This window comes from Melanerpes formicivorus, unplaced genomic scaffold, assembly GCF_026170545.1.
Source record: "Melanerpes formicivorus ecotype bairdi unplaced genomic scaffold, bMelFor1.0.p_v2 SCAF_69, whole genome shotgun sequence".
NCBI classification, from domain to species: Eukaryota; Metazoa; Chordata; class Aves; order Piciformes; family Picidae; genus Melanerpes; species Melanerpes formicivorus.
In genome coordinates this window covers 1,207,923-1,352,101 of record NW_027142421.1, presented here as the reverse complement: position 1 = coordinate 1,352,101, position 144,179 = coordinate 1,207,923, and the positions used below count along the sequence as shown (strand labels likewise).

Below are 144,179 nucleotides of genomic sequence, written 5' to 3'. Positions count from 1 at the left end.
GGTCCTTTCCAACCCCCACCATACTGAGATGCTGTGAAAGACTAGGTGATTTCCAGAGGTCCCTTCCAACCCAACCATTCCGTGGTTCTGTGATTTAAGCATGTTACCATCTTGACTCCACAACAGCAGCATATCTCTCAGGTGTGACATATTCAGCTGTATATGAACTCAATGCTTCACTAAAGGTGAAACATTTTAAGTGAAGAGCCAGGGAGCAAAATACAATTTCCTTCCTTTCACCAGGTCCCAATAGCTATACCTCCCTGTCGGGACGCAAACTCACACACTGTCAGCTCATCCACTCTTGTTTAGCACAGGTAACACTGACTGGAGATAGTTGTTTAGCGAACAGCCCTGTCACTAAGAAACACCCTTTTCCCCAAGCCATCATTCAGCAGTTTTCCAGAGCTAGAGATTGGGTTTAATGTTTTCTTTTCAAGAATCACAGAAGACTTGTTTTGGAAGAGATCTTTAAGATCAAGTCCAACTGTTAACCCAGCACTGCTAGGTCACCATTAAACCACGTCCCTCAACACCACAACTACACACCTTCTAAATCACTCCAGGGATGGGGACTCCTCCACTTCCCTGGACAGCCTGTTCCAGAGCTTGACAAACCTTTCATTGAAGAAATTTTCCTAATTATTTAACCTAAAATCTCCTCTGGTGAGGACATTTCTTCTCGTCCTATCACTTGTTACTTGGGTGAAGAGACTGACATTGACCTTGCTCTAACCTCCTTTCAGGGAGTTGTAGAGTGAGAAGGGCTCCCCTGAGCCTTCTTTTCCCCAGTATAAACAACCCCAATTCCGTCAGCTGCTCCTCACAGGACGTGTGCTCTAGATGGTTTACCAGCTTTATTGCCCTTCTTTGGACATGCAAATGCATCTTTCACCCTGTGGAGCCTAACATTCATCTCACAGATGGTAAAATTAAATCTCCTGTGCATATTCCTGTGATGATTTTGCTCTGTGTCATAAGCCACGTAGCCATCTGCAAGTATCAGCAGCCCTTTACCCTGTCTTTCATCAGCTACAAATATTGTGGTTGCTCTGGTAGAAAATAAAAATGTTGAGAAGGTAGAAACAGTCAGAGAGGATGCCCTGAGGTAACATAGTAGGAAATCTGTTGTCTGAAACACAAAGTCTATCCTGATGGATTTTGCGGCACAATGTAAGTGATTTACAGGAGGTCACTATTACCTGTTTCTTTTGTTCTTCTGTAGGGGACCTCAGTGAATCAAATTCATGAAAATAACAGAAAGTGGAATCCTTCTGCCCCTCCCCCCAGTCTCCATGACCTGCATCTCTTGGGTAAGAAGCAGCAGCATAACTTCAATGTATGGGCTAGAGCAGTGGCCTCCAAACACCCACCCATGAGGAGCAGGACTCTGTCTATCTACCCCTCTTTCTGACCTGGCTGGCTGGAATCTTAGCTCACCAACACAGCCACTAGTGCAGAAAGCATCAAAACTGTTGAGCCATACTATATTGCTAGTCAAAAAATTACCAAGGAGATCTAACTGTCCAGCAGGAAGAACCCAGCCATGGTGAATCACACCTTGGAGAGTACATATGTTTCAAACACATACACAGAATGTCTAGAGGATGCTTTCTAACCCATTGCATTGTGTTCTTGCTAACTGACTACAAAACATCTGCTGTTCACACATTAAGGAGCCTGATGAGGTTTTTCTAGGTGCACGCTTGCAATGTTGAAGCTATTAAGGTTTGCAAGTCGCTTGCTGACCTATTTAATTTGTGCATCTCTAGACAGCTAGACAGACGCTCCGGTTCAGTTGAAAGCCCAGTTCAGTGAGTGAGTAACCTTTACTTCTGTCAACCTGTCAGCGCTGGCATCACTGACATTTATTTCACCGTACTCAGCCTCACACAGGGCCCTGTAGTTCCTTGTAGCTCCCTTGTAAATTGCTGTATGTAATTTTGAGAACATGTCCATAATCCATACTACATGTGTCTATGTGTGCATGCACCCACATATATGCACAATGACTTGTATATAAAGTTATATCCATACATGGGCGTTCAGAAAAGCATCTATGTATGTTTCAGATGCTTTAAAAGCTTATGTGGAGGTGATAGACACACGGTTTCCTTCATCCTCTACCTCCAGGATGAAGCAGGATATTTTTAGCATCACTGAGTGATGCTGAGGGAGTGCAACAGCCCATGCAGATAAAAATCTCTGAAATGTATCTTTCACTTCCTGGGGCAACAATTCATGCAGCTGTGGATTTGCTTTTATGAATAGGTGTTCAGAGACACTATTTGGCTGCAGCAACTGCAGCAGTGCCTGGGACTCTTTCCTTGAAAATTTTGTAGGTGTCAGATATTTCAACTGAGTTTTTCTTGTGTTCTGCCCACCAGCATCTCTGGAAAGATTTGCTTTGCTGGCTATCTGTACGTCACTGCTCTTTATCACAGAGTCCCAGCATGGTGGGGATCGGAAGAAACCTCTGAGCACCACCTAGTCCACCCCCCCTGCTAAAGCAGGGTCACCCGTAGCAGATTGCTCAGGGTTGCCCTGTCCAGGTGGGTTTGGAATGTCTTCAGAGAAGGACACTCCACAACCTCTCTGGGCAGCCTGCTGCAGGACTCTGGCACCCTCATAGCTGGATTCTCTCCATTAGCTTCCTGTCTCTCTTGAACCAGGGAGCCCAGAACTGGACACAATGCTCCAGATGTGGCCTCACTAAGGCAGAATATAGAGGGAGGAGGATCTCCCTTGACCTGCTGGCCACATTCTCCTCAACATGCCACAGGAGACCATTGGCCTTCTTGAACACAAGTGCACATTGCCAGCTCATGGTGAACTTGTTCTCCACCAGCACTCCCAGATTCTTCTCTGTAGAACTGCTTTCCAGCAGGTGAGCCCTTCATCTGTACTGTTGCAGATGGTTACTCCTCCCCAGGTGGAAGACTCTACACTTGCCCTTGTGTACCAGTAGCCTGAAGTATGTTATGTTTGTTTGGATGAATTTCTTATTTGCAGTACTGGAAATGATGAATAGAGGAGCTTTGGCAACAGTCAAACTTGTGATAATTGTCTGAGCTGTAAAAGCTGTTAGTGTCTCACAGAGATGGTGGTAGCAGATGAATCTGTGCCTGTGTTACCCTGCTTCTCTAACATCCCCAAAGCCTGGCTGCTTTTTTGACAACATTAGAAAAGCAGTGTAGAAAGGAAAGAAACACAGTTAGAGAGAGAGTAAACCATTTACTTTCTTGGATAACTGACTCAAGGTGTAGATGATGCTGAAAAGACAGAAGACTGGCCAGAGGGCTATGCCATCTAGGAATTCTTTTTCCTTTCCAGCTAATATTTTTCACGTCCTGTGCCATACAGTGTGTCATCCTGTACATCTATCTCCTCTGCCAGAAAATCTATGCAGGCAACAGAACAAGGCCCTAGACCACAGCAGCTCCTTCACCCCACATTTACAGTCTCATTGACTTGACTTAGAAGAACAAAGAGCATAAAGTGAAAGCAGAAATCCAATCCCTTCCTCTCAGCTGGGATCAGAGTTGGCTCCTTGAGATACTGGACATCTCTGACTCTCCAGTCAGTGGCCTAGCCTCACCATGACCAGGGACTCAGGCTCCATCCTTAGTCTGAAACTACTGGTGTTGCCTGTGAGATTGGATATGCCACCTAACCCCTGCCACCCTAAACTCCTGTTTTCATTTTTTTTATAACTTAGCCTGAACATAGCAGATTTTTTTGGTAAGATGACCACAGGATGGACTCCCAGGCTCAGACCTAGCTTCTCCATTTGAGGAGCAATACACTTCAGCTGGAACAGGAGCAGGGCAAACACACCAGTGGAAACAGAAGGAGCGGACTGGCTGTCTTCTGAGAGAAGGCTGAATTTGTCTTGTTTAGCCTAGCAACTAAAAAGCTGACAAAAGCTAGAATTGCAAATACCTCAGAGGAAGAAAAGAGTTTCTTTAAAAAATCTGTTTAGCATGATAGAAAATGGTTTCCAAATATCTGGGAATCAGTCTAGACTAGAAATGAGAAGCTCTTTCTACTATCAAAGTGGTGAGGTCCTTACACAGACTTTCATGTTGCCTGGACCTTGGATAGCATGATCCCTCTTAGGACTTCATTTCTAAGATGAGAACCACAGTTTGAACACGATATGCAAGTGCTGAAGTTGTGGATATCTCATTCTGAGTGTTCAAAAAAACCCAATCACTTAATTCAGTAGCAAGGTTTTACTGCCTCTGCCACTTTTCCTAAGCAGTGTTGTGGAAAGAAATGTAGCATTGCTTTAGCTCTGCTCAAGTATTAAGGCATGAGAGTATTAGAGACATCCAGGAGAGAATTAAATGATCTTCTGTTTGCTGTCTTGTCATGTATGCTGCATATTTTACTTTCCTTAAGGAAATATTTAATGACAGCGTATTTGGAGAGCACATCTTTTGAAAACACAGTGTGTCACCATGTAATTGGAGCCTGCATTTTAAAATTAAGATACAATTTCCAACTTTTCCTCAACATTTCTACCTTCTGAGTGCTTTTGGGGTGCATTAAGAAGAGTGCGGCCAGCAGATCGAGGGAGCAGCTCTCCCTCTACTCTGCCCTACTGAGGCCATATCTGGAGTATTGTGTCCAGTTCTGGGTTCCCCAGTTCAAGAGAGACAGGGAACTACTGGAGAGAGTCTAACAAAGGTCTACAAAGAAGCTGAAGGGACTGGAGCATCTCTCTGATGAGGAAAGGCTGAGACACCTGGGGCTGTTTTGGCTGGAGAAGTGCAGATCAAGGGGGGGGATCTTCTCAATGCTCATCAACAGCTGAAAGATGAGTGCCAGCAGAATGGGGCTAGACTCTTTTCAGTGTTGCCCAGTGACAGGACAAGGAGCAATGGGCACAAACTGGAACCCAGGAGGTTCCATGTGAACACGATCACACTAAAAGATGGCAGGGAGTTTCAGCACTGATAACATCCTCAAAACCAATTATTTTCAAACATGTCGTCTGCACTAGCTCTGGGTGAGGATTAACTACATGACAGGCTTGAACTTTTAAGAGCAAGTGAGTTTTAAATTATGAAAGAGCAGGAGAAAAAGGTGAGACTAATTTTTACTGTACAGAAGCACGTAAAGTTTTTTTAGTGCATCATGATTCAAAGTCTGCTTGCAAAAATCAGGACAATTATGCCCCCTTCTCTTTTTTTTTCCCTACTCCCTAAAAACAAACACAATCACACTTTGTGACTGAATGGTGGAGACTAATTTCTAATGAATCATTCATCATACAAATAGGGGTTTTTGAAAATTAATCTCCCCTAACTAGCCCAGGGGTAATGTTCTGTTAATTGCTTTTCAAGCATTTAAATATATTCTTACTTCAAACTACATGGACCAGCACATGGATCACGCATAGCTGGTGCTGGTGTGCAGGAAGACTCTCATTTAGACTTGCTCCTATGGAGAGCACAGTCACTGCTAAACCTTGTGCTCCATGTTGGAGTGCAGGAAGTGTTGATGACGGAGTATGGAATCAATATGGATGACCAGTATGATGTAGTATTGTTCAGTTAATTAAGGAACCTCTACAGCTTATATAGACACACAGAGCATCGTTGGCACAGCTTCACTGGCTCCCCACGAGTGACCCCACGTCGTACTGTTATAGATTATTGGTTAAACTACTAATATTACGCGAGGTGTGCGTCCTGTTATTCCAAGATAACTCTCTGTGTTTATACCTACCAGCACCTTGCTTTAGTTACAGTGCTGCAGGCACAGCACTGTTTTGCTAAACTGCTAGCTACTTCTACACTTATGCTAAGCATGGCCTACCACCACGTCAAGCTCTAATCTACTGCCAGATTGCTCACACTGCTTATTGCTACCATCGCCACAAGGAAGTGGCACCTGCAGAGAGGAACAGACAGGACAGGTGATCATGAACTTACCAACCAGAGATTCCATCCCCTGGATATCATCTTCAGGATAAAGGGTCAAGCCTCTACTTCAGTGTCTGGTGTTCAAGGAGGACTCTCTTTGTTCTGCCTTTAATCTCAATCCATGTGTTCCTGAATCCATTTCCATAACCTAGTTTCTGTCTGCCACTGAGCTCAGTCAGGGGCTTCCCCAGTGAGTGCCCGCAGCACCGCTAGTGTCGGTGACATCATTGCCATCAGGACTCTGGCTTTGAGAATGATATTGTGAATATTGGTATGTATATTCAGTTCTGTTATTTCAGTTTTAGTTTTCTTTCTCAACCCATCACTGCCTTGCCCTTATTCCCATTCTCTTCCCTTTGGGGAGGGAGAGGGGTTCGTAGAGATTCTCTGTCACTTTTCTGGTGGCCAGCTCAGAATTAACCCTTGACAGATCTATAGGAGAGTGATCCTGTGACATACCCAAAGCTTTTGGGGGTTGTGGAGGCCAGTTGGCTGCTTTGGGCAAAATAACATTGGACAAGATGGGAGGCAACACACTGGTTTCAGTGCAGCAGCTAGAGCTGCTTCCTCAGGGCTTGAGGACTCAGACATGGCATCCACATTACCAGGCATAAAGGGAACAACAGGAGCTGATCCTGTCCATTAGTCCACAGTGACAGTGAGATAAATTACATTAATTGAAATATTACTGAAGGATGTTTGGCTGACATATGCAAACTCATTAAGCTCACTTAATCCTAGCATTCTAGGAAAAGGTGGTGTTCTCAGCAGACTGAAATAGGATAAGGAGTCCTCACTGAATGAGACAAAAGAGAGAGGGCAGCTCCCCAGCCCCAGAATTAAGAAGGAAGTCCTGTGTTTGAGGCAGAAAAATGAACTATGCAGCCTTTCCTGAGCACCTCTTCATAGCCTAAGCAATGAACAACAGCATGATGCTTGAGGTACAGGGCTGCCACAGGGCACAGGGATTAGGCTGTCCCAGGGCAGAGGAACTAGGCTGGTGTGGCAGTTTTAGGCAGATGCCTAGGAAAATTTTCCACAGATTTGAGTAGGAAAGTGGTAGAATATAAATAAATTACCATGGGATGTAAAAGGGGAAACAATTATAAGGTCTACATAATCCCATTGTTCGGATAACTAACATAAAGTTAGTTGTATAAACTAACTCTTTTCTCCTCCTCTGGCTTCTTGGCTCTAGCAGATACTAGCTGGTGCTTTTGCTTGGCTGTTGCTGACCTTGGCTCCATTCTTGGTGTGGCTCAGTACTAACAAGCTACCATCTGCATTTCTCTTTCTCTTGTTCTGTGTACAGAGGGGATGGGGATGGGGGGAGAGGAGGAAGCTGTTGGTAAGCCCCTAGTTTTGTTCGGGGGGGGTGTCTTGTGTTGTTCATAAATTGTGAATACATGCAAATATTGTGTATTTTCTACATCTTCATTGCATTTCATCTTTCTAGATTTTAGTCTGCTGTAGATATAGCTTCATTTGCTTTCCAGCTGAGCTGGTCTGGCTTTTCTTATTATTTTCTTTTTCCCACCAAATTAGTTGAAGGGTAATTTTCAACCCAGCACAGCTGGTACACCTCATCCTCCAATTTCATCCCCCACAGAAACAGGGGTGGCTATGGGTAGAGAAAATTCAGAAGAAGTTTTCTCTTCCTTGCAAAAAGAATTTTTAACTGGGTCCATACTTAGACTTGAAGATGTCCCTGCTCAGGGACTCCCCAGCAGGGAGGCTGGACTAGATGACCTTTAAATGTCCCTTCCCACCAAAACCATTCTATCATGCTATGTGAATTAGATATTTAAAATAGTCAGATTTCAATCCTGCCAACTGTTCAAGCATACTGTTAAAAAAAGTGGGTTTAGCTTTATTCTGGGTTTCTAGCACACCAATAGCTCTTTTGATTTGTAGAGGGATGGCCTGAATGTTGCAGCTTAAGTGGGAGCTCACCGTCTGCTTCATGGAGAGCTTGAATTTTTGGAGCTGTAGAACTGAATTGACAGTTCAGAAAATAAAGTCTTCTACCCTTTATTTCTTTATTTTTAGCTGACAAGCGTGCTGATGGCCAGTTTCCTTTGATTTGACACATATGGACATTTCAGTTGGCAATCATCCACCAAAATACATGTCAGCCTTGGCTAATGACCTCGCCTCATCAATAATCTTGTGACATCTTTTCCACACTGTAGATGACACGAGCCCGTGAACTTCCTGCAATAACCCCTTCATGTTTTTAAATCCCAGACTGCCAAATGCCTGACCCCAAAATGTCATTCCTTTCTCACAAGTATGCTCCAGCTGCTGAGTGAGCTTTCTGTGATGCTCTCTCCCTCTTCATCCTAGGGGCTGATGGCAAGGGATGTGGAAAATATCATGGAAGGAGATATCTGCCCTCTGTTTCCATCTATCACACCATTCCAGGCCAGTCTTCCTTTCCTCAGCCTTTTCCTAGACCTGAGATGGAAGAATGCTGCCTTGCAGCACTGCAGGTTGGGAAAGGAGATCTCTTTGCACCTGTATTTTTACAAGAGATCTTGATAATTATTACTGATCTTAATAATTATTAATGGTCCTTAATAACTCTAGATTCTTATTTTCTCTACATCTGTGATGATGAACTGTGATCTGCAGTTTTGCACTCTGAGCAGCCTGAACACTTCTGGGGAGGAATTCTAGCCTTGTGTATATCCCACAGCCTTAAAACCCGGTCCAGAGAGCCCTGCAATATGTGGTTGCCTGATCATGCTCATGTTTATATGACATGGAGGGTGCCACTAGCTCCTACAGAAGTAAATGGTGAGCAAGATGTTTGCAAGATGAATTCTTGCATCTCCGTGCAAGGTTCTCCAGTCACTATTTGAAAGACATGTGCCGGCTTGATCTTTCACTGGAATCCTTCTATTCAGTTTACATTTGTTTCTGTCACACGGCTATTTACCCAATAAATTAAACAGTTGATAAATGCAGTGGCCATAAATCTTCTGCATCACTAATTACCTTAAAAATGAGGACATTTTTATTCTGCCTCCTTTATTTCCTCTGATAGTTGTAACAGCAGTAGTGGATCTGCGTGGCAATCCCAGTAGTCTGTCTTCAACTATGGCCCTTTGCAGTGTCACGAGGAGAGAGAACATGAAAAGCAGGCATGGGTAGAGTAATTTTTCTCATGAAAGAACATATTAATACAGAGCAATGAGAAGCTGTGGGACTTCCTGACCTGGATGTTGTATACCTTTCTCTTGGTTGATGTACTTTTGCCATTGTGGAAAAATGTCCCCTGGGAGCTGCTGTTGTGTGACTGCTAACACTTGGCAGTTGCTCCTCTACCTGAGCTGTGGGGACTCTTCATCACTGTGCAGCCATCTGAACCTCACTTCTGTGAGATCCCAAAGGCCTCTGCAAGGTTTGTTTATTATTAGCCTCATTTATCTTGCTCATGACTGATTTTGAGTATAAGGGAAGAGGATCCTCTTTAGAAATGCATGCCTCACTATCTAAGACGCAGAGTCAAGTGTGGAGTAACCTGTATTTCATCGTCATGCCAAGAATTAATTTACTTTACACCAATGAGCTCAGCACAGCCAAACTAAATTTGAACATGTGGCAGAGAGGTGACATCTGCTAGATTAAAGATGTCACATGTGGATCCAGGATATTTTATGAAACTGCTCAGCGAGCTGTTTCTAACACAACAAAATACCTTGTTGTTCTGCTAGGGATAGATTTCCAGTGTGTGGGGCCCTCTCTGAACTGTTGATCTGAAGAGGGTGGCCCAAAGCAGGGGGCCATACAGGACCTAGAGGTCCTGCCTACATTTGTCTGGTGTGTATTGGTTGCATTAAGAAGAGTACATGCCAGCAGGACAAAGTAGTTCTCCTCCTCCTCTATTCTGCCCTAGTGAGGCCACATCTGTAGTATTGTGTCTAGTTCTGGGCTCCCCAGTTAAAGAGAGACAGGAAACTACTGGAAAGAGTCCAGCAGAGGCTATGAAGAAGCTGAAAGGACTAGAGCATCTCTCTGAGGAGGAAAGGCTGAGACCCTGGGCTGCTTCACCTGAAGAAGGATAGACTGAGAGGGGATCTCCCCAGTGCTCACCAATAGCTAAAGGGCAGGTGGCAAGAGGATGGGACCTGACTTTATTCAGTAGTGGGGACTGATAGAATAAGGGCCAACAGGTACAAACTAAAACACAGGAGGTTTCACTTGAACTTAAGGAAAGTCTTCTTTTCTGGGAGAGTGCTGGAACACTAGAGCAGGCTGTTCAGAGAGGTTGTGAAGTCTTTCCTGGAGAGGTTCCAAACCTGCCTGGACATTGCTATCTTGGGTAACCTGCTGTGGGTGACTGTCATGGGTTGAGTTCAGAATCTCCTGCTGTTATTCATGCCATGCTGCAGTCATGCCAGCTTCAAAAATTAAAGTACTGGCTTGAACAAAGTATTATAGGGCTTGAAGTTCAGATGGTGGCATGGGAAGATTCCTGTTCTGGTTGGTGCTTTTGGGTTCTGAGATTTTTGGGTGTTGTTTCTTCCGCTGGGGTGGTGACAGGACAAGGAGAGACAGGGAAGCAGTTTTCTGGCTTGGGTTTTTGGCTCCTTTGGTTCTGCTTGCTGCTTCTTTGCACTGTGCTTTTTCTGGAAAAAAAGGCTAAAGTAATTGTGCATTTTGTATTAGGGTTATCAGATTTTGGTCAGTAAACTCTTATCTCACTCTTTTTGTCTCAAAGCAGAGGGGGTTTTGTGTGTTGTTTTTCCCTCACTTGTGTTGGGAAAATGGACAGGTTAACCTGCTGGATCAGTTTAACCTGTTGCTTTTTACATTAAGTCGTTACAGTGACCCTGCTTTAGCAGTGGGATTGCTCTAGATGATTTTCAGAGGTCCCATGCCCTGCTTTGCAGTGGCCACTTTCATTGACGTTCTACCATATAAAAGTGAATAGTGACAGAGCTTTTAGGCTCACATTGCACTTAGTTTATTTCTAACAAGAATCATTACAAAACCAAAGGTTGTTTTAAAACATACCCAGAAGAAATCCAGTTTTAGATTAAAAAAGCACAGTGGAGTTTGACCTTTCTGTGTCTTCTGCCCTGATTCCCCACTAGAGCTTTATATAGTATTTGTGGTCTTGTTGTTTTATTATTCCCACTACCCTGCCTCTTCTTCCTAGGCATTATTTATTTTTATTTAGAATAAACCAGGTTGGAAGAGACCTTCATATGTAACTGGTTGACCTACCCTTTGCAGACAGCAAGTGCATTCCTGGGTAAATCAAAAAGATTAAAAAAAGATAAGGTCAGTGATCAACTCTCTTATTTTGTGCCTTGGCCTGTTGTAAGATTTGCTCCTGAGCTCTTGGGACCAGAGTCCTTTCACATATCAGCATCTGGGCTCTGCAGACTGAGCATAGATCAAGACTTCTATCATCACAGGGCCTTCCAGATTCACATTGCAGACTGGCTGGATGATTCTTAGTGGATTGATGAACAATTTAGGGCACAGAGTCTCACACTGAGCACAAAGACTAGAGCTTCCCATTCAACTTTTCAGCCAATGTTAGCAGTACAGAGGCACTCAGAAGAGAAATCTGCTGCAGCACAAGTTCTCTTTGGGGTAGTGAGGAGAAGTCCACAGCCCAAGTAGCAGAAGGTAAAAGGACATTAGCTGGCTCTCCAGAGAGGTTGTGGAGTCTCCTTCTCTGGAGAGATTCTAAACCCAGCTGGGCATGATGCTGGGCAACTTGCTCTAGATGACTGTGCATTAGCAGGGGGGTTGGACCAGATGATTGTGTTCAGTTCTGAGACCTTCACTTACAAGAGGGACATTTTGGTTCTGGGCATGCTCAGAAAAAGGCAATAAGGCTGATGAAGGGCCTGGAGCACACAATCTGCAAGGAACATCTGAGGGAGCTGGGGTGGTTCAGTCTGGAGAAGAGGAGGCTGAGGGGAGACCTCACTGTTATCTACAACTACCTAAAGGGAGGTTGGAGTGAAGAGGGGGCCAGCCTCTTTGGTGTAAAGCAACAGGACAAGAGGAAATGGTTACAAGCTGTGCCAGGGGAGGGTCAGGCTGGATGCTAGGAAATACTTCTTCACAGAGAGGGTTATCAAACATTGGAATGGTCTAACCAGGGCAGTGGTGGAGTCACCATCCCTGGAGGTGTTTAAGCAGTGTGTAGATCTGGTGCTTAGCGACATGGTTTAGTATTGACCTACTGTGCTGGGGTGAAGGTTGGACTGGATGACCTTTGCGGTCTCTTCCAACTGGATGTTTCCTGTGATTCTGTGATCTCCAGAGGTCCCTTCCAACCCCAACCAGTATGTGAACCCTATTTCTTTTTCCCAGAATCTCCAAAGTAAAATTCATTTCAGAACCCTTCCACGAGCTAACTGAGGAAAAGATCTTCCCTTAGGATGCTCAGCATATTCATCACATTGCTCTCAGTCCTCTAAGATAATGAATCACATATCCCAGGACTTGCCTGCACTTGAAAGTTATCACTGATGAAGGCAAGGCACAAATATAAAGCACCATTGATGTTTCTTAAGAGCAGCTCAAGGGTTCAGTTAAGCAGGAAAAACTCACTCTGATTTTGCAATAACAGCATCCACACAGGGTGTTAATAGATGATTGGAAACAACTCAACGAGGAGGCATGACGTAGGTAGATCAGCCACATGCACTTAATCCTCTCCCAGAGGGCTCTAGCTGCCCTTGCCCACAGTAGGAGAGCATTTCAGGCAAGTGCTGCAGATGTTCTTATGGAAGATTTCAATTAATGCTATAGATAGAGTTAAAAAAATGTTCTGGTGGGAAGAGACCTTTAAGATCATCATGTCCACCCATTAACCCAGCACTGCTGGGCCACCATTAAACCATGTTCCTCAGCACCACCTCTACAGAGTTTTTCAATCCCTCTAGGGATTAGGACTCCACCGCTGCCCTGGGCAACCAGCTCCAGGTCTTGACAAGCCTTTTGGACAAGAAATGTTTCCTAACAACTTAAACCTCCTCTAGTGCAACTTGAGGCTGTTTCTTCTTGTCTTATCCCTTGTTATTTGGGAGAAGAAACTGATGCCCACCTCACTCCAGTCTCATTTCAGCTTAAAGTCTGCACCACGGTTTGCAGTAGATGAACAGCAGCTAACTTAAACTGTTTGGATTAGTTGAGTTTTCTTCTTTACTAAGAATAAAGGCTGGTGTGTTCACCTGCTGAGCATCCAAGCAAATTAAGAGGTGTTTGTCAAAATGTTCCAGCTGCAAATGAAAGCCCAGATCTAGATGAGACTTGTCCACAAGTGCCTGTGATTGCTGATGGCATTGCTGTCCACCCAGGCTGTCGTCAGGCAAAAAAGCTAAGGAGGAACATTTAGGTTTCAAATGCTCTCTTCTTATCTTTCACTTGTGCAAGTTTTATTGAGTGATACTGCCCTTTGCCTCTAATTGTTCCTGCTTAGTAGAGGTACTTGAGAAGCCAGCTGAGAGGATCTCTTGTTGCATAACCTCACACTCAACTGGCAAAGCAGTTCACCTCTCTTGACTTGCATCTACTGCAATTATGCAGTCAAGGGCACCAGGCATTCATTCCTCAAGTGTCCTTCAACAAGATACCCTTGGAGAAAAAAACAAAACAGAACAAAGACTTTGGCTTTCCTCTATAATTTTCATGCTCTTAGCCTAACCCATAAGACTTTTAAAAAGCAAAATGACTAGCCTATTAAGGAAAGGTGCAAGGGATTTAGGTCTCTGGTCTCCAGTTTATATGCAGGAATGGAAAAACACCCTATCCTTGATGTGACTCAAGTGCCTGTGGAAAATACTTCTCATTTCAGGCCATCTTTGGCCACTTTTCTCCTTTAAGGCCATCACAGGTATCTACAGAGAGGATTATAGAGAATTCCTGGTTGGTGCTCAGATGAAAGCAGGTGCATCCAGAAGGCAAAACCAGGCTGGGCTATGCAGATGTGAGGGACATGGATGTGGCAGTTTCAGGCTATGCCTAGGAAAATTTTCCACATATCTTGAAGAGAAAGTGGTAGAATGTAAATAAATTACCATTGGATGTAAAAAGAAAAATAATTATAAGGTCTAAATAATCTGGTATCTAACATACAGTTGGTTGTGTACACTAACTCTTTCTCTTCTTTTCCTCGCTCTACCAGATACTAGCTGTTGCTTCTGCCAGCTTGTCCCACCCAGAGCTGTGTCAGCTGGGCAGGTGTCTGTGACTGCCTGTGTGCCAGCTCCTAGCACACAGCACCTGCAAGATATGGGAGGCAAGTGGAAATCTTTCACGAGCAAAACTGTATTTTCTGTAAGGGCACCAGAGCACTGGAGCAGGCTGCCCACAGATGTGGACAGCCCTATGAGAAAAGACTGAGGGAGCTGGGGCTGCTCAGCCTGGAGAAGAGGAGACTCAGGGGTGACCTTATCACTCTCTACAACTACCTGAAGGGAGGTTGTAGACAGGCAGATGATGGTCTCTTCTCCCAGGCAGCCAGTACCAGAACAAGAGGACACAGTCTCAGGCTGTGCCAGGGGAGGTTCAGGTTGGATGTTAGGAAGAAGTTCTATACAGAGAGAGTGATTGCCCATTGGAATGGGCTGCCTGGGGAGGTGGTGGAGTCGCTATCATTGGAGGTGTTCAGGAGGAGACTTGATGGGGTGCTTGGTGCCATGGGTTAGCTGTTTGGGTGGGTTGGATTGGTTGATGGGTTGGACGCAATGATCTTGAAGGTCTCTTCCAACCTGGTTTGGTTTATTCTAAAATAAAGGTTTATTCTAAATAAAGAGAGATTCCAAACTTGCCTGGATATTGTGATCCAGGGCAACCTGCTGTGGGTGACCCTGCTTTAGCAGGGGGAGGCTTGACTAGATGATCTCCAGACGTCCTTTTCAACCACTACCATGCTGTGATTCTGTGAAGTGAAATGCTACAAAGCAAAAAAACAATATCTTTGAAATACTGCAAACAGAAGGCCTTTGGCAACAGGCAAGTACAAATACTTAAGCACAGTGAAACATTTGGATAGCACAAACCCCTCTAAGCCTCATAAAAAATCAGACAGCAATAGAGACTGGGCACTTGAGCACATCCTGCATTCTGGGTACACGCTGAGTTTCAAACTATCCCATGTGTTTGGCACACAGCAATTGACAGGAAGGTCTGAGCTTTTGTTTCTGAGTTTCGTTGTGTGTATGATCTACCAGGGGTGGGGAACATTAAAGAGCTAAAACCACCTATATCACAAGATCACAGAGTCCCAGTGCTGTGGGGGGGTTGGAAGGGAACTCTGGAGATCATCTAGTCCAACCTTCTTGCTAAAGCAGGATCACCCACAGCAGCTTGCCCAGAATCACAATGTACAGGTGGGTTTGGAATCTCTTCAGAGGCAGTCTCTCCCAGTGCTCTGGCACCTTCACAGGAAAGTTTTTCCTCATGTTTAGGTAGATTTCTTTTTTTGTGTTCTAGATAAATTTAGAAAGAACAAAGCAGAGCTTAGAAGCTGGATGTCAGTAGTGGCATCAGGTGCAAAAATACAATTTATGACTTTATTATTACTGAAATTAAATACCAGTGTATATGAGTTTGAGCTACAATACTTGTGACAGCCTCAAATGTTGTGTGTTGTCAAATAAAAGCAGGATGACAGCTCTTTGATTCATAAAGAAGCAGTGCTAGGATCATTAAAGCTCACTTACAGGGTTTTATTCAGTAAGATGCAAGGGCAGGAAAGGTTTCAGTGTACAGAGGATAAGCACTTGTAAATGACCAGTAAAAGCATCCACATATCTGCAGCTATTAGAGCACACTGTTGCTTTATAAAACACAAATGTGGTACATGAAGTAACAAACCCTGTAGCTGGACCATGACAAACTTGGATCTGAAGGAGCAAGTGACAGGAGGACCATGTCGTTTGCAATAGGACCTACGTCATTTCAGATAGTGCAGACACAGAAGTCGTCTCCTAGCCAGCAGAGAGAAACAGGTGCCACTGGAGACAATCCTTACAACATAAATATTCATTTAGGATGCCTGGTAAGATGGGTCCACCCAATTTCTCTCCTCTCCTAACTTTCACAACAGAACATGCTGTGTCCTGGAGTAGTGTCTCTCCAAGGTTGGCCTTTTTGGTGTGCAAGAGCTTTTCACTCACAAGGCAATGAGTTTTTTGCTATCAGAACAGCTTTCCTTTCCTCTCCCACTTTCACTGTCTCCTCCCAGTATTTAGGTCCTTTCTGCTAGCAGGATGACATTTCCCCCCCTCCCCCCTTATTGCTAGGTTGTTAGCCTAGTTTCCCGAAGAAAGGAAGCTTATGAAATCACACTGTCTGTGCAGCTGCCAGTCCTAATAATTTTTTGGGCTTGTGAGCTGAGTCTGAGTGAACTTGACAGGGGATGGAAGTCTTGAAGGTTTGAGCTGCCTGCAAGTGCTGTGGAAGAAAAATCCTGGAAGTGCACCCACTGCAGAAACTCAGCTGCATTGCTACACACCCCAAAGTCCACACAGGAGACAGTCATTACCACTGAACACCAAAGAAGATATAATTTCACAGATTCAGCACCTCACAAGACAACCTGGTTAATGTCAGCATGAGCAAAATATTCGTCTTGCCTTCTTCTAGAGCTTGCAGTTACAGAGCAGCAAGGGGAGAGCTGAGGAACAGCAGGCTGGTGGAGTGAACATAGAGCTAATTGCTGATCCTTCTCACAGCAGTACTGATAGGGAATTGTCCTGGTCTGAGCTAGAACAGAACTGATTCTGTTCCGTGATTGAACTTCTCAGCTCAGTCTCTTCTCAGCGATGGCACTTTCTGAAGTCCAGGGCATGTTTTCACAGACAGTGGCTGCTTCTAGCAGCGATGGTTAGAGTTACTGCCAAGGGCTGAGCTACAGAAAGGCTCTTGCTTAAACTTGCTCCTGTGCAGACCAAGGGCACTGCTACATCTTGTGTCTTGGGCTGGGGTGCAGGAAGTTGGAGGTGGCACCTGCAGGGAGGAACAGACAGAATGGTTGACCCTAAACTGACCAACAAAGGATTCCACCCCATGGACATCATAACCAGGATAAAGTTGAGGGATCAGCAGATTCAAGCCTCTTCTTCAATGGCTGGTGTCTGAGGAAGACTCTGTCTATTCTGCCTTTGATCCCAACCCTTCTTGAATCCAGTTCCAAAATCTAGTTTCTGAATTCAGTTCCCATCTGTTGGGTCTTCCCCAGTGCCTGCCCCCAGGACCATTGTTGACAGTGATGTCATTGCCAACCCAGGAGTTGGGTTGGCTGTTGGTTTGTATCTCTTTGTATTGAGTTCATCTTATTGTTATTATTTCCATTCAAGGTGGTTTGGTTTTCCTTCCCAACTCCTCAGTGTTTCTCCCTTACTCCCTTTCTCTTCCCTTAGGGAAGGGAGGGGGTTCATCAAGAGCCTCTGTCATTTGTCTAGTGGCTGGCTCAGCCACTACTCAACTCTACTCAACTTCCCTGTGACTCCAATATCCCCTATTTGTGTGATCTAGTTCACACAAAGATTGGAAACTTCAGACTGTGAACTAATGTGGAAAGGAGCAGATCCTAACCTGCCACAAGCTGGCAGAGCTCTGCTGTGGTTGGTGAAGCTGTCTTAGAATGGCATGTCATATCTAAGCACAATGCCCAGCTCATTTTTCTGTGTATTTGTCTATATTATGGTTGCCAAAGGCAATTGGTTGAGCATGACTTGGAGCATAAGATAAAGGCCATCAAAATCTGTTCCTAGTGTGTAGAATGGCTCTTATTTACTCTTGCTGTGACGTTTCCTCAAAGTCAGCCACCTCAGGACTGCCTGCCTAGTGAGCCTGAAGAAACTCCTTATTGTTCCTTGTTGACACTAGTGTAGAAAAAACCAAGATATTCACACAGGTGGGATTCAAAGAGAAGCTAAAATCACTCAGCTTAGGGAAAAGAAAAAAAAAAGCCAAACAAACTAACCACAGCTGATATTAAAATGGAGACTGGGCAGCTGTGCAGCTTTGTGTGTTCAGGGAAATATTGATGTTTTCTTCTCCTGAGAGTTCTAAATATTGATGTTCCAGATATCGGATTTAGGTGGAGAGAAGACAAATCACTGACAGAATCACAGAGTCCCACTACAATGGGAGTTGGGAGGGACCTCTGGGCATCATCTAGTCCAGGCCCCCTGCTAAAACACGCTCACTCACAGCAGGCTGCCCAGAATCACAATGTCTAGATGGCTTTGGAGTCTCTCCAGAGAAGAAGAATCCACAACCCCTCTGGGCAGCCTGCTCCAGTCTCTGGCACTCCCAAAATAAAGTTTTTCCTCATGTTCAGATGGACCTCCTGGGTTCCAGTTTGTGCCTACTGCCCCTTGTCCTGCTGCTGAACACCACTGAGAAGATCCTGGCCTCAATCTTGTGCACTCCCACCCTTTAGATACTGCTGAGCATTAAAAAGATTTCCTCTCAGTACATTCTTCTTGCCCATTGGAATGGGCTGCCCAGGGAGGTGGTGGAGTCGCCATCGCTGGAGGTGTTCAGGAGGAGACTTGACAGGGTGCTTGGTTGCATGGGTTAGTTGGTTGGGTGGTGTTGGATGATAGGTTGGACATGATGATCTTGAAGGTCTCTTCCAACCTGGTCTATTCTATTCTATTCTATTCTATTCTATTCTATTCTATTCTATTCTATTCTATTCTATTCTATTCTATTCTATTCTATTCTATTCTATTCTATTCTATTCTATCCTATCCTATCCTATCCTATCCTATCCTATCCTATCCTATCCTATCCTATCCTTAGCCTTTCCTGATCAGAGAGAAACTCCAGTCCGTTCAGAATCTTTATAGTCTCCACTGGACTCTCTCCATCAGTTCCCTGTCCATGGGTGAGGCCACACCCCAAGTACTATGTTCAGTTTGGGGCCCCTCACTACAAAAAGGACATTGAGGTACTGGAGAGTGTACAAAGAAGAGCAACTATGGTAACAAAATGCTTTGAACACGAATCTTATGAGGAATGGCTGAGGGAACTGGGGTTGCCTAGTCTTCAAAAGAAGAAGCTGAGGGGACACCTTATTGCTCTCTACAACTATCTGTACGGAGGTTGGAACTGGGTAGGAGTCAGACTCTTCTCACATGCAGCAAGTGACAGGACAAGAGGAAAGTCTCAAGTTGTGCCAGGGGAGGTTCAGTTTGGATATGAGTAAAAAAAATCTTCTCAGAAAGGGTTATCAATCATTGGAACAGGCTGCCCAGGGCACTGGTAAAGTCACCATCCCCAGAGGTATTTAAAAGACATATGGATGTGACGCTTAGAGACATAGTTTCGTGGTAGTAGCTTAGCATCAGTGGTGGGATTGTGAGCTCCAGGTGAGCAGTTGGGCACCTAAAGAATAGGGTGGAAAGGGAATTAAATGAACCTTTGATGCCCAGCAAAACAGGGAAATCACTAGCAGCAAGTGACCTGGCTGAAGACAGACTGGCCTCCCTGCAAGAAGGACATATATTACAGCTTGTCTTCCACAGCTTGGCCAAGGGCACAGGCTGAAATTCACAGCATGAAATGCCATCAAGGCAGCATATTCACTAGGTGGGTGTGCTACAACATCCTTTAAAATGAGGCGTCTTTGGAGGTAAATGTGAACCACAACTCTTGTGCACCCAGGTCGGATGATTCTGTCACCAATAGATCTGCTGATCTACGAAGCCACAGGGAAGCATCCTTCACCTAGTACTTCTTGTTGTCATTTCAATTCAATCCAGACTTTTTTCTTCTGATGGAGGCTAGAAGATAAAATAAGGTCATTCTAATAAATAATACCTACCTCCTTGTGCAGCATTTCTTACTCACCAATGGTGTCCAAGCGCTATTCCTATTAAATAGACAGCAGAAGGAAGGGTGAGCGAGACCAAATGAAATGTCTTGCCAACAGAACAAAACCAAGTCTTGCATCACAGACTGAGCAAAAGCTTATGGCAATTTTCTGACATATTGGATCCTTCAATGAGGTACTGTGAAGCTAATCATAGAATCATAGAATCATTCAGGGTTGGAAGGGACCACAAGGATCATCTAGTTCCAACCCCCCTGCCATGAGCAGGGACACTTCACACTAGACCAGGCTGGCCAGAGCCTCATCCAGCCTGGTCTTAAACACCTCCAGCGACGGGGTCTCAATCACATCCCTGGACACCCCGTTCCAGGGCTTCACCACTCTCATGATGAAGAACTTCCTCTTCATGTCCAGCCTGAATCTCCCCACCTCCAGCTTCATTCCATTCCCCCTAGTCCTATCACTACCTGAGATCCTGAGAAGTCCCTCCCCAGCCTTCCTGTCAGCCCCCTTCAGATACTGGAAGGCCAATGCTCCAACATAAAATATGTCCTGGGTTTTTTCACCTGACAACATAATTTAGGGATTTTTGTGGAAGATGAGAGACTAAATGATGCAGTGGCTTTGCAGGCGTTTCCTCTTTGCAAAAAGAGCTCAGGCCAGAGGGGTGTAAAATTGGATATGCCCCAAAGGAGGGAAGGGAGTGCACTACCCAGCCAAACTAAAATACAGTAGAAGGAGTATAAATATCAAACTGGCAATTCACTGCAAAACTTCTCATACATAAGATACTGTGAGAAATTCTGACAAAGTGAGACACTGTATTAGAGACAGGATTTGACACTCCAAGAGGTGCATTTGGAGGGTTACACTGTACATAGCTGATCCCCAAGTGAACTTACTAATAGAGTTAGTAAGTTACCAATAGATACCAATAGATAGATTAAGGAGGGATAAATCTTATTAAAAGACTTCTCTGCAATGTCAGGAAGAAAGAGAACATTAAAGCCATCATCATTAGTTTTATGTTTTCTTCCTTTTTTTTTTCTTTTCCCCCAGTTTGGTCAGCTGGGGTTTGGTTTTTCCCTTCCATGCTTTCAGGAGCATCAGTTTGACTATCCAGTAGTTTCCAAAGCCTTATAAAAATTGGTGGTATTTAAGTAATAATAGAGGCTGCACTGCCCATCCACGCTTCACTCTGCTGCCTCAAAGCAGAAAAAGGCGCCCTGCAGATTTGATCTTTGTTGCTTGAGAGGTTTGTAAGATGCTCACAGTGCTTAATAAACTGATATCCACAGACAAGTAACCTGGAGGTGCAAAGCACGATGTGCACACAAGCGCTTCATATTTTGGTGGAGTGAACCTGGAGTTTGTGTTTTGAGAGCAGTCCTGTCAGAAGGCAAAGCTGAGCATTCAAAATCCTTACCTAGGCAGAGTGCTTGCTGACTTCAGGGGACACTTTTTCCCAGAGAAGGGATGTGTTAAGGAGGTCAGGACCAGTTAGTTGTCCCCTGCAGCAACGTTGTTTCTCTTGCTGAGACTTTCAGCACATGTGGGCATGGATTTCTGCTGCTGAATACCAGCTCACAGGTGAAGTGATTGTCAGTCTCACCTTTGAACCTAAGCAGCTTCTATCTTTCCTTCATATCAGCTTTAGGAGATAAACACACACACTAAAACAAACAATAACAACAAAAAGACTGGGGGCTGAGGCTGGGTTTCTGATAATTTGACTAATTTGAACCTATTTTTTAATCCTGAAAAGCAGAATGTGCCCGTCTATTAGCTCAGGAGACTTTGAGTAAGATGTTCTAACACAGATCCACCATGGAGACTTAAGGACAAAGGATCAGCCAAACATTCAACAATGACAGTACTGCATCTCTATCCTTCATCACCTCTAGCTTTTCTTTGCCCTGGTAGAACTGGGCAGCAGAAGGTCCTTCACCCTAAGCAAATGATGAAGCTCCTTGCTGTAGCACCGCTGGGAAGCACCTTGGGTTGAAACTGTCCTTCAGGAGAGGCAGCAGCCAGCTGGAAGTGGATTTGCCCAACAGCAACATTGATCATTGGCTTCCCATAGCCTGTGGCAGCTCTTTAAGGTAGCTAAAATTACATCTGATTTTGTAAAAGACTCTACAGGCCCCATCACTTTGCCCACCCACAAAAAAAATCCCAAGCCACACACACACGAAAAAAACCAAACACACACAAACAAAAAAAAGCCCAACAACAAATCAAACAACCAAAAAAACCCCAACCAAGACCAAAAAACACCACTCCTTTGCCCTCGTGGTGAAAAATGAAGCGGCTCTGAAAACTAACCTAATTCATCACCTCCTCCTGTGAGTCCTGTCAGCCACCTTCTGCACCAGTCTCATGCTGCAGCAGCCCGTAAGCAGGATCTGAAGTGAAGGAGAAGCTGGAGGAGGAGGAGGGAGGAGGAAGGCAGGGAGGCTGCATGCCTAGAAAGCTAGGACTATTCCTGCTGCCCACCTTGCAGGCATCACTTCTGCATCAGGAGTGAGTAATAGAGGGAGAACCAGGCTCTCTGGATTTAACAAGCTCGCTTCAATTTCAGTGAGGCCCTCAGGCACTGCTGTGGTGCCCCTAATAGCACTAATTATTAATGAATCATCCTTGATGAATAGGAAGGCTGAGATGACCTCTGTCTCCTTGGCTTGTCAGCCCTTCCCAAGGTCCATTGGATTTCACTGGGCAGGGAAGCAACTGCACAGATTTAAACTGGGCTCAGGAAAGGAAGAGGGCTGGAACAGTCACCAACACATTTGTCCCTAGATTGTGCCATGGACCAACAGCATCTCACTGCTTCTTCTCTGATGTAGATGTGGCCATTGGAAAGTCCTGCAAGAAATGGGCCCTGCATTTTATTTTAACACTATCCCTCCCTGCTTCCTCCCTGCAGGCTGATTCTCCTCATTTCTGTGTGTCCTGGCTCAAGCTTTTGCTCCCAGCACAGGTTTGCTCCATCTCTCTGTGACAGGCTTTGAATGGGAGCAGATGGGAAATTGACTTTTGGGCAGGTTTGGGGGGGTTATTTACCCTTTAAAAGCAAAAAATATCACTCGCCACCACCTCAACCCAAGTGCTGGCACAGTCTCACTGCATCAGAGAGCAACCCAAGCAGAAAGTAAGGCTGTGAGAAGGTGAAGGCTGGCAGAGCCTCCCATTGCCAAGCTCAGGGTCATCCAGAGCTCATGGGGGAAGGATGGAAGGATGGAAGGAGACAGCTTTCTGCAGGCCTCAGGAACTGCAGGTCTGTGGTTGCTCAGTCAGAGATGGGAACAGGAATTAGGGCAGACAAAATCACAATGGCTGCAGCCCTCCCCAGTTATCCAGCCAGCTAGAAAGGCACTGGCTTGTCTTTTGTTGTAGCTGTGGGGTTTTTCCCTGTTGATCTGCATTTATGCCTTCTTTTTTTTTCCCCCTTGCCTTCTGTCTGTGTATTTTTCTATCTAAGCAGATGATAATTTTACTGTGGCTACTGTCAACATGTAAATGCTTTTCTGTTGCATTTTTTAATCTCTCCAGCTCATCAGCTCACATTTGCTGCGAGCAATGGGAGTAAAGGAGTGTTCTGAGGCTCGAACCTCCCCAGCAGCTGCTGCTTTGGGGTAGTGGGACCAGTCCAGCGGCGGGACCACCTCAGCCTTCCACTGCACACCTCTCCTGCCAGCCCTTACAAACCAAACTGAGCATGCTCAGTCTCGCTTTGGGACTTCGGGGAGAGATCACGTTCCTTTGGCCACAAACCAAAGCAAGAGAGAGCCGCCACCCCCGGGTTAAAACAAAAATTGACCATTGCACTCAGGCTTCAGAAATACCTCTTGAAAAGGGACAAAAAGGGAAACACAACCAACGCCTTGTGCATCGAAGGGCTCTTATAAAATGAAGAGTGGGAATGGGGGGGAGGGGAAAGAGGGAAGAGGGGGGTTGGTTCCTTGTGTTCCCTCCAAAATTACCAAGCTGCCGGTTGACCGAGTGAAGCTGAGCTGGGATTTGCTGCCATACTTGCCTCCTGTGTGGGAAATTCCGGGGGTGCAATGCAAGTTTTTGAGCAGCATCTTTGCACCCCGGGAATGGGCAGCCGATAATTAGAAGTCTGAAAGACGAGACACCCTGGGTAGGTGTCCGTGGGAAGAAAGGGGCTCAAACACGGCCTCCAGCATCACCGAGCCCCGTCTCGACCCGCACTGTTGTTTTTCCTCTGTTTGCCACCGTTTTATCACTCGCCTCAGCGGAGGGCTAATTTGGGACTGTGCTAATTACGGAGCGATTATCCATTAGTAATTCAACCTCAAGCCAAGATAACTCGAGCCCACTAATGAGCTGGAAATCGCCCCCTTATTAGAGACATTCAGCTTTCTTCCAAGGGGTGAGGAAAAGATGGGATGCTCCTCCAAGGGACCGGCACCGTTCAGCAGCCGGGAAGCTGGAGGGATGCCGGAAGCGGGTGGGACCGGTGCCCAGGCATCCCGGGGTGAAGCGGGATGGCTGATGCTGTGGTCGGTTCCCGGGGCCCAGCCGATGGAAACATCAAACTACCAAGCCCCTCGAATCTCAGCAAGGGGTTTCTCTCCCCTTTCTCCTCGGCAGCTGGCATTTCGTGCTAGAGGAAACCATCACAGCAGCTCCTGACCTAATGAATACAGAGATGTGCACTGAAAAATCAATTTAGGTCTAGATCCTCTGTGGGGAGGGAAAAATAACCCAAACCACTTAAACAAAGCTCTGCTCTCCAGGGTTTTCCGTTCTTCTTCGGTGGTGGAGGGGATTGAGTCTAGAGGGAAGGCAAAGGGAAAGGCAGTGCGAGCGGACCTGTGCGTGCCGGAGCAAGGCTGAGCTCTGGAAAAAAAAAAAAGGAAAAAGAAAAAAAAAAAAAAAAAAAGCCCTCAACACAGGCATAATGTGTTTTATAATTATAAAATCAACATTGCTTCCAGTGGTAAAGGCGCTGGCTCCAGTTCCTGAGCGCGTTCTTTTCTGGGATTCAATCCGTTTGGGAAATGCAGATTGCCTTGCGACCCGCTGTTTGATTTATGAACTGTTCGGTTTACCATTGCTTACCCATTGCATTTCGGACCTTGGGAAGGAAGCGGAGCAGGGAGAGGGGAAGAAGCGACAAGAGAGAGGGAGGGAGAAGGATCCTGCCACCATACATATCGCCTGCACAGGCAGCGGCTCCCCACCGGAGCAAATCACCGCGAAACAGTTCTTGGCCCCTGCTTCCTCCCCATCACTCGCTTCCCCACCCGCCCCCCAGTCGCCAGCTGGGGTCTCTCCTTATAAGTAAAAAAGGACGTGTTTACTCTTTTGGTGTGTATTTCTTTATAAAGGCACCAGGCGCCTATAAATAGCCTAGGTAAGAGCAGCTCCTGCCGCCGAATCAATACCCCCACCGCCCCTTCCCCTTGCTCCTTCGGCTGAGCTGCCTTATTAATTATGAAAGAGCTCTGAGACCCGGCTCTGCAGCATCCTCCTTAATGGTGGTTGCTGCCTTTCCTCCCAACTCCGCGCCCCTCCGCGCCCCGCTCCGAGCCTCCTCTGCCAGCTCCTGGCGACTGGGAAACGGAGGTGCTGAGATTGAGGGGTTCGGGAGGAGGAAAAGGCGGGTCGGGGCATTTAGTCCTTGTTTTTAAGGCAGCAATGAAAAAGAAAGGAAGGCAGCGACGCAGCAATTGAGGCTCCTTGTCCTTGCGTGAACTGCAATTGCCGTTCATCAACGGATGGGCTCGGATTTCATTTCCCTTGCCTTAGAAGCCCTTTTGTTTGCAGGAGATATTACATAAAAAGGACGACACCTTCATTTCAAACAATAATTTTTATTTTATACTTCTGTCTATACTTTGTAGCAAATATTTTTTGTTTGGTTGGTTGTGGGTGGGTTTTGTTTGTTTATTTGTTGTGGTTTGCGGGTTTGGTTTGGTTTGGTTTGGTTTGTTGTTTGTTGGATTTTTTTTTTTTCTCTAAATTGACTTTATAATAAACTTTTCTTAAAATTACATTTTGCACATTTTTTTTTATTCCCTTTTACAATCAAGGCTTTTTATTGTTATTATTTTTGTTTCCCCAAAAATTGTTTTTGCTGTTGTTCGCTGGTTGTTTCTCTTTTAGGTTGACATTTTAAGCCCCCTTTTTGTGATCTCTACGATTGGATATCCAGGTATTTAACTGGCATGTGTAACGTCTAAAACAAAGAGGAGGAAAAATTAAAGGCAGTGAACTCGAAAAGATGCCTTCAAACAGCAAGTACAGGTAAACTCTCAGACATCTGTTAGCAGCATTTCTTCATTCCTTCAGCCATTTAGACACACCTTTCCTCCCTCCCTTCCTTCCAATCCTTCCTTCTTTCCAATCCTTCCTTCCTTCCTTCTTTCCCTTCCTTCCTCTCTCCTTTCCTCCTTTCCTCCCTTCCTCCCTCCCTTCCTCTCTTCCTCCCTTCCTCTCTTCCCCCTTCCTCTCTTCCCCCTTCCTCTCTTCCCCCTTCCTCTCTTCCCCCTTCCTCTCTTCCCCCTTCCTCTCTTCCCCCTTCCTCTCTTCCCCCTTCCTCTCTTCCCCCTTCCTCTCTTCCTCCCTTCCTTCCTTCCTCCCTTCCTTCCTTCCTTCCTCCCTTCCTTCCTCCTTTCCTCCCTTCCTTCCTTCCTTCCTCCTTTCCTCCCTTCCTTCCTCCTTTCCTCCCTTCCTTCCTTCCTTCCTTCCTCCTTTCCTCCCTTCCTCCCTCCTTTCCTTCCTTCCTTCCTTCTTCCCCTTTCTCCCTCTTTTTTTTTTCCCCCTTGAGGAAAAACGCTCTTTAATATTTTTTTTTCATATATATATAATTTTTGTTGCAGTGGAATGACCATAAAACAAGTGACTGTGGAGGAAAGATGAGATATTGTGAATTATTCACCAGATGCTTCATATGTGGACATCTCCCTTGGATTCATCCAGTGCCTTTTTTCGGGGGGGTGTGGTTATTTTAGGCTGCATTTTTCTCACCTTGCACTCTGCCACAATTTTAAGAGAGCCCGTGGCTCGCCGGGATGTATGCCGGCTGATTCCAGCTTTAGGTGGCCCAGAGCCATTCCTGAGATTGCTTTTGCACGATGAGGGCTCGAGTTTGTTGGTTTATTATTATTGTTTTCTTTTTTTCCTAGTATTTTTTTCTTTTTTTTTTCTTTTCTTTTCTTTTCTTTTTTTTTTTTTTTGTTCAAAGCAATAGTAAAGCTGAGGTCCGATTCGGGCTGCGTGCTGCTGCCTAGTTTGGTAACATTTGGCAAATAAAACACAAAATAAGAAAAAAGGGAGAACGCTTCCACAGTCCTACATGGGTGTTTCACCATCATCAGCCACCACCATCATCATCATCATCATCATCAACCACAGAAAAAGCACAACGTCCCCAAAGCAACGGATGGACAACTTCCTCTATAGATCCAGCACATGGAGAGGGGTGTGGGTGTGCTCGCTTCCCCCCCTCCCCCAGCCTAAAAAGGCAGCCAGGTCACTAGGGCAGCCCAAAGAGCCGCCAGCAGCAGGGGCAAAGCCGGCGAGAGAAGGGACGGTGCAGCGCCGCTGCCCCCTCCGCACAGTTCAAATAAGCTGCCTTGGAAATCGAGGTTTTTTGATTCCCGTCTCAGTTTCTCCCAGAGGTCTTTCGCTCCTTCCTGGCAATCGGTGAGCGCTGAGAGGGTGCAGGAGTGGAAATCATCCCAGTACCTGTAGGAGGGGAGAGCAACGGCATCAATACAGGCACGCTCCCTTCTTCTTTTTTTTTTTGGGGGGGGGGGGGGGGAGGGGGAAGGGGGAATGGTATCCCTCCGCTCCCGTACCCCCGACGACAGAGGTGAGCGGGGACATGCCTCAAAAGGGAGCTAGTACCTTCTGGAGAGTAGCCGCCGCCTTCCCCGCCCTAAAACCCTGCCCCCTCCTTCATCCGAAGACACTGTTTCTGGGAGGGGTGCCCACCCCCGAGACACGGGTTTTGGGAGGGATGCTCTGCCCCTTGCCTTCTCCTGGCTGCCCCACAGGCCGCCCCGGGTACGATCTGTGCTGCGTACCGGCTTTCCTGGTAGCTGCTGGGGAGGGGGGACGTTGCTGGCTGTGATTTTGGGACACCACCCCCCCTCCCCAATTCCGCCTTTGGAGCCATCCTGGCGCGGAGTGGGATGGTGCAGAAATCGCTTTGCTGGGTCTCTGCTGAAAGAGGTCTTTGCCTTATGCGAGAGGAGGTCTTGCACACTTCGGCTGGCAAACGCCATCCTAGGAGACCACGGGCTTGTCCCGAGGGCTGTCACTGGTGGGAGTGGGCAGATTTGGGTGGGAAAGTCATGGCTTTCCCCAGGAGTATCCCGGTATCCCCGAGGATGCCAGTGAAGTGTTAGGATTCCTTCCCGGGGTGGGAGAGTAGGTGGAGGAGGATAAAAAGGAGGAGGAGGAAGGAGGAGGAGGAGGAGGAAGGAGGAGGAGGAGGAGGAGGAGAAGAAGAAAGGAGCATCTTCCCCACTTGGACTCTCTGCACCAGTCCGCAGATCCTTGAGGATCCATGCCTAGGGGTCTAAAGGCAGCGAATGGTTTCTCCTTTCCCGGGATAATCTCCAAAACGTTTTTCCTTTTAATATTTATTCCTTTCTTCCGGGGCACTGGCCCGAGATTTGCCACGGAGGCAGGGCCCGTCCTGCTGCCCCAGCCGCGAGGGATGAGAGGACCTTTTCTGGGTCATCAAAAATCACCCCAAATCTGCTTTCTACTCTCTTATTTCCCTATTGTCTCGTGGCAGGCGCCTGCAACGCTGGATCTCGGTTTTCCTTTTTAAAAATAGTCCTATAGCCTCTAATTTATGAGCACTCTAAGCTGGTTGTAGACTCCCAATGTTTGCTACTTTTGTAATAAATAATGAGATAGTGAGGAGCCAGAGCCTGAGAGTGTGCCTCTCCTGCAGTATTTCTGCTGTAATTGCATCTCCCAGAGGAAAATTAAATCTTCCCCCAGCTCCTTTCCATACACATCCTGACAGAGGCAAAAGCAACCGGGTGGTGGGGAAAAAAGTCTTGCTGGGAAAAGAGGTTCTTTCCACAGGTCAGGACCACCTCTGGTCTTGCACTCCAGGACCAAAGGTCATCATATTGGGATGCTGCTGCCCCTTGGTATATTCATATATGAAACAAGGAAAATCACAACTCAGCATTTACAGCAAGGTGCCAGCCCTAGGAGGTGCTTGGCTCAGAAATTCCTAGGTAGAGGGAGAAAAAAAGGAGGGCTACAGGGTCTCTCTTTTTTTTCTTCTTTTTCTTTTGTTCTTCTCTTTCTCCTTCCCTTTCCCTTTCCCTTTCCTTTCCTTCCCTTTCCTTTCCTTTTCCCTTTCCCTTTCCCTTTTCCTTTCCCTTTTCCTTTCCCTTTTCCTTTCCCTTTCCCCTTTCCCTTTCCCCTTTCCCTTTTTCTGATTCTTGAGGAACCCAATCAGAAAACACCTTTGCCATCCATATTTATGTCTAAAGACTGTATCTCGTTTCCGAATATAATATCATCTAATTTGTCTGGGTTTTTTTGTTTGGTTGTTGACCTTTTTTTGCTGCTGGTTGTGGGGTTTTATTGTTTGCTTTGTTTTCTGTGGGGTTTTTTTTTTGTTTGTTTGTTTGTTTTCTTAGTTGGGGGGTTTTAGCAGAGAGAATTTGTACCAGAAAGCAGCAAAACAGCAACGGGAAGAAGAGAGAATATCCTGTGCAGCCGAAATTTTGTTATGGTGATGGGTTTGGTGTTGGGGTTTTGTTTGTTTGTTTGTTTTGGCTGTTTTGCTGCTGGAGGTTTTTGGTGTTGTTTTTTTGTTTGGTTGGGGATTGATTTTGTTTGTTTGTTTGTTTCCCCCAAACGTATCAAAAATGCATATTTCTGCCTCTTTTTGAGTCCCTGCTAGGGATGTGAGACCCCGAAGTGGGGCAGGCAAGGCCAGGGCAGTTACATCGGCTTTTTCTTTTTTAGGGCTCCTCCAGCTTTAGAAAGGAGCTGGGAAGGGCAGGAGCAGAAGCCGATTTTGCAAGGCGAGCTCTTTTCCTCCATTCATTATCATTTTTTCCCATTGCCGTTTCCCTTATTATTTCCCTTTATTTTTGTATCTTTCCTCTCCTCCACTCTCTGCCAGGACCTGGGGGAAGCTGGGAGGAAATGGGCTTTGCTGGAGGACCCAAGCAACTCAGGGAGGGAGAGATGCCACTGGGCGATTAGTATTTCAACTGGGCTCTCTTCTTTTTCCTTACATTTAATTTTGCCAGGGATAGCCTCCCCAGCGCCTGCTGCACCCAGCCGCAGGGAACCGCCTGTCCCCGGGCAGAGGGAGCCTGTCCCCGACTTGTCTCTGTAGTGAGCGCTAGCCTCGGAGCTTGGGGATTGGGTCTGAAAGGCAGGGATTAGGGAAGGGATGAGAATCCCCGTGCAGCCAGTGTCACCATCGTACAAAGCAGGAGAAAGGAAAAAATACAAGGGATGAGCTAACGAAGAGAGTGACCAAAAAAAAAAAAAAAAAACAAACAAAAACCCAAGAGAGAAATTCCAAACACTCCGTTTGAAGGAGGGAAAGTTTAAAAAAAAACGTCCCTCCAGGCTTCACTGTTTCCCAAACCCGCCATGTCCCCATGGTAGGGTGCTTGGACGAAGTCCGACCCCAAAGCTCCAAACCCCTAGGTACTTGTGTTGCATCCCTTCCCATCTCCACCATCCAACCTCACCCCCCACCACCTTCCATTGCCCAGCCCTGGGTGACCCCCTTTCCCCGTTCTATCCCCCCACCTCTTCGCAGTCCCCGAAGGAGAGTAGAAAGACCTACGAGCAGATCGTTTGGAGGTTTCTCTTGTCGTCCAGGTCCTGGGGGTAGCTGGCCATGTTATCGCCCAGCCGCAGCAAACACTCGGAGAAGTCCCTAAAGACGGCATCGCACCGCCCGGCCGCTCTCACCGCTTGCACCAGGTACGCTGAGGGATGGGGGGCAGGGGCACAGGTCAGCACCGCTGGACCCCCACCCTGGATCCCCTCCTTAATCTCTCCCATTCCCTCCCCCCAATTGCTGTCCGGGAAGCAGCGATCCAGGGGCAAGAGGAGGGTGAGGGAACAGAGCCAGGGTTACCGGCGGGGGCTTTTTGCTCTCGGCTGTTTTAGCACCGGAGTCCTTAGTGATTAACGGCCCTGATTTTTTAACATTTATTTTATTTTATTTTTGGTTTGGGTGTTTTTGGGTTGGTTGGGGTGGAGTTTTTTGTTGGTTTTGGGGTGGGTTTTTTTTTTGTTTGTTTGTTTGTTCTTTTTTTTCTGTGTGGTGGGTGGTGCGGTTTTGGTTGGTGTGGTTTTGCTTTTGGGTTTTTGCTTGATTGTTTGTTTGTTTGTTTCCGAGGGATGAGAATGAGGGAGGGCAGGCGAAAATGTGCTGTCTGCTTCTCCCAGGATTTGTTCCTTTGTTTGAAAAATTTTCTTGAAAGCAGCAGTTGCGTTCCTCTATGTAATCAACCACACACCCCTCTCCTCATCACCCAGGTCGCTTAATTAATACCGTGCCAAACGCAGAGGGACAAAGAAATTAGTAATAATAACAACAACAACAACAAAACCAACTATTATTATAATAATTTAAAAACACTAGGAAAAGCTACGACAAAGACATGTAAAAAGTGATCCTCAAAACCGCGCACGCAGCAGCGGGAAAGGATGATTCTCTCCCTCGCATCCTTCGGGATTGCTCTAGGAAAAGGCACCCGGTTAAACGCCATAGTAACAACTCCCAAACCACCGCCTGCAAACGGGGAAAGAAAACGAATTACGGCGTGACGGAAACGGTTCCTCCCCGATGGCCGCGGCTGCCGAGCCGTGCTCCGCGGAGGGACGGGATAGGATGGGAAGCAACCAGGGATGCGGATGCTGTTGCACGATGCGGCTGGAAGAAGTCGGACCAATGCCCGTACCCCGCAACCATACCCCACGGCTTGGGGTACCCGGGGAGGCGAGAAGGTGCTTATTGAGGATGCTGACTCCAAACCGCTCCTCCTGCCAGTAATGGGGGTTGGGGACACTGGAATGTCCCTATTTCTAGGCTCGACCCCATCCGGGTTGTTGCTGCGGCTAGCGGGGGAGGGAAGGAGTTGTCCTTCATCCCTTTTGGAGAAGCCTCCGGCCATCCACATCACCAAGGGTAGGGTTATTGGGGTGGGGGTCCTGACATTGCGCCCTTAAGGCATGGATGTGGCGAGGATGCTTGTATGTTTTCTTGCCAGGCACCGGTTCCAAGCTAAATGGCTGACTTCAAAGAGATTTCAACGCAGATCCCCCCCTCGCCGTTTGATTCATCGCTACCATGACTTGGTGGCCACTCCCCTCTACACACACACACCAGCAGCAGCCGTCACATCAAACCCCCAGCAGGCTCCAGACATTGGTTACGGTAGGGGAAAAAAAAAAATGCCAGGCAAACAAATAGAGAAGAACCGAAGATCATCCCGAGGGGAAAACCATGTCCTATAAAACCCGCGCCAGCCCACTCCGGCAGCTACAGCGAGAAAGGGGAGGGGGAAGATGCCACTAATTTCTCCCAAACCAGGATGGGCTGCGCTGAAAATTCAGGGCCCTGCCCCGGGCAGGATATGGAGTGTGATGGAGGATCAGTTTTGGGACCGGCGGGGCTCAGAGTATGCCCTCCCTTTCAGAGGACATCTTCCTCCGCACAAGGCATCCCAAAGACACTAAAACGCAATCAATAATAATAACCCCCCCCAAAGCTGACAGACGAAGGTTCTGCACGCTTACACCACAGCGGGATTTATCTTGAATGAGGTCATTTGTGCTTTGCCGTGGCCCCGACCTTCCCCCACTCCTTGCCCCCACCCTTTCAAATACAGGAGCGTGCAGCAATTTGCAATGCAGCAGGACCGCAGGAGCCATCTACAGCGGATCGTGCCTCCTTCCGAAATACGCTCCTCGTCCTCTCCTTCCTCTTTCCCTTCAGCTGCGCCTGGTCCATCCCTCCTGTCCCTGGGCACCTACCGCGGAGACTCATTCCCCGCGGCTCCCCTTCTTCAATCCCATCACCTCCCAATATGTCAGGGATTTCAGACAGCTCCAAACCCCCTTGCCCAAATCTATACATAAATAGATAAATTACAAATCAAACAATTAAACAGATTTTTCCTTATTTCTTTTTCTTTCTTTCTTTTTTTTTTTTTTTTTTCTTTCATTTTTAAACGTAGACATTTTGGGAACGAGACGAGCATCCATTTCACACAAACCGTTACCGGCAACGGGGCAAAAGCAAACGTCCTTTGCAAACCTCACATGGACAACCAAAAGCGGATTTCAGGTCAGAGGGAACTGGTGGGAAAGGTTACCCGAAATACCGAAGGAGGAGCGGAGAGGAACAAAACCCGCCACGAGCATCAAATCCGTCCTCTTCCAGGGCACCGCAAAGCCACCGCACTGTCACGATCCCCGCGGTGTGCAGAGATATTTGGGGGGGAACTTCCCGGATTACTGCTCATGCTCACAGCAGCCCGGGGACAGCGATTCCCAGACATCCGAGCTACCTTTTGACATTGCACCGCGAATAAAACCCTCCCTCGGCTGAATCAAAGAAACACAAATGAGAGCAAAAAATCCTTCTCTCCCAAGTGAACAAGCAAAACAAAACCTGAAAGGACTGGAATGAACGATAACAACTAAATAATGCCTTTCCTGTTCTTTCTCTGACAGAAAATGGCCTTCCGAAGAGTTCAGCCTCATTTTAAACAGAATCGTAACACGGATGAAGTGGGTTTGCATCCTATATCCACATTTCCCGGAGGTCAACATTACATCGCGGTTATCCTTTACTCATTTCTTTGCTCCATGAGGAAATGCCCAAGACATTTTGCCTCCTTATTTCCTCCTTGCTTTGTTTTCCCCGCTCTTTTTGACTTCTTTCTTCCCTTTCTTATTCTCCCTCCATTCCCCCCCCCCCCCCGCCCTCCTTTTATTTTTTTTTCCTTTCCCCTCTTTTTTTTTTTCTTCCTTTTTTTTTGTACCCACAAAACGCTGCAGAGATTGTCTGGGAAGGAGAGTGACCGAGCAAAAAAGAGCTCCAAATAGCAACACCGGGCATTCCCCCCCCCCTTCCCTCCCCCATTGTAGCCGAATTCCTTTGTAGGCAAATATTTTTCAAAGGTCTCCACACCTGACAATCTGGCTAATAAAAGCCGCGCTTTAACTGCCCTCTCCTTGAAGCCCAGGTTTGGATCAGGACCGGGAACACACATATCCAATACATAACTTCAAAAAAAAAATTTGCCTGGACCAAAGGCGATCATTAACTTGGCGGAGGTTTAAAGTCTGTAACTCAAAACAATTCTCAACAAAGAACTACTGAATAAAACGAACCCGTAAAAAAAGAACCAGGAAGGGGGGGAAAAAAAAATACAACCCTACTAAAATATTAAACAAACCCAGCAAAAAGCACACATAACCATACACTGGTGTGGAGGGAAAATTAGCTATTTAAAGTATTTAATAAAAATATAATAGGTAATATGTTTTAAATATATATATATGTGTGCATATATATGTATTAATGTTTTAATGCTTTTCCGAGTCTGCTCAGTTTTTAACAGCGATTCTCCCAGGACAAAACTGAAGCCCAGGCGGCGGGACTCTGCGATTTTCAGCTATTCTTTTAAATTTGCTTAATAATTAACTTTGTTCAGGTGGATTTTTTTTTTTTGGTTAATATTTTTTCTTTTTTTAAAGTTAGTGATGGGTTTTGGTTTTAGGCTGCTACGCCAAAAAAAGAAAGCTTCCAAGTTCTCAAAGGGAGACCTTGGCTCTTGCCCATGATTTTCTGCAGAAAAAAAACTTTCCAGGTCCATTTTTCACAAGCCATTTTAAGCCGGTTTCTAGTTCTCTGTCCCTCGGGAAGGGGAGGGGGTGTGTGGGGGGATTTCTGAGCACTGGAGTCCCCAAATTATCGGTGGAAAGGAAGGAAGAGGGTATCCGAAAAGCAAACACAAATTATCTTGGGGATGGAGAGAACAGGAGGGGGGGAAAAAAAGAGGAAGAATAAGAGAGGGGGGCGGGAGGGGGGGGAGGAGGGGAGAAGGATGAAGAATAAGGTGAGGGGGGGAAAAAAAGGGAAATATGAACGAGCAGGCACTGGTTTAGGAAAACAAACAACAAAAGTGATTGAAAACGAATTAAAAAATCCACTCCCTTTCCTGCGGACTCCTTCTGCCTTGAAGTACCGCTAAGATGCCAACCGGGAAGAAGGCAGAAGGAGCAGGGAGAGGGGAGTTGGGGGTGTCCCTCCACCGGTCCCCAGCGCAGGTCATTTCACCGTTCCGCTCCTGCATGCACCAGCCTTTGGGCTCTGACGCTGCCCAACTTGATAGGGAATTTGGCAGTCCACTTACCTATCTGCACAGCCAGGACCAGCGAAATATATCTGCCGTTCAACTTAAGTCCCATCCTACATTTAGTAAAACCATTTGCGGCTGCAGATCTTTAAATAGTTACTTGGGAGAACGTGGGGGAAAGCTGAAAAATAGGCATTGCCAACAAGTTCCGAGCAGCGGAGGACTTTGCAGACGAGAGGGGGGGAAGACGAGAGGAGAAGGAGAGCAGAAGAGAGAGGCAGAGGGAGAGGGCGAGGACGACTAACTGGGAATGGTTCGCTCCATTAGGAGGGGGCGGGGGAAGAGCAGCCTCACGCCCACCATCAGCCCTGACGCGAGGGGATGACACCGACTGGGCTTTTCTCGCCCCCCCATCCCCCCCCCCTCCGTTTTTTTCTTTTTCTTTTTCTTTTTTTCCTTTTAGTTTTATTTAAATATGCACCTTGGAAGAGAAACGCCATTTATAGGCATCACAGCCTGGATTTATCCTCGCTCCCCGTATCTCCCCCCGCCTCATTAATCACTGAGAAAATCCCCCCTCTCCCTGCCCCGCCTGGTCCCGGCAGCCGGGACCATCCCTCTGGGGCGGGAGGGATGCGGGGGCGTGGGGGGGGACACACACAGGCACACACACGCAGATGGAAGAGCCAACTCCCCCCCACCCCCGGGGGTGGGGATAGCACAGCAGAACATCCATCCTCACTCGATACACACATCCCGCCCGCCCCCGGGGCCGCCCCATCGGGGCTGGTTAGTTCGGCCCCCGCGCTGCGGAGTGGGGAGGAGGAAAGGGAGGTACGATGAGGGGGTCCCTTCCCCCTGCCTGCCCCTCCCCCACCATGACGTCACCCTAAGGATGATGTGTTGGGGGGGGGGAAGTTGGTCTCTCCCAGCCCTGGAGCTGATTTATGCTGGTGGCAGCATTCCGACTGTGGGACTGCAGAAGGATAGCGCTGAGAAAGGGGTCATGGATGAGGAGGCAGCCCCTGGGCAGCTCCAAAGGGGCTGGCCAGTGGCTGGGGGAGGTCACTGCACCACATCCTCTGGGGACAAGCTGCAGGTGGAAGGGATGGTGCCAGCTGAGGCTACAGGGTGCTCCTGCAGCCTGACACCCTCCCCAGACCCTCTTCACATCCGTCTCCTCCAGCCGTGCAAGAAGAACCTAAAGGTGTCAGTGTGGTCTTCTCCTGGAGCAAAGTGCCAGCCCAAACCTCATCCTACAGCCTTTCCCCTGGGCACTTCCACTGCAAAATTATTCCTGCCCTTCACCAGTCAGCTGCAGTATTTCCAGAAGCCAAATGTGGTCTGGTCGGAGTGAGAAGTACTGCTGATGGCTGCTCCTCTTGCACCCATATTCCCCCCTCTGCAATCCCACTGTGCTGGTGGTGCTCTGGAGGCCTGAAGAAGCTGGGCTATCAGTTGGTTCCTCTCTTTTACAAATGACCCAACACAATCCTCAAACCTCAATGACAGAGGGACAGCAGCTGCCAGGCTGGATCCCCATGATTCCCTTGGGCTGCAAATGCCTGAAGCCCACCAGGCAAGGACAGGAATTGTGTGGGGTTAAGTGAATCAGTACAACTGGAAGTAAGGAAACTGGAGAGCAAGATAAGAATCTTCCTCGCTATTGCCACTTTAGGTATACCTGATGCGTGCAGCGGAAGCCTTCATCCTCTTAAAGCCCTCACGAATCCCCAGTCTCGGTTTCTTCAACTGGAAAGCAGATATAAAGTTGGCTAACTGTGCTAGCAGTCACTTGGGGCCTGCAGGTAAAATACCTCTCTCTCTCCTCTTCACCTTCCCACTTACTCCTTTTTGTGCCACCCTTTCTTCCTATTATCTGTACTATGGATGGTGAGCCGGATTAGAGAGGAGAGATGCCTGAAAACTAACCTGAGGAATCATTTTGGTGGGAAGAGACCTTTGAGATCATCAAGTCCAACATTAACCCACCACTGCCAGGTCACCACTAAACCATATCCCTCAGCACTACATCTATGTATCTTAAATCCGTCACTGGAGGTGTTCAGGAGGAGACTTGACAGGGTGCTTGGTTACATGGGTTAGTTGATTAGGTGGTGTTGGGTGATAGGTTGGACGTGATGATCTTGAAGGTCTCTTCCAACCTGGTCTATTCTATTCTATTCTATTCTATTCTATTCTATTCTATTCTATTCTATTCTATTCTATTCTATTCTATTCTATTCTATTTTATAAATGTGGAACTTTTCCCAGAGAGCTAGGTTAGCCAGTCCAAAAGATCTTATATGCCTCACAGTTGGTGCATTATCAGCATAAAAACAGAAGAGGAAAGGAGTGTGGGTTGAGGTACATGGATATAAACGTTGAACCTACCAGCTCTTGGCAGCTTGGCCACTTGTGGCTGCATTCGCTGTGAAGAAGGACAAGGCACCAGTCCAGGAGTACCAGGTTGTGGAGGCTGCAGCAAGAGGAAATTCTCATTTCAATTCTCTGTCCTAGAGTTTGATAACTGTATTGCTTTATTTATACTTTCATATTTGCTCCTTTTGCTCTAAAGGCAGAGAAACCGCAGCTTCAGGTTAAAGGATGGTCTGGCTCCAAAAACCTGGTGTTAAGCATCATTTGGACATTACCCTATGGAAATCCACTTTGGAATGAATTTCGGGGCAGTTTCCAAAGCACGATAAGGAAGAGTTTAATATCTGGCTTTTGGTATGTCCATCACAGCTGAAATGACTGGAGCCTCTGGCAATCTGGCTACAAATCTCTTACAAGAACAGGCGTTTCTGGCCAAACAACAACAACAAAATTACATAACAACTAAAGGCATCAATTATAGAGGCAAAAAGGGCCTAGCCAAATGTTCTTGACTGTTAGGGCAGTCCAGCTCTGTCTGAAATTCAAGCCTGGCTCCATCCTTACCACCTTCCCTGCTCCAGGAAGGGGCCCATCAGGCTATAGATTCTGAACATAAGCCAGTGGTTTCAGCCCATCTCAAATAGTAGCACTCTCAGCTCTGCTGGGAGCTGGGGAAGTGGATGAAACGGACACAACTGTTTATCAAACTTTTTTTTTCCCCCTGTCATGATATTAGAAAGTGCTTGAATGACACAAAACTGGGATAAGTACAAAACTGTCAGGCTGTGCTTGCATTTAGCAAGACCTGGACAGTGTGGAGAGTTGAGTGGAGGAGAACTTCATGACATTCTAGAAGGGCAAGAGTAAAGTCCTGTATGTGGGGAGGAATAACTCCCTGCACCAGTACAGGTTAGAGGTTGACTCGATGGTAAGCAGCTCTGTGGAGAGGAATCTTGGAGTCCTGGTGGACAAAAAGCTGCCCATAAGCCAGCAGTGTGCCCTCATGGCCAAAAAGACCAATGGTCTCCTGGGGTTCATTAAGATGAGTACGGCTACTGGGTTGAGAGAAGTTCTCCTCCCCCTGTTGTAGTGAGGCTGCACATGGAGTATTGTGTTCAGTTCTGGGCTCCCCAGTTTGAAAGAGACAGGGAATTACTTAAGAGAGTCCAACAAAGGTCTACAAAGATGCTGAAGGGACTGGATCATCTCTCTAATGAGGAGAGACACGGAGACCTAGGGCTGTTTAGCATGGAGAAAAGCAGACTGAGAGGGGATCTTCTCAACGCTGATCAATAGCTGAAGGAAAGGGTGCAAGAGAATGGGGCCAGACTCTTTTTAGTGGTGCCCAGTGATAGGACAAAGGGCAACAGGCACAAACTGGAACCCAGGAGGTTCCACCTAAACATAAGGAAAAAAATTCTTTGCTGTGAGGGTGCCAGAACCCTGGAACAGTTTGCCCGGAGAGGCTGTGGTGTCTCCTTCTCTGGAGAGACTCCAAAACCACCCAGACAGTGTGATCCTGGGCATCCTGCTGTGAGTGACCCGGGGGGGGAAGTTGGACTAGGGGGGAAGTTGGACTAGGTGATGCCTAGACATCCTTTCCAACCCCCACCATGCTATTATTCTGTGAGTATCAGTCTGTCTCTAAGAGATACCTTTGGGTGTTTTAGAAGAGGTGCTTCTGCAGGTACTCTGCTCAGTCCCTGTTAGGACAATTTGCTCATCATCACGATTTTGCCCTTATTTTAAAGAAAATAGTGCTCCATCCTCCCAGCAGCCTCATGCTCTGCTTGTGGGGGTTGGCATCAGGGTGATCACTGTCATGGTGGGGGCAGACAAATAGAGACCATAATTGCTGTCCAGATGTAGATCTGCCAGAAATACTGTGTGCTGCAACCTATGCTGGAGTATCTGGGTGAGTGTTTGGGTGGACAGCTCTGCACTATCACTGCTGGGCAGCTGATTTAAAGCCAGCTCAGCTCCGTCTAAATTATCTACCACAAGAGGACCCACTGCCTTTAGTGGATGTGTTTCTCATTTAGCTTTCGGATGACTGTCATGGCTGCACCTCAGAAGAAGCAGACAGCTTTAGACAGCAGTGAGAGCTGCTTTCCCTGGCAAAATTTGCTGCATCTCTTCCCTTTCCTTTCCTCTCCTCTCTCCTCCTTTTGGTTTTTTTTTTCTTTTCCCTGCAAAAGATGTCTTCAAATAGCTCACACCTCAGGTCATGGTAATAAGGATAAAAACTGACTCTTTGGTGCTGTCAGTCAGAGGCTGATTTATTCTGAGCATCAGCTTGGGTTGGAGGGGAGGGTCCAGCGATCACGATGCTATTTAAAAGTCCCTCCTATGGGTGTGTGAGAAATGCATTCGCTCTTATCTCATCCTGCAGTAACATTCCTTCTACCAGGAGGTGACTGTTTGCTTTCACTTTCTCTCATCATCAGGAGATCCAGCCCTAAAGAAGCTGAGATGAAACAGGAGCCTGTGACTGCATCTCTGTATTCGCCCATCTCCCAGGTCCCCTGAGAAGGAGAGACACACTGACAGCTTCACAGTCCTTCAGCCCTTGCTTGTGCTGTGGCTCCCAGCCCTCAGCTGCTGCTTTCCCTAAAGCAAAGTGGGCAGTGAGCAAAATCCACACAAATAGATCACAAAGGAACAGCTCTTCATGAAGTGATCCTCCAAGATTTTGTTTAGCTGGAAAAATAATGAGAACACATTGAGAATGTGGCAGGCAGGATTAAAGGAGCACGTTTAGACAACATCCAGACTTCTAAAGCTTTTTTTGTGTGGCCTTGTTTGTTAGATGTATGGCTTCATTACTGGCTGAATGTGTCAGAAAAAATAATGGAAGTTAGGCCCTCAAGACCAGAGTTTGCTCCACATCTGGCTAGAAATTAGTACTAAAATAATTGTTTGTTGTTCATGATGAAAATCATTGTCATTTGATGTCTGTGAAAAATATAAACCAATAGAATCATAGAATTATTAAGGTTGGCAAAGACCTCTACGATCATGAAGTCCAACAGTCAGCTGTGCCCACTTAACTATGCCCTGAAGTGCCAAGTCTACATATTTTTTGAACACCTTCAGAGATGGTGACTCCACCACCTTACTGAGCAGCCTGTTTTAATGCCTGACCACTCTTTCAGTAAAGAGGTTTTTCCTAAACCTTCCCTTGCACAACTTGAGGCCATTTCCTCTTGTCCTGTTTCATTCCTGTTGCTACGAGGAGAGGCTGAGGGAGCTGGGGCTGTTTAGCCTGGAGTGGAGGAGGCTCGGGGGAGACCTCATTGGTGTCTACAACTACCTGAAGGGAGGTTGTAGCCAGGAAGGGGTTGGTCTCTTCTTTCTAGCAACCAGCACCAGCACAAGAGGACACAGTCTCAAACTGCACCAGGGGAAGTTTAGACTCGAGGTGAGGAGAAGTTTCTTCACTGAGAGAGTTGTTCACCATTGGAATGGGCTGCCCAGGGAGGTGGTGGAGTCACCGTCCCTGGAGGTGTTCAGGAGGGGACTGGACGTGGCACTTGGTGCCATGGTCTAGTCATGAGGTCTGTGGTGACAGGTTGGACTTGATGATCTTTGAGGTCTCTTCCAACCTTGGTGATACTGTGATACTGTGGTTCCACATGTAAAACTGGGAAAGAAAAAAGTATTTAGCTGAGTAAAAGCAACCTGATTGCTCCATACTGCACTTGTAAGAAATGGGAAATGCTGGGTAAGATATTTGCAATATATGTGATGCAGAAAACAATGCTCTGATATAAACTTAGAAAGTGATTAGACTAATGTAATCATCAGGCACAGCTTCTGGGCTTTTCAAAAGGGGGAAGCAGACCAGGAAACTTCACGAGGTTTGTTTGAAAAGCTCAGCCTCTAATTTTGTCTTTTAAAATACAATCTTAAACCCCTAATACATCGCTTGACCACAGTCAGCTTGTGCCAGGCAGGAAAGCACTTTCTGTTACAGACACAGGAGCATTTGCTTTTAACTGTCTCTCGGAGACAGATATTTTTAGGAGGGTGCCTGTGTGTGGCACTCCAAATTGTGCACCATCTTTGCATGACCCCTTTACATGGGATGGTGCTAGTGGCTTTGCTGTTGAGCCCAGGCGAGCGGAGGGGAGGGAGCCGAGCCCGCGCTGCTCCAGCCAGATGGAGTTCACGCCCACTACAATTATGTTTGCAACACATGATTTTTGCTTAAGGTGCCTGTAGATGTTTCAAAGAGTAGGATGGTTTCAGTAAAGCAGTCTCAGGAGAAAGCATCTTTACCACCAAAATTTTCCTTCAAGGAACATAAGGCCAGACTCACCACAGAATCATCATTCTCACCACAGAATCAGAGTCACTAAGATAGGAAAAGACCTCTAAGATCATCAGGTTCAACTGTCAATCCAACACCATCATGCCCACTAAACCATGTCCTGAAGTGCCATGTCTGCACTGCCCCAGGGCAGTAGACTGACTGAGTAGATAGACATGGAAAATGGATGTTAAAAAAAGCTAGTACCAAGGGATTTCCTGGCATCCAGGCTTACTGTTGTCATTGAACACAGAACTAGAAAACAGTGCAGGTTGGAAATGAACTCCAGAAACCATATGGTCCAAATTTTGGTGGGAAAGGGAACCTAGATGAGATTATCCAGCACCCCATTCAGTTATGCCTTGAAAACACTCAGTGCTGGTACTCCATCATTTCCCTGTGGAGGTTATTTCAGTGATTACTTCATTATAGAATCTTTTAGGTTGGAAGAGACCTTCAGGATGGTTGAGTCCAAGCATTAACCAGCACTGCCAGGTCACCACTAAACCATGCATCTCAGCACCACATCTACATGGCTTTTCAATCCTTACAGAGATGTAAACTCCAGCATTGCCATGGGCAGCCTGTTCCAGGGCTTGACAACCCTTCTGGGGAAGAAACTCTTCCTAATGCCCAACCTAAATCCCCCCTAGCACAAATTGAGGCCATTTCATTGTGTACCATCACTTGCTCCTTGAGAGAAGAGACTGACCCCACCTCACTACAACCCCCTCTCAGAAGGTAAAATACACAACATTGTAAAATAAACATTGCATAAAGAACTGAAAGATTTGTGATGAGCTGTATGTATCATACCAGAGCTGCTGATCCCTCTGACATCTCTAAGAGACACCTTGGTCCAGATACAAGTTGTCTTGAGTAAGTGAGAATAACCTTGAACTTGTTCTCATGGTATTAACTTCAGTTTCTCTGGTTGCAAATGCCACTAAGTAAGTTCTGACTCTTGGTTCAGACACAAGCTCTGGGTCTGGAACAAGAAGGCCATTGCCAGAACACAAACTGACTACTCAAAACCTTTATCATCAGTTTGTATCATTAACTAGTTCTAAAAGTTGAAGGTTTGCTGCTTCCATGGATGTCAAAACTTCTATTGACCACAGTGAGGTGGGATGTTCCTCAGTGGGGTGATATCCAGAATGACATTTCTTCAATTGATTTATAGAGTATCTACTGCCTCAGCAGTTATTAACCTTCAGTTGCAGTAGGACTTCAATAACTGAAATACCATTCTGAATTCTTTAAGAGTCGATATGATTCCTTCTATAAAAACCCCATAAACCTGTATTTAAAAAACCAGTCACATCAGGTTCCCAGCTATCATGAGAAGATACTGTTTCTACATTTCAAGTCTTATATTCTTCAATCCTTTGTCCTGAAAAAACAAAGTTTCAGGGGAACTTGGGGATTTCAGGAGCAGGAAAACGATGTGTTAATTAATTGTGGGGTGATGAGAACATTGTCAGGACAGATGTTCTGCCAGTCACACGTGCATTGCAAGAACTTTAAGTGAGATCTCACTTTCATAGGGAGGATGAAATCTGGGAGGAAGAATATATAGAAAGATGAAATGGGCTTTGTGAAAAGGAAACTCAGGATGGGTATGTACATGCATCTGTAATCTGCAGAGATGATGAGGACTTGCAACTTCTCTATCCCCTTTTGTCTTCACTATTAGCTTTGTGAACAAATGTATGACACCCAAACTGGGAAAGGTCAGAGAAAAGTCTTGTGAATCTGAGTAGAAAGCTGCCTCTTCATGTGAAATGGGAACTAGTTTCACAGTGATGTGACTTGAGCAGAAGTATACATTCATCAAGACTTATCCTTCTTTTTTGGAAGCCACATTTGGACCACATTTGTCTTGTGTTTTCCACCACTGGCTAATAAAGCATCATTGTCATGTGTCAATTGCCATGCAGGTGATTGCAGCTGAAGAAGTCAAGAGCAGCTTCATGGCCACTGTTTATAGGTGCATGGAGCAAGTAAGGAGCCATCAGCCTCTCTGAGGAATTGTCTTGCTCCTAAACATCATCTAGCAATGCCATAAAAAAGCTGGAAAAGGATGTGGAGGGCCATGGCCTAAGATGTTTCACACATCACTTATCCATTCCCATATGCTAACAGATATCCAGGATCTAACCCCAGATTTGTGAAATATATAAGGCCTTTTCCTAGTCATCCTAATGAGTCTCTTTCTCAAGATGTTTTTTTTTTTTGCCTGTGCCACCTCTAATCATTCTTGCCTTTGTGTTTTGTAAATAACTGTTTGCTCTGCTAGACACTAATAATTTGGGACTGAACCTCTTGGACTGAACCTCTTGGAGAGGATCCTCTACTCAGGGAGCAGGCAGTGGCCATTAAAAACAGACTGGGAGGTGCCAGGCTTTTGTAGTTTGTCTGTCCTGTCACTAGAGTGAGACATGCTCACAAGCATCCTCAGTTTCTCCTGCGAGGTGCTGAGCAGGCCTGTGGGGTGCTGGTGCTGGCACGGAGCAGGCACTGTGCATTGTGGCAGATCTTGGCATCCTTGGCTGAGCCTCAGGGCTCTCCAGGTTACGCCATTCTATTGCAAAACCTTTTTTTCCCCCCTTTGTGTGTCTGTGTTGTTTTGTGTTAGAATTGCCACAGAATAACTTCAGTGGTTGAAGAGACCCTAAAAATCTTTTTATCATAACCTCTTGATACCCATGACTATTAACCCCTGCGTATATGGGTGTCTGATCTGATCTAATCTATCATCTAGCAGAGTCCACCAGCATACTTCTGTTGCCTTGCAAAAGGCTTTGTAGCAGGCTATCACCCTGCTTAGTCTGGGTGAGACCCAACAGATATTGCAGATGTTTCTCAGTGAGGTGGGGAGGAGAGAGAGCTTCTTACTGAAGGGTAAAATGACAGCTGCAGTCCTGACATCTAAATAAAACAACTCATTAAGGACACTCTCCTCTGTCCCACTCTGTGACATGCCCACCTAAAGCCCCATGATTTATGACAACATATTTCAGAGGGCCTGGTATGGATGGTGTGGTGGTTTAGTTTTGCTCCCCATTCTTTCTTTTTCTGAGAGGAAAGTGTGATATCCTGCCAGAGAGCAGCTTGTTCAGGTCCAGACAGAGCATGCAAGCTGCTAAAAGGTAGTGATTGCAGTACTGATCTCTTGCAGGCTCTGCAGTGTGAGAAGGTGGTTCTGAATCACAATGAACTTAATTGAACAAGAAATGGCATCGATTTTCCCTTCTCAGCCCTCCCCATTGCTCATGGTAGCAGTGCACTGAACCCTCTGCCCATTCCAAGCAGCAGAACTGCAAAGAGCATCAGAATGGAGATTTTCTTTATTCCTATCCTATCATTAGCACAGATTTATTTTTAAACAGGGTGAAAAGCAAAGCTTTTGAGGCTTTGAACTGTCATCAGGGAGATGCATTGCTTGTGCAGTATGAGAGGGGATCTTCTCAATGCAAATAAATATCTAAAGGATGAAGGTCATGAGGATGCTCTGTGCTCTTTTCAGTGATGTCCAGGGTCAGGACAAGGGGCAATGGGCACAAACTGGAACAAACTACTTTACTTTGAGGGTGACAGCGCACTAGAGCATGCTGCCCAGAGAAGTTGTGGAGTCTCCTCTGGAGCTTTCAAAGCAAATGTGTTCCTGTAAACCAGCTCTGGGTGACCCTGCTTTACTAAAGGGGTTCAACTAAGTGATCTCCAGAAGTCCCTTCCAACCCCTAGTATTCTCTGTGTAGCTAAGAGTCCCTGGAGGTATGAGTAGATCACAGGGTGACTATGAGTTACCAGTGTGACACAGGGAAATGTATTCTCTTGTCAGGTGAGGAAGGCAAGAGTTCCTCTCATCTGCATCCTGCCATCTGATATTCTCATTGCTTTCTGAGGAGCAATTAAACAGATAGTGAATGGGTATCTGGTTTCATGGAAGTCCTGTCTTTGACTTCAGCAAGGGCAGAACCAGACTCTTCCAGAATCAATCTAATTTGTGAAAGCACTGAATGTTGTACAACAACTAAAGCAGCACTTGGTGTTACAACAGGATATGGGTAACAAAGCACCCATTCAAGAGCTGCTGTTCTGGAAGTGGGGGCTGAGCTGGACAGCCTGAGAAACAAAACTCAAGGAAATGGCAGTCTTTAGGAGGAGCCATGCCTGGTGTAAGCTGCTTGGGCAAGCCTTCAACACACCTTTCCTGCTAATCATCCATGCTTTGCCAACTCACCTCTGAGCTTGGCAGGGATGGTCATGGATTCCACCAAACTTTCATGGAAGTACCAATAAGCTAGTTTTGACATTGGAAGGGGATAGGGCATATTTCTGCACTTCTGATAAAGCCTCCAACCAGCTGAGTAGGTTGAAGAAGCCAGCCAACACCAGAAGCATCAGTGCAATACTAATAAACTCTTGGAAAGAATTAGGTGGGACTGGGCTTCTCAATGTGAAAACAAAATCAGAACCATTTGCCACAGGTCAGAGCAGTGGTTGTGACTGCAAGTACCTTTTGCCAGTAAGACCTTCAGGCCAACAGGTGAAAGCTATTGCAGGCTGTCCAGCTCAGTCCTACAGCTAAATATCTTTGTTCCCCAGTGATGAAAAAGAAAAATATAAGGTAAAATGCACCTCCCTCCCACTCCTTTGAGGGTGCCAGAGCCCTAAGCCAGGCTATCTAGAGAGGTTGTGGAGTCTCTCTCTGGAGAGATTCCAATCCTGTCTGGACATTGTGGTCCTGGAGAGCCCACTCTGGGAGATCCTCCTTTATCAAGGGAATTGGACTAGGTGATCCCCAGTGGTCCCTTTCAACTGATACCATGCTGAGATTATTGCGAAGCTGCTGAGAAATGGGAACTTAGATGTGAACATGTGGGCAATGAACACATTAGAGGGTAGAGCTGCACCATGGATCGCCCCAAATGAGAGAGCTGCTCACCTATGACAGCTGCATTGGGTTTGTATTCTGCTGTTCTCCAAAAGAAGGTCTAGAAACAAAACACACACAGTATCAGGAAAAAACACAGGAAGTCTATAAAAACAATACAGCGGCAATAAGATACAGAGTTTAAACCCAAAAGTTTGGTGGTTCCACTGTGAAGATTATGCCTAGCTTTACATGCCAAACCTAATTTTGTTAACTCTCTGCAAAAGAGCTGCTTTTCCCCTGCCATTTTTTCAACTATCTTCTCTAGCCAAAAGAGGATTTCTGTGTGTGCAAAATCTGAGGTTAACCTGACAAGGAGTTTTATGAGTCAGAAAATTGAGACAAGGATTTCCTGTGGGTAGAGGATTTTCAATTCTGGTTCTGGGTTTTATTTTTTTGTTTGTTTGTTTATCTATTTATTTATTAAATGATTTTAAGCCTCCTATTTCTAAACTCAAGTAGTGGAAGCCTTTAATGTGATTATTTAGCTTTCTGCCCTGCACAATTATTCTCATACACATCTTTTAACAGGGACATTGTTCAATTTGAAGAATTCTGCTCTCCAGTGGTTTGCATTTTGCTATATTAGTGATGGTTCTAGGGCTGCTTTTTCACTGTCTTGCTTTGGAAGAAAGAAAGAGTTGGGGATTCTTCCTGACCAGTGGAAGTGGCTCATCATTTTAGAATAACCTTTATTTAGAATAAACCAAACCAGGTTGGAAGAGACCTTCAAGATCATCGTGTCCAACCCATCAACCAATCCAACCCACCCAAACAGCTAACCCATGGCACCAAGCACCCCATCAAGTCTCCTCCTGAACACCTCCAGTGACGGCGACTCTACCACTTCCCTGGGCAGCCCATTCCAATGGGCAATCACTCTCTCTGTATAGAACTTCTTCCTAATATCCAACCTGAACCTCCCCTGGCGCAGCCTGAGACTGTGTCCTCTTGTTCTGGTACTGGCTGCCTGGGAGAAGAGACCATCATCCACCTGTCTACAACCTCCCTTCAGGTAGTTGTAGAGAGTGATAAGGTCACCCCTGAGTCTCCTCTTCTCCAGGCTGAGCAACCCCAGCTCCCTCAGTCTTTCCTCATAGGGCTTGTGTTCCAAGCCCTTCACCAACTTTGTTGCTCTTCTCTGGACTCGTTCCAGCAAGTCAACCTCCTTCCTAAACTGAGGGGCCCAGAACTGGACACAGGACTCGAGGTGTGGCCTAACCAGCGCAGTGTACAGGGGCAGAATGACCTCCCTGCTCCTGCTGGCCACACTGCTCCTGATGCAGGCCAGGATGCCATTGGCCTTCTTGGCTGCCTGGGCACACTGCAGGCTCATGTTCAGCCTACCATCAACCAGCACCCCCAGGTCCCTCTCTGCCTGGCTGCTCTCCAGCCACTCTGACCCCAGCCTGCAGCTCTGCATGGGCTTGTTGTGGCCAATGTGCAGAACCCGGCACTTGGATGTGTTCAATCTCATGCTGTTGGACCCTGCCCATCTGTCCAGCCTGTCGAGGTCCCTCTGCAGAGCCTCTCTGCCCTCCAGCAGATCAACTCCTGCCCCCAGCTTGGTGTCGTCAGCAAATTTACTGATGATCGACTCAATGCCCTCATCCAGATCACCAATAAAGATGTTAAAGAGCACAGGGCCCAGCACTGATCCCTGGGGGACTCCACTAGTGACTGGCTGCCAGCTGGATGTGGCACCATTCACCACCACTCTCTGGGCTCGGCCATCCAGCCAGTTCCTAACCCATCGCAGTGTGCTCCCGTCCAAGCCATGGGCTGACAGCTTGGCCAGCAGTTTGCTATGGGGGACGGTGTCTTCTGATGACTCTTTTAAAGACATAATGTGTAAACCACATACAAAGTGAGAAAACCACAAAGTAAATACTGCCTTCAGCCCTGATTTTTTTTTGTGTGTCTAACAACCTGTCTGGAGAAACACAGATCCATAACAGATTATCCAGGATCAAGCAAGGTGCTAACTAAGTTTTGCTGCTCCAGGTATTACATTTAGGATGTTGTTTAGGATGTTGTTTTGGATCACACATGATGAAAGATGACTTTGTCTTAGCTCATTATTAGCTAACAAGCATGAAAAGCTGTATTTAAAGGACAAGAAATAAGGCAGTGAATGAAAGGGAATGAATGTGTGTAGGAATCACTGAGCCATATTCTATCTGCTGCTGCCAAACCGATGTAGTCACGTCTTGATGACTTCTTCACGTCTGTGTCTTTCAGTGGCCTTGAAATAAATAGTGCTCCTCCAAGAAGAGTTGCAGCTTCATCCCATTAGTGCAATCAATCTATACTTTAAGGTAATTTCTGACTCGTGTCAAGCCCTGACATTAGCAAGCTCAGGAGGGTGTTGTCTCATCTGTGATGTTTTAAAAACCACTTAACATTTGTGTAACTGTTTCACATCCTTCCTTATTCTTTCCTTCCTCTTTGTGTCTCCTCAGACCCATTTCCCCCTCCACCCCAGCTTTTGCTGTTTGATTTCCTCCCTCTTCTCCTTATGGTACATTGCATCTGCTTTGTGGTCAGTGGTGGGATGATCAGCCCTATTATGTGGTAGATACAAGCAGGGTTTGTGCCAGTGCTCTGCACCAGGAGTTCAGTATACCAGCTAGCTCCAGAATATATTTGGTGTTCTATCCAGTGTCCCCTTTGGGACCAACTTTATATCCCAGAAAAAAACAACTGGAGACAGCCAAGAGGTTTGATGGTGGTGGAGCAGAACACAGGTCAAATGACCTGCTCTATTTTAAATTCCTATAACCTAGAATCAGATAATTGGTTTTGTTGGAACACATCTTTCAGATCACCAAGTCAAATCATTATCTCAACACTGCCATGTCTTCACTAAACCAAGTCCCTCAGCATTGCATCTACATGGCTTTTAAATCCCTCCAAGGATGGATACTTTACCATTGCCTTGGGCAGTCTGTTCCAGGGCTTGACAAACTTCAGGGAAGCAATTGTTCCTAATCTCCAACCTAAACCTCCCCGGCACAAGTTGAGGCTGCTTCCTCTTGTCCTGTCTCTGGAGGAAAGGAGCATCACAGACTGCCTTTTGATCACCTGGAGAGAGCTGTAACTTCTGAGGGAATCCCAAGCAATCTCAAATTTCTTCAGCTCCTCACTTCACATAGGTCTTCTGTGGTGACACAGAGCTGTTGTGTGATAGTCATGCACTCCCTGTGACATCTTGTCCAAGCCCTAGTAACCGAGGTCAAACTGATTCAGAGCTCAAGGTAAATGTATTCCCTTCAACATACACTGATGTGACTTCATGCAGACAAGCTTCCTGGAAAAACACATAACCTTGAAGGACTGCCCTTTCAAACTCAAAATTCCCCTTTGGTTGATGAAAATAGCTTGTGTCAAGTAGGGCTCACTGCAATCAACAGTGTTGTTTGAGGAACAGGTTGAGTTCAGCACAAGTGGAGGTGGTGGGCTTTGACCTGTGGCTTCTATTGAGCACTCAGATTCATCTCTAGAGTCTTTGTCCTCTGTGTAGACTGCACTTCTGTTCCCTCCAGAAGTGTGGTAATTTATTTTTGTGGTCCACATGGTTGGTTAAAAATCAATTTTATCCTAATTCTAACCACATAAAATCCTGCTGCACGCTAACTGCAGACACCTCTTTGAGGCCAAATGGCTGCTTGCATTGACTCCTCTTCTTAGCCAAACTTTACCTCGTAAATGCTGTGTCATTATTTAATGTGGCTAAAAGCTATTAGAAGGGGTCTGTATAATTAAAGTAATTAATTTCACTAATTACCTTTCCCCCCCCATAAAGATAACAGCTATACATAATAAAGTAGAGCTCTTGTCTTAATCTTCATTCTTATTTCTATACAAATTCAGCCTCCCACACATGCACCTTTTTCTCCTTTAGCAAAAATAACATAAAACAACTTAACAGTACCTAGAAATCCTCCAGGACAGGTAATTAAGGGCTTGGTCTATTTGCCCAGCTTTTGTAATCTGCTAAATGCACTGCTTCTGGTACAGAAGCTGGGGGATATGCGCTACTAGAAGGTCTCTACTAGAAGCATTGCATTCCTTTCAGGTTAGCACGCACTAAAATGTCTTATATGCAAATATTTGGGGTTTTGACACTTAATGTGAAAGAACAGCAGAGCTAAGGCTGATTATTCAGAACAATATTTACTTCATGTTCATTCTTCACCCCACCTGTTGCCCCAAATGGCTCAAATCCAACTGTTTTGGCACCAAAATCCTGACATCAACCTGTGATTGCAAAATTAGTTTACACTTGGGCCGCTAAGGAACACTATGTTGCCAGTTCCTCACATGCTGTAAGTTGGCACACCTTTACTGAAGCTAGTCATGCTCTGTTGACCTCATGCTGAATGAAGAGCTGGGCCATTGCAACCTGAGTCTTTATCAAAATCTCATTCAAATCAAAGGATTCTCTTGCCAGCTTCCTAGAGAGTTAGATCAGACTGACAGAAACAATGGGCAAAGCTATAATTTGTGATTTTTCTTTTATATCATACCCAAGGAAAATATAAATGCTTATCAATATCTAAAGATGGACAGTCAAGAGGATGGGGCTAGACATTTTTCCTTTTCATTTTCCTATTCCTTTTTCCCTTCCCTTCCCTTCCCTTCCCTTCCCTTCCCTTCCCTTCCCTTCCCTTCCCTTCCCTTCCCTTCCCTTCCCTTCCCTTCCCTTCCCTTCCCTTCCCTTCCCTTCCCTTCCCTTCCCTTCCCTTCCCTTCCCTTCCCTTCCCTTTTCCTTTTCCCTTTTCATTTTCCTTTCCATCTCCCTCTCTCCCTTTCCCTTTCCATCTCCCCCTCTCCCTTTCCCTTTCCATCTCCCTCTCTCCCTTTCCCTTTCCCCCTCCTTTTTTCCCTTTTTTTCTGTTTTTTTTTTCCTTTTTTTCTCATTCCAATTTGGTCAGGCAAACTGGTATGCAAGGCTGATGTGTATTTCCAAGAGTGCCACTTTCTAGAGAGAAGAGAGCATAAGAACACCAGGAACTTGTGGGCAACCTGCTTCTCTTGTGTATTAGCTCTCATGCTCTTTTCATCAGAACTTCTATCACAGCAAACCAGGGGAATCATGGGCAGTGCACACATTTATAAAGCTCTTCTCCTCCAAGTCTGACCCTTTGACTTCTAGCTCAAGTCCCTGTACTGCTCACTTGCAGATTTGCAGTGCTTTCAATCAGTGCTGCAAATAAAAACATGGAACATGAGGTTGTTGTTACTAAGAAGCTCTGAAGGAGAAACCTCGTGATCTGCTGCTGGCACAGACAGACTGTCACAACCTTGTCAGCCCTGCTAATAAACTTCACTCAGTGCTGACCTGCTGACAGCCTCCACAAGCTGGTGAGATCCTGGAGCTTTAGCGCCAAGGCTGTTTTACCTGTTCATGTGGAAAGCTCCTTTATGATATTATTTTTAGATTAAAATTTTATTAGGAAGCTGGAGCGAAGGCAGAACCTGAGGAAGAGGGGAGGTCTGTGATGGCAATGTCTTCGAGTGCTTCCCCCTCCCTTATGCCCCTTGATGTATGCTGAGTTACCATTCAGTCGTGGAGCACTGCAGCCCCATTTGTCTCCGAGGAAGAAGTTGACAACCACTACATGGCAGTGAGCCATTGAGCAAGTTCATGAAGGGGATCCCAACCCCAGGAATCCACTGTCTCAACAGTGGATGAGAGATAATCCATGCTTGTTGGCAGGCAGAAAACAGTGAATGAAATATGCATCCTCCCCTGGGTGACCCTGCTTTAACAAGGGGGTTGGATTAGATGACCTCCAGATGTCCTTTACAACTCCCATCAGTCTGAATCTGTGATTCTGTGAAATAACGGTCCAAGAGTATAGTACCTTTGGTATATTGCAGTGTTGCTTACCTTGATGGTGGGCTTGATGCTAGGTTGGAGCATATTAGAAATACTCCTGAGGACATCTGTGTCCTTCACCCCAAGGCAGCAGGGAGCCAAGGTAGCAGGGAGCCTGACAACCCAAGCAGCAGAAGCCAGGAGGCCCTTGCTCTTCGTAAATGTGATTCCCACAAGAGACAGCAACAGAGCACTTCTGACCCCTCCAAAGTGTTCTCATTGTCTCAAGGAGTGCTACTGACTGGCGGCGGGGGGGAAGGCGGCACTGCACAGCCCTGGGGGTGCTGCCCTGCACCGCGCCCGCAGCGCGGGTCCGGGGGTGGGGAGGGAAAACAGGGAACTTCCAGAAAAGCAGGAGGGAGTAGGGAGCCGGAGGGAGCTGCTTGCTCCGCTCCATTCCCCGCCATCCCGCCGCTCGGCACTGCCTTTTCTGCACTGCCCCGCACGTCTCCGTTTCTGCTGCTGCCTGCGCGCCTAGAGGGCTCTGCGGCAGGCAGCCACGGGGCACAGTCCTGTTCCCACTGCTGCTGCGCTCCGCTCCGCCCCACTCGGCCCCACTCGCTGCCTGCATGCTCAGAGGGCTCCGCGCAGATAGCCGGCACTGCTTGCCCCGCACCGTGCGGCTCCCCCCTCGCTGCCTGCGTCTCCGAGACAAGCCACGGGACGGCCCTGCTTCGCGCTGCCTGCTGCCTAGAGAGGGCCATGTGGCACGGCCCTGCTCCCCGCCGACCGCCAAGAAACATGGAACTGCTCCTGCGGCAATGCCACCATTCTCAAGCCAGGGAAATGGTGACATATTTCTCACTGCTTTTCCTCCCGTTTTCCCTCTGCTTCTGCCCAATGTAATAAACCCAGTTCATTAGCTGTTTGACGTCATTTTGCCTTTATTTATTTACTCCAAGGGCTACCCCCTCCACACCCTGCTGACCAGGGTTGGTTAAGGGGAGGACCAGGTCATGACAACCCTCTGTAACCTTCTATATCACCCTGCACCGTGACTAATAACGTGACTTGATGCCTCTCTCTTTCCATCACTGCCAACTGTATCTCTTCTAATTGTTTTCCCTTCTCTGCCTCTTTGCTTTTCACAGTGTCACAGTATCGCAGTATCACTAAGGTTGGAAGAGACCTCAAGGATCATCAAGTCCAACTTGTCACCACAGACCTCATGACTAGACCATGGCACCAAGTGGCACATCCAGTCTCCTCTTGAACACCTCGAGGGATAGTGGCAAACTCTCCTGTCCCAGCCCCTCCAACCTCATTGTATTTACCAGCCTCCCTCATTGAAGTTCTCTATGACAAAAGAATTTCTCTTTGCGATTCTTCATCATCTGAAGCAGGAGGAATAGGTCCTGAACAGAAATACTCAGCTAGCAGCAGCCCTTTAACCCCATGACTCATTATCACAAGTGCATTTCTGATTTTCTTTCCATTTGTGTCTCAAGGACCAATATCTCAATTCATGAAAATTGCAGGCAGTGCCTTTTCTGCCTGGTGCTACAAACCCTGTCTAATGGATGTGAGTAGTAAAGATGACTTTGCTGTGCTTGAGCAGTGCTGAGCTGAGGAATTCCATGCGCTTTCTCCAGCTCTTCACCAGAACACATGAAGCTGACAGGGGCTGAGTCTTCAACATCTGAAACAGATCGGTGATAGTGGAACTGCTGCTTCACATGATTATCAGACATAGCCTTATCATAGAATCAGAAAATCCTAGAATCTTTTTGTTTGGAAAAGGCCTTTAAGGTCATCAAGTTCAACTGTTAACCCAGCACTGCCAGATCACCATCAAAGCATGTCCCCCAGCACCACATCTACCCAGCTTTTCAATCCTTCAGGGAAGGGAAGTCCATCACTGCTCTGGGCACCATGTTCCAGGGCTTGACAACTCTTTTGGGGGAGAAGTAATTTCTAATGTCTAACCTAAACCTCCTCTGGTGGAACCTAAGGCTGTTTCCTCTTACCCTATTACTTGTTTCCTGGGAGAAGAGACCAACCCCTTATCCTGGCCTGTATCAGGAAGAGTGTGACCAGCAGGACGAGGGAAGTGATTGTCTCCCTGGACTCAGCACTAGTGAGGCCACACCTCAAATACTGTGTCCACTTTTGGGCTCTTCTCTACAAGAAGGGTGTTGTGGTGCTGGAGCGATGAAGCTGGTGAAGGTTCTGGAGAACAAGTGTTGTGAGGACCAACTGAGGGAACTGAGGTTGTTTAGTCTGGAGAAGAGGAGGTTCAGGGGAGACCTTCTCACTCTCTGCAACTACCTGAAAGGAGGATGGAACCTAATTAGCAGTAGGATGAAAGGAAATGGCCTCAAGTTGTACCAGGGAGGTTTAGATTGGACATTAAAGGAAACTTCTTCACTGAAAAGATTCTCAAACACTGGAACATGCTGCTCAGGGAGATGGTGGAATCACCATCCCTGGAGGTGTTTAAAAGATGAAGTGTGTTGCTGAGGGACGTGTTTTAGTGGCATACTTGGAAGAGTTTGGGTAATGACTGGACATGCTAATCTTAAAGGTCTTTTCCAACCAAAATGATCCTTTGAAAGCAGAACAACCTGGCTTTCACAGCTCTTGACTTAAGGTGTAGGTCTCATTCCCCATTAGTGCATTGATTATTGTAATTTTGGCCTTTCAGGATTTTTTTTCCAAGTGACATTGTATCTAATTATAGCTGATTTAAATACCTTTTTACTGTATATTGTGGAAGTATTTTATTTAGCTTCCTGCTCTTACAGTAAGGCTTTTTATGGATGAGAGAATGGCATTATTAACATTCCCTATTTCACTGATGGCTGTATCTGAAGCTATCTTTCTGAGCACTGTGCCAAAAGTGCACTGGGTTTCTAACAGTGCAGATTGTCCAGTTTTAATAAGGGATGAGAAATAATCCCTCCCCACTCTTGGTCTGTTCTTTTGTGTCAGCAGGATTTGTACAATGAATTTTCATGCATTTCATTTGCAACAGAACATGTGAAATTGTGGCATCAAGTCCAAAGTAGCAACAAAGTTGACTTCAGTGGAAACAGGATTTCTCCTTGAAAATCTCCTGAAGTTAATTAGTGCTGTGCAAGGCAGCAGCCTTGCTAGGAGAGAATACAGAATTAACAAGATTGGAAAAGACCTTTGAGATCTTTGAGTCCAACCTATCACCCAACACCATCTAATCAACTAAACCATGGCACCTAGTGCTGCATCCAGTCTCTTTTTAAACACTTCCAGTGCCCTTTCTGCCCTGATCCTGCTAGTCTCCAGCAGCTCCACCAGCCTCCCTGAGTCAGGCCTATCAACATCCCAGATGCTGAGCAGTTGACTTGCCAGATAGGGCTCCCACCACAGCACAGTTTGAGGTATTGATAGTTTCCTCTGGGATGGAGAGAGAGGAGGAAAAGCAGAGCTGTGCTGTTTGGCAGCTTGCTGGGTCAAGCCTGTCGGTTTAAAAAGGAAAATGAAAGAGATAATTATCCATTTTTCTTGTCCAGTTCTCTCTCTGTGCTTTCAAACAGCAAAGGTCAAAACTGAATGTTGTAATTTCCTGTGTGTTTTATCAGGTGTCACCAGGGAAAGAAAGCCCAGGTGAGAGTCATCTGGTGTCCCATGAACCCTGCCAGTCACACTGCTCAGCTCTCAGGGATGCTGGCCCACCATGGCTTGTTTATGTGATGATTTCCCCCAGTTACCCCAGGGTTCAAATTGCACTTGGGAGCATAAGCCTCAGAGTTTGTGTCGTTAACCCTAACCCTAATCACTTTAGAGTAGTACCCAGTGACAGGACAAGGGGCAGTTGGTATAAACTGGAACCCCAAGAGATTCCATCTGAACCTAAGGAAAATACTATTTGGGAAGTGACACAGTACTGGAGCAGGCTGCCCAGAGAGGTTGTGATATCTCCTTGTCTAGATAGTTTCTAAACCCATCTGGACATTCTGATCCTGGGCAACCTGCTATGGGTGGCCCTGCCTAAGCAGAGGGGGTGGACTAGACTATTTCCAGAGGTGCCTTCCAGTCTTTAGCAATCTGTGGTTCTGAGTCTATTATGAATTTAAGTTTTCTGGTTTTTGAGTCACTGCTGATGAGTATTTAGATGTTTGGATCCTCATTTCCTTGCACACACAAGCATTCTCCAGTGAGTTAATGTGGAGTGGAGCAAATCCAGAACCAAACTACATGGAAGCAAAATAGCACATTGCCATAATCCAAACATCCCCATAGCCAAATTCTGATTTGCTAATCATTGCACTTCTAGAGCTGAATACTTCAAAATTACCTGCACCTTTCCTTTGTCCTGTGTCAAATATTCACTTCTAGTCAAGCACAAAGAAACAAAAAGTCCTACAAAAGTGTTTCTGTACTGTGTCTGAAAAACACTGATTTGAGTTAGGACTTCCTACATTGAATGAATATAAAGTTTCAGTCATTCAGGAGGGGAGATATGATGCTATAATGTTCTAAATCCCCTAGATATACGTTTTTTTCTTTAAGTGACCAGAATTGTGATAGATTTTTATATCTATGATCATGCAGACCTACTTAGTCTCTATGGTTGCTCTTCTCATGGTAGCAGACAGTAAGATGCTGCATGTGAATCATGTTGCAGACTCGTTGGTGTTACTGCTGCTTGGTTGCTAGCTGAGACACCAGTTTTGATTTAGGGTATTTTGACACTTAGCAACAAACTAAGATTTGTGAGCAGGTGGCTGAGCCAAAATAGTAACGGGGTTCAGAGTTAGCTGAAATAATAACAAGGAATTGCTGGTCTGAATATGCTTGCTTTCTTGATTTATTAAAACAGCCCAGCAAAAACATGTCTGTAAAGGATCCACTCCCACGAGACACCTGCTTCCAAACCACTGTGGTGCAGGTATGTTGCTTGGCACATGGGAGAACAGTTCCCACGCTTGGGCTGTCCAGCCAGTAGACCCATTCACCTATGGTGGTCAAAAGCAAGCAACAAAGCATATGTCTTCTGTACCCAGGAGATCTTTAACAGCTCACTTCCAGGCTCTCCCAGAAGCTTCTTGCACCTGCAACTCTAAATCCACTCTCCTTTCCAGATCTGTGTTGCTGTGCTCACTGCCTGAAGAAATAATGGGAGATGTCTCAGCTGATCTGTAGGATCTCACATGTCTAGGTCTTTCATAGCTCTGCTATGGCATTTCCCTTTCTTTCACCCTGTTCAGGATGTATGAAGAGGTCAAAGACATCCATCTTTTCAAGGCAATAGCTTTATCCTGCATGTTTGTAGTCTAATGGAAGGACATGAAACCCAGGGGTGAAGGTCAGGACCAGTTTGAAAATTCTTCTCTTATGGCCTGTGGCCACTTATCTTTTAAGGTATGACCATTGGGTTACCCAAAGTCCTGCAGCTGTAAAAGCAGCACCATCCTGGTCTTGAGGCTAGATGAAGGTATTTAAGTAGTTTGAGCATGCAGCTGTTCATTACAGTGCTGTGACTTCTCTGTGTGGCCATGAGCAAAGCTTTTCCAGAGCTCTTGTGTTATGCAGAATGGGGTTATAAAAAGACATTTTCCTCATACATGACACTTGCCCTTTGTTTGGCAACCTTGCTGGCAGGTTCACCGTCTGAAAGTGAAGTGTTAAAGCCTTTGGATGGGAGGACGAGAAGGTGTGTGTGAGCCTGGAGGCAGGTTTGGGTGGTAGCCTTGCAGCATCCTGCAGTAGCCACAGGTGGACACAAGGCTCCATACTCAGGGCCACAGGCCATTCAGTGATGGTTACTTGGTAGCAGACATTGCTCTTCTTGGTCACTTCATTATGGGCATCCAACCCAAATCACTTTAAGGGGCAAAACATATTTAGAAGGTTTGGAAAATCAGTCTGTCTTGCAGCATCTCAGTTTCTTTCCATCCCTGGAAACATTCCGAATCACACTGGGCAGGGCTCTGAGCAACCTGATCTAGTTGATGTCTCTGCTCACTGGAGGGGGCTTGGACTAGATGTAGATGGCCTTTGAAAGTCCTTTCCAACCCAAACTGTTTGAGGATTCCATGACCTTGCAAAAAATCACTAGTCTCTTCTTTCTAATCCTGACAGTTTACATTTACAGATCACTGTTTATAAAGAACTAAGTTTTATTAACATTTCCAGAAGAAATCAATGAAGATATTGCAGAGAATTATGATCCCACAAGGAAATAAGTTGCAGGAGGAGACAGATGTTTAAGAAGCAAGGCACTTTCCCCAGAAAAATGCCACTGCTTTATTAGGAGAGCATGAGGAGAAGTGATTATAACTCAGGACGTGAGTGAATTGTCTGGCTTAGGGGAGAAGGTAAAGCAGAATTGTTTTCTAAAAAGTTATTTTTAAGATGTAAGCAGGTCTTTAAAAACCAGGCAAGTGTTCTACATATTACATTCACCAGCCCAGGGAATCCAGCAAATGAGCACCAGACCCGAAGTGCTCCATTCCAGATGATAATTCTCGTACAAGAAGTGTTTCAGTGCACCCCTGGGGCTGAGTGGAGAGATTGGACAGGGACCTCTGCAATACTGCAGAGAAAGAGGAAGAATGAGCAGTGAGGTTCATGGCATGGCTCATGACGGGGGTGCCCTCATGGCCATGGTGAAGAGGCAAAGTAGGGCTGGAAGGCACTGTGGAAAACATGATGATGAAGAGAGAAGGAGCTCATATCTTTGCCTGCGCTAGGAAGGAGTCATAGTACTGCAAAAATAAATGCAGTGCCTTCACCTGGACCATTAGCTCTGTGAGCTTTTCGGAGTCCAGCTAACAAAAGGCTGTTTCCATAAAAAGAAAAAAGCTAAAAAAAAGGATCTCTCATTGTGGTGCTACACAGCTTCACCAGCAAGATAGCAATAAGATACTTAATATTTATTTTAATTTCTTACATCCCTGACCACCCACATCCTGAAGTCTTCTTTCCCTCCCTTTTCCTCCAAATGATGGCTCTTCCCACTTACAGCCTAAGTTCATACCTGCAGCTGTAACCACATTTGGATGTGAGTTAATATGAAGCTAGATGATGACACTTCCCCTGTGCTAAGTGTCTCTGAATGCAAAGACATTTTTTTCTTGAGCACCAGTAATGCTGATGAGGCAAACAGAGCTTTGGGGGTCAGTTTTATTAGTTAAAAACATTTCCAGAGCTAGCTGATTGGAGCACAAAGTATTGTTTTATAATGCAAAACCTGTGGCTACCTTATGTTGAAATGCAGAAAATAATTCACCAGTCTGTTGCAGTGGGGTTTATAATAGCTTATCTTAGTAGAGGAAAATGTCTTCCTATAAACTAAACTGTTTAGGCAGCAGAAGCTTTGGAGCATCATCTTTATAACAGTTCCCTAAATTAGCTCAAGTTGTTTGCTTTCCAAAGGACAACAAACCCAACAAACTTCTAAGCAATCAGCAGAGTAAACTTTTACAGCTGCAAGGGGGATTTGGATGTGGTGTACAAGCAGACAAATTCCCAGCACATGCATCTTGGTACAATCACAAGCACAGATACAGCTAGATTAGTGTGAAGATACTGCCAGTAATCAAACTAGATCACTGCCACTCTGTGGCAGGAATTTCTGCTGATAGGAAACCAGACCTGTTGGAGACCTTTTTCCCCCCCTTGTAAGTTGGACTATCAGAAATTCATTGCATTACTTCTAAAATGCATTTTGTGTGTTGCTTACAGAGTACAGTCTGTTTCTTATATAGGAACGAGCAGTAGTAGTGTGAGCAGTTATCATAGAATCATAGACTGGTTTGGGTTGGAAGGGACCTTTAAAGCTCATCTCCTTTGTTGGTGTGGGCAGCTCTCTCCAGAGCAAGAGGGTGGTGATGTCAAAGGCTATTGAAATCTCCAACCTCTGTTCCTAGTTATCACTTCTCTTTGCTTCAATATATCCCCCTATAAACAATAATCTTCTGTCTCCTGTTTAATTATTCAGCTAACTATTGTTAGTAGAATGCCTTGAAAGACTTAGATGAGAGAAGCACATTTCAGAAGTGGGATGTAAGTAAGGTTTCATTAGGAGCATATGGGCCACTTAACAGGCTCTGACACATTATAAAATCTTAGAATCAGAAAATCATAGAATCTTTTTGTTTGGAAAAGGCCTTTAAGGTCATCAAGTTCAACTGTTAACCCAGCACTGCCAGATCACCACCAAACCATGTCCCCCAGCACCACGTCTACCCAGCTTTTCAATCCTTCAGGGATGGGAAGTCCACTACTGCCCTGGGCACCATGTTCCAGGGCTTGACAACTCTTTTGGGGGAGAAATAATTTCTAATGTCTAACCTAAACCTCCTCTGGTGGAACCTAAGGCTGTTTCCTCTTAACCTATTACTTGTTTCCTGGGAGAAGAGACCAACCCCTTATCCTGGCCTGTATCAGGATGAGTGTAACCAGCAGGACCAGGGAAGTGATTGTCTCCCTGGACTCAGCACTAGTGAGGCCACACCTCAAATACTGTGTCCACTTTTGGGCTCTTCTCTACAAGAAGGACATTGTGACTCTGTTTGCCTCATCAGCATTACTGGTTCTCAGCTCCCCTTTCAGGGAGTTGTAGAGAGTGAGGTCTCCCCTGAGCAGCAAGTTGTGTCTATAGTGCTGCTCCATAGAATAGATTGATCCAAATACAAAAGACAAGGCACAAGAACATTATTTTAAATTCTTATTATACTGGAGTTATAAAAAGCTTGGAGTGGAAAGCAGGTTTATATTGTGAAGTCACAGAATAGTGATTTATAAGAGAGTTTTTGGTGGTGGATTATTTATTTTTTTTTCAGTGAAATATCAGGCCTTAATTAAAATTAAAGTTCAGACTGCTTTGGTGAATGGAGCTTTTCAGATTCTCTTGCAGCACTAAAGTGATATATCATAAATACAAGTGAATTATAGGAATAACACGACCTAGAATTGCCTTTAGTTACATGTATAACATTTTAAATCCTTCGATATGCAGGTGCTTCTTCATCCTCTCCCCAGTCTTACCAATTAGCTAATCAAATTGTGTTCAGCACAGGATTGACCAAAGTAAAAATAAGCAGACATCTACTACATCCTCCCTCCCCCCTGTCCCGTGATACTTTGAAACAGAGCTAAGTGAGAGATGAAGGCACCGTCCGGCTTCATGGTTTTTGAATCTGGACATTCAGTTCACCGTACACGTGCCTCAAAGCATCACAATTCAAGCTTGCAATCAGCTTCCGTAACCCTGGCTGTCTGGGGGTGCATTTTATTTCCCAGATCAAGGTAGAGTTGGCTGGGATTTGCCTGTAAGGAAGAAGGAAAGGTTAGTCAGTGCCTTCAAATTGGCCCACAGCTGGAGAAACTGCGGGTGGACATCTCCAAGTTTTTGTGTTTCACTCACTCTCATAAGTGGCCTATAAATTTTTTCACAGTATCACAGAATGATTGAAAGTGACCTCTGGGTCACCCACAGTATATTGCCCAGGATCACAACGTCCAGACAGGTTTGGAATCTCACCTGGAGAACAATGACTCTAATTGCTTCACATGTTTAAATACCATTTGAAATTGAGAGTTTATGGGATTATCTGTGTGAAAAGTGAAGAAGACATTACAGAAGTTTGCTATGCAGCAAGATTTGGTTTAATTTCTTGAGCACCTGGGGGCCAAATTCTCTAAGGATGAAGATTTCCAGATCACATCTTCACATGCTACCATCTCTGATTTATAGGATATAAATGTGTGTGCAGGAAGGCAACATCTGTGCTGGGAAACCAAACTCATCTTTTCCTGTTTCTCTACTGTCCTACTTCTAAATCAACCTCATTCTCTCTACAAATCCTAACACCAGCTGAGCTTTGACATGTAGAAACATCTGATGTGACTTACCTGCTAGTATGAATGCATGCTTGGCTAAAATCCTTTTACCACATTTCATCACTCCCTGGTGAATTCCTATTTATCATGCAAAGATTATGCCCCATGGTTTTTTTCATGAGTCATGCTCCTCCTCCATCTAAGGCTAATATCTCTCTATATAAACACCCATACATCTGTGATCATATAATCATAGAATATTTAAGACTGGAAAAGACCATAAAAATCATTAAGTCTAGCTGTTGATCTAACAGTGCCAAGTCCACTGCTAAACCATGTCCCTCAGCACCACATCTACATGCTTTTGAAGATTTACTAGGCAGCCCCCTACGGAGTTTAACCACTCTTTCAGTGTCTTTCCTAGTGTCCAACTTAAACCCCTGACATCCTAATGTCCAGCTTAAGCCTTCCCTGACACAAGCTGAGACTCTTTCTTCTCATCCTCTCACTTGTTACCTGGAAGACAAGGCTGAGCCCCACCTCACTCAAATCTCCTTTTGGATAGAGACCTAGTCTTTATGAATGGTGAACATGAAGCCCCGCTTCATTCCCAGAATGTGGTATAAGTTGGCTCACCCATACCTGTTGTGTGAATGATACAGAAAAATCTCCTTCAAAATACAGAGGTCAAAAGTCTCATCCCCACCATGAATTGCAAAGCCATGTCCTATATGTAACAGTCCCTGATGGGCAGGGAAGCAGTGGAAGGGTGAAGAAAACCTAGAATAGGTTTGATTCTCTTTGTAAATGGAGTAAAGCCACCTTAATCTCACTTTCCTTGGAGAGAATTCAGTGATGAATGGTTCTGTGTAATATGCTGAGCCATCACCATGCCAGAGCTATTTATCACTCTGAATGCATGGGGGCAAATGCAATTATTATTTAAATAAACTACAACTGCCCCCTGCTCTGCCCTCTGTGTGTGTGACCTGCAGCCTTCCTCCATCTCAGAGGAGTTAAAGCTTAACATGACTAAGCTGATCCATTTCCATTTTAAACAATTCCAAGGGCACTCCTGAAAGCATAGTGACTCGAAGGAAAACAACCATGAATGTTCCATGAGTCATTTTTCTCCCTCACTCCTGTGCCTTTGATGCACCTGACAGCTCCTGCATCCTTGAAGGTGAGACCAGCTTTTGGCTCAAGAAGCATGCAGAATAATGGGTGATGCTGGCAGGGCTGGGCAGCAATGCAGGCTTAGTGCTGCAGCTTGTGTAACTCGTGGAGCATGCTGAGTCACGTTCAGCAGCACCTGTGACATAACACGTGCAAAATCAAGCATAGTATGATGTTCTTTCACTGTCATTTTTCTATCCAGCTGCACTCTGGAGACTGGGTTTGGTCTTTTTATCCCTGGCCCAGGTGCAGCTGGGTTCAGACCTGCTCTCCAAGCTGCAGATAATGCTGACAGTTTATGCAGCTGCTGAAGCACAGGCAATTTTTCAAACTCCTTCCGCACACTCCTGGGGACCATCAGCACAGGTACTGATAGATGGCACTGCTTTGGCTGCCCAAGACAGCTGCAGAAATTTTCGAAGGATCTCAGTTATCTATCTTGGAACTGGCTAATGTTGAGCTTGTAAAACTGAACTCAAAAAGAAAGAGGGTTGAGGAGAAAAACTTCCTTTGCGTATGGCTACCACAGAGTCAGGATGAGGTACAGAGCTGAGGAACATGAAGGTGCACCTTGATCTGCAATAGAGCATAATCAGTTCTGTTCAGTGATTCGATTTATCAGCTCAGTCTCTGCTCAGGGATGATGCTTTTTGAATGTTTTCACCAATAATGGATGCTTCTAGCACTAATAATGCTGATGGTTAGAGTTACTGCCAAGGGCTGGCATGCAGAAGGGCTCTTATTTGACTTGCCCCTGTGCAAACCAAGGACACTGTTAAATCTTGTGTCCCACCCTGGGGTGAAAGAAGTCAGAGGTTGTATCTGCAGGGAGCAGCAGACAGGACAGGTGGCCCTAAAATGACCAATAAGGGATTCCAGTACATGAACATCATCATCTTCAGGATAAAGCTGAGGGATCCCCAGGTTCAAGACTCTTCTTCAATGGCCAGGGTCTGAGGAGAACTCTGTCTATTCTGCCTTCTGTCCCAACCAGTGCATTCCTGGATCCAGCTTCCAAAGTCCAGCTCCCGAATCCAGTTCTTATCCACAGATGAATCCTCTCTGGGACTTTCCCAGGGCCTGCCCCCCCAGCATCATTGATGAGAGTGATGACATTGCCATCAGGGGTTGGATATTGGTTTGTATCTATTTAATGTTATTGTTACTATGTCCCTTTGAGCTGTTTTCATTTTCTTTAATTTTCATTTATTTTCTTTCCCATCAGTCTCTCTCCCTTTTCCCCTTTCTCTTCCCTTTGGGAAGGGAGTCGGCTTCATAGTGAGTCTCCATCTCTCACCTAGTGGCCAGCTCAGCACTAACCCTTGACAGCTATGCTGCATCTAATGCACACTTTATGCTTTGATGTAAGCTTGCAGAGATCATCTGAAGTACCTGAACATCTTGTATAATCACAATTAACACAAGTGGAGAAAATCCCTGTTTAAAAAGCAGTGGAGGATGTGAGCTCCACATACTGTGTGAGTGGCAGTAAACACTTCACAAGCAGGATAAATCCTTCTGTGATAGCGACTTGTAGGTGCTATTGTCAAGCACTAAAAATAATGCAATACAGTGAAAAAGCAAACTCAGGCTACATGAGCAACTACCCACAACCACTACCTCTTCCTCCAGTACTAGTACTGAGCAGATGAAATGCTCTCACAGGCTCTCTGGACAGCTCGACTTCTGACTATTGAGACCTACAGCTCCCCCGTGTATTGAACATTAACGTGAGGTGAGAGTGTTTGAATTGAATTACACAGCACAGCATTAGTTAAGTGTCTCTCCTGAGCTTCTTCCTTATGAACAAGCAGGGGATGAACTCCCAGCTGGTTGTGCTTTCTTCCCTACCTGAACTCCTTCTTCACTGTTCTCAGCACACCAGGTCCCTCAAGGCGAAGCGTGACATTCTCCAGGGTTTGTGTCAGAGGATTGGTGAATTCCACAATCACAGACATCTGTTTGCCAGCTACCTTCTCACCTTGGGTCTGCAAGACAAGGAAAGGGAAAAACTCCTCAATATGATAATAATAAAATTCCCCCATGGTATACAACTTTTGGACCTGTTGGAGTGGATCTAGAGGATGCCACAAAAACAATCCAAGGGTGGATCTCTGCTTGTGGATAGGCTGAGAAAGTTTGGGTTTCAGCCTGGAGGAGGGAAGGCTCCAGGGAGACCTTATTGTAGCCTTTCAGTTCTTAAAGGGGCAGATGAGAAAGATGGGAGCAGACTTTATGGCAGTGCCTGTTGTGACAGGACAAAGAGTGACCAAAGAGAGGAGATGAGAGGAGGTGAGAGGAGAGGAGGTGAGAGGCCTTGAACACAAGCCCTATGAGGAGAGGCTGAGGGAGCTGGGATTGTTTAGCCTGGAGAAGAGGAGGCTCAGGGGTGACCTCATTGCCCTCTACAACTACCTGAAAGGTGGGTGTAGCAAGGAAGGGGTTGGCCTCTTCTCCCAGGCAACCAGCACCAGAACAAGGGGACACAGTCTCAAGCTGCGCCAGGGGAGGTTTAGACTCAGGGTGAGGAGGAAGTTCTTCACCGAGCGAGTCATTCATCATTGGAACGGGTTGCCCAGGGAGGTGGCTGAGTCATCGACCCTGGAGGTGTTCAAGAGGAGGTTGGACGTGGCACTTGGTGCCATGGTCTAGTCATGGGGTCTGTGTTGATAGGTTGGACTCGATGATCCTCGAGGTCCTTTCCAACCTAAGTGATACTGTGATACTGTGAGATTCAGACTAGATATGATGAGGAAAATTGTTACACTGAAGGTGGTGAAACCCTGGCCCAGGTTGCCCAGAGAAATGGTAGATGTCTAGAAACATCACAGGTAGGTTTGGATGGGGCTCTGAGCAACCTGATCTAGTAGTTGCAGATGTCCCTGCTCACTGCAGAGGGGCTGAGCAAGATGGCCTTTAAAGGTCTGTTCCAAGACAAACAATTCTATGATTCCATGAGAGAAGGTTCCTCAGAATACTTAAAAAGCAATAAATTGAAGTTTCCTATACGTAGGTGTAGATACATGCACACACATGCTCTTTAAAACCCCAGGTATCAACATTTCTGCATATTTTTTATGCATCACAAAGAAGAAAAGAAGACACAAACTCACTTGTAGTAGAAAAAAATAGTTATGGGAGAACAACCTCTGCAAGATACTCAACATCCTTTCTTCATAACAGCAGGGAGAATAAACTGATTTGAAGCTGAAATTGGGGATGCTGTATAAAATGTTCTTTTTAAGTATTGAACTGGAAGAAGTCTCAGCTTCTAAACTTTTGTTATTGGAGTAGAGTTTATTTGTCTTTTTTTTTACCTCCTCTCTAGAATGCTCAGTAAACAAAAAAAGCTTTTGTTTGAAAGTACCAGTAATCTGCTCAGATCATCACAACATTTCTATAGACTGTTGTGATGGGTTAACGCCCATCCTGGAAGCAGGGTGAGAGGGAGGGGAGGGGGGGGAGGGAGGGGGAGGGCTTGTGAGAGCTTGTGAGAGGGCTTGTGAGAGCTTGTGAGAAAATACCCTCCTCCCTATAGGGCATTTTCCCCCTGGGAAACTACATTACTCTGTTCCACTCCCCCTCCCTGCCCAGCAAGGCTATAAAAAGGAGGATACTGCAGCCATTAGATCGCTTGGTCCCTGCCTTTGCTTGGAGGAGGACTGCTGGTGGCTCCCTGCTTCTCTGCCACATGGTCAGGCCTGATCCTTCTCCCTGCTACCTCTACACCTCTTCAAAGAGCCTGGTTTTGTATTCTTATTTTTTCTCCCATCCATCCTTGTCCCTTATCCTTGTGAACCCTACCTGTTATTGTTACATATATATATTGTTTAAAGAAAATTCTTTACTTCTCTATTTCCAAGCTGACTCCAAATTATTTCTTGGTGGATGTGCTCCTTGCCTTTCTTTTTCCTCTCTATTGGGAAAGAGGGGGGGGGGGAGTGGGGGAGGGATTCTCAGCCTTGCCCCCATTTGAGCTCGTAAGTCCCAGTTAAGGCTCAAACCACCACAACCATGAATCAGCGTGGATTTTTTTGGCCAAACTTCATGGCACTTTTGGTCTACTTTGGAAAAAAAAAAAAAGCTAGAGGCTGTGGTTGCTACAGAAATTATCATATAGGAACTTGAGCATTGGTTCAAATACATATACAGGGGCAAAAAGGGTCTATTAACACATTTCTTTCAAGGTCCTGAGTTTTAAGGAACTGCATTCCTTTTCAATATTAGGACAAAATCAAACCCAAATGACATCATTCAAAGCAGATGAAGGCTGAGCACTTTTGAAAATGAAGCTATTTATTTGGATGCCTCATTATGAGTTGAGAACTCTGAATGGAATGGAATAGAATGGAATGGAATGGAATGGAATAGAATAGAATAGAATAGACCAGACCAGACCAGACCAGACGAGACCAGGTTGGAAGAGACCTTCAAGATCATCGTGTCCAACCTATCATCCAACACCACCTAATCAGCTAACCCATGCAACCAAGCACCCTGTCAAGTCTCCTCCTGAACACCTCCAGTGATGGCGATTCCACCACCTCCCCGGGCAGTCCATTCCAATGGGCAATCACTCTCTCTCTGTGTAAAACTTCCTCCTGACCTGTCTCTGACACATGACATAAGGTCCTTATCATGAATGTTACAATTCTTCGTTTTCATAGGTATCATGCCACCATCTGCAGAAATGGCTGACTTACAGAGAACTCCACTAACATCAGTGTCACAGAGTGACAGTAAGGCCCTGAAATCACAGAATCACAGACTGGGTTGGCTTGGAAGGGACCTCTAAAGGTCATTCAGTATGATCCGCCTAGCAGGAATGTCTTCAACCAGAGCAGGTTACTCAGAGCCCTGTCCAACAATTCTGAAACCATGGTCCCAAATGGATGTTGCCTGTCTGAGTTTGGAGGAGTTTTCCACAATGCCTGCAGGAATTTTCCCAAACAAAGTCACCTCAATGGCAGTGTCCTTCATTCTCCAGCAAGTGGCTTCTGTGCTGTGTTGCTTCAAATAGAACAAAATACTGAAGAAGTTAAAGACTTGAGTCACTTGAGTAACTGCTCTTATCCTTTGAGTTTCTCCAGCTTTCTCAGACCTGTTCCTCTCCTTTCTCCAAGATCACTTCAGTTCTCTACTACTCATGATGCTCATTCTCAGCCTTTAATGTAGAGATACTCAGTACAATATAGAACATACCTGCACACACCTGTACACTCCATCCAGTTTCTGCTTTATAAGGTCCATGTTAAACTAAAAGTCTAATGTGCACACACACACATACACCTCCCAATTTCAGAAGTCAGTGTAACAAAGAACAGCTGAACAGTGGTAGAGAATGCCCATGTGCATCATGGTGGTTAACACCTCTGCACCCCAGCCTTGAGCTACCTTGATCCTCAGGCTTGGGATTTCCAGGGCTGCTGCCTTCTGCATGGCCAGTATCTTCCCTGTTTCGTTGATCCGTGCAGTCACAAAGAAATGAAAGGAGGCTTGGTCCAGCAGATCACTCAAGTACTCACTTGATTTGATGGCAACATCAAAAGCACTGGCTGAGAGAAGAAACAGGAGAGAAAAAAAATTAATCTGAAGCAATCTAATGGCTAATTGCACCTCCCAGTGTGGCCAGTGCCAGTTACATGAGTGCCTTGGAAAAGATGTTGGCCCACTGCCAAAGAATGACTTTGCCTGAACTGTCTTCATTTCTTTACCTCACCATTCACAGAATCAAAGAATCACAGAATGTTAAGGGCTGGAACAGACCTCAAACGATCATCTAGCCCAACCCCTGTGTCAGAGCAGGATCACCTATATCAGCTCACACAGGAATGCATTCAGACACGTTTTGAATATCTTCAGAGAAGACACCTCCACAACCCCCCTGGGCAGCCTGTTCCAGTGTTCTGTCACCCTCACAATGAAATAATTTTCCCTCATGTTTCCCCTCTTATCTTGTCCTTTTTTCCATCTAGACTGTGAGCCCCCTGGGGCATGGGCTGGGTTTGTGCACAAACTTCTCAGTGTTGATCAATAGCTAAAGGGTGGAGAGCAAGATAATGGGGACAGACTCTTTTTAATGGTAGCCAGTGATAGGACAAGGGGCAGCAGCTACAAAATGGAACCTAGAATAGAATAGAATAGAATAGAATAGAATAGAATAGAATAGAATAGAATAGAAGAATAGAAGAATAAACCAGGTTGGAAGAGACCTTCAAGATCATCACGTCCAACCCATCAACCAATCCAACCCACCTAAACAACTAACCCATGGCACCAAGCACCCCATCAAGTCTCCTCCTGAACACCTCCAATGATGGTGACTCCACCACCTCCCCGGGCAGCCCATTCCAATGGGCAATCACTCTCTCTGTACAGAACTTCTTCCTAACATCCAACCTAAACCTCCCCTGGTGCAGCCTGAGACTGTGTCCTCTTGTTCTGGTGCTGGCTGCCTGGGAGAAGAAGGTTCCATCTGAACAAGAGGAGAAAGTTCTTTGCTGTGAGGGTGCTGGAGCATTGGACCAGGCTGCCTAAAGATGTTATGGAGTCTCCTACTCTGGAGAGATTCCAAACCTCTCTGAACATTGTGATCCTGGGCAACTTAATCTCTAAAGATCCCTTCCAACCCCTAACATGCTGAGATTTTGTGAGAAGTGTGCTTTCCAGTAGAAGGAAAGAGGAACTTCCTTGTTAAAATGTATTTACCATAGGAAGGAAAAAAAGAATAATAGGCTTCCATTTCCTTACCACTGACTGTTCTGTTAAGTTCCCTGTACCCCTTAGCGTACCTGGGAAAGCCAAGGGAGACACAACACTGAGTTGCCTTTCCAAAAAAATAGATCAAACTAAATATAACTGAGTAGAAAAGAGCACCTTTGAAGGCATTGGAAGGTTGAAGCTATTCAAATCCTCAAAGTTGTTTTCAACCCACACAATTCCTTTAATCATTATTCTGAAAATCATCAGGCATTCACTTCCTGCAGGTGCTGGAAGAATGCCTCTGACATTTCTTTACTGTATTGTAATTTTTTGTTATATATATACACACACTCCTTGCCATGAATGAAGCCCATAAATTCTGTTAAGTGCCTCAGAAGGTATCTTCCCTTCACATCTCTGACAGAGTACTCTCACACAGTTGCAAATGAACAGAATCACAGAACCATGTAGGTTTGAAGAGACCGTTTAGATCATCGAGTTCAACCATTAACCCAACACTGCCAAGACATTGGCAAACTACATCCCTCAGTACCACAACTACATGTCTTTTCAATCCCTCCAGGGATGATGACTCCACCATGTCCTTGAGCAGTCTATTCCAGAGCTTGAGAAGTCTTTCAGGAAAGACTTTATCTAAACTCCAACCTAAACCTCCCTTGGTGCAACTTGATGCTGTTTCCTCCTGTCCTGTTTCTTGTTGCTTGGGAGAAGACAACAACCCCCACCTCACTCCAGCTTCCTTTAAGAGAGTTGTAGAGACCAATGAGGCCTCCTCTCAGACTCCTTTCCTCCAGGCTAAACAACCCCAGTTTTGCTCAGCTACCCCTCAGAAGATTTGTGCTCTAGATCCTTCACCCTTCTCTGGATATTCTCCAGAACATCCATGTCCTACACATAGTGAGGGGCCCAAAACTGGATCCAGTACTCAAGGTGTGGCCTCACAAGTGCTGAGTACAAAGGAACAATCACTTCCTGATCCTGCTGGCCACCCTGTTGCGGATACAGGTCAGGATGCTGTTAGCTTTCTTGGCCACTTGGCCACATGCTGGCTCATATTCAACTGATTTCTGACCAACACTCACAGGTCCTTTTCCACCAGGCATCTTTCCAGCTACTCTTCCCCAAGCCTGTAGCATTGCATGGGGTAGAGACATTGATGGCAGTTAATGACAGAAAGGAAAAGCTCACAGGTTTGAAGATAACTTACATGAAGAGGGATCCAGTTTTGCAACGAAGGAGTGTTTCTTGAATTCATTTTTTGTCACTCCTGTATAAAACACTATGTTGCCTGAAAGGAAGGTAGTAGCAGTGTAATAGTTGTGACTTCTGTTCCTGAAAGTTATGGTGACTTTAAAGTCACTGCCAAGGACTGCCTTTTGCACTTGGAAGTCCATGTCCACATCCTTTTGTGGCTGATACGTGGTATCTTGGGTGGTTTGCTTTTTAACGCCGTACATCACAGCAGTCTCAAGAGCCAGTCTCTCCTCCTCTGAGCCTAGAAATAAAAGCTAATAAACTTTAGGAAAGAAGCAAGGGTCCTGCATTAGCCCATTCATCAATCAAAAGCGTGCATCTTCCATAGTTTGTGGTAGCTGAAATAGTTTCATAGTTTCATTCAGGGTTGGAAGGGACCACAAGGATCATCTAGTTCCAACCCCCTGCCATGGGCAGGGACACCCCACACTAGATCAGGCTGGACAGAGCCTCAGCCAGCCTGCTCTTAAACACCCCCAGGGACAGGGCCTCGACCACCTCCCTGGACAACCCATTCCAGGGTTTCACCACTCTCATGGTGAAGAACCTCCTCCTCACATCTAGCCTGAATCTCCCCACCTCCAGCTTCATTCCATTCCCCCTAGTCCTATCACTACCTGAGATCCTGAGCAGTCCTTCCCCAAATGCATGCATGAGGACAGCGAACTGTGGTAAAGATATCTAGAGAGCTTCACAGCTTCCAAGGGTGCTAAAGATTCAAGCCATCTCAAGCTTAATTGATATTAATGGAGCAACACTGATTTACCCTGTGCAAACATTTGGCCTGAGTAAGACACATCTAAACAGCTGTACAAAAAGCCTTACATTGTTGTGATTGGTTTGAGTTACTCCAGATCTACTTTTTATTTTTACTACAGCTAACTCAGTCCAAAGCATTTCTGAGCAGCAAAATCTGTGCTCTCATCGAGGCATCTGCCGTGTTTCTGTGGTGGAGTTACAAATAAAATGTTCCAGAGGGTACCTTGGCAGCTTTTCATGAAGCTTTCTCAGTGCCAGGGGTTTGTAAATCCACATCCAAGATCTTACTAAGGCAAATACACATTGGTATGGGCCCACCATATTTCAGGTTACCTTCTCGGAACTTGTAGTCCTCAGTAATCTCCATCATTCCATCCCCTCCAATTTCCTTGGTCACAATCAACTGCCCAACATGGGTTGTGTCAATATTTTCTATCACTTGGGTTCCATTTTTTTCCCTTCTTAAGTAAATAATATCACCATTCACCTAAAAATTAAATGAGAAGGGATTGAACCACAGAATAACTGAACCACAATGTTTGAAAAAGACCTTCAAGATCATCAAGTCCAACCATTATCTAACTCTACCACACCATATCCTTGAGGACTGCATCATTTGCCTAGGCAGCCTGTTCCAGGGCTTGACAACCCTTTCCATGAAGACATTTTTTTTCTAATTCCCAACCAAAACCTCCCCTGGTGGAATGTGAGGCTGTATTCTCTTGCCTGATCACTTTTTCTTTGGGAGAAGAGACCAACTTCCATCTTGTTACAGCCTCCTTTCAGGGAGTTGGTAGAGAGTGAGAAGCCTAAGCCTCATTTTCTCCAGCTCCCTCAGCTGTTCTTCACAGGACATGTGCTCCAGACCCTTTACTGGCTTTGTTGCCCTTCTGTGGACCCATTACAGCACCTTGATGTCTTGTAGTGAAGGGTCCAAAGCTGAACCCAGTATTTGAGGTGCAGCCCCAACAGTGCTGAGTACAGAGGCAGGATCACTGCCTTAGTCCTGCTGGCCACACTACTCCTGATCCAATCCAGGATGCTATTAGTCTTCTTGGCCACCTGGGCACACTATTTTTTTCCCTTCTATCCTAATCTATGTACAATTCAATAAGATATGTGCTCTACAGCTGCTGCAATTCTGAGCATGTCAGCTCTGTTTTATGAAGCTAAATCACTAGACCAAGTCCTCTTGCTCCTCATGGAGAGAGTTCCCTCTCAGTTCTTCCTGTCAAACCACCCATGTGATCTTTCCTTGACCTGTTGCAGGCCAAAAGGAATGTGTTAAGCAAAGAGCTCTTCAAAAATCACCGCATGTATTTTGACTGAAATAAGCAAGGGAGCCTTAACGTAAGCAGCTTTGCTGGCAATCCTTAGATGGGGGTAACAGCTAACAGGGGTTGGAAATGGGCAGCTAGAGTCAGTGATTCATTTGCTAACATAGCTGGAAGCTGAGAAGAATAAATGATGGCTGCCTGAAGTTCCCTCAGAGCCAGAGCAGCTTTTTCTGCTTATTACTTTGGTGAGCAGAAAAGTCTGTCATTCATTAGCGTCATATCACACCTACTGGCTTTCATGTCAAAATCATGATGAGATCTTCATCTGACATAGAGGACATATAAAGACACTTCCCAATCCATGAATTGCAGTGGAGCCCTATCTCCTGTCTCACCTATGGTCCTACTGATATCACTCAAGGCACTAAATATTTTCAGGCACGTACCTCGGCGTAGACAAAAGGAGCATCAAACTGGAAGCAGACATGACCATGTTTAATGGCTTGAACTGAGGCTGGGCCACATCTGTACATACCTATGTGGGGAAGAGAGATAAAGTGAGGGATTAAAGTAGTGACAAAACCCATCAGAATGTTACCTCTTCTTGAAGGAAAAGAGTTCTTTCTTATTACCAGCCCTTTAAACAATACAGACTCATCTGAAACAACCTAATGGTCTGGTTCCTTTATGGCACTGCGAAGTTCCCTCTTAAGTCTCAAGTGCCTGAAATGCAGGGAGACCTGGTTTTGGTTAAAGCAGATAATTTTGGGAGGGCTCAGGTAAATCATAGACTGAGAAAGACCTCACTGCAAATTTGCTAAGAATGTTTTTTAAGAACTGGAAAATTAAGGACTGGAAGGAATAGCAGTGTTTTTTTCACCCCGCCTACATTCTGCACAGGAAGTTGAATAAGGGCCGCAGTCATAAAATGGAGAACGAATTTGATCAGGCTGAAATCTTAGACCCATCTTCTGACAAGAGGAGTACATCTGTACTGAGCAGGGCCCTTCTCATACAGGATGTTGTGCATGTGCATTCTAAGCAGGGTTATAATAAGGATAGATATGTTTTAGAGCTCAGAATAGATCAGAAGAAGGTCCTGAGCACTGGTGAACATGGTTAACTAGTGCAAGAAATTGTCACCATCCATGTGGTCCTACTGGCTCAACTCTCATCAGCCCATTGTTTGCCATAAAACCCAAACACTGGAAAGAGAGCTAAGGAGGACTTCCAGCACTATTACCATCACTGGTTTCTTGGGGTGTTCCATCAACAACTTGCCATCCTCCAAAACCAACAGGAAGGTCAGGTCTGGTCATCCAAGCTTCATTCCAGCAGTGATAGTTCCTTGGGCAAGAGATAGGACCAGAATATTACTTCTTGGACAGAAATACACAGAACAACCCAAATCTGGTTATCTATGTCCTGACCATTGCTTCAATGACAGCACTGAGTGGTGAAAAGTTGCCTCTTTTCAGGTGAGGGATTTTTAGGTCTGAAAGCTTGGTACCTATCTGTTAAAACTTGAAGGCCACAATCCTTCATCGTAGTTTCTTGATTGCAAGCTGAAGAAGCTTGCTGATTCTTCTAGTGTGTTCTGAAAGCAAATATCTCAGACAACTTTCCAGTGCTTGGAGACTGTTGTGGTATATGAAGAGTTACACAGAGAGCAATCTTTTTCCAGCCACACATATCCACTTCGGTTTGCTGCTACAGCAAGCTTTTCATCTTCTTCAAGCCATTGCACCACAGTATGTTTTACAACCAGTAAGACTGAAGCTCTTCTGAAGAGACTTCAAAATCAGCTCCATGATATACATTGTGTAGGTTTATTTTCCTGGCTCAAAATAAACATGCTTAGCTGCTTTTCATGTTGGTACAACACCAGACCCTTGCATGGACTTTATATGACTATCTTCATTGTGAATTCCTTATAAGATCTTCCCAGTATGTCATGCCAATCCCAGAATCTCAGAATCCCAGCATGGTGAGGGTTGGAAGAGACCTCTGGGGATCATCTTGTCCAACCCCCCATTAAAAGAGGGTCACCCGCAGCAGGTTGCCCTGAATTGCAATGTCCAGATGGGTTTGAAATCTGTCCAAAGGAGATTCCACAACCTCTCTGGATGGCCTGGTCCAGTGTTCTGGCACTCCCAAAGTAAAGAAGTTCTTCCTCAAGGTCAGATGCAACCTCATGTGTCCAGTTTGTGCTCATTGCCCTTTGTCCTGTCACTGAAAGGAGTCTGGCCCCATCTTCTTACCCCCCACTCTTTAGGTATTTATGAGCATTGAGGAGATCTCTAAGTTTATTCTTCACCCAGCTAAACAGCTCCAGGTCTCTCAGCCTCTTCTTTTTGAAGAGACGCTCCAGTACCCTCAGCATCTTTGTAGACCTTTGTTGGACTCTCTCTACTAGTCTCTTGAACTGGGGAACCCAGAACTGGACAAAACACTGCAGATGTGGCCTTACTAGGGCAGAGCATAGGGGGAGGGAGGCCAGATCTCCTAGGATATAGAGCTTCCCATAAAACCCACCTACAACCACCATGGGCCAAGTCTTACCTGTAGGGCCCAGGACAGTATACAGAATGGTTGGTCTCTGAGTGCATTTCATCTAGGAGCACAGGGCTGAAATGCCCTCACTGGGCTGGAGGCTCAGGAAGAAAAACATACAAACAAACAAAAAAACCCACCAAAAAATGGAAAACAAACAGACAAACAAAAATACCAAACCCAAAACACCACAGCACCATCATGTTCTGCCCAAAATGTTTCAAAGATGAGCAGAAAAGAAAGACAGATTTTGTAACAAACAAACAAGCAATCTAGGAAGAGGGTCTTGGGGTCTTGCAGTAAAGCCAGCAAGCAATGTTTTTGGGTCTCATTGCTGCAAAAAATAAGGAGCAAGTAGAGAAAGTGGCAGTTTTGCTTGCAAATGATAGACATCCTACAGCAGACAGGGATCAAATGACATCAGTGTAGCTGCTGACACAGCCCCTAGTACATGTGATGGTATTAGCCGCCAAAATGGGGATGCTTAAACTCTGACCATTTCATTAATAATAGGTGAAATGCAGTCATGGACCAGAGTCAGAAGGATCTGAGGCTTGTCTAATAAGACATTTCAAAGTGGAAGTGAAAGCTTGGATCAGGGTAAAACGTGTCAGTTAGGAGAATTAATGAAGCAGCACTACAGAAAAAAAAAGGAATTTTCAAGGAAAATGCTGCACACTCAGGGAATTTTGGCTGCTGCTAAAAGTAGATGATGCTGAATCACGCTGGCAAAACTTTGCTGAGGGCTACCAGAGAATGGCAAAAAGCCTTGTGGTAGGTGGGGTTTGGGAAACTGTTATGCTAACGTGTGAGAGAGACACTTGCAGTGAAACTTTTGCTGGTTCACTTGGAATCAAGCTCAGATGTGTCACTAGCTTTGTGTTCTGTGACACAGGAACCTGAGAACAGGCAGGAGGGAAGGATGATAAATTAAGGTGGGGATAACAGTGTGGAAAATGGCAGCTCTGCTTCAATTGTATGATTATGTAATACAGAGTTTTGGTGTATTTTTTGTCTATATTCTTCCAAGGAGACAAGACCTTTCTTACTGGTTTCTATTGGTATAGCTGGATGCAACAGGATGGCAATTTCTTTAGGTCTGCTGCCATGCAAAATAATTACACTCAAGGATATTTCTCCCAGGCAGCCAGCAGCAGAACAAGAGGACACAGTCTCAGGCTGCACCAGGGGAGGTTCAGGTTGGATGTTAGGAAAAAGTTCTATACAGAGAGAGTGATTGCCCATTGGAATGGGCTGCCTGGGGAGGTGGTGGGGTCACCATCACTGGGGGTGTTTAGGAAGAGACTTGATGGGGTGCTTGGTTGCATGGTTTAGTTGTTTAGGTGGGTTGGATTGGGTGATGGGTTGGACATGATGATCTTGAAGGTCTCTTCCAACCTGGTCTATTCTATTCTATTCTATTCTATTCTATTCTATTCTATTCTATTCTATTCTATTCTATTCTATTCTATATGACATATGTATGGACAGAAAGACATTTCTTGTAAAGCTCATGAGCACTAAGAAAATGATTATGAAGGAGGCATTTGCCTTTCTGAAATGTAACAAAGCCTTCTCTCTGATAGAAATGGAGCTGGCTCCACAGCCATGATTGGTTAAATTAATTGTGTAGTTCTTGTATTCTACAGCAATCCCAAGACATTAAAGAAAGCAAGAATGGCTACACAGATCAATGTGGTGACCATTAAATATTTACAGAGATAATTACAAATAGTCTAAACAAAGTGAAGGGGAAATTAATAAAAGATGACCAGTTGGGTTGCATGCCTGGAAGACAATTTAAGAAGGCTACTTCATATTGCTTATGAGGCAGACACGCTGGAAACAGCTGCTGCCCTTTCATGAGCTGGTAAGCTCAGGCATGGAGATTGTGAGAGGTCTCAGAAGGGCTTTCTTCACAAGCCTGGACATGGATGAACCCCCACAGGGTTGAGTGGCTTCAGGCAAGTTTCTGCTGAGGTGCTGATGTTGGTCTGCTTGGACCTCGCAGTAGGAATGACTCTTGATTTCCATCCAAGAGAAAGGTTCTTTTAAGTGTCTTTATATCATCATTAAGAAAGACAAAGAGAACAAAGTAAAGGGAGAGAGGCATCAGTGATGGGCCCAAATCCGGCCAGCTTGATAAAAATAACTTTTTGCAAAGTCTGTGTAATTTTGTATGTGTTCTGTTGCTGTTGTTCTTTCCTATCCTGAGGGAGAAGATGATCTTTAATAAAAATAAATAAATGTCAGATAACATTCAGAGAGAGCCCAACACTCAGAGATTGATTGGACCAAAAATCCTGTCTCCAAGTATCCCTGAAGTCTGAGAGTATTTAAAACCTGACGACAGATCAGTTCCAGCAGTACGAGGCAATAGAAATGATATATTAATAAAGAAAAATAGCCTGGCTTCCAGTTTGCAGGAGATTATAAATAAAAGTGAGAAATACATTTAAAAAATCATAAATACTTTGATCATGTCCTGTAAAAACATGCACACACACACAGAGAAATAAAAGGGACATTAAAAAAAAATCAAGGTTAAGACGCAAGCAATTTAAAGTTGTCCTGTGGGCTACCATGAAGTGTCACAGAGTAATGAAAAGGACACAGAGGAGAAATGAAAAGAGATGTGTAATATATTAAGTCATGCCCAAAGAGTTAAGTTCACCATGTACTAATAAATGCACCAGAAGGGTAAAAGGTTGGACAAGGCAGTTCAAAAAGTAATCATAGCAAAGAAAAGTGAATGTAGGATGGGAGGATGTAATGCTAGAGTGAAGCCACCTGGGGCAAACCTGATATGGCCATGTCCAAAAGAATGGGAAAATCCAGGACTGAATCAAGAAGTCCTGGGAACCAACTAGGAAAAGCAGAAGTAGGGAAGTAAAAGGAAATGTCTGAAATGGGTGAGAGCTGTTTTGTAGATGAGGTTAGGAGAAAAGGAGAAGTTTGCTGATGTAGAAAAACTGGGAGGAATTTCTGATAAACCAGTGGCTGTAAATGAGGAGAGGGTAAGCACACTAGGACTGTTCAGCCTGCAGATGGGAAGGGTTAAAAGGATCTTATCTATGCCTACATAGGGAGTCAGGAGACCAAAACCAGAGCCAGACTCTTTTCGGTGGTCCCCAGTAAAAAAGAAGCAAAAGATACAAACTAAAACACAGAAAATTCTGTCTGAGCACTAGGAAACACTTTTTTTACTTGTGAGAATGGTTGAGCACTGGCACAAGTTTCTCAGACATGTTGTGGAGTCTCCATCCTTGGACATACTCAAAATCCAGCTGTACTCAGCCCTGAACAACCTGCTCTAGCTGACGCTGCCTGGAGCAGGGAGGTGTTGGATGATTTACAGGGGTACATTCCAGTCCCAATGATGCTGTGATACAAACTTCAGATGTAGATGAACCTAATTGTTCCCTCTTGGTAAGAAATTATGGAGACAATAAAAGAGGTTGCAGCAACAGGTTCAGCCATTTCCTCCACCACAGAATGACAGTTTTAATATGAAGACGTAATGAAACATGATGATTAGTTAAAGGCATCATTGAGACAGATTGCATATATAAATACTGAACAGGACAAATATCTCCTGGAAAAAAGCACTATAGAGGTCACGTTCCCTGCTTCAGTCTGAGGAGGAGAGGCTTGAGGCTCAACAACCCACTCATAATTCCCATGGAGCAGAGCATATAATCAACACATGCTACACTTCACTTTGGATAGTGAGAGTTTGACTGGGGCTCTCAACACAAGAAGGACATGGATCTGATGGAGAGGGTCCAGAGAAGGGCCACAAAAATGATCTGGACATGCTCCAGCACCTCAGTGTCCTTCCTGTAGTGAGGAGCCCAACGCTGAACCCAGTACTCCTAGTGTAGCCAGCTGGACTCAGCCCTGAGCATTGCGCTCTAGCTGATGCCTCCTTGAGCGGGGAAGTGTTGGATGATTTATAGGGGTACATTTCAGACCCAATGATGCTGTGATACAAACTTCAGATGTAGATGATCTGGGTGGAGCACCTCCCCTGTGAAGCCAGACTGAGAGAGTTGGGGTTGTTCAGCCTGGAGAAAAGAAGGCTCTGGGGGAGACTTTATAGTGGCTTTCCAGTACCTGAAAAGGGCCTACAGGAAATCTGGGTAGGGACTGTTTACAAGGGCATGTAGCAACAGAATGAGGGGCAATGGTTATAAACTAGAGAAGTGTAGATTTGTATTGGATATTAGGAAGAAGTTCTTTGCTATGAGGATGGTGAATCACTGGAACAAGTTGCCCAGTGTTGGAGGTCCCATCCCTGGAGACATTCAAGGTCAGCCTTGATTCTGAGGGGTTCTGAGCAACCTGATCTATTTAGTTAAAGATGTTCTTGCTGACTAGAGGGGGGTTGGACTAGATGATCTTGAGAGGTCCCTTCCAACCCAATACATTCTATGATTCTATGACTGTCTTCTCAAAAATAGAGAGACTCCATTTCTTGTTCCTAGGGAATTTTCTTTTTATATTATCTGGTGATAGCATTTCAGTAATCTATATGATATAGACTCATAGAATCATCAGGTTGGAAGAGACCCTCAAGATCATCCAGTCCAATCTATCACCCAGCCCCATCCAATCAACTAGACCATGGCACTAAGTGCCTCATCCAGTCTTTTCTTGAAGGATGGCGACTCCATCACCCCCATGGGCAGCCCATTCCAATGGCAAATCACTCTCTCTGTGAAGAACTTCTTCCTAATATCCAGCCTGAACCTCTCCTGGCACAACTTGAGACTGTGTCCCTTGTTCTGTTGTTGGTTGCCTGGGAGAACAGTCCGACCCCCACCTGTCTACAGCCTCCCTTGTACTGTACTCTCTACAATACAATATCTTCATATTGTACTGTAACATTAGTAGTAGAAGCAAACAACGATAAGGTTATTTTGTTTGGAAGAGACCTTTCAGATCATGAAATCCAACTGTTTACCCAGCACTGCCAGGTCACCACCAAACTGTGTCCCTCAGCACCACATCTGAGTCACCAATGTGCCCAGGTGGCCAACAGCATTCTGGACTGGATCAGCAATAGTGTGACCAGCAGAAGCTGAGAAGTGGTCATGCCCACGTACTCAGCACTGGTGAGGCTACACTTGGAGCACTGTGTTCAGTGTTGGGCTCCTCACTACAAGAAGGACATTGAGGTGTTGGAGCATGTTCAGAGAAGGGTAACAAAGCTGGTGAAAGGTCTAGAGCACAAGTCTTACTGCTGAACTCTCTGAAATGAGGTTGTAGTGAGGTGGGTGTTGCTTTGATTTCCAATAAACTAGCTATAGGACAATAGGAAATGGCCTCAAGTTGTGCCCAGGGAGGTTTAGATTAGACATTAGGAAAAATTTCTTTACTGAAAGAGTGTTCAGGTGTGGTAACAGGCTGACAAGGGAGATGGTAGAGTCACCATCCTTGGAAATGTTCAGAAAACATGTAGACTTCAGGACATGGTTTAGTTGCCATAGTGGTCTTGGGCTGACAGTTGAACTTGATGATCTTAGAGATCTTTTCCAACCTTACTGATTCTATGATCTACACAGTTTTCTAATCCCTCCCTACTACTTTCCTAGGCAGCCTGTTTGAGTGTTTGACAACCTTTGGGGTAATTTTTTCCCCCCTAATATCCAGCCTAAGCCTCCCTTGGTGCAACTTGAGTTTGTTTCCTTTGCTCCTATCACAGGATCCCCCAGGGTATGCTTCTTTACATGACAAGCACTTGTGCTTGCTTGGCTCTGGCTGAGGGCCACATGCCACTCTATCATTCCTCTTCTCAGATAGACAGGGGAGAGGGAAAATATAACAAAAAGCCCGTGGGTCAGGATAAGAGTAGTTTAATAAAGCAAAACCAAAGGCCACTCATGGAAGCAAAGGCAAACAAAAATATTATTCTCTGTTTTCCATTAGCAAACAATGCCCAGCTGCTTCTCAGGAAGCAGGGGTTCAACATGCATAGTGGTTGCTCTGGAGGACAGGTGCCATCAACAAATGCCCACACTTCCTTCTTCCCCTTGGCTTTTACATCTGAGCTGATGTCAGATGGTATGGAACACTCCTTTGGTCAGTTTGGGTCAGCTGGCCTGGCCATGTGCCCTGCTGAGATCCTGCCTCCCCCTCAGCCTGCTGTTGTGGGGCAATGTTGGAAAAGCACAGCAGTAGCCAAAACACTGGTGTGTTATCAACACCCTTCCAACTACCACTACAAAACACAGCACTACAAAAGAGGGGATAACTAACTCCATCTCAGCAAGACCTGATACAACACTTCATATTATTCAGTCTGCTAACAATCTATTCATCCTGTTTTACAGAAGCTGGCAGTGTATAGAGAAATAAATAAACCACAGGCATTACTGTCACTTCTTTACTGCTTATATAGTTAACACATTAAAGGCACTTGCCAGACTCACCAGACTGAGTCCTTTGTGAGTTTGGTATCCACTTTCCCTTCATCATCCAGAAAGTAGTCCAATTGTAAGTTGGCATTGTTATCATGAGCAGAAGCATAGGTGGTCACGAGCCTTGCAGGAATCCCCAGGCACCTCAGAACTGTGGCAAAGAGAGGAGTGGGGGTGAGAAGGACAAGTAGAAAAAGTGTGTTCATGGATGATAGGATGAGAGGAGAGAAACTATTAATAACTAGAAGAAAATGAGAAAACTCAGTCAAACCAAGCCAGGTAATTCCTCCTTCTGTCTTTGTACAGACTATGTTAAATATTTGGTCACAAAATTATGAGCATTCAAGACCTCTAACAGTGCAAATCTCACAACCTAAGCAGCAGATTGTCAGTAGTTTTAGAATAGTCTTGAAGTATGATCATGCTGTAGCTTTTCAGAGCAAATCTGAGTGCAGTGGGCTCAACTGCCTGATCAAATGCAGTACAAAGAAAATTAAATTTGGGATGGCAAGAAATGCAAAACATATTAGGCCTCCTACTACCAGGAGCCCAGGAGCATTGCAAGACTCTGCTGAAAAGGGAATTAATAGAAAATATCTCCATTTGGTCCATTTAGAGTTCTCCTGTTGGACATCTGTTGTCAGAAGGCATCTGGAGAACACGGAGAATAAAGCAGAAAATTAGTGCTAACGAAGGGGGAAAACTGTGTAATTTGCAAGTGAATTGTCAAGAGTTAGAAATTCTGAGCAGAACTCCTGACATCATTTGCATTGATTGCTAAGTAATAGAATTTGGGAGTCAATACTCCCTCTCCACAAAGAGTCTAGAAAGGATAACAAAAATGCTAAACCTCAGACCATCACAATGAGGTGTTGATGACTCCTGTCCCTATTTGGCGAGTGGTAAATTTGGGCTGTGGAAGTGCCACAGCTCTGTCTGAAGCCTAGGAGATCACCATTAGGTTTCTGTGTTTGTAGTGCATCTTGGCTGATAAATAGACATGGAACACATTCTGCAAGGGGAGGATTCAGGTTGCTGAGACATCATCTCAGCTTCTCCAGATGAAATGTTTTGTCTCTCAGAAAAAACAATAAGAGAGAAAAAGTAAAAAAGAAAAGAAAAAGGAAAGAAGAAGAAAAGAAAAAGAGGAGAGGAGAGGAGACTCGAGGAGAGGAGACTCGAGGAGAGGAGACTCGAGGAGACGAGACTCAAGGAGACGAGACTCAAGGGGAGGGAAGAGGAGGGGAGGGGAGAGGAGGGGAGGGGAGGGGAGGGAAGGAGACTCGAGGAGAGGAGACTCGAGGAGAGGAGACTCGAGGAGACTCGAGGAGACTCGAGGAGACTCGAGGAGACTCGAGGAGAGGAGAGGAGAGGAGAGGAGAGGAGAGGAGAGGAGAGGAGAGGAGACGAAAGGAAAGGAAAGGAAAGGAAAGGAAAGGAAAGGAAAGGAAAGGAAAGGAAAGGAAAGGAAAGGAAAGGAAAGGAAAGGAAAGGAAAGGAAAGGAAAGGAAAGGAAAGGAAAGGAAAGGAAAGGAAAGGAAAGGAAAGGAAAGGAAAGGAAAGAATGAAAATAAAAGGAAAAGAAAAAAGAAAATAAAGGAAAAGAAAAAATAAAAGAAAAAAGAAAAGAAAGTTAAAAATAAGATAAAAATAAAAGAAAAAAGAAAATAAAATAAAAGAAAAAGAAAAAAGAAAAGAAAAGAAAAGAGAAAAAAGAGAGAAGAAAAGAAAAGAAAAGAGAAGAAAAGAAAAGAAAAGAGAAGAAAAGAAAAGAGAAGAAAAGAAAAGAGAAGAAAAGAAAAGAGAAGAAAAGAAAAGAAAAGAAAAAAGAAAAGAAGAAAAGAAAAGAAAAGAAAAGAAAAGGAAAAGAAAAAAGAAAAGAAAAGAAACGAAAAGAAACGAAAAGAAACGAAAAGAAAAGAATAGAAAAGAAAAGAAAAGAAAAGAAAGGAAAAGAAAGGAAAAGAAAGGAAAAGAAAAGAAAAGAAAAGAAAAGAAAAGAAAAGAAAAGAAAAGAAAAGAAAAGAAAAGAAAAGAAAAGAAAAGAAAAGAAAAGAAAAGAAAAGAAAAGAAAAAGAAAAGAAAAGGAAAAGAAAAGAAAAGAAAAGAAAAGAAAAGAAAAGAATAAAGAAAAGAATAAAGAAAAGAGAAGAGAAAATTCTGGTTTTTAAAATTTATGAGCCATGTTGGTTCTGCAGAAAAAAACAGAGTTTGGGTTGTTGTGGGTTTTTTTTTATGGACAGGGAAATTATATCTGTTGAAAACCTTATGTAAAACTAGTTCTGCTGCTGCAATGTCGAGCAGCACTTGCTACCACTGTTGGGGTTTGTATATTCATTAGTGTCACTGCTGTGACTTCCAATAAAGCGTAACGCTGCACATTCATTTCAAGTTCCTGGATGACAAATTACTTGGATGCATCCAATACCATATGTATCTATTGATTAAACTTAATTCAAGTGCCCTCCCAGGCTTCCAGCACATGAGCCATCAGGGCTCATGGAAAATAATTTGTCTGACAATTTCAAGATTAATGACCATTTTCCAGAATGTTTTAGCATTTTTAAGGGATAACTATCCTGAGCATACAATAGAGTAACCTTGGAAAGCTGGACTAGTCACAATGATAAAACATTGGCTCCTAAGGAAGACTCAAACCAGCCTTTTAGGTGCACATGGCAATTCAGACCTTTATTGTCCTCTCCATGCAGCAGTCAGTGACTGAATGTGTCCTATGGAGAGAGAGCAGTACACTCTTGTGACCAAGAAGTGCCGGTGGTCCCTGGGGTGCAAAGAACAGTGTGGCCAGCAGATTGAGGGAGGTTCTTCTCCCCCTCTACTCTGCCTTAGTGAGGCCACATCTGGATTGTTGTGTCCAGTTCTGGGCTCCCCAGTTCAAGAGAGACAGGGAACTACTGAAAAGAGTCTGATGGAGGCTACCAAGGTGCTGAGGGAAGCGGAGCATCTCTCTGAGGAGGAGAGGCTGAGATAGCTGGGGCTGTTTAGCCTGGAGAAGCGCAGACTGAGGGGATCTTAGCAATGCTTATCAATACCTAAAAAGCAGGAGGCAAGAGGAGGGGCCAGGATCTTTTCAGTGGTGCCCAGTGACAGGACAAAGGGCAAAGGGCACAAACTGGAGTGTAGGAGGTTCCACCAAAACATAAGAAAAAATTTCTTTCCTGTAAGGGTACTGGAGCCATGAAGCAAACAGCCCAGAGAGGTTGTGGAGTCTCCTTGTATGGAGAGGTTTCACACTCATCTGTACATTGTGGTCCTGGGCAGCCTGCCCTGAGCGACCCTGCCTTAGCAGAGATTTGGACTTGATCTTCAGAGGTGTCTTTCAATCTCTACCATTCAGAGATTCTGTTATCATTTGAGCCACTGGACAACATTTTAATTCAAAATGCTCAGCAACTTTTTATTTCGTCAATCTTTGCAGCAGAAAGAAGTGCCAGGTCTCTGATGTGACTTAGTCAGCAAACCAAGCCTAGTTTTGCCCCAGATATATACTCCTCTGCTGTATTGCTCCAATTTCACAGTGGCCTGCAGGCAAAATACTGCATAGTGGTGATTCAGGGGCAGTGTGAGGGGAAGGTAGGAGAATTGCTGCGTGTGCCTGTGATCTAAAGAAATCTAGATGAGGCAATGGATAGGGAAGACAGTGGAAGCCACTGTGAGGAATTGTATCCATGGGAAACATTTGCAAGAGCATTTTCAAACAAAATGTGTTGTGCAGAGGTAGAGGAGTATCAAGTACAGACCATGCAAAGTAAGTATCTCTCAGATTCTTTGGATCACCAAAGGTTTGAGTTGGAAGGGACCTTTAAAAGTCATCCAGTCCAACCCGTTGCAGTGACCAGGGACATATTCAACCAGATCAGGTTACTCAAAGACCCTTCCAACCTGACCTGGAATGTTTCCAGGGATGGAGTCTGTTTGAACTGCTAAGTAAGAATCATAGAATCATAGAATCAATAAGGTTGGAAAAGACCTCATATGTCATCAAGGCCAACCTGTCACCCAACACCTCATGACTAACTAAACCATGGCATCAAGTGCCACATCCAATCCCCTCTTGAACACCTCCAGGGATGGTGACTCCACCACCTCCCTGGGCAGCACATTCCAATGGCCAATCACTCTTTCTGTGAAGAACTTTGTCCTCACCTCAAGCCTAAACTTCCCCTGCACAGTTTGAGACTGTGTCCTCTTGTTCTGGTGCTAGTTGCCTGGGAGAACAGACCAACCCCCCCCCATCTACAACCTCCCTTCACAGGACAAGACAAAACAGCCTTAAATTGCTCCAGGAGAGGATTAGGATGGACACTCAGAAAAACTTCACCAAAAGAGATATCAAGCCCAGGGCAGTGGTGGAGTTCCTATCTGTGGAGGGCTTTAAAAGCTGTGTAGATGTGGTTCTGAGGGACATGGTTTAGCGGTGACCTGGCAGTGTTAACTGTCAGAGTTGATCTTACAGGTCTCTTCTAACCAAAACAATTCTATGATTCTACATCTCCCATATGGGGTAATAATTTCATATTCCACATTTAGATACCAAGCCCCCTGTTCAGCTCAGATTTCCTAACAGAAATATGAACTGTGCCAAAAGTTTAATGTTCCCTCTCCCAAATTTACCCTTGTGAACCAGAGTACATAAATAGTTAACACATTTGTGTGGAAAAGGACCGAATCTTCAGGAGATGCCAAAGGTTTATTTAAGGACCATCTATTTTAGCCATGTGTTTTTAAGTGTCACTACTATTTACTCCTGAACACCATACAACTAAGGAGTATTTTAGTTGGTTTATCCTAAAAGCTCTTTCTGTTATGTAAGAAATGCAGAGCAAAGTGGAACATTTCCTGCTGGTACATACATGTGTTGAAGACACCAGCAAAGACCCAGCACTGGCCATATCTCACGGGCTGCTTAGAGCTGTAATACTCCAAGAGAATGTCCACACTTCCTGTCCAGGCTGAAGGTGCAACACCATAAGTGTATGTATTGTCCCAGGATCCAGCAATCACACCATTGTCATCCCTGGAGTTGATCTAAAGACAAAGGAAATGAGCATTAAGGATCATAGAACCATAGAATCATAGAATCAATAAGGTTGGAAAAGACCTCAAAGATCATCAAGTCCAACCTGTCACCCAAGACCTCATGACTACTAAACCATGGCACCAAGTGCCACGTCCAGTCCCCTCTTGAACACCTCCAGGGATGGGGACTCCACCACCTCCCTGGGCAGCCCCATTCTAATGCCTAACAACTCTCTCTGTGAAGAACTTTTTCTTCACCTCAAGCCTAAACTTCCCCTGGCACAGCTTGAGACTGTGTCTTCTTGTTCTGGTGCTGGTTGTCTGGGAGAAGAGACCAACCCCCTCCTGGCTACAACCTCCCTTCAGGTAGTTGTAGAGAGCAATAAGGTCTCCCCTGAGCCTCCTCTTCTCCAGGCTAAACAATCCCAGCTCCCTCAGCCTCTCCTCGTAGGGCTTGTGCTGGAGACCTCTCACCGGCCTTGTTGTCAGAGACCAGGTAATGAAGGCCTCTTTAACCCAGCAGACAGAAGTAGGGTGGGAGAGACTCAATATAGCCAAGTTTAGGGACATAGTTTAGTGGTGTAATTGGCAGTATTATGTTAAGAGTTGAACCCAATGATCTTGGAGGCCTTTTCCAGCCTCAACAATTCTATGAATTATGAAGACAGGTGATGTACAGAACAATCTTATTAAGGGCCATGGATTCTCCATCACTAAATCATTTTGAAGGAAGGTCAGACAAAAATAATGGTGACATTATGTCATCACACTGAGTATCCATGTTGCCAGTTAGTGAGTTTTATCAGCATTAAATTCCCTTATTGGTATGTATTCTTAAGAAACACGGTCAGTTCTATGTGAATAAGCAAAATATTAAGCTGGATTCTTTCCTAACACTGTCTGCTTTTCCTGCCTCTATCAGCCCAGGGGTTCTAATAAAGCCACTCCTGATTTACAGTGTGTTGAGAGAGGAACCAGCCCACTGCTATTTTTAAAGTAAAAACTAATTTATTTGGTCAAGCACACATGAAAACAAGGAGGAATTTGCTGTGTAGGTTTTCCCCTGGTAAGATTCTACAAAGCAAGGAGTTTTGCTGACTAATGGCTATACTGATGGGCATTAATGAGCAATACATCTCCTGGCTGCAATTTGAGACAAACCAGTTGAGGCTGTGCAAAAAAGCTCGTTTGCTCTGTACCTTTTAATTATGCTAATGAGGAACAGCGACACACCAGCTAAATAAATCACAATTCTCATTTAAAAGCTCTTGGCTGGATTAACTACTGGTTTGTAATTAGAAAATCGACTTCCTGCAAACCAATGACTGAATAAAGATAAGTCTTCAGAGTCATAACCAAAGGGTTAAGGGGTTGTGCCCATCTCGCTAGTGTGGGAGACATGCCAAGGAAAGAGGCACCTCAAGGACAGGGCAGGGTGTTGATCTTCAGCTTCACCTCTGGCTGTAAAGAGAAGAAGGGCATGACTCTACCTGCTCTGCAACTTTAGGAAGCCTCAGAAGAATCCCAGCATAGGGGCATCTCTTCAGATGAGATCAGCTCTACCACATTCCATCTTGAGCAAGGATGAGGGTAAAGAGCACATGTGGTGCTTCAGCACCTCTTGGCCACTTCTTACTGAGGTCCAGATTCAGAAGGCCAGGATTCCTACCCAGCTATGGCCTAATCCTGAAGATTAGCTCTAAAGTCCACTGACCCCTGGAATTCTAATGGTGAACTTCACCTCTTTAAAATCATCAAGTGGCTCAAAATGTAAGTAAAATCCAAGCTCTTTTTTGGTCTATAAACTTTTTGCTCTTCAGCTCTTAGGGCTTCCATAGTTCCTTTACATTCCAGCGATGAGGGAAACACATTCAATTCTTACATCTGTCTAAAGACACATTTCTAATGTCTGGGGTAAAAGAATTAACCAAAATGTTTAAAGAGGAAGAGAAGGAGAGGTGTTCTCAATACTGCTTGCTGAAGATGTTCTACTTAACATGATGCTATGCAAGATTCAGCATGTGAGACTGAGAGGTTGGAAATCCCTTTTCAATGTCAACAAAGACAAAGAGCTCGTTCACTTAAAGCCTGGATAAATGGTGTAACATGAGTTAAAGAATCATCTGTCTCCAGCAGCCGTGTTTTTTGGACAGTCTGCTTTAGTAGCTGCCTTGGGAGAATACCTAATTATGTTAGCTCAGTGACTAGAGTGTTATTCTAGGAAGGAGAAGGTATCTGGACCTCCTTGAGGCAGAGGAGAGGACTCAGCCTCCTGAGGCAGAGGCCATCCACCTCTTGGAAGTGTTTTCCCTTTTGAATGTTAGGGATTGATCTTGCATCCACAGCATGAACCTGATACATAGCAGCTGGAAAGAATGGAGATGGGGAAAGTCTTCACCTTTTTGCTTGTGGTTATTTTAGGTACTTCCATTCAGAATGTGGAAAGTTTTGTGGACCCCGTGTTTAAGAGGGCAGCTCTCACAGTGGTTTCTTCTGGGGCCATGGTAGCTCACAGAAATGTTTTGAGACTGGCTAGGCCATTTGAGGCTTAGAAATCAGGCACAGTAACACCCACTATTGCAGTGTATTAAGATCAGACTGAAGTTAGTGTGGGTTTCCAGATAGAGTCTCTCTGTTGCGCATCCCATATTTTACCCATCACGCCACCTTGCTGTCCATGGTGGACATAGCTTTCTCAATTACCTCAGCTACCTGGAAGTGAGCAAAGTGTCACAATGAATGCTATTGTGCCTGGAGTATGATGTCTGCAAGTGTCTTTCCTACTTGTGAGGTACCATCCTCAGGAAAAGGCAATGAGCTGAAATAAGGGTTTTTGCCTTAGTGGAGCAAAGTAAAAGGCCAAACCTCAGAGGTCAAGATGGATAATTGCAGAATACCAGAATCCCAGCATAGTAGAGGTTGGAAAGGACCTCTGGAGATTATCTAGGCCAACCACCCTGCTAAAACAGAGTAACCCACAGCAGGTTGCCCAGTATCACAATGTCCAGATGGGTTTGGAATCTCTCCAGAGAAGGAGACTCCACAACCTCTATGGATAGGCTGGTGCAGTGCTCTGGCACCCTTACAGCGAAGTTTTATCTTGTGTGCAGATGAAACCTCCTGGATTCTAGTTTGTGCCTGTTGACCCTTGTCCTGTCGCTGGGACAATTGATTTGGCACCTGTTGGAGCGGCATATCAGGGCATGAGGGCCAGCTAAATCAGCCTGGCTTTGATTTATGATCCACTTCTGACACATATTAACTATCCATTGCATACCACTGCAGAGGCAACACGGCAGATTTTGATTGGGTTTCCACGCCCAGAGAGCTCCAGTTCTGCTTTGTCCATCAGGAACAGGCAAGCATCCAGAATGTTTTCTTCAAACTAGATAAAAGAAAATAAAGAGGGAAACAGTGGGAAAATGAAGTAATTTCTTATTCTGTAAAGAGAAGGTAACATTATTTTTCATTGTTGTTGTAATAGCTGATCAGCTTCAAAATGAAGTCAAAGTAAAGTTCTGTATTTAAAAATAGAAGTTTTCTTCTGGAATAATTGTTCATATATGGCAAAACCAAAACCAAACCAAAACAACACAGCAAAAAACATTTGAGAAGCTGTGAGGGAAAAGAGTGTAATTTCCAATTCAATCTCAGTCTGGTTTCCAGGAGGTTGAAATGACAGCACAGCCTTTCTGACACAACATAAAATCTTAAGTGCTAACAAGTATATAATAGGAAGATATTATAATAATAACTACAAGAAGCTAGTCTGCTTGTGAAGGACTTCATGTCCTTCAAGGATCCCAGACCTGTTAATTTCAGGACTTTTCTGACATGCAGCCAGTGGGATACCTGGAAGCTGAACAAGAAGTAGTTTACCAATGTTAATTTGAAGAGACTTAGACAGTTTATAATCAACAAAATCTGATTCTATAGATTAATATAAACTTAGCCATCAAAGGTACCAAGTGACCTAAAGTAGTCCTCTTCAAAAAAAAAAGAGTGAAAGGGTACAGTTTCTTTGATCCAGCATGAACAAGAACAAGAATGAATTGAGGGCAGAGGTGCCTAAATAGACCAGAAACCATTTGTGACAGAACTCGCCCTGCAATGTATTTCATTTTCTTAGGAGAAACTGCATAACAAAGGAAAATGTCCCCTATGTCTCCTGGAAAGTGGTAGGAGACAGGGAAACACATACTAATAAATATCTTCTAGACACACAGTCTTATCATTCAAGGCTGTGACAGAAACTCCGTGGAGCTTGTCCCCTGGCTATCTTAGATTTTTATATTCTGTGCTCTCATCCTTAAGGTAACTTTCACACTAAGAAGATATTTGGTCCCATGGATTGAGTTTACACCAATAAGGATGATCTAAGTTTTGCCTCCTGGAGAAAGCAAGAAAAAGCCCAGACCAAGCAGCTGCTTTGGCAGCATGGGGAGAGGCAGAGAAGGAAAAGTGGGTCCAGAGTGCTTTAACAGAAGCTTCATAATGTCAAGACTACTGCTGATGCTGCAGGGAAGATGGGAGGGCTGGGGGTGACATCCCAGCAAAGAGCCAAGCTCTGACATAAACCAAGAAAGTGAAGCCACCATCATGTTTCACCACCTTCAGTCATTTCCTGGCCAGGGAGAGTTCTTTTCTTTGCCTCTGCCTCATTGCTCTGGGTACCACCACTATATGGATCCTTCTTGGGTGACATCCTCCAAGGTAGTACACTTATCTCATCACCCACATCTACTTTGAATTTCTTTCTCTGTTCATTAGTAACACTTTATATTCTGAGCAAAACTGAATTCATGTTATCCAGGCAAACAGAGGAAGAGGGATTAGTGTTTCCAGGGACATACTCCTAATAATGTATCATCCACGGGAAGCTGAATAATTGCATGGACTCCCCCATTCCACTGATATGTAATGTAAATAATCTCTGGTGAATGGCCATGTTGTGGACACCTTCCTTTGCAAGGAGAACCCTCATGACAGGTAATATACACTCTAGACCCTCACAGCCATCCTTCCTGCTTCAAGTTCAGTTTTCATCTGCTCTGGCCCAGTAATTTATCACTTCCACTGGGATAAAAATCTACCTTTCTGCTTGTCAAATCCTCAGCAGTGCTGGACACCTGAATTAAATCAATATGAAGTTTACCCTGTAAATTAAATCTTTCTCATCTACAGTTTGTGAGACTCTGTCCACCTTGCCAGCATATACAAAAAGGATAAAGAGAAAAGAAACTGCAATTGGGGTTGTTGCCTTCCACTTTAGCATTTATAAAATGACATGAAAGCTTGTGAAATAACAGAAGTAACAGGAGAAGATGTAGGACAAGCTGTAAAGTCTAGATGCCTCACACTGTTGCAGTAGCCTTAGCTTTAAAGCCAGTTTTGCCCTTCTTCATTATCCAGGGATTTAAAAGCATTAAATCAAATTAAATCAGCTTTCTGCTCCCACTCTTGGCGTGAAGGAGGGAAGTAGAATGGAAACAAAGACCTTGTAAAGCTGAACATCCCTGAAACATCAGCAGAAACAGACCGGCAGTAGGTAGGTGAGTGAACTTGGGCCAAGCACTGCCTGCTCAACACATGCTGAAATGGAAGGAAACCAAATTCAAGACCAAGGAACTTTGTCAGAACCAGCAGTGGAAAAACTGCAGATGGAAAACAGGCATAAGAAAACACAGAGAGACAGGTGCTGTATTTCAGGGCAACACATTTTGTTGTGCTGGCCTTCAGTGGACATCCTCTATAATGTTAAACTGGTTCTAACAGTTGACTTTCCATTTAAATCCCAAGTAAGAGAGGCACCTTCTGCACTGGTGGAGTTAGGGCTGTATTTCTCAGAGCTGGTGGCAGTCAGATGTGATCTTATGCTGCCCATGGTCTCACCTGACCAAACACATGTGCTGTAAAATGACATTTGCACAGTGGGCAAAGTTAGTGCAGCTCAACATGTGGACATGAGGCAGCTCGTGATGACAACAAGAACTCTGTGCCCACCTGCTTTATTTTATTTTTCTCTCTAAAATAATCCCTGGAAGTTCAATAAGAGCAAGCACAGGGTCCTGCATCTGGGTCGAGGCAATCCCAGGCACAAATCCAGGCTGGGCAGTGACTGGCTGGAAAGTAGCCCTGAGGAGAGAGACTTGGGGGTGCTGGTGGACAAGAAGCTCAACAGGAGCTCTCAGTGTGCACTTGCAGCCCGCAAAGCCAATCAGATCCTGGGCTGCATCAGGAGAAGTGTGGCTAGCAGGTCGAGGGAGGTGATCCTCCCCCTCTACTCAGCTCTGGTGAGACCCCACCTGGAGTACTGTGTCCAGTTCTGGAGCCCCTATTACAAGAGGGATGTGGAGGTGCTGGAAGGTGTCCAGAGAAGGGCCACAAGGATGATCAGAGGGCTGGAGCACCTCTCCTGTGAGGACAGACTGAAGGAGTTGGGGCTGTTCAGTCTGCAGAAGAGAAGGCTCCGAGGTGACCTAATTGTGGCCTTCCAGTATCTGAAGGGGGCCTACAGGAAGGCTGGGGAAGGACTTCTCAGGATCTCAGGTAGTGATAGAACTAGGGGGAATGGAATGAAGCTGGAGGTGGGGAGATTCACGCTAGATGTGAGGAGGAGGTTCTTCACCATGAGAGTGGTGAGACCCTGGAATGGGTTGTCCAGGGAGGTGGTTGAGGCCCCGTCCCTGGAGGTGTTTAAGCCCAGGCTGGATGAGGCTCTGGCCGGGCTGATCTAGTGTGGGGTGTCCCTGCCCATGGCAGGGGGGTTGGAACTAGATGATCCTTGTGGTCCCTTCCAATCCTGAATGAAACTATGAAACTATGGTGTTAAATGGTCAGCATAGCATCCAATTTCTGACATTTCTCTGCTAAAAAATTCTTAGGTTCCTACATTTCTTTTAAAGCCAAATTTCCTCTGAATCCCCTGTGGGCTTTTCTGAGTGACTGTCAATTTACACTGTTTTAGAAGAAAGGAATCACAGTCACGTTACAAGGAACACCTCCATCTTCATTCATTACAGCCATCTTTCAACCAGTCCATTGTTTTTTGTTTCTCTGTCCATTTGTCATGCATTCCCTCTTCTTATGTTGATGCTGCTCATTAAAGACAGCAGCGGTGAGAATCCTCTCCCACCAGTAACCCAATTTTGAACTGTATGTTCCTTTTTAATTTACAACCTGAGTTGAAGCTTTAAAGCTTCCAGCTGTCATTGTCCAAAGCAATTTTTTAGCCTAGAAATATCACCATGCACAAGTCTGTCTGCATTACTGTGTATGACCATTTACTTTTCACCTCTCTGACTGTAGATGGCCTTGTGCTTTTAATTTACAGTGTTGGACAAGGCTATAAATCATAAATACAGCATGCACACTTGTATGATACACTCATAATATAGGCATTGCTGCTAGTACTTTTACTCTTAGCAATGATCTTACTCTCAACATCCAGGACTGTTGAAAATGAGGGAGATGCATATTTTTAATGGTTAGAAATTGTCAGGGTAAGATCAGGAACATCACATCATCCATCTCACTGAAAGAGAGAGAACCAGCAGAATATTTCTGCACCGCTTTGCAGTTTGAGATGCCTCTTACATGCCCACAAAATGATCTATTCCATTCAAACTCTTGGCTTGGGGCTCCATAGATGCATGTACCACAGCTTTCACACAGGCAAGCGAGAGAAAAAGGTGCAGCACATGGTGGAAATCAGGTCTCCAATTTCAGACAACTCAGGAATGAAAGTACGTGACAAAGGGATATGGAAGAGCCTTTAACCTCCCAAGCAGAACTATCTCCTGGCAAAGCCCTATAAATAATGCAGGTTCTCCAGGGAGGCAGCTGTTTATGTCAGGAAGGTATGAGGTCTGCAGAATACAAACACCTCAGGCCAAGACACCATAGGCCATAAATTCCGCACCTCAGGCCATAAATCCAGAAGCTGCTTTAAGCAGCACTGTCCACCTCCAGCCACTCTTTCTCCTCTCTCCATCCATCTTACATTTGTCAGAAAGTGAATCCCAAATCTAGGAACGCACTAAGCCCCAAAAATAACCAAAGGGGGAAAAAAGTGACAAAATCAAGGAGATGCTTATTCAGCTCATTCAGTCTGATCCACTGCACATGGACTTGCAAGGGGAAGGAAGGGCCAGGAGGGGGCATTTTTGGTCAACTTAAATGCACACCCAGCATTGGCCTTGGGATCTGCTTGCATGTTTCTTATACCAGAGGCACTATGGAATTGCTGGCCACACCTTATTTAAGGCTTATTTTAATCTCAGCCAGGTTCAGAGTCAGACCCTGCAAACAATGATGCTGGCACAACCTAAGGCAGTGCTGCTGCAGGGAAAAAACAGAAAATGTTACCTTTAAATAAGAAAACAAGAGAGATGTGAGTTCAGAGAGCTCTGGCAGTTCATCCAGCTCAAGCTTTGAGACTTTCTTTAGCTGTGGGAAAGAAAGTAAAGCAAAAAGGTCCCTTCTGCAAGGCTGTTCTGGGGAGGTGCCATGAAATCTAAATGGATCCATCCCCATAGCATTAAGGAAATACTTCAGTACTTTCTTAATTGTGCCAACAATGTCTGCTGGCTGTATCTTGGGCTGTTCCCAAAGTAGAGTGGCCAGTAGGTCAAGGAGGGGGATTCCTTCCCTCTGCTCTGATAAGCATTCTGGAGTCCTCAGCACAGAAAATACATGGATCTGTTGAAGTGGGGTCAGAGGAGGCCATAACAATGATCCAAGTGCTGGAATCCTTCTGCTGTGAGGACGGTCTGAGACAGCTGGGATTGCTCAGCCTGGAGAAGAAAAAACTCTAGGGAGATCTAATTGTGGCCTTTCAGTACTTAAAGGAGCTGATCAGAAAGTTGGGGACAGACTTTTTAGTAGGGTTTGTTGTGACAGATAAAGGGGTGATGGTTTTTAACTAAAAGAGGAGAAATTTAGACTAGATACAAGAAAGATATTTTTTACACTAAGAGTAGTGAGACACTGGCCCAGGTTGCCCAGAGAGGCAGTAAATCCTTCATCCATGGAAACGTTCCAGGTCAGGTTGTTTGGGGCTCTGAGCAACCTGACCTAGTTGCAGCTGGGTCCACCTAGATGACATTGAAAGGCCCCTTCCAACCCAAATCATTATATTATTCTATGGTTGTGAAAATCCAGGATGTGAAATAAGCAGAGTTCATCACATCCAATACTTGCCCTTTGGAGCCACTCTAAGTGACAGCTAGGGTTAGTTTTTCTTGCTTGGATTCTGCACACTAATGCATATTTTCAAGATAGGAATTTGCTCTTTCATTGCCTGGGGATTTTCAAGCTAGTTTATGCTTATGGATTGAGGTAAAACAGATTGAGGTAAAAATCACTGAAGGCACATCAATACTGTACATCAAGTAAGAGGTCTCTGGAGACTGATGTTGTCAAGTGCAGGCAGCAAAGGGAGAGGTTCTCCCCTTTGTGACTGTGGCAAGGAAATGCAGAACTCTGGGATTAAATCCCAGTTTGCTATAGCAATCCAGTGACAAGGTGACTCTCACAGCCCCAAGCAGATGAGAACAGTTTCCATCAAGTTACTAGAACTAAAAGGAGTCAAAACCCAAGACAACCTATTGCTGAAAAATGAAGAAAAAGAATCTCTCTACTCTTACATAAATGGTTTTGATCCTGAGGCAGCAATAACATAAGCAGCAGAAATACTCTGCGCTGTGGAAACCTCAGCTAATGGTTCTAACTTTTAACACGCAGCCTCTTAGTATCTGAAATATGCCTCAAACCCAAGGTCTTTAAATATTAGCTATTATAACACTGCTCTTTTGGATTAAGGCACATACCCACTTCATACAAATTTAAAATGATGCCCCTTGGCTTTCTGAAGGAGAGACCAATGCTGCACTTGAGGAGCCCACAGTCTCAACCACAGTCTAGTGTCAATTAAATTCACTCACTGTCCTGCTGGGAGCAGACAGAGAAGGTCTAAAGATCTCACCTGACCATAACTCCAGCTTCTTGTTTTTATGTTGTTGATATCTCCATGGAAAACAATACCCACATCATTTAGGACATATTCTTCCCTTTCCTTCTCGTCATCCAAGTACACAGCATCCTCTGCATTGGTTAACAGAAAAGAAATGTTAACACAGCTTAGTTTTCATTTAGAACGGATAATAAAACCTTTGTATGTGATATCTGAGCTAGTAAAAGATCACAGAATCATAGAATGATTCAGGCTGGAAGGGACCTTAATAATCATCTAGTTCCAACCCCCCTACCATGGGCAGGTTCACCTTCCACTAGTCTAGGTTGCTCGGAGCCTCATCCAACCTTGAGAGTTCCAGGGAGGGATCATCTACAAATCCCCTGGACAACCTGCTCCAGTGCCTCACCACCCTTGTTGGGAAGAATTTCTTCCTAATGTCTAGTCTAAATCTACTCTCTTTCAGGTTAAAGCCATTACTCCTTGTCCTGTTATTGCATGACTCTGTGAAAAGTTCCTCCCCAGATTTCTTGTAGGCCCCCTCTAAGTACTAGAAGGCCACAGTAAGGTCTCCCTGGAGCCTTCTTCTTTACAGGTTGAACAGCCCCAACTCTCTCAGCCTGTCTTCGTAGGAGAGGTGCTCCAGACCTCTGATGGTATTTGTGACTATCCTCTGGACTCAGTCTTTGATGAAAAGTACCCCTCTTCCCTCAAAATAAGAATTAGTTGCCTCAGCAGAGCATAAAAATAGGGAGGCAGTGACCCCAGCAGGAACAAGATACAAAACAGCACACAAAACGCAAAACTGCTGACAGCTCCTACCCATTTCCTCAGGACCTGTAAATGATGATTAAAATGTTACATCTTATCAAACATCTCATGACTGCTGTGCACTGCTAATGTGACAGCTGGAGCACCACAATGCAATTCTGCACCCATACAAACAGATCAAAGAAGAATTTCCAACCTACTAATGTTAATAGGAAGCAGCTCAAGTCAAGAGATCTAAAGAGAAAAAAAATCTGAAGTGCATTTAAAACAAACAATTTTTATAGTATGTTAGCAGAAGGGTTTGATTGGGTTTTCTGTATCTAAATTATTGACTGATAGCTCATTGTCCAGTGTAGCTTAACTGACCAGCCGAGAAATTCAAGTGTCCAAGTCCAACCTGTCACCACAGACCCCATGACTAGACCATGGCATCAAGTACCACATCCAATCCCCTCTTGAACACCTCCAGGGATGGTGACTCCACCACCTTCCTGGGCAGCACATTCCAATGCCTAACAACTCTCTCTGTGAAGAATTTTCTCCTCACCTTGAGCCTAAACTTCCCCTGGTGCAGCTTGAGACTGTGTCTTCTTGTTCTGGTGCTGGTTGCTTGAGAGAAGAGACCAATCCCCTCCTGGCTACAACCTCCCTTCAGGTAGTTGTAGAGAGCAATAAGGTCACCCCTGAGTCTCCTCTTCTCCAGGCCAAACAATCCCAGCTCCCTCAGCCTCTCCTCACAGGGCTTGTGCTCAAGGCCTCTCCCCAGCCTTGTTGCCCTTCTCTGGACACGTTCAAGTGTCTCAATGTCCTTCTTAAACTGAGGGGTCCAGAACTGGACACAGGACTCAAGGTGCAGCCTAACCAGTGCAGTGTACAGGGGCAGAATGACCTCCCTGCTCCTGCTGGCCACACTATTCTTGAGGCAGACCAGGATGCCATTGTCCCTCTTGGCCACCTGGGCACACTGCTGGCTCATGTTTAGGCAGCTGTCAGTCAGCACCCCCAGGTCCCTCTCTGTTTGATAGCTCTCCAGCCACTCCGACCCCAGCCTGTAGCTCTGCATGGGGTTGTTGTGGCCAAAGTGCAACACCCAGCACTTGGACTTGTTGAATGCCGTCCTGTTGGACTCTGCCTATCTGTCCAGTCAGTTGAGGTCCCTCTGCAGAGCCCTTCTGCCCTCTAACAGATCAACATTTAAAAAATATTTTGAAATTCAAATTACTACAAGTACCTGGAAAAGGTCTTTGTCCAAACATATACAAAGTGTATATTATAGATTGCTCTTAAGAGCCTGTGTGTGGATCCTGACCCAGCAAATGTGGTTCACGTATGTCCCTGAAGGACACAAAAATGTCCAGTCACTCCCAGGCAAGCAAAAGGAGGTCATCATGCAGTGATGCCCTCTGAGGATTTCTTTCCTGTGCCAATGTGTATTTTGAGGCTAAACTTAACAACTAATAGTCTGGGAATTAATTAATTGGAGGAAATCAGTACTGTGGTAACAGAGCAAATTAAAGGGAAGCCATAATCTCTGATGGTTTGATACTGGCAAGTACAAGACTATCACTCATCACTGTCATTGTGGATGTCTTCACTACAAATAACCAGAGGATCATTTCACTTTTCAAAGCCTATTGATTTCTTGTATTTTGTTGACATGTAAATCAGATTTGTACCTCTTTGCAAACCTTATCCCCAGAAGCTATATATTTGTCCATGAAACAGCAGTTTGTCTGAAAATATGATAAAATTTGAACCCTCTGGAAAAAAAAAATTAACCTGGCTTCAGCTAGTTGAAGAATTGTCCCAGTCTATACACCTACTTTGCTAGTTTCCTCTGAAGATATTCACATCTCCATGTCTATACATACAGAAGGGATTAAGCACAGATATATAACATAGTGACCTCCATCCATGTTCCTGTGCAAGAAATGCAAACACAATAGAGTCCTGCACTAGGGAAGGAATAAATCTCTGCACAGGATACATTAGGGGTTTCACCTGCTGGAAAGTAGCTAAGCGGACCTGTGAGTCCTGATGGACAACAAGTTCACCATGAGCCAGCAATGTGTCCTTGTGGGCAAGAAGGCCAGTGATCTCCTGGGGTGCACTCAGAAGAATATGACCAGCAGGTCGAGGGAGATTCTCCTCCCCCCTACTCTGCCCTAGTGAGGCCACATCTGGAGTACTGTGTCCAATTCTGGACTCCCCAGTTCAAGAGAGATAGGGAATTACTGGGGAGAGTCCAGGAGATGCTCAAAGATGCTGAGGGGACTGGAGCATCTCTCTGACAAGGAGAGGTTGAGATACCTGGGGTGTTTAGCCTGGAGAAGAGCAGATTGAGAAGGGATCTTATCAATGCTCATCAACAGCTAAGACAGTTATCAAAAGGATGGGGCCAGGATCTTTCCAGTTGTGTCCAGCAACAAGACAAAGGGCAATGATCACACTCTGGAACCTAGGAGTTTCCATGTGAACATGAGTTAAACATTCTTTTCTGTGAGGGTGCCGGACCCCTGGAGCAGGCTGCCCTGAGAGGTGTGGAATCTCCTTCTCTGAACAGATACCAAATCTGGACATGATCCTGGGCAACCTGCTCTGGGTGACCCTGCTTTAGTAGGCAGGGTTGGATTAGATGATCTCCAAATATCCCTTCCAACCCCTACCATTCTGTGATTATGTGATTTAGTGGTGACCTAGCAGTATTGAGTTAATAGTTGGACTTGATAATCTTTAAGGTCTCTTCTAATCAAAATGCTTCTCTGATTCTTTAGCTATTAGATGTAAGAAGTCTTCACTGTCTTTGAAGAGATCAGTGTTTGCCATTATGCATTTGACAGGTTGCTCTGCAACACCTGAAACCAAGAAAGTAGAGAAGCAGAAGTTTTTACTGGATTTTCCCTAAGGTGGGCAGGTCTGAAACCTGCTCTTGCATTTGGCAGGCTGATGGTAGTCATCTGGGTCATCAAGATGTCTTTTGTACTGAGTTGTTACCACCCATGACCTAGTCAACCTGCACCCAGGCACAAAGGTGAGTTTATCATGTTCTGAGGCCACCAGGTGAAGGAGAGCATTAAAGCTTGCCAGGAAAGCAGAAAGCTGAAGTCACTTATGCCATCAGAAACTCTCATACTTACAAAACTGCCTATTCTGTGACTGTTCGGTGGTCCAGCTCCTAGCTCTAAACAAGTTCTGCACAACATCCCTCCAAAAATATTGCAGATCACTGAGGCTCTGTAACATTAGGCTGTGTCTGTGTGATTTGCTGATTGAATTACACACGTTCTCTCCCTGAGCTTTGGGTTTTGTGTGTCTATACACAAATGCTCCAGAGAAGGCATTTAAAGAAGGAGAACTCGCATCGCCTTCTATACAGTTACATATTCAGTATGCATATGCTGTCTTGACAGCTGTTGTTTCCTTTCAAGGGTTTAAAAAATATCAATATTGATCTGGTTGCTACCAATTAAGATGCTTGCATGATTTGGGCGAAATCCGATGCAAATTGATTAACTTATCTGTCAATTGCTATAAAATATTTGTGGGGTTTTGATAAAGTAAAACCGACTTCTGTGTTTCCCAGAGAGCCTGGCTGCTTTGATTTTTTGACAGCTCTCCCTACCCTTGAGACTACTTAGAAGAAAATACAGGGCATTTGTGACTACTTTGATGCTAAGCTTGCTCTACATAGTACAACTCCTAATTATTTTGTGCAAGTGGAATCTCACGTCTGACAAACAGAAGAATTCCATGGAAATGTGCTCAGTTTGTTCTTTTTCCTCTCTCAGTTTAGGTTTTGTTTTGTTTGCTTTGTGGTTTTTGTTGGGTTGCTTTTGGGGGGGTTGGTTTTGGGTTTTTTTTTGGTTTTTTACTCACTTCTTTTATCCTGGGAAATTACTAAGATGCCAGCAATGCTACAAAGAAGCAAATTAGCTTCTCTGTTTGAAGATGGATAAGGTTAAAACACACTGCATGTGAAGACAGTGCTGCCACCCACGAATCCCACTGAACACAGGCTCCTTGTAAAAGAGGCAGGGAAGACATTTTTCCTATTATCTAAACTGAACCTCCCCTGGCACAATTTGAGGCTGTTTTCTCTTGTCCTCTTCATTTATTTCTTGGGAGAAGGGACCAACCCCCACCTTGCTCCAGCCTCCTTTCAGGGAATTGTAGACAGTAAGGTCTCCCCTGAGCCTCCTTTTCTCCAGGCTAAATAACCCCAGTTCCTTCAGATGATCCTCATAAGCCTGGTTCTCCAGACCCTTCACCAGCTTTGTTGCCCTTCTCTGGACAAGTTATGGCACCTTAATGTCCTTATAGTGAGGGGATCAAAACTGAACACCGTATTCCAGGTGCAGCCTCACCAGTGTGGAGTGAAGGGGAAAAATCACTGCCCTGGTCCTTCTGGCCACACTATTCCTGATCCAAGGCAAGATGCTGTTGGCCTTCTTGGCTGCTTGAACACACTGCTGCCTCATGTTCACCTGCTGTTTACCACAACCTCATGTCCTTTTCTGCTGGGCACTTTCCCAGCTTGGAGCATTTCATTTCACAGAATCACAGAGTGTTAGGCATTGTAAAGGACCTCCAGAGATCATCAAGTCCAACCACCCTGACAAAGCAGGATCACCTATGGCAGGTCACACAGGAATGTGTCCAGGTGGGTTTTGAAAGTCTGCAGAGAAGGAGACTCCACAACCTCTCTAGGTAACCTGTTTCAGTGCTCTGTCACCCTCACTCTAAAGAAGTGTTTCCTCATGTTGAGGTGGCACCTTGTGTGTTCCAGCTTGTACCAGTTTCCCCTTGTCCTATCACTGGGCACCACTGAAAAGAGACTATCACCTTCATCTCGACACCCACCCCCTGATGTTTATAGACATTGATAAGATCCCCTTTCAGCCATCTCTTCTCTAGGTTAAATAGCTCCAGTTCTCTCAGTCTTTATTCAAAGGAAAGATAACCAAGTCATACAATCATCCTTGAAACTCTCCATTGGACTGTTTACAGCAGATCCCTGTCTCTCTTGAATTGGTGAGCCCCAAACTGGACACAGAATTCCGCATGTGGTCTCATCAGGGCAGATTAGAGGAGGACTGAGAACCTCCCTGGACCTGCTGGACACACTTTTCTTAATGCACCCCAGAATGTCATTAGCCCCTTGGCCACCAGGGTACATTGCTGTTCATGTTTGCCTGGTGAAGTATTCAAAGTTGTTCTGAAACAGCAGAATAAGTCCTTCGATCTCTGGCTAGGAAAATATGTCAAAACTGAACTACAGTGAAGAAAGGAGCAGTAAGAAAGGGCACAAGTGCCTCTGTGTTGAAGAAAAGCTCATACATTGATGTTCCTACAAAATGATGAGGTGGAAAGCATTGCTAGGCACTGGCAGAGACTGTACTCTGCTCCTTGCTATGACATCCCTTAATCAGTTCTGGCATCAGCCTTCTCTATTTTTATGAAGCTTTTCACTAACTTCTTTGCTTCACTAGTAACCCAGTAAACAAGTCTAGGAGATTTTCAAACCGTTGTTTTCTCTGCACTTTAAGTGCCTGAGTTTTTATACCCTTTTGTCATTCCACTGAACATTTTTTCTAGGCAGGGGATAAAGCATGGAGAAACAGTTCTTGGTTTCCTTACATAGGGAAAGGTAGAGAAGAGGCAGATATAGGAGCCAATTAGCCTAAACTACCTAGGAGTAAAAGCAGAGGGAAGAGATTGATAAATCCAGATGCAAATCTAAATGAAACCTGCAGTAAATAAAAAGTACAATAGTCGGCAAAGGACGGAACGTGAAGTCACTGAGACATGCCTGAACACATAAACAAGAGATGAAAATGTGGAGTTCTGGGGATGACTCCAGAGCTTTGGGACATGCATCACATCCTTGTGGCACACAGAATCTCTTTCCTTTCCTGAAGCAGGATTTCACTGTTGGCCTTGTCGACAGCTGAGGCTGGAGGTAACTGCTGTGTGTCATGCTCCCTGTGCGTTTGCTCCCTGTGGTTTCCACCTCACTGGCTTTTGGCCCTGGTCAGCTCAGGTGTAAGGGAGGGAGGGCACAGGAGGTCAATGTGTCTGTATGCCACTAACAGAGGTAGATCAAATAGCACATGGATCAGTTGGCACACAGGGATGGTGGGGAAGGAGGTATGGAGAAGGGATTAATTTTTCCCTTCTCACCTGACTAGCACCTTGAATCAGCCTGTGTGGTCCCAGTCATACCACTGCTGTTTAGCTTACACATCCCCCCCCTCCTCTCCCCCCCATATTTTCTTCACATTAGGGTTGCATGCACCTCCAGCTGGTTGTCTGCAAGTCCCGAGGCAACCTAAGGTGACGCTTAGGAAGCTTCTTCTTTAGGGTTTATCCTTTTCCAAAGAGGTGTTGAGCCACTGCAGAGTCACTGTGGTGGCTAGCAAATGGGCTGTTACAGTACCCAGAGCTAAAGCCAAGGGATGCTCTACTTTGGGGTGGAAAATTGCACCTGCCTAGCTGGATCTGTGACAAGCTGATGATGCCTTCACAACTCTGGAGAAGTTTTGTTTGCTTACCAGCAGGTCATACCTTTGGCACTGATTCCTCTCTCTTATACTCTATTCCTCCTCTCCCAGACTCTCAGCATGCTACTCCAGGGTTCTTACCTCCATGCTGCTGGGGAACCTTGGTCCCTGCCCTTCCATCCTGCTCCCACTTAACTAACTGCTTTACTCAGCATTAACATACATCTTCCTAAATAATGCATAAGCTAATCATTGCTTGTATTCCTTTGGACCAGGGGCAAGTAATGATTTCAGCAGAAACCATTCAATGCTCTGACAGCAGCAAGGTTGAAAAACAGACTCTATTAATAACAGTAAATCTTCTTGTCACTCTGGGATGGCCCTTGTTTGGTATGGGATTATTTGATGCAAATACTCTGGTAAAGCAATTGAGGGCTGAAGGAAGGGTGGTGGGAGAATAACAAAAGTTATTTGGTGATCTAAATATGTAGAAATATGTAAAGGATTCAGAGATGTGGTGCTGAGGAACATGGTTTAGCACCAGACTTGATAGGTTTAGATTTTGTGATTCTATGACTTTGAGCTTTACAAGTGTTGGAAACTGAGACACAGTGCTACAGAAATCTGAGTCAAACCTCTCTGGCCCTCCTTGACCTCTCCTTAAAGCTATACGTGATGTTCACTGGGTGGAATACAATTCTGTCAGCATAAGGGCTGTCTTCACTTGGGATCCAGGGAAATTTAAAGACACTCACTGGATCATAAAAGAAAGAGTCATTTGCAAATATTCTGTTCCTCACAAAGGATGGGCTTGAAAGTAATTAGGTACCATGAAAGGGGAAGTTATAAGGGCAAATGTGGTGTAGAAGTGGAAAGGCACCACCAGTGGTACACCACCTGGTTGACTCCACCCAGCCTGTTCAGGAGTAGCAGCTCCCAACAAATTCTTGCAGGCTTTTGGCTGCAGATAACCAATCCTAAATGTGGCAAGCATCAATGTAACTCAATTGAGTATGGAATGCTGCCACATTTGACCCCACCCCAAATCCCTCACAAACCCAAGCCTGTATTGGCTCATCAGTTTAAGGCACACATGGCCAGGCAGGATGCTCATGCTCAAGTTCCTGAAAGCTAAAGCAAAACTATGAAGACTATTTAGAGAGGAGACCTTATTGCTGTCTACAACGACTTGAAGGGAGGTTGTAGCCAGGTGGGGGGCGGGTCTCTTCTCCCAGGCAACCAGCACCAGAACAAGAGGACACAGTCTCAAGGTGCACCAGGGGAGGTTTAGGCTGGATGTTAGGAAGAAGTTCCTCATGGAAAGAGTGATTGGCCATTGGACTGGGCTGCCCAGGGAGGTGGTGGAGTCACCATCACTGGAGGTGTTTAGGAAGAGACTGGATGGGGTGCTTGGTGCCATGGGTTAGTTGATTAGATGGTGTTGGATGATTGGTTGGACTCGATGATCTCAAAGGTCTTTTCCAACCTGGTTAATTCTGTTCTGTTCTGAAGGGAGCATCATCATGCTGTCTCAGGAGGAAAACACAGGCCTGGCCTCATAAAACTGCAGAATCCAGATACAACACATGCACAGGTCTGCAGCCTGGAGCCCTGCTTACACTGGGCTATTCCCCAACCTGAAAGACTTGCCACTTGGCAGAGTAATTTCTGAACTCAAATGGGCATGGATTCATCGAATTACAGAATGGTTTGGATTAGAAGGTACATTTCAAGATCATTTAATCTGACCCAATTTCAGTGAGCAGGGACATCTTCAACAAATCAGGTTGCCCAGAACCCCAAACAACCTCCCTTGGAAAGTTTCCAGGGACGGGGCACCTACCACCTTTCTAGGCAGCCTGGGGCAGTGCCTTTCTACCCTCAGCATAACAAATTTCTTCCTTCTGTCTAGCCTGAATCTCCCTCTTGTTGTTCAAAACGGCCACTCCTTATCCTGTCACAAATGTCCTGCTAAAATGTCTGTCCCCATCTTTCTTATAAGCCCCTTTAAGTACTGAAAGGCCGTAATAAGGTCTCCCTAGAGCCTTCTTATGCCTCCAATCTCTTTGGTACCAAGCTCTCCTTCCTGGATCACCACCTCTCAAAACCCAATGCGCCTGGTATCAGAAAGTACTCCTACAAGGTACTTACGCTGGCACCAGGGGTTGAAGAGGATGTAAGTATCAGTTGCTGAGTTTCTCCTTGTCCGGAGAATGCCAAAGGGAGTCCAGACAGCAACATATAGGCGAAACTTCCCAATGATGCAGCTGGAGGAGGACATGATGGACAGGCGGATGGAATTGTTCTCCTTGTGGGTGATCTTGGCTCCCCACTCACCAGGTTTCAGCACGTTACCTACTATGACCGGGATGTAGGTGCCTTTGTTCTGCTGTGGGTAGCGACCTAGAGAGAGAGGTGAAAAGGTTCACTTTGGTTTGACTGTTTCTTACTTTCTTTTGTCAATCCTTCATCCCTCTTTCTTATTTTTAAGTGAGGTGGCAAGTTTACGGAGATGGAGATCACCTACCTAGAACCATAGAATCATTTGGGTTGCAAAAGATCAAAAAATAAACTCTACACTGCCACTAAACCATGTCCCTCAGCACCACATCTACATGACTTTTCAATCTCTCCAGGGATGGGGACTCTACCACTTCCCTGGCCAGCCTGTTCTGGGGTTTGAAAACCCTTTTGTGGAAGAATTTTTTCCTAATACTCAACTAAACTTTCCCTGGCACAACCTGAGGCTGTTTCCTCCTATCATTTGTTCCTTGGGAGAAGAAACCAAGCCTCACAATGACCACCACAATACCTCTTTAATCACTTCATGCAGTTCTTTGTTACTTTGCAGTACAGCCACACAAAGAAATACACCTCCCAGGCAGCAGCTGGTGGAGACACTCCCACCCATCTTGCCCCAGCAACCTTTGGGTGCTGCTGGAGTATAGACCTGACAGGGTTGTCCCAGGAATTCCTTTCTCACCACTATTTATCTTAGTGCATCAAGCTGAAATCCAGCTTGCTCCTTGCCCTGGTGAATATTCAGATGTACCCACCACTCTTGTTTCAAGTATGCAAGCGCCCTCTGGGGCACAGATATCAGCTTGGGGGCTCTTTAACAGAGCAGAACCTCATTCTTCTCACTGCATTACTGTGCTGACAAGCACACAAGTCCACACAGCAGAAACAGAAGTCAGTCCACCAGCAGATGCTCATTGCTCAGTTGCTCCCCAGCATCGATTCCTCATGCATGGAGTGTGAGCCAGCTCTGGACACCTAAACTACAGATAGAATCATAGAATCATTCTGGATGGAAAAGACCTTTAAGGTCACCAAGTTCAACCATTATCTAGCTCTATCAAATCTGATGAGCACTTATGGGTGGAATGTTCCCACTTACAGTGGAATGTTCTCTGCAAGCAATGGGTCCCAAAGTATGACACACCTCCAAAGTACCACACATGATAGTCTAGCACATAGTAAGCCAAATCACACCCAGTGGAGTCTCTTTCACTCTGCCAACTATAAAAAGCATCTACATGGATAGACTACATGTAAACATATACACTGCCAGGATGCAAATTTGTGTGAGGATCTACCCTTTGAGCCTGAGGTAGAGCCAAACTATATCTGGAAGCCAACCAGCAGCATAGACAGAAAAGACACTCATAAAAAAGACTGAATTCCTCCCCTCATTCTCAAATCTATTCTTTGTTCCATATTTTAGGCTGCAAGTCAGGCTCCCTCATTTGAAAACACGGTAGTTACAAGCAGAAGTGGCAGACAGAAAGACAGACTTCTCTATTTTTCATTCCAGCTATTTAAGAATTTCCAAATCAGACTCACATGGGTGTGGATTTTCCTGCTTGCTTATTTTCATACAGCTGATACTGAGATAATCCCAGATCTGAACATTGCTACATTCTGGGAAAGGATGACTCCAGCTTTGAAGCTGAAGTTTGTGAGCTGCCACAACATCAGTTTCTAGGAAATCCAGGGCTATTGTATTTTATCCAAGGATTATTTGGTGCATGTGAACATCCATTTTATAGCTGTTCAGTGCACATCAATAGTCCACTCTGCTCTGTTGGCTAGGGATGCTGTAATCCATGAAATCCATTCAGACCAGTGAGACACAACGGAAGACCCAAGGAACACATCCAGATCAGTGAGGAATGCAACAAAAGGCCCAAGAGACCACATTCAAGTCAGTGAGGAATGCAACAGAAGAGAAAGACCTAGAAAGAAGGAAAAAGAACCAGAGTAAAAGAGCAAAATCAATAGAAAACACTAGCAGATTAAGAAGTGGACACTTCAAATACAAGCCATCAAAGAAAGTCAGTCTAGGGAGAAAAGCCCATAGAGGTAAAAGAAACGAGAAGCTTGTACCTTCTAACAAGTGAAATCTGAGAGCTGAACATGTTCTTGCTCTTTGTAGTGCAACTGGGTATGACCCAGTGTGCCTCTACAGTTAATGCTTTGCTTTTAGTTCTGACTTGACTGTGTTTTTAGAAGAGCCATCCATGCAAAAAAGCAGCAGAGCAAGCCAAGGAATTGAACTGACAAGTGCTGCTTCAAAAAATACCTCCCCTACCTCCTTCAGAAAAGTGGGAGAGGGCAGAGAGAACTATTTTAATATGGTTAGGAACCAGTGTTGTTATCTTCACTGAAAGCTCCTTGTCAGTGTAGGAGCCTATCAGAGAGAGGAGGAGCTGTGGTTTCACGGGGACTTTGCACCACTATGCCTGTGTGCACCACACATGCAAGGAGGCTGCAGAATCACACCTCTCGGTAAATCACAGGATGGTTTGGGTCGGAAAAGAACTTTCTAGGTCATCTAGTCCAACGTCCCTGCAATGAGCAGCATCACCTTCAACTAAAGCAGGTATCCAACATCCCTATCCAACCTGACTTGGAAAGTTTCCAGGGATGGAGCATCTGCCACCTCTCTGGGTAACGTGGGCCAGTGCTTCACTGTTTGCCTATAGGAAATGGATAAGATCTTGAAGATGAGGCCCTTACAAAGAATCCTGATGGAAACCCCATCACTGTCACCCAGTAGCATGTTAAGTAAAGTACCAAGCCTCTGTTATTCTCACTTTTCTGAAGCCCTAACATGGAAAACTCCCTTCTGCTTTCCAAACAAAGATTCCTCTTGCACACAAAGTCACAAGACACCTTGATATACCTATTGCTTGACAAGGGTGCCCCTGTAGGTATTCTTGAGGTGTATGCAAGGTCCTTTCAGCGCAGGGGTCCCCACAGAGCTGCGCCAATGCAGTAAAAGAGAGAAGCCACTGCACTATTTTGCTCATGCATGAGGATAAGGTGCTCTGGGGTATTGCCTGCATTGTTTCAGGCATAGCAAAGATGCAGGGGAGGGGAGATCCTGGAAATCATGATAATTAGCAGATGTTGTAAACAGCAACTATGAGAAAGCATCATTTACTTCTGACAGATGAGCAGGGTTTGGTGCTCACTAATGGCTGCATGAATCCTAAGCCCAGGAAGAAGCCTGGTAAGATGGACAGAGTGAGCACAGTGAGCAATTTCCAATGTTTTCTGTTTTAAGACAGGACAAGCTCTCTAATTTTCTGAAACAAAGCCTGAAATGTAAATAGAAGAGCAAGGGAATTGTTCCTTCTGACAGGAGCATGTGGAGCTGAATTGTAATTGCACATCTAGACACCTGACAGCACAAGCCACACTAATCTCATCTCCACACATCTGTTCTCCTGATACCAGAGTGCTGCAAAGCTGAGTAACTTTGGCACTACATGTTGGAAAAATAATCCTTACGTAGGCTCGGTACTGTGTTCTTCCACATTGTAGGGAAGTCTTAGGGTGTCTTGGGCTATTTGACTTTGATCCAGTGGAGAAGTAGGGCTGACTTTGGGTCCTAATTGAGATATCTCTAATGTCAGCTCTTCCTCAGAAGGGATAACATGCCATTGTGACATAGAATAGAATAGAATAGAATAGAATAGAATAGAATAGAATAGAATAGAATAGAATAGAATAGAATAGAATAGAATAGAATAGACCAGACCAGGTTGGAAGACCTTTGAGATCGAGTCCAACCTATCATCCAACACCATCTAATCAACTATACCATGGCACCGAGCACCCCATCCAGTCTCTTCCTAAATACCTCCAGTGATGGTGACTCCACCACCCCCCTGGGCAGCCCATTCCAATGGGCAATCACTCTTTCTGTGAAGAACTTCTTCCTAACATCCAGCCTAAACCTCCCCTGGTGCAGCTTGAGACTGCATTCTCTTGTTCTAGTGCTTGTTGCCTGGGAGAAGAGACCAACCCCCACCTGTCTACAACCTCCCTTCAGGTAGTTGTAGACAGCAATAAGGTCTCCTCTGAGCCTCCTCTTCTCCAGGCTAAGCAGCCCCAGCTCCCTCAGCCTGTCCTCACAGGGCTTGTGCTCCAAACCCCTCACCAGCTTTGTTGCCCTTCTCTGGACATGTTCCAGCAACTCAGCATCTTTCCTAAACTGAGGAACCCAGAACTGGACACAGTACTCAAGGTGTGACTTCATTCTCTGGGTTAGTTACTAAGGAAGAGAATTCAGTGTTATCCAAAATGTCATTACCAAAGGCCTGCACACTCTGCAGGGACTCTGCTGCTAACCCAACCCACAAGGAGGCAGGAGGATGTTTGGGTGCATTCCAGGATCAGGAGCCATGTAGACACGATAAACTCTATGCTGACAGGAGGGTTCTTCTGCCAACAGCATCAGCTGGCTCAGGATCTCTCCTGCTCTGATTTGCTCCAGGAGTTGGCAGCCTGAACCGTGCTCCACAGCCAGTTCTTTGTGATTGCCTCATTCCCAGATGCTCATATGTGTTTTGGGTGTAGGAGGCCTGTCCCTCACACAAGGATATTTCACAGCCAATTTGTCTGTGAAAGACAAACTTGTTGCATGACATCAGATTGTTTGGTAGCAGAGAGATCAGAGATATCATGAGCTTCAGAGGACATTTCCTCCCTGATGGATGCTGGAAACCTCAGAAGAGAAGGAGGTGAAAGCTATTTCTCAATAGCCTTTTTAGGAACCCTCCTTAGAAAGTCATTTTTTAAGGAGTTGAGGAATCTGTCTCCCTTTGAGACATAATTATAGACAGTAAGGATAACAATTTTCCTGTTTGGTTCATTTGTTTTACCTATATCCACTCTTTCATACAAAGGGTAAATGATCTATTGCAGTGCCAGCCCTGGAAGTAGAAGTAATTGTGACAGGTTGAAAAATAAATTTGAGCTGGAAGCCACATGTAGAGTAGCTGTGTAGCAGAGGTAAGCCTCATTGCAGTGACCATCCTGGGGAGGGCACTTGATACACTGGGACCATGCCTTATTAATCACTATGAATAGCTACAATAAAATGTCAAGAAGGGAAAAGGGAGAAGCAGGGAGAAGGGAGAGAGAAGGAAGGGAGAAGGGAGAGAGAAGGAAGGGAGAAGGGAGAGAGAAGGAAGGGAGAAGGGAGAGAGAAGGAAGGGAGAAGGGAGAGGAATGGGAAAAGGGAGAGGAGCAGAAGAAATAGAAAGGGAAAGAAAGATAATAAGAAGGAAGAAGGAGATAAGAGAAAAAAATCCCCAAAGTGGGACTCCATGTTTGGACCATCAGAGACTTCTATATCTTTGTGCAATTTTTGTAGTTCTTTCTTTTATTAAGTTAAGCTACAGTGAACAATGTTGGGTTACACACCAATACCAACAGAGTTTTTCCCCAGCACCAGGCTTAGTTGCACTTATATAATACCAGGAAGGCTCCTATCAAAAATAAAATAAATCAAGATTCAGCATTTTCCAAGTAGTAATTCTTTTACCCAGAGGCAGAACTCAGCTCGACATCCCATCTGAGATGCCAAGGGACACTTCATGTCCCAGCCACTCCATTAGAGATGCCCCAGAGCTGCTGAGGAGGAGAGGTGACAGCAAGGGAAGTACTTCCCGCTAAGATAGATTTAATGCCTGACAAAAGGAACAAAACCTGAACCTTCCTGCACCGACCCATGGCCCAACACTGCTGTGAAATTAGGGAAAGGCTGTGGACGATGCAGCGCAGTTTAAAGAGCTCCATTGATTCTACCATGGGTGTCCTAAATTTGACTCCTGGTTCTACTCAGATACCTCTCTGACTGAAGCAGGAATTTAGTGTCATGTAAGCAAGCCATGTGAGATAAACTATGGCATCTTTATGTTCTTAGATTCTTAGTTTTTAAGGTTGGACTTAAGGAAGAAACACTTTCCCAGAAAGGGTTGAGAAGCCCTGGAACACCATGGAGAAGTGGTGAAGTCCCTGTCCCTGGAAGCACTTTAAAGGTGTGTGCAGAGGGACATGGTTTACTGGTGACTTGGCAGTGCTGGGTTGATATCTGGACTTGATGGTCTTAAAAGTCTCATGCAACCAAAACAATTCTATGATTATCTGATTCGTGTGTTGTAACTGTTACTCTGGAGCAGGCTTGGGAAGACTGTACAAAAAGGAGCAGTAATTCTCTCTCTCACTCATCTCAGGCCAAAACTCAACGATTTAGAGAAGCCTGAGGAGCTCATATGGGTGGGTGCAGAGATGTCCACATATGCACACATGTGGAAAGGTGATAGTAGCCTAGAGGACTGGGATTTATGATCATTCCAGAAGTATGCCAATGAATAAAATGTTCATAATAAAATTTAGGGCTAGACCAATATATATATATGGATTTATGAAGTCCTTTAAAGAAAGCACAAATAGAAACAAAATTTATGAGGATGTGGGGCAATTTATTATTAGAGTTAAAGACGCACATTTTAAACTCATCAACCACTCTAGCATTTACGGCCATGCACATGAAACTACTACTAAAAGCAAGACTGAAAGCTGTAGAAGCCCATCTAATCATACATCTGCTTTTCAGAAAAATCATTACCAGTGCAGCAGTGACTGTTGAAGCTTTGCTGGACTCATGCCAAACCAGTTGCTGCAGGAGCCGGTATTGTGTTCAGCACAAAGTATTCCCATGGCCACAAAGGTGATAGTCAGGAGAGATCAAGATGGGTGAAGGATTCATTGGCTCATCTGGGCTCCCTGGAGCTCCAACCAAACTGAAATAGTTCCTGCTGTGGGGAGCTGGCTATAAGCATAGCACTTCTCCTGTGGCTCTTTCATCTCAACCCTAGACCAATAAAATACTTCCCAAGGGGTGATGCTCTCCTTCCCTCACCAAGTGGGCTGCAAGAAAGGAAACAGCAGCTCCCAATCCACAGGTACTGAGGCAGGGCTGCAGTCCAGCATGAGAACTGGAATACCACTCCGTTACTCTTGACAAGTGGGTATTTTTCCATGTGGATTTTTTGGCACATTCATTGCAAATGTGTGCCTAATTTAATGAAGCATTATGTGCAAAACTGCATCAGAAGAATTCACGTGTTAGCACTTCAGTCAGTTTCTCTGTCGATGACAAAAGAGGAGGCAGTCTGCTGAAGCAAAAAGGACTTTAGTTGTAAGGAAACACTGCAGAAAAAATTAATCAAAATGGACTTGGGCAAGACTGGGGTGAATTGTGTTCAGTTTTCAGAGCCCTCGCTGCGAGAAAGACATTGAGGTGCTGGAACAGGTCCGGAGAAGGGCAACAAAGCCGGTGGAGGGTCTGGAGAACAGGTTGGGTGAGAAGCAGCTGAGGGAACTGGGATTGCTTAGCCTGAAGAAAAGAAGGCCGAGCGGAGATCTACTTGCTCTCTGAAACTACCTGGAAGGAGGTTGGAGTCAGGTGGGTGTTGGTCTCTTCTCTCTAGTAACAAGTGATAACATGAGAGGAAATGGCCTCAAGTTGCACCAAGGGAGGTTTAGGTTGGCTATTAGAAGAAACTTATTCAATGGAAAGGTTCTCAAACACTACAATAGACTGCCCAGGGAGGCGGCTGGATGCCCATCCCTGGAGGTGTCTAAAAGATGCAGATACATGCTGCTGAGAGACATGGTTGAGCCCCAGGCTTGGTAGAGTTAGATAATGATTGGACTCAATGATTGTAAAGGTCTTTACATAATCTATGATTATTGATATATTTGCATATATGCATTTGCTTATACTATTTAGCTCATGAATTCTATGCTCTCCCTGAATGTTGCTTACATTGATAGTGGATTAAAAAAAGATTGTAACTAAAGATTTCTCCACAATTGTTTCAGACCTAGTTTCACGTGTTGGAAGAAACATTTGTCCCAGATATCTTCGATTCATTATCACTTAGAAGGATTAAGCAGTCTCTACTTGCTGTACTTGCTTCATTAATCATCTTTTTAATGATGCACAAGAAGCAAAAATAGGAATAAATTTAAAAATATATGTAGAACAAAATTTTAGAGGAAAAAAGGAAATAAAACAGCCCTGCACACATGCAGATGATCAAGTCATTACCGTTGTCACATTTTCCAGGAGCAAAACTACTCTTCAAAAGATAAAAATTCTGTGATGGATTAATATCAGTGATGAGAAATTTCCAATGCTGGAAACTAATAATTTCTGGATAGCTTTGTAAGATGCTGCTGTATAAACAGCCCTCACTGTAGGCATAGCTCTGCCAAAAGAGATAGTGAGTTTTCCCAGCTCCAGCTGAATTCCCTGGGAGCAAATGCGAATAGTACCTTGAAACACCCACAAGTTTCTATAGCTTATAGACAGCCTGATCCACATTGCTTGAGACAATCTCCCCATCCTTTTAAATACTCAAAGCCTGTCCCAGGGGCAAGGCCCTGAACAAGCCAGACCTGCTTTAAGCAAGGGCCTGGATATGAGACCTCCAGAATTCCCTCCATTTATTGTCCGGTTATGATGCACCATCTGAAATCTACTGCTTGGGCACACAGAGACCTCCTTGGAAAAGTCATTTTACAGCAACATGCCAACATTTGTGTGTCTGTCACTCTAATCCCTCAACCTCAGCAGTTTCCCAGGAGGTATATCCCTTGTTTCATTGTGAAAAAAAACCACACACCATTCTCTGAGCTCGAGCTGCCTCTGCTTTCCAGCTATTATCAGATAGAGTCCCTAGGTTAAGTTTCTGTCTTATCATACCCAAGAGTATGAGTCACCTCCTTCTGTCTTTGGTGATCTTAAAGCTCTATGGAGAAGAGTCAAGAGAGAAAGAAAATATAAAAGAGAGTTTAACCCATTTTAACACAGAGGGTTGCAATGGCACCTGGAGGTGGCTGCCTCCCTCCGCTGCTCACAGAAATAGTTGAAGCAACATCTTCTGGTTTTCAGGCAGTTGGCGTTATGAGAAAGAGGTGAATACCTCTCTTCAGACAGATAGATAGGAAAAAACCAGGATGAAAATCAGCACAGTAGGGGTTGGAAGAAAATTCTAGGTATCATCTAGTCCAATACCCTTGCTGAAGCACAGCAGGTTGCCTGAGATCACTATGTCCAGGTAGGTTTGGAATATCCCCAGAGAAGGACACTCTACAACCTGTCTGGGCAGCCCAGTCCAGGGCTCTGTCACCTTCGCAGCAAAACAGCAAAGCTCTTTTTGTACATCTCCATCAGCTCTGCTGTGCAGTTTGGCTTGTAGTGTCAATATTCAAAGGATGACTTGAAGGAAGGAACTGCAGTAGCATTCCTGTTTCAGAGCACATCAGCTATGATCTAAACCTGTGATAGCAGGTGATGTAAGAGTGGTCCCTGGACACATGGGCATACTTATGTCTTTCCTGTGAGGGTGTCAGAGCACTGGACCAGAGGGTGCCACTGCTCTGACGCCGTCATGGCAAAGAAGTTTTCCCTCATGTTCAGATGGTACCTTCTGGGTTCCAGTTTGCGCCTGTTGCCCCTTGTCCTCTTGCAACACTGAAAGGAGCCTGGACTCATCCTCTTGTCCCGTGCTCTTTAGCCATTGATCAGCACTGCTAAGGTCCCCTCTCAGTTTGCTCTTCTCCAGGCTAAACAGCCCCAGGTCTCTCAGCTTTCTCTTCTCAGAGAGATACTCCAGTCCCCGCAAGCATGTTTATAGCCTCTGCTGGACTCTCTCCAGTAATTTCTTGTCTCTCCTGATCTAGGGAGCCCAGGACTGGTGGCTTAGAAAATGGCTACATCTCCCTGTGACAAAAGGTTTGAGAGCACTGGACTGAAATCATGGGCTCTCAGTTTCCTTTCCTGTGTACAATAAATCTTTTTCCTTTCTTCAGAGTATTAAAGATTGGACTTGCCACTAAAAGAAGAAGTAGCAAGAATCAAGCAGTTAATTTTGAATAACTTCCTTCTCCTTTGTGAACTGTTTTTGTTTTGATTTCTGTTGCTAGCCTCTGAGAACAAACATACTTGTTTTTCCCCACATATGCATAAACAGAAACATTTGTGGAGCACTGAGTATTAACCAGTTCCTAAAAGAGAAGCTTGAACAGCTCCTCTCCCAGTTGAATTTCTGCAAGCTAAATTCCTTGTAGCAAGAAAAGGGCACTGGTACTCACAGAGGACGACACTTAAAAAGCAAGGGAGGGCAACAACATGTTACTTCACGTTCCTTTAGCTGATTGCCAGCCACCACGCATAGGACATCATCATTGCCATTCCCATTTCACAGAAAAAACAGCAATGGGGAGGGGAAGTCAACTACAGACTCAGGAGTGACTTCAAAGTCATCCTTCAGTGCTGAGGTCATTCCAAATTGTTCCCTGGCTCGGGCAGCATGTAATCCCATTTCTACCATGGATTTATATCTATGCATAGAGAGTCAAGGTACAAAACAGGGATGGATGTATGGAAAAAGAGCAGCAGGAAGATAAGTTAATATGTGGATTGTGCAACATCAAAAGAAGTGTTAATTTTCATTTTCTAATACAGAATATCTGATTAAAACAAATGCAAACTGCACACGATGCAATAAAACCCAAATGTTCCCTTTTCCATTTCTTACTACAGCTGTTTGTTTTAAACATATAAAGATTGAGGGAACAGTCTTGAATTTAATTAAATCCCCAAAGAACTAATGATATTTATGCATATTAAATTTTTAAAGGCACTTGTGGCTGCGCAGCCAATCATTCACTGGGATGTCATAACATGCCTCCCAACCCTAATTTAAATTAGAAAGAAGTGACCCATGGAAAGAAAAGACATGCAGACAGTAACCTTTTCTCTGCACATATGTTAAAGAGATAAACACCCATCTAGCTTTAAAAAGCAACAAATCTAATAAATGGCCACATCATCATAATTCAACAGGAGGGGGGGTGGGAAATCAATGTTACAAACTTCAGCACTGTGTCTCACAGGAAAGCAAATTAAAACATCAATTCAAACCTACTTAGAAGAGTTTATAAGGGGAACGCTGACATATTAACGCAGAACATCCCCCAGCACTCTAGGTAAAGGTAGGACTTCCCCAGAGCTGTCGTGCCAGGGGAGGTTTAGGTTGAATAGTAGGAAGAATTTCTTCCACAAAAGGGTTGTCAAGCCCTGAAACAGGCTGCCCAGGGCTCCCCATGGAGTCCCCATCCCTGGAAGGATTGAAAACACAAGCCCTATGAGGAGAGGCTGAGGGAGCTGGGGTTGCTCAGCCTGGAGAAGAGGAGACTCAGGGGTGACCTTATCACTCTCTACAACTACCTGAAGGGAGGTTGTAGACAGGCGGATGATGGTCTCTTCTCCCAGGCACCCAGTACCAGAACAAGAGGACACAGTCTCAGGCTGTGCCAGGGGAGGTTCAGGTTGGATGTTAGGAAGAAGTTCTATACAGAAAGAGTGATTGCCCATTGGAATGGGTTGCCCGGGGAAGTGGTGGAGTCGCCGTCATTGAAGGTGTTCAGAAGGAGACTTGATGGGGTGCTTGGTGCCATGGGTTAGCTGTTTGGGTGGGTTGGATTGGTTGATGGGTTGAACACGATGATCTTGAAGGTCTCTTCCAACCTGGTTTGGTTTACTCTAATAATAAAGTTTATCTAAAAAGCCATTTAGATTTGGTGCTGAGGGACATGGTTTAGTGGTGCCCTGGCAGTGCTGGGTTAATGGTTGGACTCAATGACCTGAAAGATCTCTGTGATTCTTTGTAGGGAGCAGTCCTCAGTGGGCCTATCTTTGGAGTACAGCAGGAAGCCCCACTCTGTTGCTTCCCTTTCCTCTTCTCTAGCATGATTGTGTCGTTCCTGTACCTTCAGTAACTCAACCTTCAACCTACTGTACCTTCAGTAACTCATCATGATCTGTGTCTCTGTTGAAGATCTCTCATTGAATGGAAAAATGCTTCCTGCTCTTTTTGCAGTACTTCAAGAAAGGCTACAATGTAGCCCCAAGCAAGTCTATAATCTCTCAACCTTCTCCTTTGTTACTAGGTTGCAAAGTTGCAAGATTTCCTATTCTTCCAGCCTGTGCAATTTTCCCACATTGTGTACCAAACATTTTGTTACCATACGTACTCATCTCTCCCACGTCAAACAACAGACTTCTCCCTGCATCTCCTGAACACTAATAAAAGATGTTTCCTGTTCTGTCTACCATACAGCATTAATGCCAGAATCATAGAATGGTTTGGTTTGGAAGGGACCTTAAAAGTCATCAAGTCCAAACCTCTGCCACAGGCTGGGACACCTTCTGCTAGACCAAGCTGTTCAAAGCCCCATCCAACCTGGCTTTGAACACTTCCAGTGATGGGGCATTCACAACCTCTCTGGGCAGCCTGTTCCTGTGTCTCACTGCCCTCACAGTAAAAATGTTTCTTCCTTACATCTAATCTAAATCTCCCCTCTTTTAGTTGAAAACCATCGCCCCTCATCCTGTCACCACAGGCCCTGCTAAAAAGTCTGTCCCCTTCTTTCTGGTTGGCCCCTTTAAGTAGTGAAAGACCACAACAAGGTCTCTCAGGAGCACTCCCTTCTCCAGGATGAACAACTCCAACTCTTTCATCCTGTCCACACAGCAGAGGGCTTCCAGCCCTTGGGTTACTTTTATGACCTTCTCTGGATCCACTCCAACAGGTCTATATCCTTCTTATGTGGGGAGTCCAGAAGTGAACACGGTACTCTCCAGAGGTACTTAATCAGAGTTATCTTGGAAAGCTCAGTAAAATACAACTTCTTGCTAAACAGAAAGCCCCAAATACTGCTCTTCTCTTCCTTCTCTCACAAATAATTCTGCTAACATCCTTGAACGAGGATTCAGACCCTGTTTAGAAAAGTGCTTCCTTGCCTATGATTAAGCCTATTTTTATGGTTTATCAATTGTGACAGGAAAAGATCCAGCCATTACATACCACCGTGTTCCTGTTTATGAGACTCTTCAACCCTACTCTGCTGACACAGCAGTCTTTGCCAAGCACTTACCTATCAAGTACTCCAGCCAGAACTGGTCTGTCTCTGGCTTGTAGGGTCGGTTGAAGTCAATCTGGATTTGGAAGGGCTGTCCCCGACGCACAATCAGCCTGGGGTTGTAGAACTTGTCGGTGTGGTGCTGCTGCTTGTTGATCTCGTGGGGCTCCTTGAACATGTGAATATCCAAAACATGCAGGTAATCTGCAGAGACATGTAGATGAACAGAGAAGGATGGGATCATTGTATTTGAAGGTCAATATAGATATTAACATCATTAGAAACCCTGTTGTGCACTTCCTCGTTGAGGAACACCATCCAATGGAGAATGCCAGAAGTTTGGGGCTTGCATCCTCCTAGCTGAACAGGGAGTCATGGACTGCACTTCTCTGTCCACTTACCATTTTCACAGAGGTTGCAAGCCTTCTAGTGAATGGCAAAATTATCACAGAATGTCTAGGGTGCTGCAAGTGGAAAGCTGAACGTCCTCAAGTACAGCTGGGCACCAGCTTTCTGCAAGTCTGGGCCTTGCTGTCCCAGGTGTACCAGCACAATCCATGTCTCTTCCAAACCCTAACATTCTGTGATTCTCTGTGCCTGGCAGAAAAGGACTTGGGGGTGCTGGCTGAACACAAGTGAGTGTGTGTTCATGCAGCTGAGAAGGTCAGTGTCATTCTGGTGTGGATCAGGAATATTATGGCCAGCAGAATTAGGAAGGAGATTGTGCTGCTGTATTCAGCACTGGTGAGGCCACACCTTGAATACTGGGTTCAGTTTCATGCCCTCACTACAAGGACATTGAGGCATAGGATCAGATATAGAGAAGGGTTACTAAGCTTGTGAAGGGCCTGGAGAACAAGTCCTGTGAGGAGTGGCTGAGGGAACTGGGGTTGTTTAGTCTGGAGAAGAGGAAGCTGAGGGGAGACCTCATTGCCTTCTACAATTCCTTGAAAGGAGGTTGTAATAAGGTTGGGATTGTTCTCTTCTCCCTAGTACCAAGCAATAAAATAAGAGGAAATGGCCTCCATCTGTGCCAGGGGAGGTTTAGTTTGGATATTAGGAAATATTTATTTACTGAAAGAGTGGTCAGGCATTGGAATAGGCTGCCCAGGGAAGTGGTGGAGTCACCATCCCTGGAGGTTTACAAAAATGTGTAGATGTGACACTTCAGGACATGGCATTCAGTCAGTGGTTGGATATGATGACCTTGAAGGTCTTTTCCAACCAAAATGATGCTATCACGAATATTTGTGAAGTCCTGCTGCTATTGAGAGCCAGAGAAGCAGTTAACAGTCCTACATTCAGTGAAGAGCTTGGATTGCCTGTATTAAATAAAGGTTTGGTGTGCTGTATGCGTCTAGACTCAGCTTCTTAATACACCTCCACTGCTATTAGTGTCTTCTTATTAAAACTAAATATGACATTACAGTACATAATTACAGCACAGAATTACAGGCAAACAGCAGTAGGTATCTAGAACATGCACATGCAGAGCTTCACTGCCTTCAAATTAGGGCTGTCTAAATGGTTGGAGCCTATCACTTCTAGAAAGCAATCTGCTCAGCTAATGACCAGTGTGGGGTGGCACTGGGATAGCAAAATGCACTTGCAGTCACTCTCTGCTGTACTAGGGACCTTCATAACGGGAATCTTCTTGCACAACAGGCAACCACATGAAAACAAAATGGATATCATTCTTTTGTCTACACACTTGGACAGAGCATTAGGAATTTCTGCCAGGAGGACCATTAGTACTCACCACCAGGAGACAGAAGAGAAAAACTTGGTTTGCAGCTCTCAGCCTGTCTTTCCAGGTGGTGACAGTTAGAAATGAACTCATTTCTGCATTTTTTTTACTGATAATGACAGAGCCAAACTCATGCCTGGCAAAAAGAAGTGCACATGTACAGTAGCTGGTGGAGCTGTGTGTACTGGTGATAGTGGCTCATTTGGCCTGCTGCTGAGCACATTGTGAGCAGGAATGACATGCTTAGTGAATGAGCTGGGTGTTCAAGTCACAGGGAGCTGAATGAAGCCCATTTCACAGACGGTCAGGTAACGGCTTTGCACGTTGCTATCCCTTGAAGGCAGGAAGTCCCCTTCCTTAGCCAGGGATCCAAACTGCTCGGCTTCCCTGCCTTTTAATTCTAAACTACTGGCTTCACTATCCCACCACTGGACCAGCCAGGTGTGCTCACCTGGGTAGCAGCCAAAGTCCTTTTGTATGTCCTACAGCTCACCCAGTGATAAAGATCAAATGATTACCTCTGGCTCTTCCTCTTGTTCCTGTCATGGCCCTGGTTTATCCTCATCCTTTGCAGGGTGAGCTGTTTTCCTTGTGTACTTCTTTTTCTGTACAGGGGAGGCTGATACTAGCACATGCTGGGTCTGCAGTGCAGCTGCCATGCTTGTTGGTCTTTAGGCCCAGACACCTCCTCTTCTTCTGTGTACTGACCAGCACTAAGAAGGGCTTGGCAGACATGGGCCAGGTCCCAACACATCACAGTGATTTCTGTCTCTCAGGAATTTCTGGGCTGACAACATCCTTTTTCCAAACATTTTACCACCTTGTCAGGATTTTGCACTTGTTCAGGAGTGAAATTCCAAACACCAGAGGTGATGACCAGCCTAGGCACTTGCCCATACTATCTCACCTACCCTGCCACTCATCATTAACCAGCCTCGGGGCAGGTCTCCAAATGGTATTCTTGGGAAAGATTTATATTACTATGGTCATGATCAGGCACACATGTAAGGGATATCACAACAGAAGCAGTCAAGTGTTGGTGTCCCAAGGATATTCAAAACCCTCAAAATTGGATAAGTGCTCTCCTCTGTTCCATTCATCAGCTGGGTGAGGTGACTGATGAATGACACCAGATATGAAAATCAGTTTAACTGAACAACAGTGAAATAATCCAATCTTAACACACCAGACATGCCATTAAGCAGTGCAGTACCACCATAGCCTGGAGCCATTTCTGCAAGGTGACAAACAGCACCACAGGGGATAGCATGGGGAATACAAATGCATGAAATGCGTAAGATCTTATGTAGCCTAACCAGAGAAGGCAACACAATCAGAAAAGGGAAAAAGTGGATGCTTTAACATGAAGGGAAGCATACTAAAGCAAATAAAGGTTGAACAAATTTATTCTAGCAGAACTGAATTCTCTTTTTATCTCAACTCAGCAGTCAGGCTTGGGCCCCACACTGGGTGCCGAACATGGACTGTCCTGGTTTCAACTCCGCTGGCAGCTGAGCCCTGTCAGTCTGCTCATGACAGAGGGGTTTATCCTTTCTCCACTGCCCCACTTCCCCCCCCCCCCCCCCAGGGTGGGCAAGGAAGAAAGGGACCTCTGAGGAAGAGTTGTTAGTCAAGATAAGGACAATTTACTATTCTAGTGTAGGAATGTCATATTACACAAAAGAAAACAGAAATACCAGGACATGCAGCAAGAGGGGAAGAGGCAAAATGCAAACCACACACACCTGTGAAACTGAAGGAGTAGGAAAATGGATGCACCCCTGTCTGGAAGGTGGGGAGAATACCATAGAAAACCCAGACCAGGAAACTTTGCAAGCTATAGAATATACTTCAAGTCCTGTGAGCCCTGGGCAACCCCTTCCTGTCAAACAGTCAGAATGAGAGTAGTGAAAAAGTTTTTCCTTATATTTAGGTGGAACCTCCTATGCTCCAGCATCTGCTGCCCCTTGTACTATCACTGGACATCACTGAGAAGAGCATGTCTCTGTCCTTCTGACACTCACCCTTCACATATTTATAAACATTAATGAGGTCACCCTTCAGTCTTTTCCAAACTATAGAGACTCAGTTCCTTCAGCCTTTCCTCAAAGGAAGATGTTCAACTCCCTTAAACATCTTTGTGGTTATGCAATGGACTTTTTCAAGCAGTTCCCTGCCGTTCTTGAACTGAGGGGCCCAGAACTGGAAGAGATATTCACAGTATCACAGTATAACCAAGGTTGGAAGAGACCCCGAGGATCATCGAGTCCAACCTATCAACACAGACCCCATGACTAGACCATGGCACCAAGTGCCACATCCAATCTCCTCTTGAACACCTCCAGGGACGGTGACTCCACCACCTCCCTGGGCAGCACATTCCAATGATGAATGACTCGCTCGGTGAAGAACTTTCTCCTCACCTCGAGCCTAAACCTCCCCTGGTGCAGCTTGAGACTGTGTCCCCTTGTTCTGGTGCTGGTTGCCTGGGAGAAGAGATGCAGCCTCACAAGGGGAAAGTAGAGGGGGAGGAGTACCTCTTTCCACCTACTGTCTTTGCCTCTCTCCCTGTAGACCTTACCAATGTTCCCTCACAATAATGCTGAAAAAATCCAAAATTAAATTGCAAGATGTGGAAATTTCCTGAAGGGACATAAGCCAAGGGAGAGTCTCTCCTGTTACCTCTCTCAGCCCCTCCTAGGCTGAAAGCACTGCATGTATAAGCTTCTTGTTTTGGGGTTCAGAGAGGGGTGAAGCTATCACTGAGTTGGGCTCATATTTAGTGTCCTTCAAGGGAGGCATAACAATGGAGCCAAAGACTTGTTATGGTTTTATCTCATGTTCTGAAATAGAAGTCAACAGGGACCCTGCCCTTTGTATGTTAGCCTCTTCAAGGAGTTGCAGAATGAAACCATTCTGGGCCATCAGTTCAACATTTGCTTCATTTATTTCTGAGGACTTTTCAGAATCCCAGCACAGTGGGTTTTGGAAGGGACTTCTAGAGTCTAGATCATTTAGTCCAACCCTCCTGCTAAAGCAGGATTACCCAAAGCAGGTTGTCCAGGCTCACAATGTCCAGGCAGGTTTGGAATCTCTCCAAAGAGGACTCCACAACCTCTCTGGGTAGCCTGGTCCAGGGCTGTGGCACCATCACGGGAAAGAAGATTTTCCTTATGTTTGGGAGGAACTTTCTGTGTTCTAGTTTGTGCCCCTTGCCTCTTGTCCTTGCCATATTGCCCCTTTACATGGCTCCTGTCAGAACACAGCCACATACAGCTACAGAAAACACATTTTGTTTTCACTCTTAGCATTAAAATGTATGTTGGGTTTGCCAGGTGAAGATAACCTGTGACCAAACCTCTTTAATTACAGTAATGGTAATTACAGAAGGTAAACCATGAGCAAGATAGTGAGATGTGCTGACACCGTCACCAGTGTGCAATCAAAAGGAAAGCTGCAGGCCACGCTCAAGTTACCACTCATCTCTTTATGAGGGACAGGTAGCCATCAAGGCCTCCTTTGAAACCAGGTCTATTTCGTGGTCAGCCCATAACCTGGTCTGTTGTTTAGTGCAAGCAAGTTTGCTGCAGGAGGGGTAGCAGTCTGATGCTTTTTTTTCCTGAAGATTTCATGGTAATAAATAAGCACAAAACTGAGCTGTTTTTCAACCAGCAAAAGCAGCTTCAAACATCACATTCTCTTGGACCAGAGGCTCTGGAGTACAAACCAAACAGTGTGAGATTCCAAAGGAGGTGCTGCCTATTGTTCTGCTAAGAGGGGAAACACGATTCCCCGGCAAGTCACCCAACTTTCCAAAGGAGAGTGCGTGAGGAGCTTGCAGACAGTGGGACCGCAGGGCTGCGTCCTCCCACTGAGCAGCCAAGCCCACTCGTAACATGCTGCAGCAACATGAGCTGCCTGGGAAGAACTGAGGGGGGAGGACTTGGCACAGGCGTGTTCATGGAGACACAAGCTTCTTAATGAAGAAGCACTTGGGGCATACATGTCCTCCTCACCGAGCATCTCCCACAAACAGCAGGTAGCCCACTGACCAGGCTGGGGAGACAGCAATTTTCCCTGCCAGTCTACATCACTGGTTTCAACTGCGATTCAGCGGAGTAGAAGTGGGTGTCAGCAGAGAGCTAGTCAGGCACAGGGTTTTACCTCATCCTAGAGTAGCAGCTAAAATAGGTCAAATGAATCACACCCTAAAAATGCCTGTTTCTCTCTGTTGGCTGTCAAGAGAAAGAAGGGTGAGTAGCCCAGCTGTAGACACCTACACTGCACAGATCAAGAGCAAGATTCATTTAAATCAAGGCATCTAAATGATGGGACCCTGATATGGAACCCCTCATCACAGTAATCTGCTGGCCAGTTCCTCCAGCCTCTGGAGCTCAAAGAAGGGTACAGGTCACCCTGAAAGTGCTACCCACTGTCTCTTGAGCCAGCCTGTGTCCTCACCTCCACTCACTGAATGGCTCTGTGTTGACTATGATTTTCACCTGACACAGGTGAAGACATGAAAGTTTAGATGTTTACAGCAGGTGTGAAACCCTACCCCAAGGGCTAAAAACCACCTCTAGCTGTAGCAGCAGGGATAAAAGCATTCGCATGCTATTTTTGGTGCATTATGGCAAGGAAGTGTGGGAACCACTACAAAATTTGGACAACCTCAGAGTTGAGAGGTGTGCGGGAGAAGGAAGTGACAGAAGCAGTTCTCTGCAAGGATGTGCCCTGTCATACTCTGTCACTCCTGCTCTGCCTGCAGACGCTCATTTCATCGCCCAAGCACAAAACTGTGAGTGCACGTTCCTGAATATACATCTCAGTCTGAGCTTCACTGGGCTATAAACCTCCATCATCATCTGACAGATGACTTCTTGTCTCAGTATTTTACAGAATCACACACTGGTATGTTGGAAGGAACCTCTGTGGATCATCTAGTTCAGCCCTGCTGATAAAGTGGGGTCATCCATAGGTGCCCAGGATCCCAGTGTCCAGGCAGGTTTAAATCTCTCCAGAAAAGGAGACTCCGCAACCTCTCTACACAGCCTGGTCCAGTGCTCTGGTACCCTCACAGGAAAGAAGTACACATCCTACCCCAAAACACGTATCCAGGGACTACTCTTACATCAGCTGGTATCACAGGCTCAGACCATAGCTGATGGATCTGAAACAGGAATGCTACTGCAGTTCCTTCCCTTCAGGTCATCCTTTGTATGTTATCCCTATAAGCACTGCAGAGCTGAACTGCACAGCAGAGCTGATGGAGCTGTACAAAAAGAGCTTTGCTGTTTTGATTTGAGGGTGACAGAGCACTGGACTGGGCTGCCCAGAGAGGTTGTGGAGTCTACTTCTCTGGAGTGATTCCAAACCTGTTTGTATGTGATCCTGGGCTTCCTGCTCTGGATCAGCCTGCTTTAGCATTGAGGTTGGACTAGGTGATCTCCAGAGGGGCCTTCCAATCCCTACTAGTCAGTGAGTCTGTGATTCTGTCACTCACAAATTTATTTTTCAGCCATACCAGCCCCAAGTTTATCCAATGGCCACCCAAACTCTTGCTTTGGCCAGGAGCAGTTTTTCTCACCAACAGCATCCCCTTAACGATATGTTTGGTTCCTGCCTCACCTCGCTTGACCTGACATTCCTAAGTTTCCCTTGCATTTCTAAAAATCAAGAGCCTCCCACCAGCACAGTGCTTCATTCAGAGCCTGATAAGCACATCAAAAAGCAACAGGAATCTTTCTCCTGGTACTGGTGGGCTTTAGCTACAGGCTGAATTCCTTCTCAAGTTTCCCACACTCTCACATCCCCCCAGCTTCTCCGAGGGTTTGAAACGGTGTCTAGTCAGGACCTGTACAGCGTTAGCACTTGACAGTTTAAACACACATGCTTGCCCCTGAGCTAAAAGGTTATTTGAAAAGGTTGAAGTAAAATTTCCACAGTCTCAACATGTCCGTTGGTTTGCTCAGGCATTTTTAAGCAGAAATGTTTTTAAAAGAAGTATGTGTTCAAAATGAGAGGGACATGGGGTTAAAGCACCTGATGAGGATTACAGAACTCAAGCTCTGCAAGAAAAATTTGAACTTGCAACCTAAAAATCCCTTTGCCTGTTTCCCAGCATATAAGACGCACTAATTAATGATTGTCCACAGTAATTAATCACCATTTCAACCCTGGATGAAAAGTCCTCTATGAGCATGAAGTATTATTACACCTGGCTACCTTGAGTTGCCACATTCAACAAGTTCTGCTGTTCGTTTCAAATTAGTCAAAGAAATGAATGTAATTTGGTTGGTGACTCCTTCCAGAGCCAATCCTGGTTTCTTTTAAACAAAATCTTCTTTATTTTTTTTTTCCAGGTTCACTCCAAAGGGTTAGCACTAAGGATTTGGGTTGATCTGCACATCTCCTACCCCAATATTTTCCTGTCTCCCCAGTCAAAAGATTCCAAATACTTCTCATGGGAAAGTAATTAAAAATAAGGCAATTCCTTTTAGCTTTGCATTCATTTTTATGAGTGAGGTGAACATCAAGCAAAAGGTTTGTTTGTTTCTTTCTTTCTTTCTTGCCATCAGCACTTTGCAGCAGTTTCACAGTCAGTTTAAGGCCAAACAAACCAGAAGGTCAATAAATAGTGGAGGCTTCACCTCTGTGCTGCCACAGCCATGCCTGATCCAGCAGGTCCTAAAGTGATATGGTGAGTGTGATCAAACTGGGAAAATCCATTCTTGCATTTTATTAACCACTACCACAGTTCAAACTGCAAACTGGTCACTTGGCTTCTTCACTCCATACTTTCCCTACCCAAAACCTGGGGTTTTTTTTGTAAGCATCAATAAAAGCTCTCTGAGATAAAATATGTAAGGAAAAAGGTGGTTTGGTTTTAATTCCCAGACCTGGGCAGAAGTAAGTAGGGAAGATGTAAAAATACACTCATGGATTAATTGTACACTGTACCTGTTGGGTTAAATCCTCTAGGTATCAGACCAAAAGCCTCCATCTCAGGCACTTCATTTTCTTCATCATTGGAGTTGCTTGATATTCTTCTCCCAATCAGAGGAGGTTTCCTCTCCTGGTTGCTGCTTGTTCTTTCAGACATCCTACATTAAAAATGTTGTAATGCCATGAAATAAAGGAAGAGTGCAATGATAAAGCAAATGTGAGCCACATGAAAGATGGGAGACACCAAAACCAGTGTGGGGTGCCAGTGAGCTATGAATTTTTAGACTCACATAAATAAAAACTGAGAGGCAAGAAAACACTCTAATGATGGAGTTCGGGTTCTCTAAGGATTGGAAGGCATTTTATGTTTGTCAAAACACATGAATAAGAGAAGGGGAGAAGGAGAGGGAAGCCTAGCGCAGAAGTATTTGCCTAGAAGCAGGGCGTTAAAAACACTGGGGAGCTTCAGGTAAAAGAGCTGGAAAATCATTCACACTCCCAGCCTCCAAAACAGCATTACTGAACCCAAGATAGCACATTATATTTCCAGAAAGTGCATCACACACTACCTCCTCCTAATAAAAATCACATTCTAAGTTATACTTCAGTCATCCCAAATAGTCTGCCCTGCAGTGGTCTGTGAATGGATACCGGAGAATTGTATTTTTGTCCCTATGCACACAGACACCCAGTAGGTAAAGGGCTAAACTCCTGCACACAGACAATCCATTTCTGAGAAGGGAAAAAAGAAAAAAAAAAAGGAAAGAAAAAAGCATTTATCCACTTATTTCTCTCCCACCAGCAACCTTAAGGGAAATCTCAGATGTAGGCTGATCAGAGACTTCTTTTTGAACTAGTAAAAACTGCTTTCACATCTATTTCAGCGCTAGCATGTAGCAATGAAAAAAGCCATGCCATCCTCCTCAGGAAATATTCATGGCTGAGAATACAACTTCTTCCCAAAGCTCCTGAAAACAGCAATTCAGAATGCAGCAATTATTTAATAGCAGCAAACTCTTAAAGGAAGATTTTCAGTTACAAGGGTACCTTCTTTTCAGATAGTCTTTTTGGTTTTTGTTTTTTTCTTCTCTCTTGAAGGATTTCAGAAGTTCAACAGAAGCTTAGAAAAAGTTGGGGGGTTTTAAGTAACCTCTTGGTATCCTCCTCCCTCCTGTTGCAATAGGACAGTGCTGAAAGGGTTGCCAAGCCCTTCCCACACCACCTCGGAGGATCTGCCACCACTGCTGGCATATCGGCTTCCTGCCTCCCTCTCCTTCCTTGCCTTACCCCAACCCTGCTCAACAGGAGCATTTCAGGGTGCTTGGGCTAAGGAAACAGCTTGGGCACTGAAGCTTCAGTTCTTAGGGAGCTGGAGTAGAAATGCTCATTATGTTGCCAATCTTTAATAGTGTCTTTACCTCAGGATGCCTACAATGCAACTTCAGGTGCTGGTTTTCAGTGTAGTTTCATGCAGACATAGCAAAGGTTCTCCTGCCTGGTTCCTCACTGCAGTCTTTTCAGCTGGAGAAATTGGTGGTGGTCCAGTATTCTCTTGAGTCCTTGTGCAGTTCAGGAAAGTGAAGGTATTTTGTACCAACCACATTTACTCATGATAAAAAGTGCATCACCTAACAACCAGGGTCTAGGGAAGAACCTGATAGAAGCATTCTAGTTCCATGTCATCTTTGTTCAGTTCTGCTAAGCTCTAAGATTACTGGGGACTGTGTGACACCTCCTCTGTTGGACAGAAATCTACAGAGCAGTTGAGTTACATGGAGAAAAAGTAGTGTACAGTAAGAATGTGTTGCACATTGTCTTACCAGCTGCTGCTCTTTGGCAGCACAGGTACAAGGCACCTACAAAGGGCATGCGTGGACACACAGAGGACCTGCTATGGTTTGCCTCAGTTGCAGAGCAGATGAAGGAATTGTTTTACTTGAAAAAGACATTTAAGATTATCAAGTCCAACCATTAACTCAGCACTGCATGGTGACCACTAAACTATGCCCCTCAGCACCACATCTATACACCTTTTAAAGTCCCTCAAAGGATGAGGACTCCACTACTCCCCTGAGCAGTCTGCTCCAGGGCTTGCTTTTGTGGAAGTTTTTCCTAATATTCAACTTAAACCTCCCCTGGTATAATTTGAGGCTATTTCCTTTTGCCCCATTGCTTGTTACCTGGGAGAAGAGACTGACCACCACCTCAGAAGACACAGTGAAGAGGAAAGAGAAACTTTAAAAAACAAAATCAATCCAAACTGGAGATGGTACTTTCTCTGGAGTCATTCAAAACCTGCCTGGGTGCCATCCTGTGCAACCTGCTCTGGCAGCGGGGTTGAACTCAATCATCTCCAATGGTCCCTTCCAATCCCTATCACTCTGTGGTTCTGGGATTCTGTGTGTCCGCTCTCTTTTAGCCAGCTACAACTTCTAGGCCCATAGCATCCATGATGCCTCAAACCTCTGCTTGCTTAATACCATTGAAACCAAGCCAGAAGGCAGAAGAGGAGGGAATCAGTTCACATTTCTGTAATGGGTAGCAGCAAGTAAATCATCTGGAAGACAAGACATCCATCCTTGCTCCCATGGTGTGCTGGGTTACACACATCCTGGGGGGAGAGGGTGGCAAGAGCCCTGCTTCCCCCAGGGGAGAAAAGAAACCTGATCCAGGTGGATGTGGTTTCTCCCTCGCAGGAGGAGGGGTCCCCCTGGTCTAAGTTGGTCTGTTCCTCTCCCCCTTCCTGTCCAGCAAGACTATAAAGGGGAGAGCATGGCAGCCATCTGTCTCTTTGCTCCTGCCTCACCTGTTCGAAAGGACCAACAGCCGCTGCCAGCCTCCTGCTTCTGCCACATGGTTGGGCCTGACCTTCTCCCTGCGGCGTCCACACTCCTCTAAAGGACTGAAATCCACTTACATCAAGGGAGATACAAGGCCATCCACATTTGGTTTTGCATATTTTCCCATTCATCCTTATTCCATACCCTTGTAAATCCTCCCTGCTACTGCTATATATATATTTTCTTCAAAAAATTTACTTCTCCTACTTCCAAACCGACTCCAGATTATTTTTTGGTAGATTTACATCCAGTCTCTTTGGGGGTGGGGGGAGGATTTCTCGGGTTTTTTGCTACCATCTGAGCTCTTAAACTAGAGTTAAGGCTCAAACCACTGCCCATGGGATTTCCCAACTACAGTGAGGTAGCTCTATATAGGCCAAGACACCTGCAAAATATGGGGCAGAGATGCCAGCTGGGGAACTGGGAACAGCACAGCTGTACCAGTATGCCATTGTAGCTGGGCTAAAGAACGTGCTAGAGATGATTGCTGCACCAGGCTGCAGCAGATTTAGACCTTTCTCTGGAGCGTGGAAACCAGTCACCTAAATGGCAGACTCTCCCTTCTCCTGCCCTGCTCCTTTAGAAGCACAAACACCCTGCAGGGAGAGATCTACTCCTCTTGATGGCATCCTGAGATACGATTTCCATCCACTCACGGAATCACACAGAAATCACAGAACATTAGGTTTTGGAAGGGACCTTGAAAGATCATCTAGTCCAACTCCCTTGACAGAGCGGGACCTAGAGTAGGTCATACAGGAATGCACACAGGTGGGCTTTGAATATCTCCAGTGAGGGAGATGCCAGAACCTCTAGGGGCAGCCTGTTCCAGTGTTCTGTGACCCTCACAGTGGAAAAGCTTTTCCTTATGTTTATGTAGAACCTCCTATGCTCCAGCTTGCATCTGTTGCCCCTTGTTCTGTCACTGAACATCATCGAGAAGAGCCTGGCTCCATCTTCCTGATGCTCACCCTTCACATACTTACAAACACCAGTGAGGTCACCCCTCAGTCTCCTCCTCTCCAAGCTAAAGAGCCCCAGTTTCCTTAGTCTCTCCTCATAAGGAAGATGTTCCACTCCCTTAATCATCTTTGTGGCTCTGCTCTGGACTCTTCCAAGCAGTTTTCTGTCCTTCTTTCACTGGACATTATATTCCAGATGTGGCCTCATCAGGGCAAAATAGAAGGGGAAGAGAACCTCTCTCCACCTACTAGCCACACCCTTTCTAATACATCCCAGGATGCCCTTGGCCTTCTTGGCCAATCCTTCTTGATCATTCTGTTGTCCACCAGGACTCCCAGGTCATTTTTCCCAGACCTGCTGTCCAACAGATCAGCCCCCAGCCTATACTGGTCCATGATGTTGTTCTTTCCCAGATGCAAGACTCTACACTTGCCCTTGTTGAATTTCATTAGATTTCTCCCTGCCCAGCTTTCCAGCCTAAGTCATGCTGAATGGCAGCACAACCCTCTGGTGTGTCAGCCACTCCACCCAGTCTGGTGTCATCAGCAAACTTCCTGACAGTGCACTCTGTGCCCTCATCCAGGATATTGATGAATATATTGAACAGCACTGATCCCCGTACTGACCCCTGAGGGACTCCACTGGACACAGGCCTCCAACTAGACTCTGTCCCATTGACCAAAACTCTCTGACTTCTTCCTTTCAACCAGTTCACGATCCACCTCACCACCCAGTCATCCAGACCACAGTGCCTCAGTTTAGCCACAAGGATGTTGTGTGAGACAGTGTAGACAGAGACAAAAAAGGCATTCATTAACACTGCCTTCTTTTCAACTTTTGCAAACAGAGCACTGACCCCATTTAGCTGTGGGCTTACATTGCCTCTAGTATTATTTTTGCCTGCAATCTGTTTGAAGAAGCTCTTTCTGTTGTCTCTTGAAAGGTTTAATTCTGAGGAGGCCTTAGCCTTCCTAGTTGCCTCGCTACATCCTTTGACAATGATCTTATATTCCTCCCAAGTAGCCTGCCCCTCCTTCCATGATCTGTAGACTCTCTTCTTCCACCTGAGTTTGCTCAGCAGTTCCCCACTTGACCAGCAGGTCTCCTGGCCCACTTTCTTGATTTCCTATCCATTGGGATGCTCTGATCTTGAGCTTGGAAGAAGTGGACCTTGAATATTTACCAAGTATCTTGACCCCCTTTGATTTCTAATTCCCTGTCCCATGGGATTTCCCCTGGAAGTTGCTTGAAAAGGCCAAAGTTGGCCCTGCTGAAGCCCAGGGTTTTGATCCTATTTGGCATTCTGTTGCTATCACATAAGATCCTGAACTGCAACATCTCATGATTGCTGCAGCCAAGGCTGCCCTTAGCTTTCACTGCTTCAACCACACCCTCCTTCTTATTGAGTTTAAGATCCAGCAGTGCTCCTCTCCTAGTTGGCTCATCCACCATTTGCATCAAGAAATTATCATCAGTTCAGTGGAGGAACCTCCTGGACTGTGGCTGGCTGAGTAGGTCTTCCAGCAAATATCTGGAGATAACAGAACCAGGGCTGCTATCAGCTGCCTGTAGAAGGCCTCATCAACTTCCTTGTCTTGATCAGCTGGCCTGTATTAGACACCCACAACAGTATCACCTATGCTGGCCTGTCCCTTAATTTGCACCCACAAACTCTCAGCTCTTCTCATCCACCTGTGGACAGAGCTCAGTACATTCTAGTTGCGCTCTCACATAAAGAGCAACACCACCACCTTACCTTGTTGACCTGTCTTTCCTAAAACAGACATAGCCATCCACGACCACATTCAGGTCATGTGAGCTGTCCCACCATGTCTCTGTAGCTGCCACCAGACCACAACCTCTTGACCACACACAGATTTCTAATTCCTGTTTATTCCCCATGCTACCTGCATTGGTGTAGAGGCATTTCAGCTGAGTATGCTCATTCCACCCTAGGGGAGTGGGAGGCCTTCTGGTTCTCATAGAATCATAGAATCAATAAGGTTGGAAAAGACCTCAAAGATCATCAAGTCCAACCTGCCACCCAAGACCTCATGACTACTAAACCATGGCACCAAGTGCCACGTCCAGTCCCCTCTTGAACACCTCCAGGGACAGTGACTCCACGACCTCCCTGAGCAGCCCATTCCAATGCCTAACAACTCTCTCTGTGAAGAACTTTCTCCTCACCTCGAGCCTAAACTTCCCCTGGTGCATTAATGCTAGAATACTGCCCCACTGGCGCAAACTCAGCTACAAACCCATCCCCCTTTGAATCTAATTCAAAGCTTTTTGAGTGAGCCCTGCTAATTCTTGTCTTGGACCCTTTTCCCCCTACAACACAAACTTTCCTACTCATTACTGCCACACCTGGTGTCTTATACAACCAGCCATGATTAAAGAACACAAAGCCTTGCCTAAAGCATCAATCTCACAGTCGGGTATTTAGGGACTGGATCTTTCTATTCCATCTCCTGTCATTGCCTGCAACTGGAACTGCCTTGTACACAGATGGACCCTTTGGTAATCATGTGGAGGGCTTGCACCACGCCTGGCACTCAGGAACAGCACGAGCACGAGCTTGCTGGGGGAGGAGTAGGATGGTGCACGATTTTCTTTCTTCTTTTTTTTCTTCCTTTTTTTCTTTTTAGGGAGTGTGTGTGTGTGTGTGCTTTTCTTTTTCTTGTCTTTCCACCCTGACATTAACTTGGCACGGTGAGTTTTGTGCCTTTCTCTCCCCACCTCTAGCCAGCACTTCAGTTCCCAAATTTGCAGCTGCAATTTCAAAAAACTGATACAAATCCTGCCTTGGTGCCATGCCAACTGGAGGCCTTCAACACAAACAAGAACTGCTGTCTCTCGAGGAACTCATGTGCTTCCCCAAGTGGCTGCTGTGCTGTCAGAGCTGGGAGGAAAACTTTCCATCACAGTGAGGAAGGGAGTGGGCGGATGCAGCCGAGCAGGTCCCACCATGGTCACTGTGATTAAACAACCGGCGGTTCCAGATGTCTCCCCACACCCATGAGCATCTTACTGGGGCTTTGAGCAGAAGCTGACCATCATGTGAGGAGGCCAAAATTTTTGTTGTAGTGTGTTGCATCCAGGGAGAGTAACGTTCCACAGGATGTAATTTATTTATGTTGTGGTGAGAGATGTGAATTCATGCTTATGACAGCTCCAGATGGCAGGTATTTTCTCATTACCTTGACTTCATAGCATTTGCTCTCCCTTGCCTGTTCGGCTGTGCTGGCCTTAATTTAACTTTCATGGTTTAAAACTACTGACGTCAGGGCTGATGCAGGAGTGGGCATGGAAAACACAAAGCCCTGATTTTCCTGTAGGGCCTTATATTTAATGAATGATGCGCTGGGATGACCAGGGAAGGGTACTCTCTCTTCCGGAAGCTGCTTCTGCGTGGTACTTCCTGTGGGGAACCATGAGCTCATGCTCATTTTTCAGATGTTGCCTTCATATGCTTGTGGCCTTTGCCTGAGGTCTTTGTAGTTACTGGCAATCTTCCCACTGCAACAGATTTTGGATGACCATTGAATCATGGAATTACAGAATCATAGAATGGTTTGGTTTGGAAGGGACCTTTAAATGTCATTTAGTCCAAACCCCTGCAGTCAGCAGGGACATCTTCAACTACAGCAGGTTGTTCAGAAGCCCTAACAACCTAACCTGGAATGTTTCCAGGGATGGGAGATCTACCTTCCTAGGCAACCTCTGCCAACATTTCACCAGCTTCAGTATAAAACATTTCTTACTGATGGACAGCCCTTCTTCCTAAACCCCACAGAAAAGCCCTTAAATGGCTGCAAAGCCTTCACTGTACAGGGTTATCAAAAATGCAGTTTCCTGTTGTTACCAGAGTTCTATTCCAAGTCTTCCCATGCCAGACGAGTTTATGTGAAGAAAAAAACCAATCACACAAAACACAAGAGTCAGTCATGCTTTACAGCCAGAGGAGAGGGTGTGCCAAGAGCTGTCTCAAGCAAACTGATCAACCAGGTGCTCACATAAATGGGTTGCTGTGCTGCATGCCAATGTCTGGATGAGAGATATATTTTGCCTACTGCTGCTGTAGATACATAAAGCAGCCCTCAGCAGCAGCTGAGTATCGTAAAGTTCTGCAACAGGGCGACTCCCTTCATTCCTTTAAAAAAGAAGTTTCATTTTGTACATTTAAATATTTAAACAGATATTTTAGAGATTTCAATATTTTTTAGTATTACCCTCGTGCCGCTCCTGGGATGCATTAAGAAGAGTGTGGCCAGCAGGTCAACGTTCTCCTGCCCTTCTACCCTGCCCTAGCTAGGGTAGGCCACATCTGGATTACTGAGTTCCTTACTCTGGGGTTCCTCAGTGCAAGAGGGGCAAGGAACCACTGGAAAGAGTCTACAATGATGCTGAGGAACTGGAGCATCTCACTGAGGAGGAAAGGTGCAGGGAACTGGGGCTGTTTAGCCTGGAGAAAAGCAGGCTGAGAGGGGCTCTTCTCAATGTTGATCAATAGCTAAAGGATGAGGGTCAAGAGGATGGGGCCAGACTCTTCTCAGTAGCGCCCAGGACAAGGGGCAAAAGGCTCAAACTGGAACCCAGGAGGTGCCATCTAAACATGAGGAAAACCTTTTATGCCCTGAGAGTGCCAAAGCAACAAAACAGGTTCCCCAGAGAGGTTGTGGTCTCCTCCACTGGACAGATTTCAAACTTGACTGGACACTGCGATCTTGGGTGACCCTGCTTTAGTAGGGGGGGCTGGACTAGGTGATCCCCAGATGTCCCTTCTAAACTCTACCACTCTGGGATTTTGTAATTATCAGTCTAAATGGATGTTTAGTTGCACTGGGACATTACACTGGGATAAATGTACCTGTGAGGACTTCATCCCCAGTCCCCATAAAGTAGACTCTTTCAAATCTGATCTTCTATAAAAATAGATTACCTCTCCCTTGTCTCCTCAGAACTTCAATGCTTCTTCAATGATCAAGCCTTTCTCTTCCCTTCCCTTGCAACAGTAACTGGTTCCCAGAAACGGATGTTTCTCTTCTATAAGGGTGCAGGCAGTGTAGAGCAGATATTAGCAGAAAATAGGAATAAAGAACTGTTATTCTGAAACAGAAACATATTCCAGAAATGTTCATTTGGTTGTTTTGTTTGCAGGTTTTGGTTTGGGCTTTTTAAAAAACAAGCCCTGTTAATGCATCTCTCTGTGTAACAGTTCTGGATACCACATAGAGGAGTATATTTTGCTTTAATGCTAAAAATTTGGAAGGCCCAGCTCTGAAACATGGCATCTGTACACATGTCTGGATGTGTGAAAGAGGGGCAGAGGAAAGGGGAGATAAAGTGGCAGCTCTTCAAATGGTGGAGCATTTGGAGAAGGGGATATAGGGCCAGTTTTCAAATTACATTGCTGCAAATGTTCCTGTTGCAGGAGGAAAAAACCCATAGAGAGATATATTCATACACACATTCTGCTAGGAAAATGTGGCTTAGGGAATTTAACTCTTCTCTGAAAAATTGTTGCAAACTGCAAGTTTGGATTCAAGCTGCAGATCTGTTTAAGCACCTACATCTGAGCTGGCTATCTCAGGCTCCTGTTATCCTCCGCACGGATCTCGTCTAGGCAGTGATTCATCCCCTCCTACAGCAGGCATGTAAATAGGTCAGATGAATCATGGCCTAAAAGTGCCTGTTCCTTGTATTGACTGCAAAAGGAGCTTGGGGTGATGGGTCCCATCGTATGTGTCTACGCTGCCGATAGTTGCAGGGAGGAGAGATGAATACTAGCCCAGGCACAGAAAAAAATCAAAGGGGATTATTTTGGTGTTGAGGATTGGCTTTCAAGTGCTAAATTATCCTTTACTGTTCTGAAAGATGCTGGTGGGAATCGTGATCAGTGATACACAGCTCGGTATGCTGCTTTTTCTCTCAGAGTATGTGGCTGCCACTGCCAATTATGTCAAATATATTCCTGGTAATAACTATCACATTACAGCACATACAGGCTCATGTATTCAGGCTGGGTTAGGAGGACATGTGCATCTTTTTGTACCCTGTGAAGGTGTCTTGCTTCCTCATGCAAGAAGTAATTGCAGGAAAATAAGGAAAAAAAATCATCCTGTCTGTTGCAAACATATGATCCACATTCCTAATCCTATTCTTCCCAGCATGTGAATCCAAGGCAATCAGTTGGTTAAGTACCAGGGGCTGCCATGGTTTCTTACAGGAAGAGTAAGAGAAAAGTCAAGGTGGCCAAGGAGGTCTTTCATATGAAAGGATATTCTCAGGCTCCGTCTACATTTACTGATTGATGTTTTGGTGGAGTTGAGGCCTTAAAGGATGAAAGAACATTTCTTACAAATGGGGTTGGAAAATATCTCTGTTGTGGCCAGCTGACCCAGAAACAGATAGAGACATAAAGGCTGTGGATGTCAGACTTTTATTTCAACCCCAAAAGAAAAGGACAGGACATCAAAGCAAAGCCTGAACTACCCAGAGGCTTAAGCAGGAAAAGCCATTTTAGAGAAAACATTTGCCTGAATAAATTTCACTACACACCCCACAGGTTTAGGCCAAAGAAAGAGATTTTTCTAAAGCAACTACTTCAGCACAATTTTATCTTTTTAACCCTACATACCCAAAGAGAAGCTCTTGGCCTAAGGATCAACCCTATTTGGTCCTTCAGTCAATGAAACTGAGAAAAGGGACCAGAACTTGGAAAGTGGGGGAAAGAGATGGTTTGTATGATCCCTTTCAGAGATTACTAACAGATATCTGCTCCCTTTTGCACAGCCATTGTAGCTAGAGGTAGGAAAAACAAACCAGACACTCAGTTTGGTAAGACTTTGTCTATCATTCTTGCTATGTATTTACAGAGCTGCTTGAATTTCTTCCAGTGCATCAACCTCCTTATAATAAACCTTTATTAGAATAAACCAAACCAGGTTGGAAGAGACCTTCAAGATCATCGTGTCCAACCCATCAACCAATCCAACCCACCCAAACAGCTAACCCATGGCCCCAAGCACCCTGCCAAGTCTCCTTCTGAACACCTTCAGTGACGGCGACTCCACCACCTCCCCAGGCAGCCCATTCCAATGGGCAATCACTCTCTCTGTATAGAACTTCTTCCTAACATCCAACCTAAACCTCCCCTGGCACAGCCTGAGACTGTGTCCTCTTGTTCTGGTGCTGGGTGCCTAGGAGAAGAGACCATCATCAGCCTGTCTACAACCTCCCTTCAGGTAGTTGTAGAGAGTGATAAGGTCACCCCTGAGTCTCCTCTTCTCCAGGCTAAGCAGCCCCAGCTCCCTCAGTCTTTCCTCATAGGGCTTGTGTTCCAAACCCCTCACCAACTTCGTTGCTCTTCTCTGGACTCGTTCCAGCAAGTCAACATCCTTCCTAAACTGAGGGGCCCAGAACTGGACACAGGACTCAAGGTGTGGCCTAACCAGTGCAGTGTACAGGGGCAGAATGACCTCCCTGCTCCTGCTGGCCACACTGTAGTGACCGCTCATTCCACAGCACTGAAACACCCCCAAGAAAATGACAACTGGTTATGGCAAACCAGTAAGTAGTTACCAAAACATGCTAAGCTCTGATTTGGTCATTTTAGCTTTTAAGTTTGCAGCCAGACTGCAGTCCCCAGGTACTTAGATGTCTATGTATATAGGCTCAGGCAAGACCTTCTTGCTCTCTGCAACTCCCTGAAATGAGGCTGGAACAAGGTGGGGACCAGTTTCTTCTTTCAAGTAACAAGTGATAGGGCAGGAAGAAATGGACTCAAGTTGCAACAGGGCAGGTTTCTTCCCCCAAAAGGGTTGTCAAGGCCTGCAGCAGGCTGCTCAGGGAAGTAGTGGATTCCACATCCCTGGAGGGATGTGGTGCTGAGGAACATGATCTAGTGATGACTGGGTAATATTGAGTTAACGGTTGGAGTTGGTGACCACAAAAGATCTTTTCCACCAAAACAGTTCCAGGATTCTATAGCAGGACAAGCTTGAGAAACTCAGGGAAGGGAACTTTAAAGTTTCTTCAGAAACTCAGCTTGAATTTAAGAAGTAGCAGCCATCTGCTCCAGAGGGCTTTGCTTGTCACGTGCAACATCAGATGCAAATGAGGGTCAACCATTTGTGTTGTACCAAACTACCATGGCTCCTAGACGGTGTTGGGTACATTAAGATCAGAAACAAGAAAGACCCAAACCACCTGCAAACACAGTGTGTCCTGCATCCATTGCATCAAAGACCTGGTACAAGACATTTAAGGTGTCCCTACATAAAGCATTTTGGGATACGTGGGGTTTAGTAGGTCCAGCTCTACATTGTGCAAAGATGAGCATCCTTTTTTTTGTGCTCCACTGAACAACAGTATTCATGGATCATTGCACTTCAGCCAAGATGCCAGAGCACAGCTCTTCCTGCATCCAGGGAGCGGGTAATACACAACCCAGGCAATCCCAGCATGCTTAGTTGACAGTTGGTTCTAATTAATTTAGTACCATATGTGGACATGCAATGTTTCAATCTTAATGTCACAAAGCATTTCAACATTACCAACATATCACATTTCACATACTCAATTACAAGCTTTCTGGAACTAAAGATTTCCTAAATTTCATTTCAGAGTAAAACTTCCTGTTCCAGTCCAGAACAAAAATACATTTTAAAATGCCTGAATGTCTCATGGAACAGCCTTTCCTCTTAATACAAACACAGATGTAGTGTGTAGGCTCATACACAACAAAAGACAAGCACATCTTATCTTCAGTCGTGCAATTCCATCTTTAGACATATGCCTACATCCTGTGATAGGCTCAGCTCAATCAAATCAAGGCTCTACAATATCCAATCATACAGAAACACTTCAGTTGTGTGTGGATGCGGCATCTCTGCAACATGATGTTGCAGTTTAACAAGTCTCTAGTGCAGCCACTTCTTGATTCATTTCAAAGGTGTTTGCCAAAGTGGGTTGTTGATCCAGCTTTCAGTCCCAGGACTGACCTTATCTTGGTGCAAATGAGCTGAGCAAATGCTTGTTTAAGGAAGAGTGTGATGTTTTAAGAAGTAGATTCAAATCTGGCTTGTAAAACATCATGACTAGCTAGTTTGTTAACAGTGGATGTTCTGGAGGGAGAAGGGAAATTGAAAGGATGAATCATTATCCAGATGAAGTTCAAACACAATTTAAAAACCATTTCATAATCACAAATGTGTGCCAGATATGCCTGTCTGGCACAAACTGTAGGCTTTGCTTTTTTGTGAGTCTGCAAGTTCCTTCCTTGCTATTCCCACTATAACCTTTTGCAGTATGGTTCAAAAAAAAGGAGAACGTAAGAAGAAATTAATGTCTTCTAAATGTTCCATATACCTGACTCTTTCTTGAGTGCTGTGCTGCATCCACAAAATCACTGTTCATGAGCAACGGTGGAATACAAATACTTTGCCCATTGTGCTCATAGTGCCCCTGTGGTTGGAGTGAAGACAAAAGTCAGATCGGCTGGGATACACTGTGTCAGGAGGGCAATCCCAGCATGCGCCCACAGCAAGGTCCCTGGCTGCTCAGCTAATGTTAAATCCTGCACTATGAAGAGTGGACATGCACAGTATTGCTTCCATATGCCCAGGAACTGGGTAAATCCTCAGAAAGCCGTATAAAATACAAGGTAATAACCATGGTCAGCATCTGCCCTCTCCATTTGAGGCTTATCCATGCTCTCCTGCTGGCTGGGTGCCCCTAACAGATCAACCCTTACAGAATTTTGGGCTCTTAGACTACAAGAAGGATGAACTTCTGCAGGCATGTATTTTCTCCTTGACTTCTTGATCTCTATCAGATCTCTCTCTTCTCATCTGTAATCTTCACAAACACTTGCAGTTATCGTAGGAATGATACGGTCTTTCACTTTTTCCTTTCAAACCATTCTCTTTCACAACCTTAGAGTGCTCTAGAGTGCCTAGATTTCCTTTCAAAACATCAATGACTGGCTGCTGGGGGAGCATTTATGACTGATGATAGATTAGAAACTCATCCATAAAACAGCAATGCAAACCAAACAGGTATTGATCTATCTTTTATATTAAATGGTCATTTTCTCAGGAAGGTCCTTGGAATCCTTAATCTTCAGACTTGCAAAAAATTATAGTTTGTTCAACTCATACAAAAAAGAAAGGGCTCACTGGCTGTGGCTCAGATGTCTTGACCCAAATGCCTTATTTGCTGAGATTCCTCATGAAAACCTAGTCCCTGTAGCTTGGATAATTCCTTGGAGATGCATATGAAAATGGGGTACAAGCGGCATGTCAGAAAAGTGCTGGTAATGTTAGGTTGAAGAAGCAGCCAGTGTATTTTCAAGTGAGACCATAAATGTGATTCTTCCTCTGTACTCAGCACTGGTGAGTCCACATCTTGGGTCTTAGTTCAGTTCTGGGCCCCTCACTATAGGAAGGACGTTCAGGTGCTGGAGTGTGTCCAGAGAAGGGCAATGAGGCTTGTGAGGGGCCTGGAAACCATGGCCTAAGAGGAGCATCTGAGGGAGCTGAAGTTGTTCAGTCTGGAGAAGGGGAGGCTCAGGGAAGACCCCATGGCTCTCTACAGCCATGTGAAGGGAGGTTGGGGCAAGGAGGGTCCCAGCCTCTTCTTGATGACAAGCGACTGTAGGAAATGGTTTCAAGCTGTGCCAGGAGAGGTTTAGGCTGGATGTTAGGAAATACTTCTTCACTGAAAGGGTTCTCAAACATTGGAATGGTTTGCTCAGGGCAGTGGTGCAGTCACCATCCCTGGAGGTGTTTAAGCAGCACGAGGACCTGGCGCTTAGGGACATGGTTTAGTGTTGAGCCTTCAGTGCTGGATCAAGGGTTGAACTGGATGATCTTTGAGGTCTCTTCCAACCAGATGTATTCTGTGATTCTGTGATTCAAAGGCATCCACTGTAATACATAGATGGAAATGAGTTCATGCGAAGTCTTGTGCCTTAAAATATTTTATGTCACTGTCTTGCAGCCTATCTTCCACTTCTTGCCTATGAAACAGCTAATTAATGATCAGAAGCAATACTCTGACACCATAAAGAACAGTGACTAGTTAAAGGCAGTGACTAGTTAAGGATAATGAATAACAAGTATCCTAAATAAGATGGCTCTTTGACAACCAGTGAGTGGAATTTATTTGCATTACTCCACCATAAATTGTTATCAAGAACATGCATCCATAAAAAGCAAAGCTTTTTATGAAGGAAAAAGTTGGGGTAATTAGGCAAAGTGTAATGGCCCACTTGATTAGCTTTTCCTACAGGTAAGGCTGTTGGCTGACTAATGCTAGTACTTCTCTTTTGTACCTGCTGACAGTGTTCAGATGCTGAGGCTCCAGCTGTCAGACACCACTGCTGCCAATGTTTTCCATTGCATTCAGTGGTAAATACAAATTTTATGGTGGTTGTTATGAGAAATACCTACAGTGTCTCTTTAAGAGTTGTGGCTCAGGATAAAATATGCCATTTGTGGGTATAAAAATCAGCAAAGTCTTGGAAAGTCTTAGCTAATCAATAC

General features: G+C 45.2%; 2 protein-coding genes across 3 annotated transcripts; both read right to left on the bottom strand.

The window, feature by feature from the left end:
- Positions 1-26,518: 26,518 nt before the first annotated feature.
- Positions 26,519-35,455, bottom strand: NRN1 (neuritin 1). The gene is made up of 3 exons (XM_068163000.1): positions 35,169-35,455; positions 30,578-30,722; positions 26,519-27,477 (listed from the first exon to the last, which is right to left on the bottom strand). Exons 1-3 carry the CDS (start codon positions 35,221-35,223, stop codon positions 27,246-27,248), a joined length of 432 nt encoding a protein of 143 aa, XP_068019101.1. The 5' UTR covers positions 35,224-35,455; the 3' UTR covers positions 26,519-27,245.
- Positions 35,456-46,753: 11,298 nt separating this feature from the next.
- Positions 46,754-129,996, bottom strand: F13A1 (coagulation factor XIII A chain). 2 transcript variants are annotated; one of them, XM_068162999.1, is made up of 15 exons: positions 129,872-129,996; positions 128,840-128,982; positions 120,148-120,336; positions 106,990-107,241; positions 97,580-97,698; positions 90,872-90,979; positions 87,429-87,603; positions 82,567-82,705; positions 74,823-74,926; positions 74,026-74,114; positions 72,636-72,789; positions 71,497-71,784; positions 68,961-69,121; positions 65,418-65,554; positions 46,754-46,802 (listed from the first exon to the last, which is right to left on the bottom strand). In XM_068162999.1, exons 2-15 carry the CDS (start codon positions 128,979-128,981, stop codon positions 46,754-46,756), a joined length of 2,106 nt encoding a protein of 701 aa, XP_068019100.1. In that variant the 5' UTR covers position 128,982; positions 129,872-129,996. The 2 variants fall into 2 exon arrangements, with proteins under 2 accessions (XP_068019100.1, XP_068019099.1); XM_068162998.1 differs by lacking the exon at positions 46,754-46,802 and adding an exon at positions 59,480-61,877.
- Positions 129,997-144,179: the final 14,183 nt, after the last annotated feature.

Coding starts and splice junctions, on each gene's coding strand:
- F13A1 (XM_068162998.1), bottom strand. CDS start 128,981: ATGTCTGAAAGAACAAGCAGCAACCAGGAGAGGAAACCTCCTCTGATT. Junction 74,927..82,566: donor CTCACAAAGGACTCAGTCTG/GTGAGTCTGGCA, acceptor CTCTTGCCCAAG/GAACTATCACTGCTGGAATG. Junction 65,555..68,960: donor TCCCAAGCCTGAGGATCAAG/GTAGCTCAAGGC, acceptor CTTGTCTTGCAG/ACCCAAGGTGAGAAGGTAGC.
- NRN1 (XM_068163000.1), bottom strand. CDS start 35,223: ATGGGACTTAAGTTGAACGGCAGATATATTTCGCTGGTCCTGGCTGTG. Junction 30,723..35,168: donor GGTCCTGGCTGTGCAGATAG/GTAAGTGGACTG, acceptor CCCATCCCTCAG/CGTACCTGGTGCAAGCGGTG. Junction 27,478..30,577: donor AACCTCCAAACGATCTGCTC/GTAGGTCTTTCT, acceptor CCCCTCCTACAG/GTACTGGGATGATTTCCACT.